The following is a 144,179-nucleotide window of genomic DNA, read 5'->3' on the forward strand; positions in this document are numbered from 1 at the left end:
ATCATTTGACCGCTTCTACACAGAACAAAGGCAGTACATCTACAGATGTACAGATATACATCTATCCATATCTAAATAGCAGCTAACAGCAAAACTCAAAACTCAATGAAAGTACGAACTAAGAATCTGAACAACTTACAAAAATGTTTTTGTTCCCTCAAGTCATCCTGATGCCATCCAGTTTCATCAGCCCTGCTGTTTCAGCCCCTGCTCTGATGTCAAGGGCCGTGGTATGCTGCAAGGACATGGAACCCTTGATCTCCGGATCATCCACTCAGATACACCTGAGGCCTGGAATGCTTAGATGCTTTTTCTGGGAGACACTAGGGGCCCCAAGTTTGGAACTGGTGGATTACATCTGCTATGCAAAACCAGAATCACATTTGACACTAGCAGAAAACCTACAATCAGAGATGAATGTTTAAATCCAATTGCAAATGCAGTCGTATTTTCCTAAATAAAAAGATGAAGCGTTAGAAGGATAGATTGAACAATTTCATAATGCCATAGACCAGTCTGGCAGCTTAAAAAAAATTAAACTTACTTAAACCAAAAAAAACTAAAAACCAAACACACAAACAAATAAAAAGGAGAATAATTAACCTTTTTTCTGTATGACATAAACACTGACTGATGAAGGAAGGACAGGTTTGGCAAAAAGATAGATGTGCCCAAAAGTTATTCTCTTCTACAACTTCTTGTATTAAAAAATTAAAGGGACAAATCTGAGTTAAAAAGAGATCTATGGACATTTAAGAAAATGTCATCTTTCAAAGAAAAATCTTTAACTCTTAAAAATTGCAGCTTTACACATTAACAAAGATTGTTTATGTGCACAAGTCCTATGGCTTTGGAGAGGCGTCAGTGGAAATAAAATCTCAGAAATCTCAGGAAGGATTGATATCTCTGTCTTGGCTGGCAACATTCAGCTCTCACGTGAGTAGGTGAAACAATAAAAATGTGAATAAATACAACCCATTATTTTCAGACGTCAAAGGTCACTAAATTGAGTTAGATAAGACTACTGCAAACTAAGCGCACACCAAACCTATGAACTTTGGGAGTTATTATATATGAAAACTTCTATACTACTCTGAAGAACTTAAAGTTTTTATAAGCCAAAAGGGCTGTTAGGAATCTGTAATTCTGATGCATGAATAAATAAGGGAATTAGATTTGTGTTACTTTATTAACATAACAATTTATTTATATTTTAAGATTATTGAAGTTAAAATGCACTTTTTATATTAATCCACAGAATATATATGTCTATTTTCGTATTTTTGAGATTTATGTTATTTCATTCCTATTAAACATTTGGTATCCATAGATCATATACATGATACAGAATATCACTATCATTTAGCAACAGGAACTGATTTTTCAAATGGAGGTGTTAAATTGTTGAAACCTAAAGAGAGCATGTTCAATTCTTCTTTTGCTGCTTTCCGATCTTTAAAAAGATTCATTTTTTTCCTTGTTATCGTCTTCAGGGCTTTAACTGTACAGGTAGGGATGAAATTTAGGGTATGTTTTATTTTCCCTTGGACAGTTCATGAATTTAACATTGAACAGCTACAGAAGAAATAGAAACTTATTTGTCTTACAGAAATATGACATTGTAGAAGTTAATAATTACTTTGACCCTTTGCACAGATTCTCTATTATGTTGCATTAGATGAAACATGATCTTCAGGATTTTTTTCGGTTAAAATACTGATTTCACGTGTGACTATAGTTTAAATAAAAACTATTCCTTATTTTGTGTTTTTAAAATTGTTATTAAGAACCTAAAGATGTTGTGTCTTAAATATAAACCTCCTTATGTATAGAGACCACTTTGTATTTCAGAGGAAATGGTTTCCTCAGATCTAATAAATAGTTTTACTTTGTACTCCTCTAATTCGTGCTGTGAAATGAAATGAAAATTGCCTGAAAGATGCTACAGACATTGCAGTCACTTCTGAAGACGTGGAATCTAAACCTTAATAAGGCCTTAAGATTTCAAGTCTGCAAACTCTATAACTGGGAATGTCAGCAGCTTTTATCTATTTATTTTAGTTACTCTGAATATCGCCACAGAAGTGTGGTAACAGCATACTTCTATCAACACAGTAATGTTCAAAAATTACTACATGCAGACAAGTCTTATCCAGTGCATAAAACGTATTCGTTAAATCCTTTTGCCGATCACAAATTTCATTTACTTACAGCACTGTGCTTCTGAATGGCTGGAAAGCAGTTTAGAAATGAAATGTCAAACAGAGAAGTTGCTACCATGATTACAGCCATACATTTTATGTGGGGAGGCCTTAGAGGCTGTGTTTTCTTGCTGGCCGTTGTACATTCAATGATCAAAGGTAGTTACAAAGATGCAAGTGAAGTGGACTGACATAGTGCTTGCCTGAATTATTTCCACTAGACGCTGGCTTTTGCAAAGGATTAAGGGCCAGATCCAAAACCAAATTTAGATTCTTATCACAATGCCTGATTTCTATGTGCCTGTCCCTTCAAAGACCCATCAGAATCCCAAGCTTAGTGACCCTTTTTACGTGTTCAGGGGGAGTTAACTTACAAGTTGGTGACTGTGAGTCAAGGACTTTTTAGATGTCTACAGAACAGTCTCCAGAGAATTTCAGGCTCTGGCGATTTTCTGTCTACTGCCTGGATGTGCTGTTCACTCTCCACCATGCAAGGAAAACGATGTATATCTTATAATTGGGAAGTCCTCACTGAAGTACCTACCAAGCTGGCAGTTTATTTGGTTGGCTTGCTACGCTTTGTTTTCAACAAACTTTCAAGGATGATAATCTAGCCACAAATAATTGCATGCAGGCAGCCTTAGCCTCCTCCAGCTCTTATTTAGCTGTCTCAGATACTGGGTTTCTCGGCAGTTTCTCTGCTGAGGTCAAGTGCTTCTCGGTGGCATGGAAAATTGTAAGTAAGGGTCATAATTGCCAATGACCCTTGCTCCGTTACAGATGCAGCGAAGTAAAGTTGAGCTTTTTCAAACAGAACTAAGTACTAGCAGTCTGTTGTGGGTTCCCATGGGCAGGATGAAGCTGGGGACGGATCTTGAAGGAGTTCCCACGCTGGGACAACAGGCAGGCATCCCCCTTATATCCAAACACATCTTCCCACCTTCACCCCTGCTCTCTAGGGCTTCCTCTACTGTTATCCTGACTCCGTGTGACAAAGGTAGGACTTCAGGATGCTCATAAATTGACAGCCAAGACCACGGTTGCCGTCTAATCTAACCTGATTACCTGAAGCTCCTCTCTATCTGAGAAAATCAGGCAGGCAGCTTGAGAGTCATCGAACGATTTCTTTGAAATACCCGCCTTTGTCCATCGACTGTGCAAAACGCCTCACTCAGGAGCTCAGGTGAGATGCCGGTCTTTTGGAAGCCCACCAAACTGACTGAGGTAAATTCACCGCGGACATTTTCTTTCAGTGCTCGGTTAATCCAGGGTACCGGCGAAAGCAGCGGTGTACGTTAACTTTTCATGGGAAGGTCCCGCACCGGTGGGCACTGGTTTTCTAGGGGGCCAGTCCGTGCGCCCCCACCGCCGTTGCCTCTGGGAGTGACTGAGCAGCTCAGCTCCTCCATCAGGCCCACACTGCAGGGCCTGAACCGGCCGAGGAACCGCCACGTGCAGGTCAGTGTCAGCACCCTCCGGCCCACAGCAGTGCCCCATCCCACCCCACACAGGGCCAGATGTCGGGAAGACACGGGACTTTACTGCCAACTCTCATGTTTTCAGAGAAATTTTTTACTCCGACCTTTTTAAAAAAATATATATTTGTTTTTATTTTTTCTGTCAGTTGCAAACATTTATGGGAGTTCGCACCACGAGGGAGGGAGCACTCGCTGTGCCTCCCTTCCTGCTTCTCCAGGGCGCGTTTCCTTATTACAGCACCCTCCCGACTACCCGGGAGGCCGGGGGACGGCTCTCCCCTCTACGGGAGGGCGGCGACAGGCCGCTCCCGGCCTCTCCCACCCGAGCCACGCCGATGGCCGCCACAGGCCGCACCCCAGCACCGCTGCCTCGCCTCGCCTCGCCTCGCCTCGCCTCCCCTCCCCCCCCCCCGCCGCCGGCCCTGCCCGGCCCGGCCCCGCCTCCCGGCAGCCCCCGCGAGCCGCCCGTCCTCGCGAGACTCCTTATTCTCGCGACAGCGCGGCGCCGCCATCTTACCTGCTCGCTCGCTCGCTTGCTCTGTCTGGCTCTGCGGCTAAGGGGAGCGGGGGGGCGGTGTGTTCAGAAGCCGCGCTCGGGGCCCGCCGCTCGTCGGGCCCTTCGGCCGCGCTGCCCTCCGCCCGCCGCTGAGGCGGGGGGGGGAACTGCGGAGCGGCCGGACCGCGCTCCCCGGCCAAGGAGCGGCGAGAGCGGGGCCCGCAGGGAGCAGCCGCCGCTCGGCTGGTTCCGCCCCCTTCGTGGCGCTGGGCCTCCGGCCCCTGCCAGGCGGCCTCTGCCGAACCGGGAGGCGGCCGCGGCCTCGGCGGGTAGGGGGAGGCGCGGCGGGAGCCGGGGTCCCGGCCGGCGGGGCGGCGCGGACCCCGCCGCCGTTGCTGCTGCTGCTGCCGGGGAGGCGGGAGGCCCGGGCCGCTCTGGATGGTGGTTAAAATGATCATAGAAAACTTCGAGGCGCTGAAATCCTGGCTCAGCAAGACCTTGGAGCCCATGTGAGTAGTCGCGACCCTTCCTCTTTCCCCCGCCCCCTCCAAAATAAACCTTCCCTTGGAAAAGACGGGCATCCCCAGGGGAGGGAAACGCTTTGCCGGAGAGGCCCGCGAGGGCATCCCGGGAGAGGCCCTCCCAGCGCCCTTCTCCCCCGGCCCTCTTCTGTGGGGGCCCTGCGCGGGGCTACGTCGTTCCCCCGCTCTCCCGGCGCCGTCCTCGGCTGGGAGGTAGGACCGTCTTTCTCCGGAGGATGCAGCTTCCCCCCCCTAGCGACCGCATTCGTCTTTCCCTTTGTAGCCCGGGGTGAGCGGGAGATAATGTGTCTGCGCGTGCAGCTCGCTGTTCCCTGCTCTCAGCCCCCGTAGAGGCCAGGCTAATAACCGCGGCCTGCCGCCCTGCCCGGTGACCTTCTCCGAGAGAGCTCGGGTGCCACTGGGACGTTTTCCAGGATCCTGGGATCTTCCCAGTAGCAATTTCCATAGACTCGTCGCGCGTCGTTCTCGGTCGTTTTGAATATTTGACGCTCTCTTGTTTCCCTCCCCCTGAATAAAAATTGCATCAGTAGAGCGCTTGGGAGTAGGAGCCCCAGAGAATAATTTGCCTATTTGTGAATGCCTGCTTGGCCTCTAAGCGTAACATTCGTGTGAGTAATTGGGGCTTTTCTGCAAATAGTCCATGTCTTCCTTCTCTGAATGATGTTTTAGTAGAACTGAGACGTGAACTTGGTCTTAAAGGTTTCATCTTCTGGAAGTATGGTGTCTATAGACATTTTAGATCAAGGAGTGCGCTTGACTTGTCATTCTGAAACACCCTTTTAACACATCTGAATTAAATTGTTGGACCTTGATTTGAGTCAATAGAACTAGAATTTATAAATTAATTCTGGTATTAGCTTTTCTTCTGAGATGGTTGACCACTGTCGGTTTTACTCTGATGCTATCAAATAGGAAAAAAAAAGAAGTCTGCTTTATTGCTTCCATAGCCATTAGTTAAGTATATGTATGTACATGTATAGTTTGTATGGCTTATGCTGAAATAACTTGAATAAGTTATAAAATGCTGGGACGTTTTTAGGAAAGCTTTACTTGTTTTTTGGGGGGTGGGGGTGCGGTCATTTTTTTTCCATAGGGCCTAATCCAAACCACACTGAAATAGATGAGTCTTGAGCTTAATTTCAGTGGACTTTGAATTAGGCCTGCAGCAAATTACGCTGAGTGCCTTTATATAAAAGGTTTGACCCTTAAGGCTGTGGTGGTTGTTTGTTTTTTTTTTTTTATTTGCAAAAAAATGCATCATCTTCTTGTAAAGGTGTAGTTTTGGGAGGGTAAATTAATCTCCCTCTTGCGTCAATGTAAGGTAGTATTAGAATAACAGAGCACACTGGTAAGGTAATATTAGAACAACAGAGCACGTTGTATTCTATGGTAATAGATCCAGCTAGTCCTCTGGTGCAGAATGCTCCCTATTAGTCTCTGGATACTTTCTTGCATGAATATTCTGTTAATGGCATTAGCAGTTTGATATCAGTATTGAGAGTGTGCTGGTCGAGAGGCTGGGAACAGGTGATAATTTAACTTTGGAAAATCTTGCCATTTCCAAAATACATGTCGGTAATTTGAAATGATAAATCGTTCACACTTACCTCTCAGTTGGTCAGCAGCTGGCGAGTGATATGTTAGCTTCAAACAGCTCGCAATGAGCATTTTTAAATTCTGTGAAATCTGAAACTGGAAGTCTGCTAGTGGCGTTTACCGGAGGGCTTCAGCTGACTTCAAAATCCCTTTATTGAGTAAATACATTAGGTTCTTTTGATTTTGCAGATCTGTATCCAAAATTCATTTTTACTGTTCTTCTGCTCTTTCTTGAGTGTTATGCATCAGGAGCTGAAGTTTAACTTTCACCAGTGAATAATAAAAGTTTCCTAGTCACAGTACAAAAGCATTGAAAGTTTGCCAGATACTATTTAGCTGGAGGTCAGTATGGTTCCTCAGTCTTTCCCCTCAAGCTCCATTCATTAGTGATGTCCAGTAGTAACTTCTTATCCTGGTAACAAACTCAGGTTGTTCCATGTTTCTCTCTTTGTTTGAATATTGAACTGTGATATCTGCTAGTGATAGTCAGCAGTTAAAGGATGAAATTGGGATTTTCAGCTTTTGTGATCAGTGCAATTTTCTGCTTTTTAGCACTAAAAGGACTGACATGTTTCTGTTAAATGTGGTGTGTGAACAGTTCAAATGTGGTTCTCATGCTGGAAAACGTATGTCGTGGGGTAGGGAATTGCTGACCTGGAGGATGTTGAGCTCTGAATTTTTAGCTTTGGGAGGAAACAAGCCAGCAGGGACTGTTAAATTCAACTGTCATTCGGTTTTGTGCAGTGTCCTGTGTACCTGCATTATTCCAATAAATGTTGGAATTGGTGGAGAAGTATTGTCATTTCCTAGCAGTCAAATACTCTTGGAGCTGCCTCTGATCTCAGCTATCTGAAATGTGTGCCTACAGCCATAGCTTCTGGCTGTATGAAAATTTTAGTGTGCAGTTACTCCCAGAGAAGTTACTTCTAAAGAAGTAACTGCTGTCGGTGCAGTACTAGTACAATGAGGCCCTAAGTGCTGGTTGTCTGGAGGTGTTACCGTAGCCTGAAAATAATTTTTGACTTGTCTTTTCCTTTTAATGAAACAAAAAAACACGCCAACTGTTTTTCTCTCGTGGCTCTTTCAGAAACTTTTGGCTGCAAGATAGGCAGCTGAACTTCCTACCTAGAGGAAGGAAGACACCACTGTATTAGATCGTTATGGAGGAGGTGTCTTGGGAGTTCTAAGGGGAGAAGTGCATTTAAGAAGATACGTAAATAAATTCTATACACACGTGTATAGGTCTATATTTATGTGCTAGTTATCTAGAGCTGAGTAGTTAGAACATGCTTTATTTTCCAAGTTGCCCCTTTCCAAGTAGCTAGCAGTTTTTAGCTGGGATGTATAGCTTGTTCCAAAGGCCGTAACACGTGTGCTTCTGAAGCATAATGTTTCAGAACTAGAAGATAGCAATATCCATAAAGATTGTTTCATTTTATCATGAATTTTTATCTTTAAACTATTCTAAAGCATTAGCAAGAATGCTAACTTTTTAGTGTAATGAAACAAGTGTGTTATATAATTGTATGGACTGGACATCATTTGGTTGTTGGATTGCTTTCACATGGTGCCTTTGGGAAACTGTTCATAGGCAAGAATGTTTGGAGGAGAGGGATGATGGAGCATTTAAGTTTTGAAATTTTTTGTTTGCTTGTGGTGGGTTGTTGGGTTTTGTTTGTTTGTTTGTTTTGGACTGCTCTAATGCCTTTGGCAAAGCCTTGGTGATCCTCCGTACAAACACTCCTTATCTGAGTTTGGTCGTGTTGCAGTGAGGCGGAAACTGCAAATGCTACCATGCTGGAGCATTTACACAGTCCAGCCCTGCTTGAGGCTGGTAGTTCTCTAGTAACTTTCTACCATTTTCCAAAGAGAGGCTGCTTTTGTGGTTTCGGAAATAACTCTTTGAGCAGCTCAGTTTGGTGTACAGAGAATTACTAAATATGCACACAGAACCATTACAGATACATCTATGTGAATGTAGTTTACATACTAGTGTAAACAAAGTGGCAAGAGTATTTTTTTGTGCTGTGGCTGCTCTGTATTTGACTAGAACAATCATGTATGTTCAACTCCAGTCAGCTCTGTAAAGAAGGCATTTGTCAACAGTCTTCTTCATTGCTTGTAGACAGCAGTATGCTTAGTTGCCAGTGTTATACACTTCTTCTTGTCCATGGCATGGCTCCTGTAAAGTGTTTGAAAATTATGTTGAACTTGGAATATAACCTTATGTCTGTCACTTCTAATTTCTGGACTAACAAGGTCTTCACCGAGCCATATCTATTGTGATGGGTTTCTTTTCTGCAAGTCCATTCCAGATCCTGTGTAAACTGTGTATATAATCCTTGCTGGAATATCAGGATCTGGCTTGGCAAAGTTCCAAGTAGGGATGTCTTAATTTTTTTTCTCAAATTTGTTTGAATCTCTACCTATGAAAAAACTAGTTCTTTTGTACTAATGCTGCACTCACCATTTTGCCTTGTAAGACATTGTAATGTCCTCCCCCTTGCCCTAATTCTTTACAGTGGAAAATTTTCTTGTTTTTAATTACTTTCTGTAAAATAAATTTAATTAAAATCTTCCGCTGGCCCACTGAATTTTACTTACAACTTGATTAAGGCTCCCATATCTAATTTTTTCTACTTCGCTGTATTTACGTTTTTATGAAGGTTTGTTCATGTACTAAATCAGACTTGCAAGGAAGATGAAAAAATACCTAAAACAATGTTTATGCAGTATTTAGGCATATCATTAAAATGGAAAGGTTTTTTGCATTGGTTAATTCTATAAGTGATTATGGTGTTGTAACTATGTCAGCGGGAACAAAATCCAAATTGTTTAAAGAATATTTTTAGTATATTTATCATTGGAATATTTTATGGCAAACAGTATGCTCTGGTGTTCAGTTATGCCTTCACTGTTCTATTTTTTGTTTGTCATGCTTTTCACCCTTTCTTTGTTAAATCTCACCATATTTTTTGGCTGTTTGTATCTTTGCTTAATTGTTAATAGGTTACTGGTTAGTTATCTTCACCCAGTTACTTAAGAAAGGTAATGAATAAAAAAGGTTTAACAATGGTGTAAGGAATATGCTAATAAGCCAAGATACTGGAAGAATAGAAATAAGTTAAAATGAAAAACTTCGCCATTCCTTTCCACATATATGTAGCACACCATCCTACCAGTAACACTCATCGGCCCACCAGGAGGTTTCACTCATTTCCCATGAAACTGCCTAAGAATTTCAAAAGCAATAGATGTTTCTCTTCATTTCACTTACTCTGTTAACACTTTACATTAAGCTATTTATAACTAAGATAAATAAAGCACAAATACACGTCATTGGTATGTCCCTCTCTTAAGACTAGTGAAGTTATTCTTCTACATATGTTATGAAACTTGATAGTTTGTTCACCTGACTCATGGAAAGCTGCTGTATTTGAGAAATCGAGGTTCCTAACTTAGAGTGCCGATACTGCTAAGCTTCTGTGTAAAAATACTTTGATAGAATTAAAATATTGATATTATAAGGTGCAGTTGAAAGCAAAAAATAAAGAGGAGAAAACTATTCCTGTTACAGGAAACCTTTCTTGTTCTTACACTGAACAGCAGCAGCGAAATGGAACCCTGTGGCTGCATCGCAAGTCATAGAGACACTGTGATGATTTTTGCTTTCTGCATTGAATGTGTGCTGGACAGCCAGCAAGCTGACAGCTGTTCTGCCTCATGAGAGCTGTCTTGAATCTAGAGGTGACATTTTAAGCTGCCGGTTACTGGTTGCAGCTGTATGAACATGTCAGATCTGGGTATCATGATAATTTGGAACTATTGTAATGACATCATAACTTATGTAACAGCATTGGAGGCTGTTGCATTCCTCAATGTATTTCTATTACTCTAAATACTGTTAAAGAGTTAATGAAAGTGAGCATTACAGGAGTGATCCTTCTCATCTACAGTAGTCTCTCAAGATAAAAGTTGGATCTTGCTCAATGAGTTTGTCATTCATTTTACTTACTGAACACTGTAGCTTTTTATAGATCTTTTTTAGTAGCAACACAACCTAATGGTACAACTGCCTAAATTAGACTAGCTGCTCTGCTCAATATGCAGTGTACATTTTTCTGCACCCACTCAGCCCTGCAAATACGAAGCATGTCTCTCAGCCTTCAAACATAACCATGTCCACCTTGATTCATGTCAAGAACTGAGCAGTATTCTAGAGAAGTATAAATATTAATCTTTAGGCAGCAAAACTAGACTCTGAAATTTAGGTTGTAAATCCTCAGGATCAGAGTACGACAAATAACATGCACCTACATGTTATTTCCTTTACAGAAAGACCATTCACTGCCTGGAGGATTTCAGACATGCTTTTGTGGTTTCAATGTATTGTGGTAGTTTAAATTTGTCAAGGAACTGGTTTCAGGACTTGCAGCACCTTTTTTGGTCTGTACATTCATTTTAAAAATGAAGGGGAAAAAAAACCTCATGTAGTTTCTTCTACCATTTTAAAAAAGTAGTGTGTGCGCATTAGCTGTGTCCAAAATGAAGTCTAGATTGAGGGGCTTGGCATTAGCTTGAAATAAAGGCAATGAAATATATCTGAAATGAACAAGTAGGGTTTTCCTTACAAGGAAACTTTATGGAAGTTTCTTTTCTGTCCTCACTCCTCTCCCTCCCCCAAGCACACTTCTTCCCCTCAGTGAGTAGCTGTTCATTTTGTGAAAACTGTCAGATTACAGTTTGACAGCTTCAGCATGGGAATTCCCACCCCACCACCCCCCCCCCCCGATGGTAAAAAGGTTATGTACCCTATAGTTAAACACTAGTTATGTAGTTCTTCCTTTGGGAATTTGCATATATTTGCCAAAGGTTTTCACCAGAGGGTAGACTTTGGAATATGAGATTTTTTTTTTTTTTCCATAGAAAAGGCGTGTAGAAAACTGTGAATTAGTTCTATTGCCAAAAAGCTTAAAAAAAAATCATTTTCTATGTAATGGTTGAGTTGTTGTCTAATAACTATAAAATTAAGCAGCAGTTTGTTTTGCTGCTTAAAAATCTCACTGCCAGTGAGATTTTTAGCAAAATAAAGGATTATCTTCTTGTTAAACTGATTTCTGTAGTGTTCACTACAGCACCATAGTACCACATCTGCACCAAATACTGTAGATACTACTTCTAAAAAAAAGATCAGAAATAATTACTTTTTGAAGGCTCCAGTTCAAAGTGGCTACTTCACTTATTAAGAACTGACTTAAATGATGAATTGTAGCATGAGGAATTTCATAACAATGGAGATGTGGTTTTTTCTGAGAGGAAAATATCTGGGTTTAGATATTTCAGACCTTTCCTCCAGCTAATTAGTTACTACTTTAAAAGGCTTCAGCTTGGTATATATGTAGTATACCTAGAATATGTATCTTTACTCATTCTGTGCTTTGTCATGTTGGAAAAAGTTATTTGAGGAAGTCAGACTGGAGTAGGAGAGGCAACTTTAATAAGCTATTTAAATATGTTAATTTTTCAGGTATATTCTTATCAACGTCACACCTATCATTCTTGAGCCTGCTTGCCATTTTTTAATTCCTTGCATTTCTTCCTCCTTGGTTTAAGAATTCATCAGGTGTTGGGTTTTTTGTTTTGTTTTGTTTTTTACTGTCAGTGTGAGCATTGTAACAGGAGTCCTAGTGGCCTTATATTCAGTATTTACTTGGTGGAGAGCTCAGGGCCCTGTTGGGGAGACATGCCCCAAGTTCGCAGTTGGTAGTGGAATATTTAGTCCAGCAGAGGCTTTCAGGTCTGCCTTCCTTTTTGATAACTTTTACATTAAAAATACTCAAATAAACAGCATGTTTTGTCTTTCATTTTAATATATATTTTTGTACTGATGCTTAAACGCATTCGTGGGCACTAACCTGGCAAAATAGGTCCTCAGCATACTGTATTCAAAGTTTGTGTTTATTCTCTCTTAAGACTTGAGAGATATTTACTGTATGCTTCTATTCAATATCTTTTAAAATGGTTCTTACTCAATATTTATGTACAAAGCTATTTTGCTGGTTTAGCTTATCTGCCTTGTTGAATTACATTTAGCTATTTTGGCAAAGTCTTTCTAAGTCAGTATAAGCTCTGTTGTTAATAAGGGATTTTGTATGAACAGCTATACCAGTAACATTTTTTTGCAAACAACTTTAATATGTATTCCACATCCACTGAATTTGTAAGTTAAGGCTGATGCCTGTAATTGCATGGTGATTATAAAAAATCAAAGTGGGTTCTCGGAACATATTTAGTGTTTTATATTTTAAAATAGGTAAATCTGAGTATTGGAAACAGATTGAGTGATGTTTAATGAATTGCAAAGTGGTGTTTAATGAATTCAAAAAAAGACTCTACAGAGAAGTGAGTCTTCTTCAGCCAAATTACTTTCCCCTTCTCAAACATTACTTAAAGTGTGTATATATATGTATTTTATTTTAAGGCTTAAATTTTCTCGTAACAACTTCAGCTTTCCTCTTCTGCTTTGTTTTCTTTATTTGAAATGGTAATTTCAAATAATGACTGCAAAACCAGATGAGAACAGAAACAAAGGATTTTGAAAGAGGGATTTTGAACTCTTCTGCGAGGTTTGTTGCAGTTGTGAATTCTTACTCCTACAACTGAACAAAATATTTGATTGGCTTTTACTTTCCTTTTTGAAGCTTTTCTCTGGTGGTTAGCAGTTGGAGGTACCCAGATCATTCTCTGAAGAACTTACAGAGCTCTAGCAAGAGAATTCTTCCATCTATGCCTGTATATGAAATACTGTTAATTAAAGCAGCATTACCAGAGCAATCTTCCTTGTTTAATATAGAGCAGTAGACACTGCATATTCTCTGCAAAAAAGCATTACTAGAGGTAAAAACATTTAGCATTACTAGTTAGGATCATATATTCAGAAAGTGGGTGTAAGGAAACATGCTGTGGTGTTTAATTGTAGCAGGCACTGGGATGTACTTGCTGCAGTGGAAATGAGTTCAGATTCCTTGTGCCAATTGGGTTTTGTTTGTTTGTTAAAGAAAATGTGAAAGCGAAAACAGGAGGAGAAATTTATGTGATTACTGATGCTTATTACTGCTTGTAGCACATGCTTACAAAAAGTTGAGGGGATGTGGGTTTCAAAGTTGAGAAATGTTGTTTTACATGTTTACATGTTTAAATGCATGCGAACATTCTTATGCTATAATTTGGCTACTAGAAAACCAAAGTAAATTTCTGTCACACTTCCAATGCACAGATTCCATTTATGCTCAGGTCTGTGACATACCGCGCCATATGCAAGTTAAGCTAAGGATTCAAACCTGTATCTAACAACTGAAAATGTGTATTATTCAGTGAACACTAGAATTGAAATATGAATTTATTTTTAATTTTGAATGCAACTTAGACTATTTGAAATTTGTAGGTAGTATTCTGATTTTTCTCATTTTTCTGACTTGTCAATTAAGGACCTTTCCCTATTAATCTTATGATCTGCAAGAATATAGCGTGATATATACTGTATGATAAGTCCTTGTGCTACACAGTATATTTTGCTGCCATCAGCATGGGTGCCTTTCCTGTTTTCTTTAAAATGGCATCACTTAATAAAACAGTGTCAACTATAAGAGCATAAAATACAAGAGAGGTTTAGAAAAACTGATAAAGCTAGCTCAAAATGGGTGAAAAATCCATGTATGCACAACAAAGATACAGCAAGCATATTGCATATTATTCACACACAAAGGCTGCTATTCTGTAAGAAAATACTGTCAGACTAGAGAACAACATAACTTGTTTATCAGGAAAACTCAAGGCCCCTATAATCCAAACCAGCAGATTTTGACTAAACCAAAGGATGGAGAATTTATAGATAACGTTTCAGAATTCAGTTTGAATGAAAAAGTAGAAAGGAATTGCTTTAAAAAAAGCGGCTCTCCCCCAAACAAAACCATTAACAATAATATCCAGAACTCTAATGGCTATAAAGAACAGAAATTTTCAGGCAGACCTCCTGTATTCACAGTTCTGTAAAGTTTAAATGTCTTTTTTACTTCATGAGACCAGTTATTCCTCTCTTCCACCACTTCAGGTTGCTAGCAATTTAATTTTAGCATCATCTTAATTAAAAAAAAAAAGTCAAAATATTTCATGAGAGTCTGAAAAAGTAAAAGATCAGACTATAACCTTGTTAACTCTATCTAAGATACTAGCTACAGAAACAAGCATCGTCTTCACAATAGTGTGGAGAAAACAGATCAGTGTGGGGTTTTTTCAAGCTTTGAACAACAGACAGAGAAAAGGAGACTTCTGTTTCAAGTCAGTACATAAAAAGGAAGTCAGCCTTTCGCTGTGTAAAGATCATTAGCAATTTCATTTTAAGTAGTGAAAAGAAATCACAAAATCATACTGTCAATTTACAAAAACATTTTCTTCATCTCACTCTACCACAAAATGCATTGTATTCATTATTGCTTAATTAGCATCAATTTGAAGTAATTAGTCTGTTGTTCTTAAAAAATAGTATTTTTTGAATAGCCAAAATAAAGACTAGAGTTTGAAAGCATGTAAGTACTTCCTGTGGTGTACAGGGGGATTTCTACACTGACGAATAATAATAATAGAGTTCAGTACGATTTATTGCACTGTTCGTATGTGGTTGTATCGCATACAGAGTGATAAATGCTAAGACAGTACCACAGGAGAAAGTGATTCTGTGTTTTGGAAATTAAAAGTACCTTTATGTACATTTTTATTGAGGATATTTTCTTGAGAGTATCTTGGAGTTGGGTGGATGGATTGAAATTCTGAGGTCATTCTGGGGTGGACAATATTGCTAAGATTTCCAAAATCATCGGAGGGAGGGAGGAAAGCACTAATTGTTAGTTATTTTTAAACAAGCTTTTTTGTTGGTTTGGGGTTTTTTGTTTGTTTCATTTTTTTGTTACACCTTTTGGAGTCTAGGTGGCTTTCCAGACAAGATTTTCCATTTTCTACCCTGCTTATGAGAGAGGAATTACTTTAAACTGAACGTGAGGTTGTTGTATAGTCACTGCTGTAGGAGCTGGAGAATTAAAGTACATTGCAGTAGCTAGCAGCAGTGGGTTTTTACCTTGTAGACTGACTGACGTTTCTTCTTTCACTAAATAATTTTGAGTGCATGTGTCATCATTTAAATCAGTTGTAGCAGATTTTGAATGGCGACAGCTGACCGCATTATCCGATGAGAACCAAATTTGTGGAAATTGAAATAAAGCAATTCAGCTTGTAATGTTTTATCTGATTTTCGTGGAGAATAGAAAGGAGAAGAAAAGAATTGAGGGTTATCATGTGAAAAGTGCCCCCTCCCCCCAAATTGTTTTCCTGTTATGACTATAGATAGGTAATATGAAAAAAGCACACTAATTTTCTGAGGCGTGCATTCAGCTTGAAACTGGGAGAGGACTGAAAAATCTTCTGTAGTGGCACTGAAGTTGCATTAGGGAACAGTTAAAAAAAAAAAATTTGCAAATTCAATCATTGAGAAGTCATGAAATGCTGATGTTAGGGCCTCCTGGGGGCTGTACTGGACAAGAACCCTCGCTGCAGCCTATGACGGACACTGTTCAACATCGGGCTTTCAGATAATCTGCTTGGATGATGTGCTCAGGTGCTAGCAGTGTGAAAGAGACCGTACAGTCCTATCGCTCTCGCTTTAGGAGGTTATTTATGTGCGTGCTTCCGAGATGACTTGGTACTTAGGCACATGTTCTTCTAGATAAAGAACTGTTAAATCTCTGTGGGGGCAAACTATATGTGATAATTGAAGGAGAACATTTTTGAAGAATTTTCAATCGGTGTGCAGTCTGTTCTTTGATTAACAGTATATTTTTGCATTTTGTCAGTTTAGTGTGTGCGGGTTCTTCTGGAATGTAGACTGATTGTGAACTCCCATCTCTTGTATCTATGAATAATGCAGACTAATACGGAATACTGTGGTATGTCCCCTAGCAGCTCAAGTTGGTTTTACAGCATGAAATTCTGCTATTGCCTGCTTTCTAGAGGATGCCGAGTTATGTTTGAAGCTTTGACCTTTAACTTCAGAGCGCTCTGTGCTGGGCCCAGGCTATCCAGAGGATCTCCTGAGGGTGGATGCCAACAGATCTGCTTCCTTTGCTTAGTGGATATGTTTGCATGGAGGATGTTGCTTGCTGTGGAGGAGATAGCTTCTTTGGAGAGAGGAATTAGGTAGCGCGATAAAGTAAAGGATTTGGCCCAGTGTCTAAAATACATGTCACTTAAATGATCAACATTCAGATTTATAATTAAGCTTCAGCATTGAAATGTCACTTGTTTTAATGTGGAAGAGATTGGGAACTGCAGTTTTATTCCATCATTGTGACTAGTGGACTTCTGTGCTGGAACAGTATTTGTGTGATACTCATATTTAGTGCAACTCCCTGACTGCAGTTTAATTTTATGTCTCAAGTTACTTTTGCTAGAGAGACTGTACAGTTTGGATGCATCAGTGCAATTTTTTTTCCTCCTGATGTAGTTCTTTAAAACATGAGTATTAACTTTGATCACCACCCAAACAAGTTTGCTGTCTGTATCACATGACCAGTGTGCGTGTGTTAAATGCTGCCTGGTTTTGTGGGGTCTGAGGTCTTCCTTTGGTTTGTGCTAAATAATGGGATTAAATGGTTTAAGAAAATGCTGCTGTTTTGCCTGATAAACCAGCATCTAACTCTTTCATTAGTTACTGGTTTTGAATTACGAAGTGTGAAATGGTTTTCTGTAGTATTCTTGCTTGCTTTGGCAGGTTTTACTCTGTAACACCACTACAAAGTTCATTGTACATTACTATTCGTGAAACTTCATAATAAAATTATATCGGTTATATTAAATAATGTTCTACTTAATGTGGGTATACAGCTAACTCTGTTCTAAGCTATTTGTTGATGTGCATGAGACCATCAGCTTCTACACTGAAGTGCTTCATACTTAATTTTAGATTGAATTTAAGATTGAATTTCGATGTCTAAAACGCATAATGATCCCCTAAATTTCACTTCATTGTCTGTTTACCTCTTATGGAGATGTCCGTGATAATATTGTGTGAGCACTTTTTCCTTAGGCTTTCGAAATTAAGATTTTTCAGTTAATCTGCTTTTTATGCTGTTCCCATGTAGGTAGTAATAAGATTCTTTAAGAACATATTTAAGAGAAAGAGTCTCTCCGAGAGTCTGAATTTTTTGTATAGCATAGATTACTTTTGCTGTATCAGTGTATTCATTTGTAATTAGGTAGACTGACTTTTCCCCATTAACAGTCACTTAGTATTACACTCAGAATTACTGATTTCATCACTGGGAAATTATGGAAGTATTTGTTGTATTTGTAATTGTTTTTAAGACTGTTAGGCAGTTGGAGCTGTTTCATTCTAAGTAGTTCTTTCTAGTTTGCTGTGAGGTGCTCGGTGGAATATTGTTTGGAAATATTCCTTTTCTGGAAAAGGAAGGTGATACTTAGCAATCTTACATATCTGGATTCTGTCTTAAAAAATACCCGTGAGTGTTTTTCAGTTACTTTGGTAGGAAAGGTTTTGGTCCTCTATATGTATTGGTCATACCAGTTTCAGACATTAACTTCTGTAATTCAATTGCTTCTAATTTATTTTTTTTTTTTTTTAATTAATCTATTTGCAGATGTGATGCAGATCCATCTGCCCTAGCTAAATATGTTCTGGCTTTGGTAAAGAAGGATAAAAGTGAAAAGGAACTGAAGGCATTGTGTGTTGATCAGCTGGATGTATTTCTTCAGAAAGGTATGGTCTTTGTCATAACGATTAAGCTTGGGTAAAGAGTCTGTCTTGTTTAATTCGTTCAAACAATCTTTTACCATAAAATCGTGCGTTTATCTCTTTATTAACTTTGTTACTTCGAAGTATGTAATTCAATTTTTATGAAGTAATTTGTTTTAAAAAACAGGTGTATAGCACAATATACGTGTATTAGGTATACATTTTGTGTCTATTGGTATTCCTGGAAGAAAATTACAGATGTTAAGAATTATTGCCAGAATTAGAAGTATTGGAGCTCTGTATATATTCCAGAAATATTCTTCCAGATGTTTTATTAAAAGACATTAAATAATTCAACGATTGAAAACCTTTATGAAACGTTGTCATTATTGACATGTTTCTTGACTCTGTAAAAGGCCTTTTTAAATATAAAATAGCAGCAGAGTATTTAAAAATAATACTCTTCATTGTTTTAACTTTTTGGTGAATTTTTTTTTTATTATTATTATTTTTAAAGCAAATATTAACTGAAGTTTTGAGTAATGGATATTTGTACACTCTTTACTTTTAGAAACTCAGATATTTGTGGAAAAACTGTTTGATGCTGTGAATACAAAAAGCTATCTACCTCCACCAGAACAGCCATCTTCAGGAAGCCTGAAAGTAGAATTTTTTCAGCACCAAGAAAAAGAGACAAAAAAAGAAGAGGTAGGCATTGATTTTATTTTAAATTTATGTCTTTTTTCCTCATTCCTGTAGTTTGCTTATGTGGTTCAACTTTGTGTTTATTTGTTTATTAATAATAGTTCCCAAACTTATACTACAGCATTAAAATGGGTCAGAAGATTTGTGCCTAGTATGTTGAGTACTGTTGCACAGTTTTTCTAAACATAAGTGGGTGCTTCAAAGGTAAACCAAAGTGGTTCTGACTAGGCAAATGTAAATAAAGTTATTTAGTGTAGGAGTTGCAGTACAACCTACATTAGTTCTTTGCTCGGGATTGCTGTTGTAGTTATGCTGCCCTTTAATTCAGCATAAATCCAGGCTGCCATTCCAAATGGCAGTCCTCATTCCTCCAGCTGCTTGATCCAGATAACATCCTTATTCTGACACAAGTGTTTATGTTGTTCTTTGAGCCAGAAGAGTAGGTTTGTCCTTTTCAACAGCACATGAGAATGTTTAACCGTGATCTGAACCAGCTAACCTGCTGATGAAGACCTTACTGTGTCAATTGTTGAATACTCATGTCTTCCCAGATCTGTCACTGCACCTTAGTATGGATTTTTGTCCTCCTGTAGCAAAAGTAAATGTATTTTCAGTGCAGCACAGTAAGGATTGCTTATTCTGCTTTATTTTCTCCCAACCCGTGCTTTGAATATTCCTAGAAATAGAGATCTAATACATTATGAAGATTCTCTAATCGCATTAGATGCAAAAATGTTGTTTTAGTTCGTTACTGCCAACTGTGCTCAGCATTTTGAGTTTTTTGTTTTTATTTGATTGTGCAGAAGTCTCAGTGATAGTGTACTCATGCTTTGATCTAATGTATATACTTTAAATTCAGATAGTTAAAGAGGAAGAGCGAGAGAAAAAGTTTTCTAGAAGATTAAATCACAGCCCTCCTCAGTCAAGTTCTCGCTACAGAGATACCAGGTAATGAATTTTGCTTAACCTCTTGTATTATATCGGTAATCAGATGGATTTGGATTTTTATAGTGTTACTAGTTAAATATTTTCTTTCTGTATGGTCACCTAAAAAGCCTAAAAATAAGACTTCGGGCTTTTATGCATATGTAGTTAAATGGCGAGTATATAAGTGACAGCGTAAACTGTCTCTGAGTTGTGCACAACTATCACATTTGAGTTTTATGATTCATTTTTAGGTTAGATTTGTGGTTTATATTACAACACTTACTCTGCTCGGTATTGAGATTGAATTGTGATGATTTTAATTTAGAAGCCTTCCCTTCAGTAACTGTTACCTTTTTGGTGTTTCCAACTTGGGGAAGATGCAGTATTGGGCAGAAACAGAATTTTACATGCATTTTAAAATCTTATGGATGGTAAAAGTAAAATGCATAAACCAAATAAAAGAATTTTAAAAGTCTTCTGAGAATAAACAAAGGGCCATAGTTAGATTCCATTTGTAGCTTTTCTCTAATTTTCCTTTGCCATTTCTTGAGGTTTTTAATGGTAGTTAAAGTTTTACATTATGGCTTCATAATTCTTATAATTAACCTACAAAATTACATGTTTAGAAGCCGTGATGAAAGGAAAAAAGATGAACGGTCTCGGAAGAGAGATTATGACCGAAATCCTCCCAGAAGAGATTCCTATAGGGATCGATACAACAGAAGAAGAGGGAGGAGTCGGAGCTACAGCAGGAGTCGAAGTAGAAGTTGGAGCAAAGAGAGATTGCGGGACCGGGATCGAGACCGGAGCAGAAGCCGGAGCAGAACACGAAGCAGAGGTACCAACAGTTGGTCTCTAAAATACGGTGAATGTTGCCTACAAAATTTAGACACTAAACTTAAACACTATGTTCAAGATGTACCAAAATTTCCTCTATTGTTCTTGTTTCTTTGTTCAAATTTAGCTTGGTTTTCTGTGGAAATAAGGCTTATGTGATTATGTTTTCAGCGCTTGTTTTCCCCTCTTCCCTCCATTCTTCTCTAATACCTTTGACTGTGTTGGCCACTTTTAAGCAATGTTTTAAGAGAGGCAGAAAAATCCGAATTAATTGCATTTCATTAAATTTTAGGAAACTCAGGGTCTGGTTTGGGAAGATACAGAAATTAATACCCATCTGTGGAGGTAGAACTGGCAGAAATTACCTGTTTGACAGCAAATGACTTGTCAAGCAGAATAGCACAGCTCTGTTCTTTTTGTCTTGTCCCCTCCTTGGTGTCATAGGGAGGGGCTGAAATCATTACAGTAAATATTTGCATTTGCACACATATCTGTAGAACTTAAGGCTTCAGTACAGTAGTTTTTCGAATTAAACTTCTTTAAAAACAAAGCTGTTTATTCAGCTGAAAAGAATGCTTTTTCACCCAATACTGTTACTGATAAATTGGAAAAGAGCATTGAGAGTCATTTTATATCTTTGTTCTGTCTTAAATAATGTAGAGGTAAAAATAGTCTGGTTTAAGTCTCCTGTGTATTATTTTTCTTTCTATAGAATGAGCCTTGGTAACTCAGCCTTAAAAGTAGGAATACAGAGTTCCTGAAAATATGTGAGCAGATATTTTCCAAACAACTTAAGAACGAGCAGTTACATAGCATGCAGCAGTTTAACTAAAAGATTACAATGTGATTAAATCTTAATTTAAGGATTATTTTACATAAACTGCAATGGTAATATCTTATAGACAATATGTTATAGTGAAAGCTTTGTTTCTTTTTCTAAGCATATTAAGAAAAGCCTGTTTTATCCATACTTACCTGCCATCTTTAAGACATTTTTATTAATGTTCCTTTAATGTGGGGTTACTTGAGTCTGCCAATTTACCTCATGACAGAGCTCTTCTGTCTTAATCTGGATACTTACTGTTTATTTATTAATGATTCTATGATTCTATTTGATGGTAATATTAGAAAATTAAGAGAATAGTTTGTATGTGTTCAGAATAAAAGGTTATGTTACTGCTGTGTCTGTCCAGGAGTGTTCCACACCTGTCAAGCACTATTATTTCTCCAGTCATAACAAAGCTTTGCATGCAATAAATATATGCTTTTGAATGCAGATAAAATGAAGATAAACAACATGAAGATACAACAATAACAGTGTCTGGAAACATTAAAGATGTGTAACTTTTATGGTGTTTTCAAGCGGTGGTTACCTTTTTCTTGCCCATTGCTTCCCTTTATTCAAAATAACTTTCCATCTGAAGTTCTTAGAATATATGTATATCGAAGATGTACTCTGCCTCAAGTTAAATAGGGTTTCTGCTTTACTGTGGGTATAGCTGTTATTAAAATACCCCAGTGGCTGGCTATGTACTTTTAAGATTATTACTGTTCTGATTAAACCTTTGGAATGTAGAATTGTGGAATTAGTTGAGGTTGGAAGAGAACTCTGAAGGTCCTTCTCAAAGCAGATAAACTGGAGCAGGTTGCTCAGGACCCTATCCAGTTGGGTTATAAATAACTTTGAGGGTGGAGACTCTACAGGCACTCGGGGCCACCTGTAGAACATTTCAATTATCATTTTTATATTTTGAGTTGAATTGATGTTCAGTAAAGATACTTAAACAGGTTAGCAGCTGCTTTTGGTGAAAATGTGCAGAAGGAATCATCCAATATAATTTTTTTTTTTTTTAATACAGAAAGGGATTTGGGAAAGCCAAAATATGATATGGATAGAACAGATCCATTAGAGAACAATTATACTCCAGTTTCTTCTGTGACAAATATTTCATCCGGCCACTACCCTGTCCCTACACTGAGCAGCACTATTACTGTTATTGCTCCTGCTCATCATGGAAATAACACTACTGAAAGCTGGTCGGAGTTCCATGAAGAGCAGCTGGACCACAACTCCTATGGAAGACCTCCGCTGCCAAAGAAACGCTGTAGAGATTATGATGGTAAGTCTGTATTTTTTTTAATTGCTTCCTGCAGTTATGATTGGCCACTTTCTGAAAAGATTGAGGTAATTTTCCTTTCTTTTCCTGATCTCCTCTAATACTGTGTTTTTTCTATTACACAATTCTTGAATGCAAATTTTATCCCACTTTTTATTAACTTAGCTTTTAGACAGCTTGCTTTATTAGTGTGTTTATAGTTTTTTAGTTACTGGAGTTCTTTTATGTAGATGAAAAATAGTATGTTTATATTACAAAGTTATAAAAAAATCCAGTTTTACCCAGGTTTTCTGTCTTATGTCATGTTCAAGCCAAATACTGTATTTGATAGTAAGGTGCTAATCATGGTCAAAACTGACCTCATCATTTTTTTTATTCCATCCTATCTAAGAGATAATTTTTAACTAGAAAGGTCTAGAGCTGCAACTCTAGGCTCATGTTAACCCATTTTTTCCGTGTAGGTGTTCCTTAAAATTGGGTGGCTTTTTGTGCTTATCTGTGTCTTCAGCTATCATTTTGCATGTCTTGTGCCAAAATCCACACAAGAGGCTGCTACAGTTGGCAGTGATTTAGCTAAATTCAGCCAGTCAACCTGTTAGCTCAGAAGAGTTTAAATTTCCCCCTGAAGTTTTTTCTGAGGGTTTTTTTTTTGTTGTTGTATACCACAATGACAAGTTTAAGATCTAGGCCAGTTTACATTCAGAACTCTGATTAGAATAGAATTTATTTTTAAGTAAAGAAAATGGGAGGCTGAGCTCTTGAGTGTTGGCAGAGTTGTACTTGTGAAGAACAGCTTTGCCAGTCAGTATATGTCACAGCAATATTGTGGAGCAATTAGAGTTGTGAAAGTGTAGTTTTGTTTTGAAGTTTTCTTCTAATGCAAGCTGAGCTGCAGAACATTGTGTCATGGTCTCCCAGCTCTACAGGTTTTTTAGAAAGGAACAAAATGTGCAGGCTAGTATACTTTTGAAGTAACATCTGGAGGCATGACACTAGGACTTTGTACCTTTAATAGTCTGTCTTCTATAGCAGCTTTCCAGTTTCTGAATATGAAGCAAATGATAATGTGTTGGAAAACTGTGATATAGTTGTCCTCAAATTTTTACTGTTTTTTTGTTTTCCTTATGTTTCTGACCGTTACTAAAACCTCTCAGTAGATGTCTCTTCCATTTGCTTTTCACATGGCTGACTGTGTCTTCTAAATTTATAAGCTCATCTCTCTCTTCAGTGGCTAGCTGGTTTCAGCATACTGCTCTTCCTATCTGCACTTTCACATTTTCTACTTGAACCTCTGCAGCACTTCTGTTTTTCCTTAGCGTTTCAATGTATATGTTCTATAACTCTTCCTGAAGATGAGGTAATACAGACTGCTTTTCAGCGTCATGTTTTGAGGAAGTGGACACTCGGCTTTCTTCTTATTTTATCGGAAGACGTTTTGAACTTTTCCCCCATGTTGCATTGCAATGTATTGTTTTTTTTGTGGGGGCTATTGCTAAATAGATAATCACAGAATCATAGAATAGTTTGGGTTGGAAGGGACCTCTAAAGCTCATCTAGTCCAACCCCCCTGCCGTGGGCAGGGACATCTTCAACTAGAGCAGGTTGCTCAGAGCCCCGTCCAACCTGACCTGGAATGTTTCCAGGGATGGGGCATCCACCACCTACCTCTCTGGGCAACCTGTTCCAGTGCTTCACCACCCTCAGCATAAAAAATTTCTTCCTTGTATCTAGTCTGAATTTACCCACCTTTAGTTTAAAACCATTCCCCCTTGTTCTGTCACAACAGGCCCCACTAAAAAGTCTGCCCCTATCTTTCTGATAAGCCCCCGTTAAGTATTGAAAGGCTGCAGTAAGATCTCCCTGGAGCCTTCTCTTCTCCAGGCTGAACAACCCCAACTCTCTCAGCTTTTCCTCATAGGAGAGGTGTTCCAGCCCTCTGATCACTTTTGTAGCCCTCTGCTGGACCTGCTCCAATGTTTTACTTGCATGTAAAAGAAAAGAAATGGATGCATATTTGTGTTTGTTTATATCTGTATTTCATGTTTACATATGTATATATATACATATACAATACATATATATGTAAATAACAAATTTTTTTGCTCTTACATACTCTTAATTCTTCCTGAAATAATTGCAAAAGAGAAAAAAGAATTGGAGTGAATTTTCTCATGTTGGAATTTTAAAATACTAACTTCTAACTTTAATAGGGGTTTCTCAATCCCAGTATCTGCACTTTTTACTTAGAAACACTGTGTTTTTGTTAATGTGGTGTCACCTAGATTTCATTGTTTGCTTTCGCAGTTTGTTCCAATTCAGTGCAGAATTAATTCTTCAAGAAAAATCTAACTCCTATGTTTATTCTGCTAGAAGGTCACTGCAATCTTCCTGTGTGCTGACTGTTAAAGTTAAATGGCCAATTTCATTTTCTAATATCAATTTCTTCTGGTATGTGAAAGTCTTAATTTGCAAACTGTTGCATTACATATAGAACATCTCATATCTACTCTGAATCAAACTACAGCTATTGAATACTAACAACAATTCCTTTTGGTTTTGATGTTTCAGAAAAGGGTTTCTGTATGAGAGGAGACATGTGCCCTTTTGATCATGGAAGCGATCCAGTAGTGGTAGAAGATGTGAATCTTCCTGGCATTCTGCCTTTTCCAGCACAACCCCCTGTTGTCGAAGGACCACCTCCTCCTGGACTTCCTCCCCCTCCACCAATTCTGAGTCCTCCTCCTGTTAACCTTAGACCTCCAGTGCCACCACCAGGCCCCTTACCACCTAGCCTTCCACCTGTAACAGGTAATTAAAAAAGATTAAAACCCATTTTTAGTAGAAAAGCCTGGATGTTACTTGAGTTGTATGCAGTGCAAAAAGCTGTTTTAAGAATGCCAACTATATTTTAGAAAGTTGTACTATGCTTTACTATGGCATAGCTTACCCCAAAATTAATTGTTTTTTATAGTAATTGTTGCATAGTTGATTGTTGTAAAATTTGCATGTTAAATGTGAATCTTGAATATGGAATAATATTTTAATTGTGTTTAAGCAAAAGCATGGCATGGCAAAACTCAGTTCCTTGAGTTTTATAAGAGAAGTTGTCTGAAACTGACCACTGTTAGAGAGGAAGGGAAAATCCTGGAAGCAACAGATATTTGGCATTTCAGTTGTAATACTACAAGAGAATTTATGACCACATCAAATTTACATCTGAAAACATGTCATTTGCGATTAATTTTGAAACTAAGCTTGTAAAGTAACTAAGAAAGAAAATTCTCCAGCTTGTTTACTCTTTCATTGGAAAGTACTTTGGCTCAAGTACTAAAAATTACGTGAAGACTTGTGTACCTGGCTGTCATTTATAAAATAGCAGTTTAGTATTCAGTTCCCTTGTGTGGTTTAAAAACTGTTACGTTAGTTTTATGTGATTATTCCTTTCTCTCTTTTTTTATTAACTTAGATGTCCCACTTGGTAGAATTATTCAAGAACAATTGGTATTTGATATTGCTTGAAAGTTTCTCAAACTGTTTTCATTTCCAGTTGATAGTATATTCAAGTAAGAACTGAATTTATTTCCCTTAGTATAGAGAGTAACTGTATTGCTGGAGTGATCAGTTCTGCCTCACATGCTGTTTCCAGATCTGTGTGGAAAGTCCAAATATGTCTCTGTATCTTTTCCCAAAATGTGGTTTTGCCAATGATTAAATTGAAGGTCAGGCTTGACTGCTCTGCTTTGAAAGTGTCATGTTACCTGTTGGTTAAAAAAAAAACAAAAAAAAAAAAACAAAAAAAAAAAAAACCAACCCTCAGTTTTAAGAAGGATCCCTTTGACTTTCTGCCAGAGTTGTAGGTATCTTCTTGGGTGTTTGGAAAAATAATTTCAATCAAGTTAGTTATTGTCATCATAGGATATTTTTGTTATACACTATTAAAAAATAGAATTTGTTTCTTTGAGGGGGTTTTGTAGAGCTTTGAAGATCTTCTGTTGGTGAAGATAAATACCAGCTTAGCGATCCAATTTTGCTTATAGATAGAAGGTGTTTAGAGAATTGTTAAACTATTCAGACGCTTTTCTCTGTACTCGAAGTTCTGAGTCATTTGCTGGTGGGCATGGTTTCATATGAATGAATGGTACAGCATTGTGTCTGTATACGTGCCCTCTCGCCTCCTTTTTTTTTTTTACATAGCCTTAAAAACATTTCTGGTCAATTTCCTTATGAGTTGAGTGTAATGTAAGTCTAGTGGATAGTAAATGAATGCAGTGTTTTCCTTTGTTTTTGACAGGACCACCCCCTCCACTTCCCCCATTGCAGCCTGCTGGCATGGATGCTCCCCCAAACTCGGCAACTAGCTCAGTTCCTACTGTTGTTACAACGGGTATTCATCACCAGCCGCCTCCTGCTCCACCCTCTCTTTTTACAGCAGGTGTAGTACTGAGGCTTTGCCCACAAGGTTTGCTAAATAGAATAACATTGATTCATACTATACTGTACTTTTTAGAGATTGTAATTTCATAGTTTGGGAGAATAAGTTTATATCATTTAGACTGTGACAGTAACTTAACACTCTTCTAACTTAGTTCAGGACAGAAGTAAAATTTGCATGTAAAATGTGAATCTTGACTATGGAATAATATTTTCACTGTGTTTAAACAGAAAACTTGGCATGGCAGTTTTTTAGGATAGTTGTTATACAACTCTTCCATTGTAACTATATATTGTAATTAAATGAAATATTATATTTGCAATCTTAGGGGTTTTAACTGCAATTTATTTTAATTAGACAATTTCTTTGTTACCAGAAACGTACGACACAGATGGCTATAATCCAGAAGCTCCAAGTATAACAAATACTTCAAGACCTATGTATAGACATAGAGTACATGCCCAAAGACCAAATTTGATAGGACTCACGTCAGGTGATATGGATCTACCGCCCAGAGGTATGCTCTCAAAGCTCTACTTATTTAGTTTAGCTGGTTTTCTTACATTAATGCAGATTGAGGCAGTTTTTGGAGAATGTAATACTGGAAAACATTGTATTTTTTTTTTAATCTTCTGGAATTAAGGGAAGTTTAATTGAATAGGGAATTATGCTCATAGTTGCTTTGTGTGTGCATTTTTACAGGTAAAATGAAATCACTTGCTAGAGTATTGCACAGTTTACACTTTGCTATAATAACTGATCACTTTGTACATCTTTTATACAGAAAAATGTTAATATTTCTGTAATGGACTCTTAGGATGATTTTTGCTGCGGAGGGGAGGGAGTCATTTTTATCTGGTAGCAGACAGTTACGCATGAGTAACCTTAACCTCATAGTTCCTATGGCCCTGAGAAGAAGCAACAGCATACAAAATGAGAGAGGAAGAGGGATAAAATGAATTTTTTTTAATGTGGGTTTGTTTACATTTGTATGTATTTGTATTTAATCTTATTATGTTTCTGTTGGTGTATTTTTGGTGAGGAGTCCCCCAATATGATCCCTGTTCTTCAGCAAGAGCCACTCCTTTCCCACCCCATCCCTAAATCTTGCTCCTAGGTGTTAGTGCTCTGGAGTACTGTACATTTCATATAATGAGCATTTTTGTGTGTGCCATTCAATAATAGAATGGAGGTGTTAGCAGAAATGGTGTGAGCCTCAGAGTATTGTATGGGACATTGTGAATCAGCGAGTGCAGTCATCTTGAGGCAGATGCCTTCTGTCACACCTCTTTTGTATTCCTTATGTATGATGTTACTGTGACAAAATGAAAGCTATTAGCTATTTTGATCTGTCACAGCATCTGTTGATACTTAAGAAGAAAAGTCTGTGACCAAGATTTTATCCAGTTTGAACAACGATCATAGTCATTTCAAAATAAGTAGTTGTGCTTTTCAATGCAAATTCAGAATACCTTTTTACAATCAAATGCACAGAAAATAAAAAAATTGTAAAATCTTTTCGTCTGTTTACAGAAAAACCACCTAATAAAAGTAGTATGAGGATAGTGGTAGATGCTGAATCCAGGAAAAGAACAATTGGTGCGGGGGATGGTGGAGTTCCTACAAAGAAGACTTGGTTTGACAAGTGAGTGCTCATTAACACGAGGTTGGCTTAATAGTTGAAATTCCGTGGAGCTCTCTTCTGTAATCTGAAACATATATAAATCTGTATAAATTGCAAGCAAGTTGAACTGTGAATAAGCTGACTGTACTAAAATAAATCACGTTGTAGAGTGATCTGTATTTGACTGTCTTCTCTCAAAGGCAGTATAGAGATAGCTGAAGTTGCTTTGGATGATACCAAGATCTACTCCCTGAAAGCTGGAATGATCTAAGAAACAGAGAAGCTGCAGTGTGATGGTTGTTAGGGATGACTGATTTTAGTTCTGAAATGTGAACTGTATCATTGCTATTTTGGATTGAGTTACCAGGTATGTTACTGACAGAAGATACAGGGTGCAGTGCTTAGCGTCCAGATATACCTGGGGTGACAAAAGGTTGGAAGGGATTTTAAGAGATTACTGGGACTGAGGAGAGCCTTGAAGTAATAGTTACTTGAAACATTAGTGGGGAGATTCTGTGGAATGGCCAAGAAATAGTTTTTGGAGAGAAGCAATGTAGAAGCTCGGACTGACACGAGCAAATTATTGTGAATTATCTCACAGTTTTATGCGCTGGGGTATGCTGAGAGTATCGGTGGGGAAAACTGCAGGTATATGGGCCTGTGTGCTGTACTCTTCTACGCTTTTCTAAAATTACTTTTTTTTTTTCCCTTAAGTCTGCAGATCTTTCTCTCTGTGTCTCATACATACGTGCTCCTATGTAAGCATATACAATTTAACATTGTGTTTGCTAGCTTGCTATGGATTTCTGGCTTGATTTTTATTTGTTGCAGGCAAAATTTTAACAGAACAAATAGTCCAGGTTTCCAGAAGAAGGTGCAGTTTGGAAATGAAAATACAAAACTTGAATTGAGGAAAGTTCCCCCAGAACTTAACAATATCAGCAAACTTAATGAGCACTTCAGTAAGTTTGGAAACTTAGTCAACTTGCAGGTAAGAGTCAACAAAGAGAAGGCAGTATGTTTTGACTTAATGATAGAGGTAGTTGCTAAAAGGAGAATGCCGATTGTTTTTTAACTGGTTCCCTGCAACTGTTCTCATTATTTTCCCAGCTTGTCTCTTAAACATGATCTCATTGTTTTTAATGGAATTGTCATTGAAGAAGCAGAAATGAAATGTTCTAGTCTTCTTCTTTTAGATTTTGAACAAATGTTTTCCTCACAGATAAAACTTTTAAGATACATTGTTTAAAACATTGAAAATTGATTGGAAGTGTTTTTCCTTCACCCCTTTTCTCAACTTCGGATCTGATATCATAAGCTGTCTGTATTTTTTGAGATAAATTGCAAATACAGAAACCCTGTATTTCTCATCCAGAAAGCAGTCTCTGTGATATAATTGCTTTCTAGTCCAATAGTAGTGGTGGTTTATCCCTTATAATTACTTTGTAGTGTATCTGAGTGACCCACATTTCTAAACAGAAATAAGCAAACAATTAGAGAAAGATACAAAGGAGATGCAAAGAACTACGGCCTAACTTAGGTTGATGTTACATACTGGAGGCTGTATGTGTAATGTCAGTATTTCATATCCAGTCTCTAAGCTACTCAGTCTGATCTTTCATCGTGTTTCATTATCAACAGCAAGTTTCAGATGCTAGCTACTGTTTTTATGTACGCTTTCTTGTTTGCACTGAGAGGTTGAACGAAGGAGTGTAATATTTTCATGCATACTGATACAGTACAGAATAAACCTCCCATGCCTGTCTGAATGCTGAGGGAATTTAAATCTCTCTTAATTGCTCTTAAATATTGCTTAAGCCTTTCCATAGTTTGCCTAAGAATATGGGTGTATTAGCAGGCACTATGATTCCGTAAGGCAAGTAAAATTGTGTATGAATGTGTATAGACAGACAGATAGGCAGGCAGATATTGTAAGCTATGCTCTTTTTCCAAAAGGTATAATTTGGTCCTTTTGAAGGTGTCTAAAATAATATGTTAATGCTCAAAGGAGGAAAACCAAACTGAACTTTGTTGTCTAGCTCTGATACTAGATAGGATTATTAACTGACCCCTGTATTTTTTTGTAGCAATTTTCTTTACTTGAGTGATGCTTCCTCTTGTCTTTCACACAGCTACTCATATTTGCAATTAGAAATACTGTTTGACTTTAGATATTTTACTTCAGTTTGTTTTGGGTGTTTTAATTATTCTTAAAGTTTATTAGCTTAATCTTAAGGTTGTTTCTTGACACCAGGCTTTTCAAACAATTGTGAACGGGAAGTATTTATCTGCTGACCCATATTGGGTTTAAATTGTAAGCTTCTGAGCCTTGAAACTATTGATTTTATGATAATTGAGACATAAATGAAAATCCTACATGCAGTAAGTTTTGTTCTTCTGTTCTAAATCTTAGGTTGCATATCAAGGTGATCCAGAAGGTGCCCTTATTCAGTTTGCCACACACGAGGAAGCCAAGAAAGCTATATCAAGTACAGAAGCAGTATTAAATAATCGTTTTATTAAAGTTTATTGGCATCGAGAAGGCAGTGCACCGCAAATACAAACCACCACACAGAAGGTAAAGGATCCTCTAGACAGAATAGAGTCTGTTCTATCTAGAATGTTACGTAGAATATAATCTTTTAAACATTTTTAAAAAATGTTTATAGAAAGTTAACTAAGTACTCTTGAAATAATGAATATGTCATGTAATTCTTTTCCAAAAGTTACTCTTTAATTCTAGATTCTTTGACCTCAGATACAAGGTTCAGGAGTTGATTAGCAAGATAAGACTGAAGGTATTTAAAGAAAGCCCTTCTGTGACTTACAGAGAATTCCACTCTGTCGTCATCTCATGTGCAGCAAGATTTGATGCTACTGTCTGCTGAATAACATCTATTTTGCTTTAACTAGTATAGGCTGTTTTTTTTCTTCTGGTGAGCATAAGAAAGGCAGCAGAGTTACATTTCTTTTCTTGGAAGATAATCTCCATTTTCTTCTAAAAGGTGCTGTTTTTTCCAGTCTCTTCCTTTTTCCTTTCCTGTTGACATGCATACTGCTATAGAAAGTAGCAGTAGAATTTGTTTTACACAAAGGTACCTATATGTATATACAGATATACACACACATATATATATGTAGAGAGAGAGGACATGGAAACAACAGTGTAAGAGGAGAGCTGCATTGGAGAGACTAATTTTGTGGAAATGGATCAGAGACATTTTACATTTTTAAGTGGAGAGGGAGGTGCTCATCTCCCTGGTATCTAGTGACAGGACGCGTGGGAGTGGTTCAAAGCTGCATCAGGGGAGGTTCAGACTGGACACTAGGAAGCATTTCCTTACAGAGAGGGTGGTCAGACACTGGAACAGGTTTCCTAGAGAGGTGGTCGATGCCCCAAGCCTGTCAGTGTTTAAGAGGCATTTGGGTAATGCCCTTAATAACATGCTTTAACTTCTGACTAGCACTGAAGTGATCAGGCAGTTGGACTAGATGATTACTGTAGGTCCCTTCCAACTGAGCTATTCTATTCTACTTTTTTGAATTGAATTGCGCAGTGGAGCACCTATTGGGTGCATCGGCATACTTTTGGCTACATTGGCATAGTAGCATTGGCAACTTTTTAAGAATATGAAACGGCAGCTGCTGTTGTGGAGCTTAGATTCGTAACCTGTGGCAAGCCAAATCAGATTTGTTAGCAGGCCTAGTGGTTCTACTCAAATATAAGGGGAAGCCTGGATTCTCCCAGGTTGTGTAGGTTATTGGATAGAGAGTCTTGTCGGTTAGCTCCTGGTGTAGCAAGTCCCTCTAAATACTTGTGAATCCTGCTTTGTTGGATTTGCTGTCAGTGTGGAACAACACATTCTACACTTAGAAAATATGAGGCAGGCTCTGTAGAAGAAACGTTCATTTATTTTTATAAAATGATATAATGAGCAAACGAGGATTCTTTCAGTTGCTGCTCTTAAGTTTTGAATTCATTCTTTCTCTGGGTGGTGTATGTCATCATCATTCAGAATCAACGACCCAGTTTTTCATAGCAATACTAATGTAGGGCGTTTTAGGCAAGTTTCCTTCCTCCCCTTCTTTTGTAACAAATGCCCCACTTTTTATCTACAAAAATGCAGTTTTAACAGCACCTGTCTCACTATCTCCCCAGTTATCATCCTTTAGATTCGAGTTTGGAATCAAATTTAGAAATATCCTCGATGCTTGATCTGAACTAGTGCTACTCAAAATGGTATTTATTTTCTAAGCTTGATTTACATCTGATCAGCCAGAAGAGGGCAGTGGAGTATGTAATTTGCATTCATACAGTCATTACCTTGCCTGAGAAGGATAGCTTGAATAGTTACTGACATCAGCTTATTTGCTCATTATACTATCCAGCTTGGAGTATTAACTGTGTATTTCCAAACAAATATCTGATCTGTATATTTGTTATTTTGCAAAACATCAACTTAAAATAGTCTTGCAGCTTTTAGTGTTGTTACTAGCTTCCCAGCACACCAACTTTGGCAAGTTAACCTTGATGGTTTGAGCATGAATTCCTCTTGGTACCAGGTGACAGTATTAAGCATTCTCACTTCACAAAGGACAGCCTTTCACCATGTGTCAGGAAACTACAATTTGAAGTCTGTTATGGGTGACAGAGGGCACACAGTGACAAGAAAAATTTAAACAGGAAATTAAAATTTGAAGTGCAATGCTTTCATCTTCCTGTACCCCAAAATGTAACAATTATCAAATTGTTGAGTCAGTAAACAGGTATTTTTAATTCATAAGCCTTTCCAGGAGCATGAATATTTACTTCCCTTTTCATTGAAATTAATAATTGGTATCATATCTACAAGTAGTATGGAAACTCTTTTCTTATAGTACTTCACATACTATAAGTATTTGAATTTTTGTCAAGATTTCTGGTGTATTAATTAATTACAGCTGAATTAATATCACCTGTGTTTATAATGGTTTCTGGCCGGATTTTTTCTGTGTCAGGCACTAAAGACAGGCTTCTGAATTTTTTTCAGAGTAAAATCAGTTGGCTTTTAAGTTGCCCATTCAGTAGTATCTAGTCTTGCACTATTTCTTGACCATTGCTGTTTTCTCAGCAGGATTACTTTGGAAAATTCTTACTGTGGAAATTCTGAAAGGAGTGGAAGTACTTAGTAAAGATGGTGGGAGTCAACCATAATAAATCATCAAATAAAAGGCATCTGCCAGGAAGCAGAAATAATGTGCTCTCCACATCTGTGGTAGATAAAACAAGAAGTACTGGGCTTAAAAGGCAGCACAGGAGATTTAGGTTAGATATTAAGAAACATTTTCTAATGCTAAAGGATACTGAAACACTTTTACCTGGCGAGGCGATAGGACCTCTTGCACTGGAAATCTGTAAGAACTAGATAGATAGATACTGTCAGTAATGGCTTAGGTGTAGCTGACTTTGCCCTGGAGTGGAGGAATGGATTAGGTGACCTCCTGAGGGTCATAAATATGAGAGGAAGCTTGCTTGGAAGCGTATTATTTGGTCTTAAGTGTTTAGTGTTTTTGTCAAAGAAAAAAAGGCAAGGTGTTAGCTATCAGGGCATATCCATGGTAGGTTCAAAGATTAGCTGCTCTGTTTTCTTTTTCCTCAGTCCTATGAATGCGTGTCTCCATATCCTTCTTTCTTTTTCTATTTTGTCCAAGTTAAACACATAGGAGATGAAAAGTGACCTATCGCTGTAAAAAGCAAGAGTCTTTATGATACAAGTTTGTATTATGCCTTTCTGTAACTAAATGGTTGATGATGAAAGATTTGTGAAAGGAATTAGAAGACTGCTCATTACTTTTTGTTCAGTTCTAACAGGTGGAAGTTAGGGTAGTCTAAGCAGACATGATTAATAGAAATAGACCAGAGTAGTTTGATCAATTCTGTGAGCTACAAGTGCAAAATAGATGTTATCGCTGTATGCACTACACAAATAGTCAGTATAGCATCCTAAATCTCATTAAGCGTTTATTTTTGCCATCAGGTGAAAAAGCTATTGATAGAAAGGAAGATGTGTAAATCTAAATGCCATTGCAGCAATTTCATTGTGTATTTATTGGACTACATATGTAGCAGCCTTTTGTTGTTAATATTATGATGTGCTTTTTTGGGGGTTGGGCGGTGTTACAGGTAATACAACCCTTAGTTCAGCAACCTAGTTTACCAGTAGTGAAACAATCGGTCAAGGAGCGCTTAGGTCCGGTACCTGCAAGTAATATTGAACCTGCAGAAGCACAGAGTGCCAATACAGAAGTCACTCAGGTATGTATGATTAGTCAAAAAATTAGTTGCACGTTTTTCTTTCTGTAATACGTTCCATAGTGTATGAATATATCCGTTACAGTTACTCATATAGTGCAAGTACACATTTACTACTTAGAAGTGCATCTAATTTGATTGTGAGTGATGTTTTGATATTAAAGTTTTCCTCAGTGCAATGATATTTGGCTTTCTTACCCAAGCATGGTACTTAATTTTTAGTATCATAGCTTTTTAATTAGTTTAAAAAAAAAAAAAAACAAAAGACTGAAAATATTTCAGTAATGTGGTGTTAAATTGCAGTTTTCAGATTTCAAAATAAAGTTGGTTTCTATCCAAAGAACTAAAAGCTACCCTTTTTTTATTATTATATCTGTTAAACAGCTAAAACCATTAGAGACTGATGGTCAGCATCTAAAAGTGTTTTCAGTATTTGTACGTCACCCTTAATACAAGGAAGAATGTAACCACATATCTCATTATTAGCATTGTGCCACTACTTTAGTTTTACCTCTGAAAAGGAAGACCACCACACTTCAGAAAACATTTGTAGTTTAAATTCAAACAACTTTCTGCAATTGATGCCTGCAAATACCAGATTATAAAACACAAAAAATGAAGTGTATTTAAAAGGGCCTGTGTAGATAATCCTCTGCCAGCTAGCATATCATGGACTTCTTGCAAAAAATATGTAGTATAATCTTTGATTCCATATTTGGCGTTATCTTTGTCTTATCCAATCTATTTATAGATGTATATTAACTGTAAAATCAAATATCTAAAATTCATTTTATCAAGTGCTTTAATACTATTTTTCGTGTATTGTTGGTCCAAAGTCTATGGTTTTATTAGTTTAAAAAGTTTTTTCTAAATTCCTAACATTTGGAATTACACAGGAAACAGTAAAATACTCGTTAAATAAAGTAAATACTTGAACTGTAATTTTTTTTTTGTTTTCTTAGAATGTGACTAAATTATCTGTGAAGGATAGACTGGGTTTTGTGTCAAAGCCAGTTACTCCAACAACTGAAAAGGTAAGAGAATGTTTCATATTCTCTTCCTCTCACATTTAACTTCAGTAGAATTAATTTTATTATAAGACCCCTTGTGTCAATATTAAGTTTGTTTTATAACTATGAATAAAGTTATGTGGTAAAGGTTAGTTTTATGAAATATAATATATTGAAACTCAGCAGATGGCTAAATGATTATAAGAAGAATAAAATATGCTAGGACAGAAGCTGCTATTCTGTGGTTTTCGTTTTAAAATAGTAGGTTCCATTTATTCAGTCATGAAAATAACTAGATATGTTCCAGGATCTTGAGTTGTTAGAAGAATACAGAAATAAATTTAAAAAATAAATAAATTTTGACACTACATATGAATCTATAGAAAGCCTTTCTATAAAAACGTTGTTGGGCTTTTGTGTCCCTGAAAAGGTGATGCTGTAAACATTTACCCTCTTATTTGGTCTTACAATTTGCAGTACTTATGAAAAGATAAAAGTGGAAGTTAATCAGTATAGAAAGGACAAAGAGAGGTAAGGTGGGAAAGGTGCATCTGAATGGTGGTTATGAGTATGTATTTTGCCCAGTGGTTGCAATTTTCAGAACACTGAGTTGTTGATGTGTTTACTTTAGTAGCAAAGTTTGTGATGCATGTTTCCAGACCTATTTAGCACCTTAGGGGACAGGCTTCCCCAGTGTTTATAACATTCGTTTGAGAAGACTTTTGATAGAAAGGCAGCAAGTTTTACCCAGCAACAGGATTTCTCTGCCTAGGTATATATCTTTTCTATTGGGAATTGACTTGACCTGAAATGAATGAAGCATCCACTGCGTTTTCCTCCCACCCCCTTACAATATGGCAGTTAATCGATTTAGTGGAATCTAACTAAAGTAAAATCCACCCCAAAGATACTATGCTGTACCTAGCATACAAAGGTAACAATGCTTAATGTTGAGCTGTAATTGTAGAGGATGTCTCTTCGACTCATTTCAAGCCGAGCAGTCCACCTAAATGCACTGTTGTTGGCTTCTTGCCCATGTTTTGTCATTGGTTTGATTAGTTGCATTTTTGTTGCTGTAAATTAGTTGCAGATAAATACCTTACTGTGTATTCCTGAACTGTATTTTACATACATACTATATACTTACTTTAGAAATAGGAAGTCTGCTTCAGTTTGAGTGGAAATACTTTTTTTTTCCCCTCATTCCTTAAGAGTTGAGTTGTCCTGAAAACACTTTTCTACAAAGAGTAGATTCATGCTAAGATGTGTTTTCTGCTGTGCTGTCTTATAGTAGAGACTGATTTTGATTAGCTCCTGGGCTGTTCAATGGACTGGTTGTGAAGCAGCAGTTTCCTTTAGCATTTTTAGTAGGGTTCTGAAACTTGGTTTGACCCATTTTTACCTACTATTGTCCCTTTACAAGGAAACACCTTGCTTAGTTTGCAGTGATAACGCTCTGTAATCATTAGAAATTAAATAATTGAAAGCTGTCAGAAAACACAGATGTCATGTCCTAGATGTTTTTTTTTTCTTCTGACTGAGTACAGGGTTTGACAGGAACTTCCCAGTGAGAAAGTAGGTAGCTATGCTTCCCAAAGAGCAGGAGGAAAAGGAGGCAGAACAGTCATCATGAGGCCTTTTAAGATCCGTATAGGGACTTGCAATTTATGAACTTGTGAAGAGATTCACATTATTCCTTCTCTTGAATAGTATTAAGAGATTTAGAAGACATTAATGTGTTGCTTCTTGCTCTTCTGTATTAGTTGATGCAGGTAGATCTGCTGTGGCATCTCTCCTTATATTAAAAGAGATGAGGAAGCATGGTTCACTCTGCCATGAAGTTAGTTCAGGGCAAAAGGAGTGTGTCAATATTTTTGTCTTTGGTCCTCTGTGATGTAGCCTGTCCTAAAGCTACTTTGTAATAGGAACTATATGGTTGGGATGTGCATACATTCATGTGCTTTAATAAGTTAAAAGAAAATTCCTTCATCTCCTTTTTAATGGCCTGCTCAGAGCATTTTATATCACCTTTTATAATACCCCATAACATGCTTTGATTTTTTTTTTTTACCTCCTCTCTGCACTGCCTACTCTAGAAAATACTTTACTGTGGGAAGAAATAGTATAAATAGCACAGTGAAGTGAAAAGCTTTTATATAAAGCGTTCCTGTTGTAAATTCTTCTGATCTCTTAATCTTTTCTGTCTTTCTAATGTTTTTTTAGCTGTCTCTTTTTTTTTTTTTTTTTCCCCCTCCTGTTGGTGGGCATTGTGTCTTTTATGGAGTGCATGGTGATCAATAGACTCTGCATGCATCTTTTACTTTTCCACATATATATATATATATTAAAAAAGGTATTTTTAAACTCCTGGAAATGATACCAATTGCATAATTGCTGTGATTTGCTAACAAGGCAGACAAGATCATGCCTATATTATCTCCAGCACTTAGCCATGGATTTTTCAACACTTATATGGCCAAAATGTCCTTAAAGGACCATGATAAGAAAACACAATAGTCCAAACCTTCAGGTATTGTGGAGATGTATACAGTATACTTTAGAGAGGTTGTAAAGCAGACAGCTGTGTTCTCAGTTAAGTCATGGAGAAATTTTCATACCTCATTTTACAAATGTAGGAAAGAGAACAGAGAGACATAGGAGTCTCTTCCTTTGCTGTACAATGTTGAAGACTTCCCTGTACTTGAGTTACTTCTTGTTGATTGTGCAAATTCTACTTTGCACAAACTGCATATGAAAAGGAACTATTGTGTCTACTTTGGACCTTAGTCTCTAAAATTATGTTGAATTTTTGTTTAGAAAATTCATGCAGCCATGAAAAATTGAATTTTAAACTTCAAAACAAAAAAGAAAAACTTCAGTTATTCTTGCGAAAATCTGTCTTCTGTTTCCTTAATTATGCTCAAATATGTAAAATTTTATATATTTGAAACTTGGAAGTACATATGAATCTCAATGGAAAGGATTTATAATCTGATGTTTATAATTCTTAGATATCTGATGTGATGCTGCCTCTCTAAAAATTGTTTAACTTCAGCAACTCCAAATATAATTGTTACACCACATTTTTATATTCCATATCATCAAAACAGACAAAAGAAAAGACACTTATATATTTTTAAGCACTCATGTTTTTTTAAAAAAAATTGAAATTCACTGGCAAAAAAATAAAATGATTTCCTCCTATAGGTTTTATCCACTTCTACTGGCTTGACAAAAACTGTGTACAACCCTGCTGCTTTGAAGGCAGCACAGAAATCTTTGCCTGTTGTTTCCACTTCCGTGCTAGACTCTAATGAAGCACAGAAGAAAAAACAGGTAAATTAAATATGCTTCTTTATAAAATGGACCTAGATTGGGAACTTGTGACCACTAGAGAATAGCGCACTATGTATATTCATCTCAAGAGCATAGATGAAACTAGTTATAAGATTAAATTCACTATAATGGTTTCTTTTCAAAGAACAAGAAAATTCAGCATTGTTTTGTTGTTTTTTCAGTGTATGTTCAGGCAGTGTAAGCAGGTTTAAAATTCTCTAGAAGTTCAAAATGTGAAACACTTTTTCCTGGAAGCAGAATCTCCATGTTGAGGCATGAATTGTCTATCGTGAGTGAGAAGGGAGTATAGTATAGTCACCATTCTTCTCTCTCAAGCCTTTCTGGAACTGGCCTTTATTCTCAGTGTGTTTTGTACTTGTGACCAAAATTGTTTCTTCACTTGAGAGAACTGAGAAGTGTATGACTCTGCATTTTATTCTTTCCAAACTATAGTTCTGCATCCATTTCTATTTTTTGCATAGTACTAGGTTTTCTCTTTTTTTATGTATATATTACAGAAGAAATGCAAGAAAAATGCATTTGGCCTTGAATAGGTTGCTTAGTTGTAGTTTAGCTTGCTTAGAATTTTCAAAAGAACCCAGTAAAGCTTCTTTTTCACGTTTATTCTTGTAATTTAGAAAAACTAAATACAGGACAATGTTTATCTTATTGGTTTCAAACCACAAATTAAGTGTTCGATACTGAAGTAGATTCAAACAGAAGTATTGAAAGCAGTATAAACATTAAACAAAGATTTTAGCCTATTGGTAAGCTTCTGTAACTAATTTGAAATAGCAGTTTGTAGTGGTATGTCAGTTGTGGCATTAGTCCAGACTTTAAAGAAATCACTTCTAATTTTGGGATTTCATTTCATATTTGTTCCCTAAAGCATGTTTTTTCAGAATTAGAGCCTTTACCTTTTAAGTTAAGACACTAAGTGCCTGTGAAATGGCAAAAATCTCATAATAAAATTATTGACTTAGCATGACAGCTGTAGGGTTTTTTTTTGAGAGAAGACACTGAAGACACGCTAAGTGATTGGCTCTTTTTTCATGTGCTCTTGTGCTCTTTCCTCTCTTCAGAGATTTCTTACTACAATATACTAGCACTTGTGGAAAAATATGATTTTGCGGGACTCACTCCCTTCTTTCCTCTCTCTCCCTAGTTTTTCTTAGTATTCATCCCCTTGTCTTATCTTCCCTTTCCCTTCAGAAAAATGATTGTACACTGTATTGCAAAACTAACATTTCATGCAGCAGATTTGTCAGTATTTGGGAAGACATACAGAAACCTTATTACTATTTCTTTTTTATGGCTGTTGTACGTTTACGCTCTTTGTATAAGGTAATCCACTTGCAGTCTGATCCCAGTTGATTTGTGATCTAGAGGTACAAAAACATCTTCTGCCTCTCCTATCCCATTAAATATATTGGTATCAAAGCTCTTAATTGTTTTCTGCAAGTATCCTGCTATCTAAGACTTCTACATTCTGTATCTGAGAGCAAGAAGCAATTGCTTTCTCTCAAGCAGCATTAGTAGAAGCTGAGCACAGCAGCTGTGGCATCTCCTGCTTCTTCTGAGTGCAACATGTCACAAATTTATCAGTTTCAATTCATTTTGATTTGCCCACTGCAATGTCAAGATTCTGTTTTTAGCAGATTGAGTGGTAGTACTTGTCACTTCCAAGTTACAGTAGTCAGACACAAGAGAGATGGTTTTCTTTGGGTAACATTTTAATTTTAGAAAATAGAATGTATTTTCTTTTTGCTTGTAACTGTACTGGAGAATGTGTTTTAATTGATGGACTTGATTTACAGTTGCTTTCAAGATACTGTCTTTGCACATTTAAACTCTCGTATGTTGTACCTCTTGCGGTAGTATATTATATTGCCTTTCAGCTTTCCGTGGAGTTGTGTAAGGGGTTACTTTGTACGTAAGTGATAATGAAGTCTTCCCAGCACAGGTCTGAGAAAGATCATTAGATCCTTCACTAATTTGGCGATGCATTGTTTTCCAAAACATAATTTGAAATGTTGCCTGTTAGTACCTTGAATTTCTGTTACTAATTTTTTCCCTGTTACTGTAAATTATTACCGTATAGTTGTCAGATATAGTATATTATTATTCTGGAGTTATTTTTCAAAATCTAGAAACTTTCTCTAATATTTTTATGCTTCTAGGAAGCATTACGACTTCAACAAGATGTGAGAAAAAAGAAGCAAGAAATCTTAGAGAAGCACATTGAAACACAAAAGGTAAAAAGTTAGCATTAAAGAAAGTCAGCAATTCAGTTGTAGAATCTCAGTTCACTTCTCTGAAATATTTCAGAATTTGTAAGCATGAGCTACAAAACTGACCTATAGAATAAGCGTTCTCTTAGAACAGTATTATCACATTATTTTAAGTTTAGAGTTTTAATCTAACTTGTCTTGTTAGTTCACTTCAAAAGCGACAAGCTTACGCAATTTAGGTGCAATTTTAGTTAAAATTGCCTAATTTGGGTGCAACATGCATATGTTTTTTGGGAGAAGTGAAAACCTGAGATTTCCACTTGACAAGAGCAGGAGAGATTGATGTAGAAAAGTATGCCTGACTGCACTCGGGCCTAGGAGGAGAAAAAGGCCAAAATGTCATTTAAGTTGAATAAAAGTTTTGAAATAATTTAAGTATGTTGAGCAAATCTGTCCAAATGAAATGGAGATATCAGATGTTCATTAGCAAATGAATTAATCAGAGATTCAGACAAAGATTTTAATTTAATATAACCTGTTAAAAGCCCTATATGTTGAGTTTGAAGATCACAACAAAAGAAATGCAATATTCTGCTTTTCCATTAGTTGTAATGAGTACTGGAAAACAGATCTGTAACAGTAGTTGTTAAGTAAAATGATTTTTTTTTTTTTTTTAATTGGACAGATGCTGATTTCAAAGCTGGAGAAGAATAAAGCCATGAAGTCAGAAGACAAAGCAGAAATCATGAAAACACTGGAAATTTTGACTAATAGCATTACCAAGTTAAAGGATGAATTAAAAGGTGTATCACCAGGAGGAGGGGCTCCTTTAAAAAGCATGAAAACTAAGACTCAGGTACTCAAGTTTTGGTCAGCTTTTTAATAAGATGAATTCACATGCTTATGTCAGCAGAATAAAAATACGCAGATACATCAGCAGTATTTAGAACCATACTGGTTTAATTTTTAAGTCTTCTTTGAAGTGAGATTGGTTTTGCCCTTTTTTTAAAGGAACGTAGTTAATTTTAAGACCATGCTGTTGTCTAAAAGGTTTATCCACTGTTACACAGATCGTACGTCATCTGGAAAACCAAAAAAAAAACCCAAACCAAAAATCCTATGATTATTTCTTTTGCCTTACCCCATCTTTTGTGTATAGTCTATTGCTTTCTTAAACTTCTAATAGAAATCATGAAAATAGTATTTCTTATGCAAAAGGATTATTATTATGTAAAACATACCTTCTGGTCAGGTTTAATATACAAAACAAACTGCTTCATGAAACTACTTGACTACTGTACTGGTACATATAATTTTCTGGGGTTTTTATGTCACTGAAATTTTTCAATATATCAAGCTTTTTAGATTGAAGATTATACTGGTCAGTTTTCCTTTGAACTAGCCACCCATGTTTGGGTTGTACCTGTGAGAGCAGTTTTCCTTCTCTGCTATCATTCTTGTTAGTATATGGCTATAACTAGTTTCCCAACTGCTTAAAGATGCGATTTATATTACCTTTTTAAAATGCAGTATTTTGCTTTTTATAGAAGTGTTTGCTCTTAAACAGGTCACAAGGTGATTAATGTGTTCTTTTAAATACATTATAAGCTTTTGTTGCTTTATCAAGTGAGGAAGTGCATACTAATAAAAGAGCAGATTTTTGTACAGTGTATTTTCCAGTAGAAGACAAAAACCCTTGATCTTTTCTTGCTGTTTTCATTCAGTTCTTAAATCTTCAGAATGCTTAGTCTTCTAATGTTTTGGGATTCTGTTTTAAAAAGCTGGTGTAACATTACAACCCAGATTTAATTTACATGGATCATTAGCTTTCAGTGTGAAACAGCATTTCTACTGCTTTATTTTACATAAAAATATAGGCATTAAAAGTAACTGCAGTGTAAATTACAATGATGTGCAGTTTTGAAAAGAAATATCAAAAAGTAATACTGAAATGACCTGTATGTACTCACTGTAGCTTCTTACGTCGTTTGTCAGTCCGGAAAAAGTTGAAGCAGCATATTTTTATCCTGAAAGTGGACATAGATTATAATTTCTGGAAGTCAGTTTATACCTCTTAAAACAACTTCATTTGCAGTGGAATACTCTACTGTGTTTTAGAGGGGGAACTAACTGTAACAATCCCAGAATTCAGACACTGCCATAATAAGATTAAATTCTTCTTTTTTTGGAGAATAGAGACAAGAAATTTTTTTCTATGTTTTTGAAAGAGAGTGGACATTGTTTAGTGAGAAAATTTTTCTGAGAGGTCTGGAAGAAGTTACCTACCTGTAAATAGAATTTGAACAATAAAAGTCCTAGAAATTGGCAATATTTTCAAAGCTGCATTTGATTGTTAAAGCCTCATGTTTTTGAGAAATACTCTTCTGCTGGTGGTGTACAGTGCTTCATAAATTTGAACAGGAAGAATAGTTTATAACAGTTTTGGTCCAGGAATAATGGTTTCATCACATGCAAGGAAAGAATCCAGACCCATAGGAATGAAGAAGCAAGTTGCATCATAAAAACTTGGTAAATTCTTGACTAGAAAATTGTGAATGCAGCATTTTAACCCATGACAGTTATTTTACCTTGAGAGTGGTCCAGTAAGTTCTTAGAGCGGGCAAGAAAATAGTCGGATAACACAAAATTGCCCAAAATGGTTGAGAATGGAAGGGATCTCTGAGGATTGTCTTGTTCCATCACCAGGCACCACTAAGAAGAGTCTGGGTGTCGTCTTTACTCATCCACACTGGGTATTTATACACATGGATAAGGTCCCATCCCCCTGCCACCTTCTCATCCTGAAGTCAGACAATCCCAGCTCTGTCAGCCTCTGCTCATAATAGTAGACGCTCCAGTCCCTTAATCATCTTTGTGACCTTTCGCTGGAGTCTTTCCAGTGTGTCTCCCTTGCGCTGGGGAGCCTGGAACTGGACACAGCACTCCATATGTGGCCTCACCATTGCAGAGTAGAGAAGGATCACCTCCCTTGACCTGGTGGTGTTGGTCTTCCTATTGCAGCCCGGGAGTCTGTCGGCCTTCTCTGCCACAAGGACACATTGCTGGCTCGTGTTCAACTTCTTCTCTGCTACCAGGACGCTTGAGGTCATCTTCATGTGGGCAGCCCCCAACCTGTACTGGTGGCTGGGGTTATTCTTCCCCAGGTGCAGGACTTGGCATTTCCCTTTGTTAAAATGCAGGAGGTTCCTCCTGCCCCATTTCTCCAGTGTGTCAAGATCCTTCTGAATGGAAACAACCAGCTGGTGTAGCAGCCACTCCTCAGAATTTTGTATTGTCCACAAACTTGCTGAGGGCACACTCTGTCTTACCATCCAGGTCGCTAATGAAGATGTTAAACAGTATTGACTGCTGGGGTACACCAGTAGTGACGCATCTCCAGCTGGACTTTGTGCCACTGATCAGAACGCTTTGAACCCAGCAGTTTAGCCAGTTTTCAGTCAATCTCACTGTCTTCCTGCCTACTTAGCACGTCATCCTTTTGGCTGTGAGGATGTTGTGGGCGACAGTATTGAAAACCTTACTGAAGTCAAGATAAACAACTTCTACTACTCTGCTCTTGTCCACCAAGCTAGTCATCTCATTGTAGACAGCTGTTAAGGTTAAGCATGATTTCTCCTTCCCTTTCCCCAATCACCTTCTTGTTCTTAATATGCTTGGAAATGGTTTCCAAGATTATTTGCTCCTTCATCTTCCCAGGGATTGTGGTGAGGCTGACCAGCATGTAGTTCCCCAGATCTCCTTGCCCTTCTTGAAGATCAGAGTGACGTTTGCTTTTTCTCAGTCCCAAGGAACCACCCCCAAATGCCATGACCTTTCAAAGATAATTGAGATTGGCTTTGCAATGACATCAACGAGCTCCCTCAGTACTTACGGTTGTGTCCTATTGGGTCACAGGTATTTGTGTATGTCCAGTTTGTTTAAATGTTTCCTAACTTGATTCTCTTCTAACAAAGGTAAGTCTTCCTTGCTCCAGGCTTTTCCACTGGTGTCAGGATCTGGGATTGCTGGAGGCAAGTCTTTCCAGGAGACTAAGGAGTAGGAGGTATTGAGTACCTTGACTGTTCCTGTGTCCTTTGTTGCCAGGTCCCCGTTCACATTCAGCCCACATTTTTCACAGCATGCTGCTGATAGGCCTGTAGAAGTGTTTCTTCTTGTTCCTCGCCCCCCTTGCCAGATTCAACTCCAGACGAGCTTTGGTTTTCCAAACCAGTACCTGCATGCTCAGACAGTTTCTCTATATTCCTTCTGTGATCTGACCCTGCTTCTATCTCTTGTACACCTTGGTTTTGGATTTAAGTTTTGTTAGGAGCTCCTTGTTCATCCCAGCAGGCCTCCTGCCACCTTTGCTTTATTTCCTGCACGCTCTGGAACTTGGAGGATATGATTCTTGAAAATCATCCTGCCTTTCCAGTAGATATCCAGGCCCAGGGTCTTCAAACAGGAGGCTTCTTCCAATTGTCTGAAGAAGGCCTCATCTACTTCTTCTACCTGATTAGGCAGTGTGTAGTACACACCCACTGCAACGTCACCCGCATTGGTCTGCCGTCTTAATCCTGACTCACAAACTTTTGACTGGCTCATCATCTGTACCCAGGCAGAGCTCTGTGTGTTCATACTGCACTGTCACATAAAGGGCAACTCCACTCCTCGCCATCCTGGCTTGTCCTTCTGTAAGAGACCGTATCCGTCCACTGCAGCACTCCAGTAGTGTGAGTTTTCCTACGATGTTTCTGTAGTCTCAATGAGATTGTAGCCCTGTAACTGCGCACAGACATCTAATTCCTCCTCTTTGTTTCACATGCTGTGTGTATTAGTGTACAGGCTCTTCAGAGAGGCACTGATTTCCCAGAAAAGAAATGAGATCTTCCCCTGTGATACTGTTCTGTAGGCCCTCCCTCATTTATGTGGATTGGTATGTGTATGCTTGAGGTGGAATCCCCCTTCAACCCAGTTTTGTTGATCTTCAGATCTCTTCTGCCCATATCACCCGTTGCTTGACAACCTGGTCCACCACTTCCTTTATGTGATGGTTGTTTTTACTTAGTAAAGTGAGGTGATATGCTAATTTGAATTACAGTTTTAATGAAGTTTTTGAGCTGGTTTTCCATTTCCTTTGTAATATGGAAAGTGAAGAAACATTTTAAGCAAACCCATTTCATAATGGACAGAATATCCAAACTGTAGAACAGTTGATTTTATTGATTGTGCATTATCTGTAAGCATTGTTTTGTTAACACTTGAAAGAGAGAAAACAATCAGTCCCATCTGACCTTTGTGAAAATGAGGAGTTAACAGAGCCTTCAGTTAAAATTTACAACTTTGACAATTTTCCGAAAGACTTTGCTCTAGGTTCTTTTGCATTTTCTTAGTGTTTAAAACCTGGGCAGCTCAGAAGACCCTGCAAACTTGAAGCATTAGGTAGATGAGGCCCGTGTGGCTGTGCCATTATCTTTACCTATTTTTGACTTGTTCCAGTTCATGGAGATTACAAAATACTCTTCCCCCTGAGTGTAGAAATCTTTGCTGCTTCTTGGTATGTCTTGAAGGAGGTATTTTCTCCTTGAGACCTGGCACAGCTCTGTAAACGGGAAGTCTTCATTAAGAGCACTAGAAATAAACCTCAAAAGTCTAGAGACTTTCTTTACGACACCCACGTCACTGGCTGCTTTGTGAGTTCTAACTGCTGGTCATTATTAAACTTCAGAAGTGGTTGTTTTGCCGTGTCATTGATGTGTTGCAAGACAGTGGGATTTGAGAAAAACACTGTTTCCAATTTTGAAAACTTTGAAAACCATTACACAGGAGATAAGGGATTTTTTTTTTTTTTCTGTGGTTGCTGTAGATGATAAAATGGGGCTGAAAGGGGTTCAGGTTGAAGTTGCCAGTTGAATAATCCAGCTTTTTTTCTTTTAAAGCTTCCAGGAAAAAACAAAGAAACAAAAAAACCCCTTCTTTATCATTCAGTGGTGATACTTGGTTTCCAACTGTCACAACTGCGAAATCTTCATCTCTTGACAACCAGCCTTTGAATACATTACATGCTGTGGTTTTGAATCAACGGGTGTAAATGTAAAACTGTTTCACAATCATCTATAATTTTATCCTTCATTTGTGATGTCACTGGAACATTTGGCTGCTGCTTTTTCCATTAAAAAAAAAAAAAGCTTCTAATTTGGAACAGAACTTCAAATAAAATTTTCATGGTCACATAAAGCCCTTTCCTGCACCTGTACCAGCACCTGCACCTCAGTGGTTGCAATGAACATGTCTAAATTTGGATTCAGAGACACCTTTCAGTTTCATATATATTTTTGAACTTTCTAATAATTTTTTTTAAGGTACTGTGTGCTGGAAGGCAACTCCGGGTGCATCAGAGACCAACCTTTTGTTAGCAGAGGTCTTCTTACTGTGTTTTTTCTACTGTGGTCTGAACAGAACTACCATTTGTGCTTTTTGCATTATGGAATTATGATAAACTTAAATGCTTTTTCTCATTACTGATTATAGATTTTGTATTCATTCATAATTGTACTGCTTTTTTTTGTAGAATCCCTTTTTATCTCATCATCACCACCATATAATTTTGCATTTTCTATTTTGTGTATCTCTAGTTTAGAAAAAATTCCATTGGCTTTGGCTTTGTGTGGTAGTCTAAAAGCTTTGACATCACCAAGTTCAGAAACATACTACTACACGTTGAAGTTTTCTCTTGCCAAGAAGGCTCCTAAGCTTGTGCTTGCTTTGTTTTTGAAGGTGGAAACCTAGTGTAGTAAGCAGTATACCTGCAAAGTTACAGCTGTGATCTGAATTAATAAGCCACAACTTGGTTAAGTTGAAATTTTCACTACAGCTTCTAGTTTTCAAATTCCCTTTCCTTAGAGTTTCTAGGAACTTGTTTTCCAGATAGAGGTGATGTGGCAGACTTCTTCCTTACCTGGAGGCCAGCGCTGGCCAATCCTTAAGTCGCTGTGTATTTTTGAAATAGCCTGCTGATAGGAGCATAGCAATAGATTCTTGGGTTTTATCGGAAAAGTGTTTCCTCAGTAGAGAATGTGAACTGTGGAACTAATAATTTACCGTAACAATTTCTTAGATGCAGAAAGAGTTACTAGATACTGAACTGGATTTATACAAGAAGATGCAAGCTGGGGAGGAAGTTACTGAATTAAGACGAAAATATACAGAGCTACAGCTGGAAGTATGTTTGTCTCTTCTTTTGTAGCAATTAGCTTTTAATCAAATATTTTCATATATGTTTATTAGCTTGTGTATTATATCATAAACTATTTTTTCCAGAGTGCAATATTAAGTTGCATGTAGATGGAGGCATTTAGCAATAATATTTTAAAAAATCAGTTTCTGAATTCCACCAAGGTTGAGGAATAGTATTGTCTTTAATTTCGATTGCTAATCTATTTAAATTCTGTAACTATTTACATGACATGATATTTTATAGATTTGTGGTAGTAATACTTCCTTGAGAGCATGGAGTGTTTTTAAATTGTTGCCTGTAGGTGGTTTTGTGTTTGATACAGAAGAGTTAAAAAACACTGCTTGATCTTTTATTCTTAAGTGTTAGCATCCTCTTAATGACATTAACCAAAAAGGCTGAAGTGCCAAAAGTAGTATTACAGCATTGGTTTCATGAGAAGGAGGACTTAGCGAAAGCAAATACAATGTTTCAAGAAGTGTTCAATGTATAGAAACATGCTTTTTCTTAAAGTACTTGCTTTTAAAAGAATTCAGAAGGCTGTGCAAGATTCTTCATATCTGTGTCTTATTTTAGAAATTCTGAATGCTGTGGGTGTTGTTCTGTGTTATATTGCACTGTCTTGCCTATGTGATTGTGTAATAACTACTTAATTGCATGATAATCTTATATCTCTTTTTGCTGTTAAGCAGGCTGCTGTGTGGCTTAAATCCCTCTTGTCTTAATGAAGTTTGGTCATGTCTTATGTATAACTACATATGAACACAGTGCACATACGTACGGCTAAGTTGCATTAAAATCTTACTTTAAAACTAAGTTGTTATGCAGCTTTGGTAATTGTGAAAATAGGTTTGTTAATAAGCCAAGCCAACTGAATACAGATGACATAAAAGCTTATGTTAACAATATATATTCTGATGGTGAATAATATTTCATAGGTGTACTGAAAGCTTATTTATAAATCGTACATTTTAGAAAATATGTGAATTGAATGATCTGTAAAATAGCAGTAGAAAAGTAGGTGTTTGTTCAAGATAAACTTACACTGTAGTTGAGTGTGCTAATCCTACTCGATCTCTCATTGAGTCTGTATTTCAAGTTGGAAAAAAAAATTTGTAGGTCTTTCAGGAAAATAATTTTTGCTAGTAAAATGAATATTCTGAGGCCTTTAGCATATACTGATCAAAGTAGATTGAGAAAAACAGGGTTATTAGTAAAGCACACCAGTATGTTTCAAGAAACAGCATGAATGTATCCCTTGTATAATTTACAAGAAGGATACAGGGGTTTTTTCCTCTTGATGTTTGTTTGATTCTTCAGTATTCTTACAAATTCTTTAGAAAAACTTTTATTCACACATTGTCTTTGTGACTTTAACTCCCACGATAATTCATGTGTTGGTTCTGTGGCTCATAACCTGCTGTTCTATTCCAGGTGGCCCTGATTTTACTGTGAGAAAACCCAAACAGTATACAGCTTGATTGTTGAGTCAGCATAATCTTTAATTTTCGGGATTATTCATTTAACCACTTAAAAATGTTTAAAAAAACCCAAAAAACAAACAAACAAACAAAAAAACCCTGCAGGATTATCTTTATAAAAAATAAAAAGTGAACTATATACTATTGTAAAATTATCTGAATAATTTCATGAATAAAGCCATAACAGATTGATCTCCTCATGGGCGATATCACTGGCATGCATTAAAGTAGTGCTATCAGTGCTTGAGTTGTAAATAGTGTAGGATATGTTAAAAGCGTTGTTATGGTGATTTCATTTAACATTTGATTCCTACATCAGATCTATTTGGGTTTGAAAAGATATATATTTTTTTTTTTATTCTTGTTATAAACGTTGAAATTAAATCCTTGAAAGTGCTTTTTTGAAACTTAAAATAACTATTGTGAATTATTTTTTAAATGGCTGTCAGAAATAGTCATCGGCCTTTTGACTTCCCTTGGAGAATGCATGCCAGTTCTTTAGAAGGGATACACAGATACTGTGGGAATGGAAATTAGTGAGTATGTAGAGCCAAATTTTTGATGAATACTTTGTCCTTGGAGGTGCTCGTTAGAGCTTCTGTTTCATATCTCACAATTCTGTGGCCAAAAGCTATTATGCTGGATTAATTCTGGTCAGAATAAAAGTCCTGGCTGGACTTTCAGAGGCAAATTAAGAGACAAAGATAAAGAGACAAATTAAGTAGTTAGTCACCACATCAAGAAAATTTGTTAATGAAATTTCAAAAGCTGCACTGCAGTTCCTTTCTCCTATGAGGAACTATCCTCACAGATGAGGGCTCTTTTGATATCTGTTCTTAATACTTGGTTCTCTTTTTCCAATTTCCATGCTATTTTTGATCTGTTAATAATAACATTGTTAGCTTTTTAATGTTATTAACATGTTCACCTTTTGCTATTTTAAGACCTGTAAGCTGCTCTTTCTGAGGCTTGTTTGGGGATGTGTTTTTAGGAAACATCAGAATATGTGTTTGTTAATTTTGTCTATTTAGATTATGAATTTTAATACATCAATATGTTATGTATAAACATCTTAGGCTGCCAAACGAGGGATTCTTTCTTCAGTTCGTGGTAGAGGGGTTCATGCAAGAGGTCGGGGTGCATCACGTAGCAGAGGTAGAGGAATACGAGGCCGGGGTAGAGGCAGAGGAGTTCCTGTGCATGCAGTTGTGGATCATCGACCTAGGGCATTAGAAATCTCTGCATTTACAGAAAGTGATAGAGAAGATCTTCTTCCTCATTTTGCGGTATGTGGCAATTTCACTTTTTCTGTTCTTTGGATGACATTCGTCTATTGAATGACTTGTTTTCTCTTGATTCAATTCATCTGGAAATACTATTTAGGAATGAATCTTTAACATGATATACCTGTTCATGGAAAAAGAGGATGCATCAGAAAAAGGTGAAACAAAGAGAAATTACACCATTGATTCAACTAGTTATAACTGTAATCGCATAGCATTTACAAGGCTGGGTTTTTTTCTTAAAAAGAAAGGAAATTGGGAATATAAGGTAATAACTGATATTTATTTGTTCAGGATATATGTAAAATTGTTACAAATATTTAGGAAAGATAAAATAACTGGATGGTGAGAACAAAGACTGAGTCAGTGCCAAACTTTCAATACCTGAAGTCTGTTTATCTTTACTGAAGTATCTTAACAAGTGCTTAATGAAAATTTTCACTGAAATTTCTCAATGCTTTTGCCTAACTTCCTGAATTTAAGAATCAAGATGAGAATTGTGCAACTATATGCAGATCTTGGCAGGGCAGCCAAAGGCTTCTGTTTCTTCATCTCTGTAAGCGTAAGAAGTCAGAGCTTCTTCTACTTTTTTTTTTTCTGTTTTTTAGTCTAAAAAATGATAAATTGACGTACATACTTTTTAGCAAATTTTTATATGCAAATATAATAAAGTGAGAAATCAACATAAATTTATAAAAACCCACAACAAAAAAACCCGCCACTATTATACTGGGTTTTTTAAGGTGTCGTGTTTCCAGGAGCTCTCTCTATATATACATACATAAATGTATGTATATATTTTGTTCCCCTTAAATACACCGCATCATACCTATATAGGGGAACAAAAAGGGAACCATCATACCCATACGGGGAACAAAATTAATTTCTATAGAGATGAATGACAGACCGAACAGTTATACATACCTATATATGTGTGTGTATTTAAGGGGAACAAAAGTGCTTTCTATAGAGATGTATGACGGACTGAATATTTGAGCAATGACTTTACAAATTATTGGTGTAAAACTAAGAACATAAAACTTTAAAATGAAGCAATATAATCCACTTGGTCAACCATAGGACATTTCTGAGTCCAGTTTCAGTGATGAGTATAAGAAAAAACTTATTTTTAATCTACAGCATGATACTGTGATTTAGCCTGCCTTATGAACATTGTTAAAGTAAATTTTGCTGGTCACCTTTCACATTTTGCATTTTATTATGTACTTCTCTTACTGACTGCAAAGAATATAAAAATGAAGACAGAGAATCTGCCACTGGTAAAAGCTTGCTGTGTGCAGTCAGTTTATGGTCATAAATTTGCTAAGAACTTAGCATTTTCTTATACTTTGGTTTTATTGCAGGGAGTATTAAACTTACTGTCTTTAACAAACAAAAATATTAACCAAAAAGAACTTATTAGCATCAGCAAATACAATTCTAGTCACAGTGTTAGTAGTATAGCACTGAGAAAAAATATTAATTACTTCATTTTGCAGGTTGTGCATTTGCTGTTTTTAAACTTGCTCCAAATTCCATGGAAATGCACTGAGCTGTATTTCTGTTTCTGTGATATGATATCACAACTCTGCACATCAGCAGTGCACTCCACCTGTACAGATATGTTGGGCATTGCAGCTTACAGTGATGGCAGCGTTAAAGGTAGCAATACCATAGAGACCATTACAGGAATAGATGGGTCAGGTTCTTAAGATGCTGAAATCAAGTTAAGTTTTGAAGCTTTTGCTACAGTCCCTGTGTCTAACAAATCTTTTTGTGGAAGAGTTTCATAATAGACTGATGGAATCATCTCAAGATCCCTTCTTTTTGATCAAGAGAGAAGTATTGAAGCAGAAGAACTTCTTTTTCTGTCATAATTTTACTTCATACTTGTATGTTTACAATCAGGAAATCCAGAGACTACAGCACTTTTGTGCTTTAGAAATGCAAGTAAAAGTAACTGTATTCCTTGCAAGGACAAGTACTCTGATTGGCATTAAGGCTGTGAAAGGTATACTATTCTAATTTTATATGATTTTTGAGGGCATTTGATTTAGGACAGCATTTTTAGAGGGGGAGAACTATTTCACTAAGCTTTTTTTTCTATTTATTAAAAGCAATATGGTGAAATTGAAGATTGCCAGATAGATGACTCTTCTCTTCATGCGGTGATTACCTTTAAGACAAGAGCAGAAGCTGAAGCTGTGAGTATAGTCTTTGTTGAAAATACTCTGCAACATTCAGCTACTTTCTAGTTACATTATACTTCTGTATTTGATTAAATTTAATACTGCTAATTATTTTAAAACATTTTAAAAGAAGTCTTGACACAAAAGTTTAATTCTAGATTAAACAAATTTGTCAGAACAGCATATTACTGAAATCCTTAGGAAATTAGGATGTTTATAGCAAGCTCAAGTGCAGGACATAAGAGAGAAATTAAGAGAAACACTTGGGAATTGATAGCTGGATGTCTTGGTTTATCTTTATTTAATTGCCAGTTATTTTCACCTGAAGACTTGGTACCCTCACAGTCTGCCTGAAATTTCACTGACATTCTGCAGAGTGAGCCTATATATTTTGTTTGGGATCAGTTGGATTTACCTTTGCCTGAAAACCTGTGACAGTGTAAATGTGATTTGATGTGATGTGATTTTCTCTCCCCCCCCCCCCCTTTTTCCTTTTTTAGCATATTTCTTGGAAATCTAGGAAATTACAGAAGTATAGAATTACAGAAGTAACTTTTAGAGACTAAAATCCAGAGTTGAGGTATATTGTAATTCAGCATCCTTACATATGGATCATTAGGACTTTATACATTTGACTCAGCCTTATTCAGTCCATGTTGTAGGCAGTATGTGAACCCGCGCAAAATAACGACCATAGTTGTTCTGCAAATGATCTTGTTTTCTTTAAAATCCTTACATCACTGTTGGAAAGGAGTATCCTGAAAATAATAGGGACTTCAGAAAGAATGGATTCATATTTATGGTATGGTTGTATGGAAAGATTTCATTTTATATTTATATTTTGCACAAAGTTTCTATTTTTGCACAAGTTCATCTTGTGGAGTTTACTTGAACACAATTTTCATACCTGGCCAGACTCTTTTTTTGTGCACTTTATCTTGAGACACCAGTAACCTGGTTGACAGAAATACTGATATTTACAGTGCAAATTAAGCCAATGACAATAGTTTTGAACACGTAACAGTATGATTATGGTTACATATTTTGAGAAACAATTTGATGCATGTGCCAAACATTTTACAGAAACATAGAAGTTTTGTTTGTGAAACTCTTAGATATAGCAATGATGAGCACTAACTGTATAGAGATTGTAATTATTCTGTAAAAAAGGAAGTGTAATTAATGGTACATAGTATATACTGACTGATAGGGGAAAACAGTGCTGTACAGCTGTATTGAAGAAACACAGTTCAACAGTGAACAAAAGTTCTGTGGAGAGTAAGAAATACCTGTTCGCAGATAAAAGCTGTCATAATTGGTTTACTCACAAGTGGACTGAATTAAGGTTGGAATTTTAGTTTTGGTGTTTCCTGACATTGGGTACTTCGTTTTGCAACTTCATATTCTTTGACGTCGTTTACATAGGAAATATTCTAAGTATTGAGAGGAACTTCTGCTTCCCTGAAAATAAAAATAGTTCACTTAGAACAATAGTCTCTTTTTATGGACTGTCCAAATAAAGTCTTTACTTCTCCCAGGTGCAGTATGATTCACAACAAGGATCTTGACAGTATCTTACTACAGATACTTGTTTATCAGCAAAGTACAGTTTTTACTGTTATAACTTGTTGTGCCTAAAAATTGGCATGGAGAATCATTTCAGCCTTAGCTAGATTTCTGTACCCAAAAAGCAGGGAATGGTAGTATTTTGGAACCAAACGAGAAGTGTAGCAATAGGAAACACCTGAAAAAGAAGGTAGTGCAGAGAATGAAGAAAGATGTGGGCAGGGGGAGAAGGGAGATACGTTTGGTGGAAAGGTTGAAGTCAACATTATGTCCTTCTCTCCCCCCCGCCCCTTCCTTCTCCCCCCCCCCCCCCCCTCCTTCTCCCCCCCCCCCCTTCCTTCTCTCCCCCCCCTTCCTTCTCTCCCCCCCCCTTCCTTCTCTCCCCCCCCTCCTTCTCTCCCCCCCCTCCTTCTCTCCCCCCCCTTCCTTCTCTCCCCCCCCTTCCTTCTCTCCCCCCCCTTCCTTCTCTCCCCCCCCTTCCTTCTCTCCCCCCCCTTCCTTCTCTCCCCCCCCTTCCTTCTCTCCCCCCCCCTCCTTCTCTCCCCCCCCCCTCCTTCTCTCCCCCCCCTTCCTTCTCTCCCCCCCTTCCTTCTCTCCCCCCCTTCCTTCTCTCTCCCCCCCTTCCTTCTCTCTCCCCCCCCTTCCTTCTCTCTCCCCCCCCTTCCTTCTCTCTCCCCCCCCTTCCTTCTCTCCCCCCCCTTCCTTCTCTCTCCCCCCCCTTCCTTCTCTCCCCCCCTTCCTTCTCTCCCCCCCTTCCTTCTCTCCCCCCCCTTCCTTCTCTCCCCCCCCTTCCTTCTCTCCCCCCCCTTCCTTCTCTCCCCCCCCTTCCTTCTCTCCCCCCCCTTCCTTCTCTCCCCCCCCTTCCTTCTCTCCCCCCCCTTCCTTCTCTCCCCCCCTTCCTTCTCTTCCCCCCCTTCCTTCTCTCCCCCCCTTCCTTCTCTCCCCCCCCCTTCCTTCTCTCCCCCCCCCTTCCTTCTCTCTCCCCCCCCTTCCTTCTCTCTCCCCCCCCTTCCTTCTCTCCCCCCCCTCCTTCTCTCTCCCCCCCCTTCCTTCTCTCTCCCCCCCCTTCCTTCTCTCTCCCCCCCCTTCCTTCTCTCTCCCCCCCCTTCCTTCTCTCTCCCCCCCCTTCCTTCTCTCTCCCCCCCCTTCCTTCTCTCTCCCTTCCTTCTCTCTCGTCCCCCGTTCCCTTCTCTCTCGCGCGCTCTCGTTCCCTTTTCGCGCTCTTGTTCCCTTTTTTCTCTCTCTCGTTCCCCCCTCTTGTTCCCTTTTCTCTCTCTCGTGTTCCCTTTTCTCTCTCTCTCCCCCGCTCCCTTCTATCTCTCTCTCGCTCCCTTTTCTCTCTCTCGCTCCCTTTTCTCTCTCTCGCTCCCTTTTCTCTCTCTCGCTCCCTTTTCTCTCTCTCGCTCCCTTTTCTCTCTCTCTCTCGCTCCCTTCTCTCTCTCTCGCTCCCTTCTCTCTCTCTCGCTCCCTTCTCTCTCTCTCGCTCCCTTCTCTCTCTCTCGCTCCCTTCTCTCTCTCTCGTCCCCCCTTGTCTCCCCACCTAGTTCCCTTCTCTCTCTCTCATTCCCTTCTCTCTCTCGTTCCCCCTTCTCTCTCTCGTTCCCCCCTCGTTCCCTTTTCTCTCTCTCTCGTTCCCTTTTCTCTCTCTCTCGTTCCCTTTTCGCTCTCTCTCGTTCCCTTTTCTCGCTCTCTCTCGTTCCCTTTTCTCGCTCTCGTTCCCTTTTCTCGCTCTCTCTCGTTCCCTTTTCTCGCTCTCTCTCGTTCCCTTTTCTCGCTCTCTCTCGTTCCCTTTTCTCGCTCTCTCTCGTTCCCTTTTTTCTCGCTCTCTCTCGTTCCCTTTTTTCTCGCTCTCTCTCGTTCTCTTTTTTCTCTCTCTCTCTCTCGTTCCCTTTTCTCTTTCTTTTTTTTTAAATTTATGATGCATTTCACTGCATTCGAAAAGCAGTATGTTTTTCCTCAATCAGTCTCAAATGGAATAGGTGGAGTTTTCAAGCTGTATCCAAGGTGAAGTTCAGAATATGTTCCAGAAAGTGGGGATATTTTGGCTGGGTCAGAATTCATGATCAATGTGTGAGATGTTCACATTCTAGTTAGCATTAAACTTCTAATTGTCGAATGACTTTGTGTCTAATTGCACCTTCATTTTTTAAATTAAAATTTTATGAAAACTGTGTTTGATCAAATTAGTAAAATCTGTATTTTCCTTAAAGATATACTTACATATTAAATATATTTCCACTGGAATTTCTGTGCTTACTACTAAAGCAGACTTTTAAGACTGGCAATTGGAGAAGTTGTAGAAGGTAATCATTAAAAACCTCTGTTGAGGCCAATTGTGATGTAAATGCAACTAATATTTTACCCTCTTAAATGAAAATAGGCCTAAGCTTTATGACCATATATGTTCTAGCCTGGAAGGAAGAGGAGGATTCCCTATTGTAAAATGTTGCATTTTTATGTAGTAGTAATTTCTTCCAAAGATTACAAGTTGTTTCTGGACCTAAATGTCACGTATAAGTACTTTTAAAAATTCTAGTTGTGTGACATTGTGATGAGACCATGGACAAAAAGCTCCTGAGCTGCATTTTAATAAGCATAGAATCTTTTAAATTTATCATAAATTTATATGTACAGATTTAAAATTTATACCTGGGGACTTTAATATCACACAATTCATGTTCAGATGTCATTGAACATGTAATTGTTTCTACATTTCACATTATGCTGTGCTTTCAGATTGTACTATAAATCTTTTGTGACCATGACGGTTATTTCGGACTGTTGCTAACGCTGATTTATGCTCATTCATGTTACTTTAATTTGAACATACTATTTCCAAAGCAGCCACTTAATGCAGCTGGTACTTAGAAAGGCATGAATATCCCATAAGTTAAAAATTTTTACATTTCAATTACAACGACTTTACAGGAAGTGGAACGTTTTCCAGTAGATTAAGTTGTAATCTCAAAGGAGCTTTTTTAGTTGTTTGGGTTTTGGGGTTTTTTTTAAATATATTAAATCATTTGTATTTGTGGGATGTCTTACTACTTCCAGTAAATTATACAGTAACAGTTTTGTGTCCATCTTTGAAAGGTGAAGAACCCATCAAGATAATATTAAAAACCAGGACGGTGTTGGTTCAGTATGTTACCCACATCACCAAATGCTTTATGGTTTTCAAAGCTTATTTTCTTCTGAATATATTTTGATCATTTTCCTGAAAGGATATGTGAATTCCATGTGCAGTGAATGAAGTTGTTTTGTTTTAACCTATTAACAGTAATTCAGTATGAACATATCACAACTTGGATTTTCTTTTGAAAAAGCAGGCTGTTGGTTTATTTCTGGCATTTAAGTATTACTGAAGTTAATTTTTCCCCTGACAAAGAAATACGTAACTAAAACATTTAAACTTCTTTTAGGCTGCAATTCATGGATCTCGTTTCAAAGGACAAGAGTTAAAGTTGGCATGGAACAAGCCCGTTGCTAGTATGTCAGCTGTTGAAACAGAAGAAGCTGAACCTGATGAGGAAGAAGTAAGCTTGCTTTTTCTTTTTTTTTCTGCTTTCATTTTTGTTTTTTAAGATGAAATAATGTAGCTTTTTCAAAAGAAAATGATCTGTTGATTCATACTTCTATTTTTGATTCTAACTCATGTTTTGATATCAGAAAGTGGATTTATCTATAAATACCTTTCCTGTGTTCTAGGCTGTTGAAAGTCCAGATACTATACTTTTCCTTGCAGAAATGTTTCATTTCTTACACAACAAAAAGCTCTAGAGGATATAATCTACAAAATGGAATGGGTGGGTTTGAGAGAGAGAGAGATTTTGTCCAAAACATGGGGTTTTGTACCATCTACTTCAGGCACTAATTTCTTAGAGTATCAAATTTCAGAATCTAATTTTCCTTTATAGAGAGATACGGCTTGGAGGATACAGGTGAAGGAATAATTTAGAGCATTTACTAACTTTATTCAGACATTTAAAGTACCCCTGCTGAGTGTTAGTCTTCATCGTGGTGCATGAAAGATATTAAAGCCTTGTCCAAATAACCTTAATTGGTTAATGTAGGAATAGTGGAACAACATTTCTTGATGAATTTAACTCATTACACTCAAAATACCAATGTTTGTGAAATCTGAAAAATAAATGCCACTTGGGGAAGAAGTCAAGCAATCTTTTTTTCTAATTCACGTACTGTCAGTTAGCTGTATATATATATATTTGCAACAGAATAGATGAAGTAGAAGTACACCTTGAATTACTTGGTGATAGTATTTTGTCTGTACCTTTTTCCTATGATATTTTGGCAAACCTACCATAGAAGCAGCTTCACAAGATTGTTTTGATGTAACCAAATTTGGTTAGTTTTTTTACACTTTGTAGTGTTCACTTTCTGGTTTTTTTCCCCGAGGAAAGCCAGTTTGTCTATTTACTTTCTGTCTCCAAAAATGCTAATTTCTTTTTAGCATGTCAGCCAAAGACAGGTAGACTACCTCCACCACTGTGTATTCATATTAGGCATTTGCGCATTCTGACTTACTAAATATTACTTTCCTTGTATATGAAAACCTCAAGCATTGCCAGATAGTAATGAGCTGTGAGTGAACAAGAGGCTACATTGGGGAATCTTCAGAGCATCTTAGATATTTTGTCACTTTTTCGGCGATGTATTGCCTGTGAAGACCAACAGCAATGTTTGTTGCTGCAAGGAGTCTACGTTATTGAGAGGTCTCATTGAGTAACTACTTCACTGAGACTTCTCCGTTTTGCATAATGAAGGGTGGGTGTGGAGGGATATGCAAACACTTCAGCAGGGTAAAGGAAGGAAAGTACGGTTTCATTGGTAGGTGAGCTACAGTGAGGTTCATCTTTTAACCCCACCTGAAGACACTGAGTGTAGGAGGGAACCTCTGGGGTATAGGTAGTGGGGGAAAGGAAATGAAGATAGTAACAAGCTACATGCACTGGCTGCCCTGGCAAAGGGAAAATACAGATTTACAAAGACCTCGGGCCTGGATGCTTGATGACATCTTGTCAGCTGAGAAGTGTTTGTGGTGGGTGGATACATCTATTTTAGATGATGGTTGTTCTCTGTAGCAGGAGTCATCAGGTATGGAAAGAAAACTCAGGGAAAAGACTGCATGAGACTGTTTTCTGTAATTCATAAATTGATGGACTCATCTAAAACTTTGCAGATTTTCAAAATTTAAGTGAAAAGAGGACATAATGGGGGTTTTTTGCTATTAAGAAATAATTTCATTATTTGATTGTTTACCTTTATTCTAGATTTTTTTTTCCCCCCTGACCATTTATTTTTCTAACACTTTTCTTGAGATCTGATTTTTTTTTCTTTAACTTTTCATTTGCCTCTGGACTCTTTCTGCAGTCATTCCTTGGCTAATTATTCTTGTGGAAAATGTATAGGAGTTAATCTTGGATCAAAAACCCTAGCTGTTCATTGCTTTTGTATGCTTTCTGAAATCTTTGCAATAGCAAGTGTGTAATATAAAAACATTACCTATATTTTTGTTAATAGTGTTGCTGGATTCTTACTTGGCCCAGTGTTTTTACAGATTTTTTTTTTTTTAACGTGATTGATGTACTTACCTCTGACCCTTTCCCATTTTTCAAAACAAGCCAAATATATGTAGCTCTCCTGTCTTCTTTGTGTAATGAGGTTGGATTTTATTTGAATTTTCTACAACTGAATTAGTCCCCCTAGCCTTCACCAAATTTCTTTACATGAGGGATTTCTATTCAATAATCCTTGGGAAATTTTGCATTTAAATGCCGTTCTTTCCTTCTGTGAGCTTTGTATTACTTCTAGCATTTGGTTAAGTTAGTATTTGAAGTATAATGTTATGATCCCCAGGTCCCGGATGGATGAGTTCAAGAACTTCATGTTCATGTGCTGAAGTTAAACCAATTCCATAAAAGAAATTTTACATAGTTTTATTGTTTAAAATTTGGCACTTATGCAGGCTTAGATTGGGGGTGGGGAAGGTTCTTAGACTCAGTGGCCTGAATTTGTCGTACATTCTTTACAGATGTAAAAAGTCTTGAGTTTCTGCATGCCTACAATTCATCATGCTACCTGCTTAACTTCATTGTATAGCAGCTATTGTGAACACATGAAAAAAGGTTTCCTCCATTTTTCCATGTCTAAACTACCATTTTAGTTCAGCTAAGGAATACTATGCTAAAGAGGGATAGCGGGCTTAAGACTTGAGTGAAACTAAGTACCTTGATGTTTAAAAAAAAGAAAAAAGGGAGCTAGATCGTTCAGCAGAGTGACATTCTTAATAATGAAACAGGACTCTTAGTCCATTTATGAAAATATGAGGTAGGTCTTTTGGACTTGGATGCTGTAGAAAATCTCTGGTGAGTAGCCATTTAATTATGAAAGCACCTAATCGTCCTAGATGACTTACGTGTTCTACACCTGGGTGCCTAACAAAAGAGTTGACTCAGTAGAGTCAACAACAGATGCCTAGGAAGAGTATAAGACGTGTAAGTAGAAATAAGCTTTTAATCATCAGTGGTTTGCAGTTCGGGGACCTGTTGAGTCAGGTGTCCTTGGTAGGTGTTTATGACTTTGTCTGGTTTCTTTGGAATTTGAATAGTATCTGTAATGCCCTGCCAACAGGGAATGCTACTGCTCAACTATCTGTGCTAAGAATAAGTATCTTTATATGGGACCTGCCGCCTGCATGTTTAATTTTGATGTTCTCTTGCTCTTGCATCAAAAAGAAAACCATCATTCTCTCTTCACTTTCTCCAAGACACTTAATATATATGGACTCCTGTCATACTTCCCCTCAGTTACTTTCTCTTCAGGCCAGAGAGTCCGTATAGTTGTTCCCCTGTATGGAAGTTGTTCCAGGCTTTTTGATTATCCCTACTGCCAGCCTCGTGCACCTTAGAGTTCTGCATTGTGCGCTGCCCAGGACAACTCCTTTTTGACAGCACTGTCGTATTTTAGCCTGCTGGACATCTAGACACCAGGGGAAGAGGCTAAGTCCTCAGAAAGCTTCTGTGTTTTAGTCTGGCTTAGAGTACCCAAGCATTCATTGACAGACAGGTCAGGTGTTGACAGAGCTGCTTTTTAAAATGCACTTTCTGTAGGCAAAAGTAATGAAGATAATAGTTTCCCCCTCTTGTAAAACAGCCTACTGGAAAGAGAGACGGCTTAGTTCTACGCTTTCTTCAGCCTAGAGCCTTGCATCTCTCCAGAAGGCTCCCTAACTGCACAAATCAACCTTCACACCTCCTGTTGAATTTGGAAATTCTGTAGCAAAAAACTACAATTACTGGGACAAGAAGAAGAAGCAAGGAAGACCATAACTGTTATCTAACAGCTGGGAGACTTTTCTAGGGAAAGATATCCCTGTGTTTTAGTCCTTTCTTTAACTAGTACAGAAATTGTTGTGATAGGTGCAATCATCAAAAAAGTTCTGAGACGGCGTGGTTTATATGTACACCCCTGTGTCTATATGTAGACAAAAATTAAAACAACTCACTGTTTATCTTCCTTTTTTTTAACTTTGCCTCTCTGAAGCCTGTAAGTGTCGACCTGAAATGTTCAGGGTTTTGTGAAGTCTATTGAGTTACTGTGGTGTTACTGAAAGCAATTGAAAATACATTAATATATTTTGTCTAAATTTCTGTAAATACCTGTCTCCTTGCCCCGATCTTTTAAATCTTTATATCTGTTTTAGGCTTGATTAAGCTGTCAAAATCAAAATGTCTCAGATTCAACCTTTTTAATACTGTGGCACAGGTGGATTAAGCTCTTGGATGAAAACAGGCATAGTTATTGTGAACATGCAAAAACTAACATTAGTTTTCAGTATAGCATTGTAAGTTTCATGGGAACATCGCAGCTTGGGCATGAATGATACGCTGAAGAATCAGAAGAGCTATTTAAGTATGAGGTGTATATGTCCTGGTCATTTTGAAGTCCACTGAAAAGGAAAAAAACATGTTTCGTTTGCCATTTATTAATATATGAATATAATACATATACATACAGCATACTTTTTTGAAAGCATTATTGTTTACAATTGAAAAATAAATTTGTTCTTTATTAAATTGCAAGTATCAGGGATTTGTATTTTGCCTGTTACGTCAGAAAATGTTGAAGATCAACAGAGTATCATGTTTTTCTCTTGAAGTTTCAGGAGGAATCTTTGGTGGATGACTCGCTGCTTCAAGATGATGATGAAGAGGAGGAAGATAATGAATCTCGTTCATGGAGAAGATGATTCAACTGATCAATGACCATGCTAGAACTGCACCTGTGTTGCATTAGTATTACCTAATGTACTTCTGCATCTTCGTATTAAAAGGGGTTTTGTGATGAAGTTGGATTCAAATATAGACTAAAAGCAGCTGGTCAGTTATACGTTTTGAGAGATTGATGTTTGAGTTACATTTCAGTAAATGATTGCTAAAGACATCATACTAGGAACATATGCAATGTTTTTATTACATAGTTCTACAGAAAGTTACGGAATTCTTTGGGTTCTTTGTAATTTACCGAATTGGTCAAACACAAATGACCAGAAGTTGTTATAACATAGATAATTTTTGTTCTATTCCAGATACGGAATGAAAATTTGCATTTAAAATCTTTGTGAATGTTTTCAGAAATGAATAGATAACAGTACTAAACCGAAGTCTCTAAAGTTATGTATTCATAATATTGCATAGTAGTATGCTTAGGCTTTACTATGTACTAGCCTTTTGTTGGATTTGTGTACGTATTTTACCTATGGGTTTTAATGATAAAGTGTATGACTGCTTTGCATATAAGTCCTTATGACTTTAAGATGTTAAAAAATAAAGAAATGGAATGGTCTTCAGAAAAAAAAAAAAAAAAAAAGCAATAACCAAAAAAGCTAAGGCAATGGTCCTTCATAATGAAAAAAAAAAAAGAAAAAAAAAAAGAAAAAAAAAAAAAGAAAAAAGACCGTTCCAAATGGCAACCCCCACCCCCATATTCACAAAAGGAGCTCTAATCACTGTCACTTATACTAAAATAGTATTGAATATTAAAAAAATCTCAACATAACGATGTTTCATTTACATTAACACACAGGTGTACTCTTGCATAAAAGCTTTTGGATGTCTTCTGAATTTTAAACTGATTTGAGTCAAATGGTAAATAGAATAATATTCCAACAATAAGGAATTTATTCTGTATGCCTGCACTGTGCAACTGTAGAAGAAAATTTGATCCCACAAAAATACATGCAGAACTGAAATGTAATTTAGAAAAACACATTAGGTGAAGTGGAATATTTGGTAGGTATTATTCTAAAAACTTTGACTACGCACACTAATGCATCTTTTTTTATTCCTGTGTTTCTATGATTACATTTTTCCATTTCAAAAGTAATACTCAGCAGATACTAAGCTCACACTACAGTGTATATTCATCATTTTAAAATGTACATACATGAAATATTAGTAGAGTTCCTACTCTACAGAAATACTTAATCGGCTCTTTCTAGTGGGGCATTCTGTTGTGAGGTCTGAAGTTTCTCCCCTTCTTAGGAAGGGAAACTGCCTAGTCCTTTGCAGTAAAGGAGCTCTTTCACCAGAAAGACTTGTTTTTATTTCCATTTATTGGCATTCTGCTGGTCTGTTTTCAAAAGAAAATCCATTCATTAAATATTAGAGTTGTGGGTTTTGGTGGGTGGGTGTCGTGTCCCCCCCCCCCCCCATCAACTCATTAATGAGTGCAGCATAAAACCACTATCTCATTTATCAAATACATGCAGGGGATAGTACTTCAGTTAACAGTATATTTTCTGTAGTCCGTGTTTTTGGTTTTTTTGGGGGGAGGTGGGGGAGAACTCCTATAAGTCATTTCTCTGCCCTTTTTTTTTTTTTAATTCCAAAATAGGAATGGAGGAAAGTAGAAGTAGTAGTATCCCAGAGAGAAGAGCTCCGGCTGTAGGATTTTTGTTCTGTGCTTTTCAGTTATTTGAGGGCTTTTTGAGATCTGGATCCTGTTTTGGGATTTTTTTTGTTGGTTTTCTTTTTCCTATGTCCCTGTGTGTATGCATATCTTGTTGCAAAAATATGCACTTAAAATTTTTGTATAGTCTTAGTTTCACATTGAAATTTCATAATTGACTGCCATGCTTGTTACAGTAAGTTCTAAATCTTGCCATAAGGACTTGTATTTGGGAAATTGATTTCCTTTTACACTGAATTTCAGGCGAAATAAAATATTTTAAGAACCTTTTTATCCAGTGCTCTGAATGAGCTGTTCTAGTTCACTGAATTAAATACAAGCTTTCCTACTTTTCTTTTTTAATAATTTAGTACATCTGAAGGGTGCCAGACTGACAGTCCAGGAGGTGGAATTTTTTTGTGTGTTGTCTTACAGAACAGGTACGGCACAGGAAAGGACTCTGCGTGCTGCCTTAAGGTGGTTGTGTGGCATGCTTTGTCTGGTGCTCAAACCTGCCTTTTCACTACAGTCAATCAACACAAGCTAATGACAACTATTAGTATGTTCTTTACATGGATGCATCTTACAAATCATCTGAAATTGCTGTATCATGTAATTTTTAAATTAGTTTTGCAAGTTTGCCAGCTTGTTTTGAATTCAGCCTGGTAGTGCATCCATGAAAGACTCATTTCTGAATAACTGTTTGCACCCTGGTCTACCTGTAAGGGAATGAAACCTTTTAAAATTCTTTTTACCACCTTCCTCCCCCAAACTTCCATCAATGAAAGGTGTCGGGGGTATTCTTACTGGTGTGTATTTTGTCCCCTGTTGTTACCTTGTGACACTCTGAAAGATTGAAAACCACCTGGATCAGAATGGTTTGGTTTACTCTCGCTTTAAGAAACAAACCCGAATGTTTGTTTCAGTCAAAACTAATCTGTGATTGTGTGCCATTCTGTGTAAGAGGACGGTGTCCCAGTTGCAATCTAAATGGATTCTGTACGTATTTCTGTCATGAAATTACTTTCTTGATTTGATTTCTTTTTGGCTCACTCTGTCCTTGTATTCCTTGTCTAGCTCTGCTCTCCCCTTCCTTTATTGCTACTACCTTAGCCAGTTCTTGTCTTTTCAGTTCAGTCCAGTCAGATCCTTGTTAGCATAGCCTTCAGTGAAATCTGTTGTCACCTGGAGCAGCATCCTTCCTTGTTTGAATCAACAAACCAATCGTCCTGCTGACTTTCATTCCCTTCTTTACTTAGTTGATCCTTCTGAATGCATTCCCGAGTATGCCTCCACTGTGATTAGCTAAATCGTTGTATTTTTTTTAACAGTTCTGCAAATGGATTTTCCTAGTCTGAAACACCGAAAGCGGGGTTACCTTGGTTTTCCCCAGGCAGCTTTTCAAAATTTCTATGGGAAAAAAGGTAAACATTTAAGAAGGTATTTTCCAGCTAGATGCTAAAGGGCTTGAATAAGATGCGGTCTAGATAGAGATAAGGAAGAAATTAGATATAAGGAACAAAGTCTTCACTATGATGGGTGGTGAGGCACTGGAGCAGGTTGCCCAGAGAAGTTGTGAATGTCCCATCCCTGGAAGTGTGCAAGGCCAGGTTGGACGGGGCTCTGAGCAGTCTGGTCTAGTGGAAGGTGTCCCTGCCCGTGGCAGGGGGGATGGAACTAGATGACCTTTAAAGTCTCTTCCAACCCAACCCATTCTATCATTCTATGATCTGACATGCAGTTCAATGACAATATTGTAGTCAACCACATTTGGTTGAACTACAAAAAATTTTAAGTAATGGGAGTCAGTAATTCAGACTATGTTACAGGCTGTCTACAAAACAATAAAGTAACAAGAATACCACTTTGAAGCATTGCTTATGACCAGTGCTATTTCTATTTTTTCTTCTCTTAAAACGCACTTACTTCAAATCAGAAAACCCACAGAAGAAATACAAGTTAGTTATTGGTGAAACAGAAAGGTACAGCACTTATTTACAACCAAGTCTAAGCAGATCTATTTCTTAATAGAAAAAATACCCATTGAAAAGTATTTGTATAATTCAGGGACTTAAAATAGGTTTCTGTTCTAAACCACACTCTGAAAACAGTCTCTATTCCTTGATGAGAAAAGCAGTCAAAAAATACTATCGAGGTAACTTAGGTATCTGAGAAGAGTGTAGCATGATTGTACCTAATTAAAAACATCTGTTTATTTTGTTGACCATCTACTCTGAAGAGGTCCCTCAAACCAGCTAAGCTTACTATTCTTGTGAGCCCTTGGATAACTCTTAATAACTGTACGTTTATTTGAGGTTTTTTTAGATGAAATGGACAATTTGTAATTATCAGTTGTCTCGTGAGCATAAAAGAGCACAAAAAGATGCACAAGAATTTGGTTTTGACTCAAGGAAGTGATTTTGGATGTTCCCTGTATTTTTTTAACTAATGCCTGAACTGGTAAGTCTCACCAAAAATAGATGGGGAGAGGCAGGGGATTTTTTTTTTTTCCCCACTAGTCAAACACTACTGTTGTACCAATACACAAACCCTTTATGTTAAAAGGGGCATAGACCTTCAATGAAGCACCTAATTTACTGTAATTCAGCATTGTTTTAATGTTGCAACTAAAAAAGATATAGTCAGATTTAATCCTACACCACTTACCTTTTATTACAATTAGCAAATTAAGTTACAGTTAACAAATTAGGATTAGAACAAATGGAACAAATAGCAGAAATTTGAGGGGTTTGTGGGAAAAAAAACTAATTGAGTTAAGTGTGAAAATCTGAACAATTTTGATTGTTCTTCGTGATCCTGTTCTGAGTGGAGCTGTTTCTTACTGTACTGGACTTATAGCACTTGATTACTTTCAAATGTACCTGTTAAGTCAGACAAACTAGAAGTTCTTGATCAAGATTTAAAAAAAAAAAAAAAATTATCAATTATCTTTTTCAGTTGAGCCAATATAGCTGTAAACTGATCCTTGGTGAAGATGAACTCTTAGTTTTTGTGGACTCATGTAGACCTTTATAAACACAATAGTGTGCTTGTCACACAGTTGCCTAAATACTGTAGTTTTATAAAATAATTATTTCCATTTTTTACTTTAATATGTCTCTGCATGTTTTATTCTGAACCATGTTTTAAATCTGTAGATATCAAAAATACTTGCAACAAAAATAGACTTTGGTGATTTCAGTCTTTTAAATTCTCTTTAGATCTAATTGGAACGCTAATGAGAGGGATTTCAAGAACATGCACAAGAAATTTGTCTTTATTTTCCTAATGGATCATTATTTGTAAGATCCTTCTATATGTGTTAATGCTAAAGCTTATCTGAATGTCAGTACTTTGTCCATGTGAGTGAAGGTTATTTTTTTTTTTTCTTCTTACAGTAAGCTTGTAATCCCGAGACCAGTTGGTGTCTTTGAAAATCATCTCATCTGACCCTGTGCTATTTTATAATAATTTTGATGTTACAGTTTCAAGTCTTGAATTCCAAGATCCTTCCTGCTTTGTTAGCACAACAGACTAATTCAGTTTCTCACCTTTCTGTGGCGAAGACTGGAATACCACATTCAGCAAATCTGTCTGTGCTAGTTGATGAGCTGGATTTTAGTATTTCCCTGTCAGCAACTGGGAGAAAAAAATTTTGAGGCATGTAGTCTTCAAAATTAGTTTTACTGAGGAACATCTGCAGTAGACATTTTTTTATTTTGACCTTTGGGATGCAGAGAAGGTAAAATTGTCTTTTTACCCTTTTACACTATGTTACTCTTCTATGTTGCAGTTTCACATAAGATTTTTGGATAGTAATTTGATGGGTAAGTCAGATCTTTTTATATCATCTGGCATATACTTTTCTTTAAAAACGAAGGGGGGGGGGGGGGGAAAGCAAACTGGTATACAGTTCCTCCTGACAAGCTGTGGAGGTTATTTGAAATCAGAAATGTTATTTACAGGCCTCAAAACTCAAACAGTGCAGACGACCATTTGCTAAAGAATGCCTTCTGCTTCTTAGGCTTAATGTTCTTCTAAATGCAAAGGAAAAAAGAAACACTAACTTCTCCAAAATGTTTTCCTAATGATCTGCAGCTAGACAGAAAATTTCTCAGCTCTAAGGCATACTAACTCTTCTCTCGACGCTATACAATAATTTGTTCTCTAGGGAAATGAGAGAAGTTTCTTAGGTTTTAAAGGTCATAATTTATTCTTCATCTTGCATGGAATTTTGTGTGATAAAGATGTTTGAGCCAAAATTTTTCCTTGTTGTAGAGAAAACAGAGACTTCACAAAAAGTATGTTGATCTATGCACGTAAAAATCTGTATTCTTTTGCCAAAATCGTGTGCATGTTGCTAATGCATATACGGTGTAGGTGAGATCTACAGAAGCACAGAAATGCCTTTAGGGTACAAGAACTCTTCTTTTTACAGAGCTTCCCAGCTTTGCAGGACTCTGCTGCATAAAAGCTGAGAGAATTGACCTTTCCGTTAAAGTACCTTGTTTTTAACGTAAAGAAATGTTCTTCCTCACATTTGCAAACTGTCCTTTCCCTGCTTAAAAAAAAGGCAGTTCTGATTTTGTGGAATTTTTTTTTTTTCTTGAGATAAAGCCTGTAGTTTCTCTTTCGACTGCTAGAGGGCACTATGGCTGCACAAGTGAAACACAGTAACTGGAAGTAATTTGCTCCCATTTCAATGCTTCTGTTGTATTTTTCCTGTTTCAGTTCTCATACTAATATTTGCATTTCTTGCAGAAACGTGTACACATCTCTACCATGTCAGCAGAAATTCTATTTGTGTGAACTGAAACAAAGTATTTCTCTTTGGATTTGGGTACCAATGATAAAACATGACATGTTTAAATCTGAATAAAACAGAAAAACATTTCTGTGTTGCAAGAGGCATATATCCATCTCCTTTTCTGCTCTAGGAGTTGAATTAGTCTTTGATAGGTTACAGTTGAAGTTACAGAAAACTTTGGGTAGCTACATCCTGTTTGTCAAAGCTTTTCATAAAAATTAATCTTTTAAGCATGTGTTTATGCCCTAGAATAGGGGATATGCAGTGAATGGAAAGCTAAAACTTACTTCTGGAAAGTGGGGGGGCAGAAGTGGCAGATGGTATTACATTTTTATATAAACTACAAAAGAAATTGCCAGCCTAACGTGGTATGAAGAAATTTCACCACTGTAGCCAGTTATCTTTGCTTTATGGTAGACTCATGTTAAATACATCAAAGAATTACTACTGTAGCTCCACCAACTGGTGCAGTGTAACTACATGAAACAATTTTTCAACTACGATATGGAATACTCATTCATGCTGGTCCTTCCGATATACTGTCTGTTGCTGTCTTGCCCGAGTGCACTGGGAAGCTACTGGTAGCCCATGCGTCTCTACACTTGGAACTCTGAATGTGCAATGTCCGTGCACACAAATCACGTTTAGGCCAACAACATGACTCATTCTGTGTTGTGTTCTTTTCCCTTTCAGTCATTAGTGTGATATCAGAAAGTGCCGAAGTATCACAAATTTTGTTACGTTTCTCCTAACTCACAAATTCAGCTACGTGGAGATTATTATATGTTCTTTTTTCTTGCAAGATGGCAGCTGTATCGTCACCTATGGATAGACATCGTAAAATGCTGGAAGACTTCTAAGAAGTCTGTATCTTTGAGTTCACTTAAAGATGGAAACCTTGCTTGCCAGAAGTGATTGTGAGAAGAGAGATTCTTGTTGAAAAAATTACTTGTTTTTTTTAATCGCAGTTATCTGTTTTCATTCAGATCTGATAAATGATTAACCTTTACCTACTGCTGCTCTCAGAGAGGTATTAGATAATGTTTAAAATGTGCTATTTCTACCAGTTTGGTAGCAAATAGAAGAGACATACTATCTTCATATGTATTTTGATACAATTTTTAATAATATTTTTCTATCTACATTCTCTGTGGTAATATTTTACCTTAGAAAACAGAGAGGAGTGGTGGGATACTATTTATTTATTTATTTGCAAAGTTCTACAATCTTAACCTTTCTCATTGCTGCTGTTTTCAAAACTCCCCCATAGGCTGTACCATCCTTCATGTATAAGGCAAAAAAAGTTGTGTAAGGATAAGTATAACTGCAAGTTTTATCAAGAACACAAAAATAGAAATACCCAGTAAGCAGCAAGTGAGCAGGTTTAGAAAACTTTGCTGCAGTATAGAATTGTGCGGTACAGATGTTCACAAAGGTGGATTTTCTATACCTGAGTAACTGAAATCTTGACTGTCTTTCAAACAAATTCTTACAGTGAAGGGAAATGTTACCTGCTCATACCTGAAAACTTTGCTTCCATGCATTATTCCAGTGATTGAATGGGCCTGGATATGGAACCATAACTGCTCATCTACTGGAACACCTTTTAAATGGGTTAATCTTTCTACAGAGAGAATAGAAAACTTCTTTTGCAGCTGTATCCAGGAGTACTTATTCAGTATCTTTTGGGGGGGAAGAAATCTGTCTACTTTTAAAATACTAAGTCAATAATTAGTGAATATTTGTTTCCAATACTCAGGGATCTGAACGCTGGAAGTCCTACAAGCTACTTCCGTTGGGTTTTTTTGCTGTGATAAAATTTCATCAGTTAGTTTGCAAAACTACCTTTTGGAATCTGAAAAAAGCATTTTCTGATTTTAGAGTTTGGAATTCTTTGTTCCCAGAAGCAACGTCCTGTACATAGTGTATTTAGATGTATTATTGTGATGTAGCCAAATTTATGTGTGAGAGTATTCTGTTACTGAAAAATGTGAGATTAAAGAGCAAAGAGCAATAGTAGTAGCCTTTATGATGGAAGAAGCTGAGAGATGGTTAATGTGCAAAGTGCTGGTCAGCAGACTGCTTGCCTGACCTGAATTACAGAATAATTTTTCTACTAGAAATTATGTGAGGATATTGGCAGTATAGCAGAATGAAACTGAGCACTTTTTTCTGTCGGTATCTAGTGAAAAATTAAGGAACGTAAGTCACCATTAGACCTTGTTAACTTTTAACAGGTTAATGCTGTCTGTATTTGCAGTTTTGTATTGGTGAACTTCCTACAATATTATTTGTATGTTTTCACTAAATGTATGGTTTCATAACTTTAATAATAAAATAATTTAAAATATATTAGTTTATTCAGTTTGTGTTGAACTGTCTCTAAACATCCTTTCAAGTGAGTTTAAAGTAAGTGCTATTTCTTTTCCATCCTCATTTACTGTAATGCCTCCTGTACTGAATACTGATGTGCTTTCTCTTGTACTGAAGACAGCTTGCCAGGAAAAACACTGAAGAAATAGCTTTGTATTAGGGGAATAAGTTATAGAAACTGGAATCTGAAATAATAAAAAGATTAACCAGTAACATTCACTACACTGCCATTTTTAAGATGGCAGTATATCATGCTACAATACTATCTGTAGATAAGCTTTTGTTAAACTTTTAAAGTAATTTGAGTAGGTAATTACTCGTGTTTTAGTAGTCTAAAGCAGGATTGATGGCAGCTTGATTGGCTGTAGCAGTTACTAAAGTTCACATTTTATGACCTCCTTAAAAATATTAATTTAGAAGCTTATGAATTACTCTCTGGAGTCACCCTGAATTAACAAATAGTGAGCTATCTTTTAGCTTTTGAATCTTTTTGTTATTAATTTCTCCCCACTACTGAACTTCGTAGTGTTTTTCAAGAACTCATTTTCTAGATAGAGCAGGAGTAACTCTTTCATGGCCAGGACTAAGTTGCACAAAATGTTCTCATAAATGGTCTTGTTCCATGCCAGCATTAAAGACGACCCTGGTTGGTTGCTCCTGCCCATCCTTTGTGCTTGACAGAGCAGTTACTTGTGTGATAATGTAGTAATTGTGGAGTTGGGCTGTGCTTTTAAAAATGGGGTAGTCCAACTGAATTACCTTCCTAATCTACTTCACCAGATGGCTGAAAAGACATTAGTGTTGGGGGATGCTGGGATCAGTAGAGTTCTTCATCCCACACGTCTGGTTCAACCTGAGCTACTTTCATTGGAAACACTGGCACCACTGTGCTGTTCTCAGTTATGTGTGTTTGGCTTCAACTCCTGATTTTCTTTTCCCCCAGTTTACAGGAGCCAGGACAAAACATTTAACAAAGTATTTAGTGAGCAAAATGTGGAAGCTGAAGCGCTTCCACAGAAGATCAGAAGAGCAACTGAGAACAGAAGCATCACACTAGCACAGGCTCCTCAGAAACACAAGGCATGCTGTGCTTCAACAGTGACCTGCTAAACTGAAAGCTGCATGGCCCTGCATTTGAGCTGACCCTCTGTACCCATTTGGAAGTCAGTAAAAAGGTAGTCTTAATAGCCTTATAAACAGGGACTTTGCTGTGGGAGCTATGGCTCCTTTTAGCGTATCCTTCAGTGGTTTGGGTGGGGTGGGGTGGGAAAGGCATTCTTGATGAGTTGAGGATCGCTTCCAAAGGAGCTGTGAGAAGCCTTGGCAGAATTTTGTCAGACCTTTGGGACCTTCTCTTAGTGTATTGTGGGTATAGTAGTTTTGTGTCAAAGGCTGTGTGATTCATGTGTCAGTGCAGTGCTAATGCAGTAGCAGCAAGCTACTTAGGAGATGCTTCCTCCTCCACATCACCCTTGTGCAGCGGGGCCACGGTGCCTGCACTTTCGCTTCCTAGGAGAACTCGGGTTTGCCAGCTGGGTAAAACAGCTCTGAAGCTAGGCTGCAGCGGGAAGAGATCATTGCCTCTAATGGATCTGTGTAGACAAGCGAAACCATTGGAAGAGAACGTAGACAATTCTGATTGTGTTTAGAGACCTTAGCCAGTCAGGAAACCAAGCAGGTGGGAAAAGAGTGGAGTAAGTATAGGGGTGTACCATGTGCTATAGGACTTGCAGTTAGGTTACAGTGTCAAGGCTGGTTTTGTTAAAGTTTGTTGGGTGTTGGTGAAATAAACTACCAATATTAAATTGTTAGAAGGAGGTGCTGAGGCAGATGGAAGCTGAGGTTCCAAGTTTTTGGCCAAACAATTGGTTATGTGCATGTTTCCTTTCTTACAATCTGCCCACTGTCTGCCACACCTGTGGGCAGCCCAGTTCGTTGCAGAAGAGGAAAGACTTGCTATAAAAGATTTGGGAAATACTGCTAAATCCACAAAATTGGGCAAGGGAAATACTGATTCTCTGCCTTGTGCTTTCACAGAGGCTTCCATATGGAATTTTAAAATAGCATCCGAGATACCTAACAGTTTAGCGAAACCTTACTTTAGTGGTGCCTTCTGGATGGCTTAGGGATCGCAGAATTCAGTGTTCCTTATGAATCCCTATGGAGTATGTTGTGTTGTCGGTCAGTTGCTGTTTTGAAAGACTACTGTCCCTTTCCAGCCAGTGTTTGTGTGTTCAAGCCTGTTTGTCCAAGTTAGGTTAGCTTACACAGTCAAGTAATGGATCTTTGCTGTTATTTAAACTGTTTGACCCTGTTGCCTGAGTGAGCAAGTTAGGAAGCAGTTACATGAGCAACTTAGCATGCAGATCATAATTTCAGATGGAAAAATGAATGATGATGAGCTATTGTAGTATAGGAATATCGGATCCTCTTTGGTCATCGTGGCTGCAGAATACGCTGGAAGGTACGGGTCTAAACTCTTCCAGTTACATTAACAGGAGCTTGTGTCAATTGAACCTTTAGAAGTGGACACTTTTGCAGTGCAAAGCATTTCAGTGCCTTACTCCTTTCAGATATCTCTCCAGCTGTCCAAACAATCAATGGTCCTGTCTTGCCCTTCTTTTTCTGAACAGATTGGGAACTCATCTGACCATTTGAAGTGTTAGGAGCCATACCAAGTACTGTCTTATCTGAGAGAGGTTGTGTATGCTTTGATGACTGCTTTCTAAAATCAGGTAATCAAAAGCATTCAAAATGAAAATATTAATATGAAAGGAAAGGTACACTGTAGTCTTACATCTTTGCTGGGGTCCAAAAATCACAATGAAAAGTAATTTTCTACTTTCGTCACCATGGATCCACTGGTCAATTTAAAGAGTTCTCAAAGCTGACAGTAGCACTTGTGCAAATCTCTAAAATATACCCAAATACCATATATACTCACAAAAATACTCATTGCCTTTTGAAGAACTCAGCAGTTTGTTTCCTTCCAAATGTCCAAACAAAAAATTAGTAGTCTTCCCTAGCCACTCTGTTTAGTATTATTTAGTGGTTATGGGAATAATGTGTTAGGAACCCTCAGTATGAATTCTGTAATTTTGGTTACAAGGATACCAAACGAAATTCTAAATTCTGTGGGTATTTCGGGTCCTTCTGAATTTTACACCAAATGTTTATGGGACAAAGGACAAACAGTTGCATACAACTTGCACTTCTACCCCAACGATCGAATGGTGGGAAAAGCCTGTCAATGTTCTTGCAACACCAGCTGCTCCTGCGTGTAGCACCTTGCCTGAAGATTTTGCAAGGTGGTAGACTGTGGTGGCTTCTGAATGCCTTGATGTCATGCAGTCATGCAGTCATGCTGTGGTTTAGTCTGCTGCCTATCCAGCACTATCACATTTCAGCATGTCTTTGTAGCTTTTGCTTTTAGCAGAACTCACTGGAGACACAGGTTATTTCACTGTCTTGTTCCCTGTCTGAATGTTGGTACTCAGCCTCTTAGTCTACATCAATACTAGTAAATTAAACATGGCTGGGTCTGTTCTCTGATGCTGAGGCCAACTAGCACAGAACAACTCTCGTACGCACTATTAGGCTTCAAAACAGGACAACCACATCCGCATTCTCTGCTGGGAATGGTCTCTGGCTTGGGATAGCTGATCCGGGTCTCTGCAGTGCTAAGGCCTAACAATTTAGTAGTACCGACAATAAAGTTCTCGTGCCTGTGATATGTGCTGGACCTGTTTGTTTTACTAATTCAGATGTGGTCCGAGTTGTGCAGTATCTTTAAATGCAAGCTTTGTCCAACAGCAGCAGGTAATGGGGTCTAGTTCCACTGGTAGACAAAGGGGCCTGGAGGATGATCTGTTCTTTGAAATGGCAGTGACAGTTGACAACACTGGTCTGCAAGGAATCCATCCTCTCTAGCGATAAATGTCACTAGCTAAAAGAGAGAAAGGGTGCTTTTAAAAAAAATCCTAATACTTTTGCTAACATACAAATAAATGGCAATTAGCAATCAAAAATTTATAGACTACAGTAACTACTGGATTTAATGAGAAGTGTAAAATACATGATGGTCTTGTGAGATACAGAGTTAGAAGGAACCTTATTAAAGAAAACGAATAAAAATCTTAAAGATGAAATACACATAAGCCGTTATATTCAAACTTCCCTGTCATTAGTAAGGTTTGGAGGTCTCTTGAACTATCCACTAAGTATTATCAGCCATCTTAAAAATTAACCTAGCAATAACGCAATGCTGTACTCAAAGGGGCAAGCTGTGATACTTTTCTGGCAAGCCTACCTATAGCAGTGCAGTTTCCTATAAACTGACAAAGAGGGAGCTGTCCGCAGATAATTTGTCCTTTAGCCCTTTGTATGTAAGTATGCTTTCTAGCACAATACATCACCTTAATTATTATACCTTCTGCAGCAAGATAGAATTCTCTGACCAGATATTTTTTGTTGCCAAATTACTTGCATGTACGTTGTGAAAATATTTTCTGTGTCTGTAGCTGTATTTCAACAGCTACGCTCCCATCTGTCAAAGTAGGGTGAATGCTTTAATTGCTTAATCAGCTTTCCAAGTCTCCCATGCAGGCACAAAAACACCACGGTGAATTGTATAGTTATGTGGTGGTGCATAAGCGATTATTAGAGGTAGTTTTCCCAACTTTTGTATTCTAGTAGGCGACAAGCGTGCTGGATTTAGTGAGATTATAAGCACGGTTATTTACTAGCAGAAGCTGATGTTTTTCTCCCCTCTATTTTTACATTTGAGGAAAAAGTACAATTTATGTTCTGGGCATCATTTTGTGGAAGTTCTAAATCACTTCATGAGGCTTTCAGCCTGGCTTATGTCATTTATCCCTCAGCACTCAGTCCATTTAATCCAGGCCTCTCAGCTGTACAGACCTAGCTCCTGTTGTGAGTGATCGGCCTGCTTGAGTGCTCCCAGCTTCTCCTGTCACATCACATTTGCATAAAAGAGGACGGATAACCAAATTTGAGCACACAAATGAAAATGCTAAGCGCTGAACCTGTCACAGTTGTTGTTCAACTAATTGTGAAAAATTTGATTTGATGGCTTTTCACTGTTTATCATGTGGACCCCCTTCTCAAATTTGCCTTGGCTTCTGCTTCTGTACATGTAGCTTTTAAACTCTCTACACAAGCAGCCCACCCTGGGGATTACTTACCTCTCCTACCAGCTTTTAATGTTGGCTCATCTACTTGACTAAATTAGGCCACCATGGCAAACAAACACATAATTAAAAACCTGGGAAAGACAACTGCAGTTGCACTTCTTAAATTGATTTTGCAGTCTATTACTGGTATATGCCTTTGCATTTTGCCATTTTATCTTGTCCTCCTATAAACCCTGAAAATGTCTTTGCTTTTGATTATATATAGGAGCAACATATATTACTTCAAAATGAAGACAAAAATTTTCTTCTCAAAAGGGAATAGTAAATAAAAACACATTCTTATTTCTGAGGACTTTGTGGCAGCCTATTACAGAGGTGCTGTATTCATTTGAAATTAAGATCCATTTTTGAACTGGCATTGAAAGCTCATGGATTGTATTGTTCAAATTACTGTGATTTTTCACAATTCTGGGTTTTGGCCTAGCTTTCCAAATGTACTTACAACTGCGGTCATACTGCTATTTCAGATCACCTTCTCTTATCTGTATAATTTACACATCACTTCTTATAATGTGACCAAAAGGGCACCAATTAAAACAGTTGAAGGTCATGTTGCTTTTTTTTGAGGGGAAAGGAGGTTCAGTCAAACAATTATCTACACAAATATGCAAAAAAATTCATCTACATATCCAAATCATCCATCCCTTTGGTATCAATGTTGGTTATACTCTGAATGCCCATAACTATCATCATTTAAGAAAGTGGATGATAACATGGACATAGCGGACACAAATCTATAAAGACCTTTGAAAGCTTCTAAGAACAACCTGATAAGAAAAGGTGGTATTTAGACATATACAAATAATTGATATTTTTCTGGCAGTACTAAAATATCAAAATAGTTGTTTTCAAATGAAGAAAATAATTTGTCAGCAGTTATGACTGAAATACTGTTTAAAAATAAAATTGAAAACTTTTTGCTTAAAATGCTTTTTAATTTCATTTCATTCTGTTGGTGAAGGGGGAAAAGTCCCTGAAGTCAAATGCAGTTCACTGCTAACAGTGGTAGTAATGTGGCATAATCCCCTTCATAAACTGATCAAGACCTGTCTTAAAACTGTAGGATATTTTCATCTGTTTCTCTGGTAAGGTTGTTTAAAAAAAAAATAAAAAGCATATTTTTTCTGATTATTAAGAACTATATAATCTGTAGCCTAAACTGATTTACATCCAGGTTAACTGTGGTTAGCTATCCTTTATTTTAAATAGCTTTTCTCCCTTCCTGATGTTTACTTCCTTGATACATTTGTGAACAGCTGTCATGTCGTCGCCACCTTCATTTTACTAGGCTAAACAGGCTGAACTGTTAAAGGGCTTTGACAGACAAAGTCTGATGTATTTAACTGCAACAATTTAAGATACTAACGTTCACAGCTCAGTGTGTTGGAGATCACTGTCCTTTATTTTGCCATTACATTTTGTTCTTTCCTCATTTTTATTACTGAATTCTACTGGCTTTAAAAATGCGGCGGGAGAAATAACTCATGCTCACTACATTTTGTTTGTTTGTGATCACTGGAATACTGTTTCCTTTTTCACATCCTTCCTTCACATCATACTACTTTATTTCCTTCCTTATTAGTAGCTTTCCAAAATTGTCCTCCTTTCCTGCCCTCTTTCTCAAGTTTGCCAAAGAATTACGTTACATACACAAATCATATTTGCAGAATAAAGTATTTGGAAAAGAGGCTAGAGACATTTGGAAGAGACTATTCATTAGCATGTCAGGCCCACAGCATCAAATGGAGAAGTAATGGAAATTCGAGAAATGAGTTAGTTAAAAAAAAAAACCCTATTCTGTACTTGACAAACTGCAGCTACATTGCCAACAGGCTCGATTCTGAAAATTTGAAGTAGCAGCTCTTGGTCCGGACCAAAAATATGGCTTGCGGATTTCCAGAATGTTGTTACATCTTTTACATTACTTTGAGTAACCTTCAACAAGATGTTCCATAGTGAATCTAATATTCCCTCCCAGCTTCTCCCACTTGCTAAATACCTCCTGATAGCTGAAATGTCCTGAGATATCTTTGTGATCAAAGAGGCAGAAGATTTACCTACTCATGAAAATAGGTACCATTTTCAAAACCCATTTTCTTCATCTAAAGAGAGCAATAAAAATTTCCTTAGTTACCCTGTTCTTCAACAGTGGGGTTAATATCTATCGATAAACTGTTATCTCTTCTTACCATGCAATGATTTGATCTGGAAATCTCGTAGATAAGTTAAAGTTGGTAGAACAGAATTAAATATTTAGGCTTGTGCACCATATTGTTCTTAGGGAGATCCATGTTTATGGATAAGATCCTGTCCTCTGCTTTTTCTCAGATTTTAACAAGAAAGCAAGACACGAATTTCTTGCTTTGGTTCTAATTTAACCATACAGGAATGTGGAAATTTTATTGTTCAATCCTGGAATTTTTTCATTCATTAAAAAAAAAATCCTCATCCCTTGTTTTACTTCCTTTGCCTCTCAACTTAGTTATGTCTTTTGTTAGATTTATTCTGAAGTAGTGCAAGAAAAGGAGAATGACTACAACAGCCACAAAACAAAATATCAGCTCTCAGGGTAAGTTTTGCAGTCAAAATATTTGTGACAGTAGAACTTAAATGGCAGTTTCTGAAAAGGGAAATTAGATTTTAAACTTTCTTCCATAAGTTTATCTGTCTCCTAAGTAAACGTGAATGCCTGATTTATAATTTCAGAAACTACATTACAAAATTTCTTCAAGTTCTGTATCCTTCAATATCCTTATCAATAAAATGTTTTGCTAGGCAAGTCAGAGAAACAACAGAGCGAGGGCAAGAAATGTGTTTAAAATTTTGAACAAGTATTAATGGAAAATGTTTTGCCATATTCCCTCAGCTCTAATAAAATGTACACTTTCCATTTATCCTTCAACTAGATATCTATTGATGTTTGATTAAAAACAATCTCCCCTGCTTCTGTAAGTACCTTCGTGTAATTCATGGGGATTTTCTCATTTTCCCAGGTCCGCTTGGGCAAATAAAGGTTTCTCCTTAGCTCGGTCTCTTAGGTTGGATGTTAGAATAAACAAACTTCCATTAACTTGCTTTTTGTTTTGCTTTAGATTGCAAGTAACTTCATCAGCATGTAAGAGAGACAACTGCTCCATCTCTCCCTATATATTCTATTATACAAAGCTGACCCCCTTCCCATGAGCTTAGCTCTTGACTATAGCTAAATGCAAAAGAATAAGCACAAACAGAAAGATTAGCAGGTTACACATACACATCTCCATGGTCTGTGGGTATATGCAAAGAAAGAGATACGTTAAATTGCCTGCTCTTTTTATATAAAAAAGAAAAAACGTATTTACCCTGTGGGTAAAGTGTGTGTTGACCTACTGTATTACAGTATAAGCATGAACAAGGTTACTTTTTCCCCCTTTCTGCTAAATAATAAGGCAACTCATGCTGAGGGTGCACTTAAACTATACCTATAACTCTCAGAAATTCATAGATCGTAAGGCCAAATGGGACCATTATGATCATCTTGCCTGACCTCCTCTATAGCACAAGCCATAGGGTTTCGACAACATAACAGTATTTGTAATTTCATATGCATTACAGTGCTATTTATAGGATATATATTGTATTGAAATGGCAGAATATTCATTGCTCTGAAATTCTGCTAGATAATTTTACTACTGTAGTGGCACCTACAGCATTCTCAGTTGGTACATATTAATAATAAAATTCAAACAATTTCAAGTAATTTGCTAAAAATATGACTACATCTAATAAATTTGCTTGGGACAACAGCTGCAAAACCATATGTTTAATATAAAAATACAGTTGATGCAAAATAATCCAAGTAATTTATTAATTACCAAGTACTGTAGAATCTGAAGTCTAAGAAAAGAAAAATTATGACTAACCGGTCCATTGCACTGGCTGGAGTATTTGAGCAAGAAAAGAGAAAAGTAAAACAAAATTTGCGTGCCTTTCACAAGGCTTACTCTTGTCCTGCGCTAAAGCTCTTTTTCCTTTGGGCTGATACCAAGAACTGTGGTGCTCGATTTTCATTTTCATGGAACCGTTGCTATAAACGACTGCTACAAATGGGAACTGATTTTAAATGGTGACTAGAGCAAAAGCAGACATCTGCACTGTTACACATGTAAAGCAAACTGCATCCCCTGCCTCGCTTTGTAAAACTGTCACCCTTTCTTTATATGAGGAAGTATATTTAAAATTAATATTTCCCCATTTTAAAAAATAAAATCATTAGTCCTCAAGTTTCATTTCCTACCTCTCTGAAAACCAGAAAATGTTCTCTGCATTTTCTATAGGAGTGACTAATGAAATGTACTACATTGAACAGTCCTAAAGGTCCCAATCAAACCAAACCAGCTTCACTGCTCAAATCTTGGAAACAGATAATATGCCTGATTTTTAAAGATAAGAATCCAGATATCACCCATGTTTGTATTTGCTGCTGGGAAGGGAGCAATAAAAGGGCAATTAGCATTTCTACTGATCATTGGTTAAAATGATTTAACCCGCCTTTTAGCAAAGTAATAAAGATCCTTGAAGTAATTACATCATTTTGTTAAACGCTAAGAATGATGAGATAAAACAGGGTGGATATCATTGGTCAAAGATGTTTATCTGTGCATATTAAAAGCTTTTAAACATGCTCTTGTAGAAAAGCCTCTGCCATTCAAATCAGTCCCTTCTTCTCCCAGTCTTCTCTAAAATTATACAGATTTAAAGACTTATACAAACAACGATTCCTTAAAAAAAGCAGATAGAAAACTAAACATATCACTTAACAGAAACTTTTGGGAATTAGTTATCAGTAAAATAACCTGATTTTGTAAAATCTGAAATGCTTTGTTCAGAGAGTCTCCCTGCTATGCAGAAGCTTTGACAAACTCTTGTGACAAGTGCAGGAGGAGGGCTGTGTCTCGAGGTTTGTGTTTTGATCCATTCACTAGTAAATTCTCCGAGAGCCTAGATAATTACAACATTTAGCTAAAAAAGGTTAGTTTAAAAGCAATTTTTAAAGATATTTCAATGGAGGCAAAGAGAGCGGGGATGAAGAGACCAATTAACCAATTTTTCTTGGCCTTTCTCTCACGGGCAGACACATTCTGTACAAACCCCTGTTTTGATGTATTATTTTAATTAATCCCGGTCTTTTGATTTCTGCAAAAAGAAGGTTAGCAAATGTAACAATGCTCGAGAGTTTCTTTATCGTAAAAGACACATAATTTCAAGCATTTAATAAGGTAGATTTATTCTGGGTAGTTTAGTTTGCACATTCACTCAAACAGCCCTCCCCAAAGACAACATTAAAAATGTGATTAGTTAGCTGCCATCAATAACACAAAATAGGAAAACACTCTCTGAAGGGACAGCTTTGTGGAGGGCACTGCACAGTGTGTAGTAAAAATGTATGGCCTAATAAGTTTACATTTGCAGGCTCATTTGTTAAAACTCTTGAATTTCTAATTTGTGTCGGAAAGATAAATGGATGGGGCCTCAGTAAAGTGTGAGATTAATACTGATGGATGGGGATTCAGATTTTTGCTAGCCTCTTACTTCTGTACAACCCAGTAGGCAGTTTATGGGGAAAACCAAATGTAAATAAAAAAGAGGACATTATTTACCTTGGTCAAGGCCAATTACCAGTTATATTGTTCTTTTCAACTTTATTGTTTGGATCTAAATTATCCTCATCTAATTATTGTTTAATGCATTTTGGTAATCAAGCCCTTACAAAGTGTAATTAGATGCTAAAAAGGACAGGCACCCGATGGTTACTTTGAAACACTGCAAATAGTCAAATGGTAGAAATGGAGGCCGCTGGGACCTTTAGGGGTGTAAGATGGAAGAAGAAGAATAAAACATATTATACAATAAAAACTGCCTTATACCTGAATCAAAATACTCACATAAAATTGAAATGAGCTGAGGTTAATACAAATAATAAAATAAGTGGGATCTGCATGTACCATACACAGTTGATTTCAACAGTCTGCTTTCCACATGCAGTGCCAGAACAACGCTATCGGTGTGCTGTAAAGAGACAGACAATAGAGGTGACACTGGTATTTCTTACCTGTCTGGCAGAAGGTACCTCTGAACTTGGATGAACTTTACCAACTTAGAGAAAAAAGTTCTTACGTTCTAATAAAGTAAGTTGCCAGATACCTTTTCAAACTAAAATACTAACATAGATGTGTGTCCTGGTTTCTGCTGGGGTAGAGTAAGTTTTCTTTCTAGTAGCTGGTACAGTGCTGTGTTCTGGATTTAGGATGAGAATAATGTTGATAATACAGGGATGTTTTTGTTATTGCTGAGCAGTGCTTACACAGAGTCAAGGCCTTCTCTGCTTCTCACCCCACCCCACCAGCGAGTAGGCTGGGGGTGCACAAGAAGCTGGGAGGGGACACAGCCGGGACAGCTGACCCCAACTGACCAAAGGGATATTCCATACCATGTGATGTCATGCTCAGCATATGAACTCAGGAAAAGCTGGCCGGAGGCCCGCTGCTCGGGAACTGGCTGGGCATCGGTCAGCAGGTGGTGAGCAATTGCATTGTGCATCACTTGCTTTGTATATTCTTTTATCATTATTATTATTATTTTCCCTTTCTTTTCTGCCCCATTAAGTTGTCTTTATCTCAACCCATGAGTTTTACCTTTTTTTGGGGGGGTTCTCTCCCCCATCCTGCTGGGGGGGGAGTGAGCAAACAGCTGTGTGGTGTTTAGCTGTCTGCTGGGTTAAACCACAATAACGTGGCAGAAAGGCAGGCATTACTACTTTTTTTTATTAAAAAAGGGACACTTCAACATGAACGAACAAAACAAAGGTCACTGCTGTTACGCTTCCGTATGTATAGTACTTTTAGATTGAAGCTGATTCAGAACTCTTCAACGTTTGTAAAACTACCTATGTTGAAATGTCAGTACAGGTTCGTAAGGGTTGCCGAATCTGGCAGCCCTGTGGAGACAAGGCTGCCACAGCTCCAGGCACCCAGCTCTGACCAGTGGCGAGGCTGGGGATGTATTCTCAGTAGGCATGTACACAAATGCATGTATACAATACATGTATATAAATACCTGTCCAGCTGCACAAATCAACACAGGCAGACACATGTGAACACAAACGGCACTCATGGCTTCATCTTGTTCTCCTCTCTGGCTGATCGGGATGAAGGCCCATTTGTAGGAAAAATACAGGTGTATATGCAATGTGGCTCTCTCCAGTAACTGGGCTCCAGCATACAGCCTGTTTGGTAACTGCCCCTGGATCCTTTTGTCTCCAGGTGCCTCGTGCACACCCACACGCAGGTCTCTCAGCCAACCCCCAAGCCCCAAGATCTCTCCAGCAGTTGGATGGGACTCTCCTGGTGCTTCCAGTAGCCAGCTTTTCCCATGGTCTTACCCTCAGACACCCCCTGGCTCCTGGACCACTTTGCCTACTCACCAGTTACTTCCTCCCCTGCACATCCTCCAGTAAGTCCCGTGCAATCCCAAAACACTCTTCCCTTGCACCCCATAACATGTCCTGTGCTCCTAGGCAGTGACGCCCCTCAGTCCAAAAGATGCTCTGGAGAGCTGCTCCCCTTGACTCGTGGTGATGGGTTTCACTCCTGGGGCTGACATCTCTCCTGTGATGGGCCTGGAAGTCGCTGGGCAGGATTTTAGCTGGGTTACCCCTCCTGCCATTGCTCATCTGTGCACTTTTGTGTGTGTGGAGATGAGGTTTTTACCACATCACCTAATAGAGACTAATACCTTGATGAGCTATGTACTTAATGAATTTGAACAGCCATCTTTAAAGAAGCAGGCAGAGATAGAGCCAGGATTTGCAGGGAAAACTGTTGTCCTGGAAAAAAGGGGACAGTATCAAAATTGTCTGTTTAAGCAGCTGCAACTTAAAATGTGGTTGCAGTCAGAAAAGTGACTTACATCTATTTTTTCCTTTACAGATGTGTAACAGAATGGATGTTTTCTTGTCTTGAGGTACTTCCTCCAATACCGGTGGCATTTCATTATTTTTTAGTCTGTGTTGCAAAATACATATAATTACGAAACTTGAAGGCAGGTGCTTCTTTAGCTTCACCATCATCCATTGCAATTTAGGTTGAATTATTACTGTAGGAACTTCAGCCTGTAGCCTTACTCCACAGATACATGGTTCAGGGTATCAGTGCTCTGTGAACCGTAAGAATCAAATCCCCGGTCTAGCTTGGTTGCTTCCATTGAAGGAGGGAGTTCGTTTTCTTCATAGCAGCCCACGTGGTGCTGTGTTTTAGATTTGTGACCAAAACAGTGTTGACAACTCACCAATGTTTTAGCTGTTGCTGAACAGTGCTTGCACAGCTTCAAGGCCTTCTCTGTTTCTGGCTGTGGCCCCCCCCAACCCCACCAGCGAGTAGGCTGGGGGTGGGCAAGAGACTGGGAGGGGACACAGCCAGGACAGCTGACCCCAACTGACCAAAGGGGTATTTGATACACTATGTGATGTCGTGCTCAGCAATAAAACTGGGGGAGTAGTCTCTCCAAGGTTGCTCAGAGACTGGCTGGGCATCAGTCTGCTGCTGCGAGGTGATGAATGATTGCCTTTGCATCACTTGTTTTGTTTTGGGTTTTTTTTTTCTTCACTTATTAAACTGTCTTTATCTCGACCCATGGGTTTTCTCTAGTTTTTGCTCTCCCAGTTCTCTCCCCCATCCCACTGCAGGGTGAGCGAGCGAGCAAGCACCTGGTGGGTGCTTAGCTGCACCATAATAGGTATGTCAACATATTGCCAAAATAAAAATAAAGCTGAAAAATATGTCCTATATGGACAGATGTAAGCAGTTTTTAGTTTAGTAAAAAAAAAAAGAAGGTGGAGTAGTGACTTGACACATTCTATGTAAAGAGAAAGCTCTTCAAACCCTGTAGGGAAATTTTAACAAGGGTAAACCTTAACAAGGGTAATTTAGATGATGATTCACTGTTGTGTGACATTCTTAAATTAAGATTTGATGTCTTCTTAAAAACAATGCTCAGCCAATTCTCTGTTGAGTGAACGTCCATGTCCATATGCCGCCACTCTTGCACACAAGCGTTTTCATCTCCTGAGCCTGGAGTTTTGGAATAACCTACCTCTCTGTGTGTTTTGCACTGAGGACCTAAAAGGGCAGGATGCACCTTCTTCCTGCAACTCTTTTCTAAATGCTGCGCTGTAATTCAACCATAAATTACTGCACATGATGCAGAAATTACTGACTGAAGTTCTACAGCCACTATTATGACTGAGGTCAGAATAGACGTTCTCATTGGCTCTTACACCTTTGCAAACTCTGAATCTGTTAAAACGGATACTTATGTCTCTCATACTCAGATTGTAACAAGAAAACTGGCAGCTGTTGTTATTAAACAAGCTTAGCTCTGGTTTCTGTACAACTTATGCACTGGTATGAGTACATGTTTAAATGCATGTTTACTTGAAAAAGTCACAGAACAATCATGATGTTAATGTCAGAACAGCCCTTTTGTTGTGAATAAAGCTATTACCTTATTTTTAACTGACTGCAGCTCTACATTCTGGCTAGATAAAAGATCCATTTGTATTACAGAAGCTCACGGCTTGAAATTTGAATTTCATCACTGGAAGCAATTACAGTATCAGTGCAGTCTCTGCATGTAATCCCTCATTTAGTAATTTAATTAAAAACAAGTAGTACCATGAGCACCAGAACTAATGAAGCTTAGTTTCCAATAGAACCATGGTGCATGGTTGATTGAAGCTACAAGGAAGCTTCAGTGCGAGTTCCTCTTCTGCTTCCATCATTTCAGAAAATGTCTAACTTCTGCTTCAAAATCGTTAGACATTTTGTATCTCCACTGCTCTTGATACAGTTCAGAGTTGCAAGAAGGAAGCAAGTTTGGTCGGGGCAGTCATGGCAAGAAAAGGCTTCTCAGAAAACAACTGGGCACCCGAAAACCCGAGAACCTCTACTTCAGCATGGCTGCTTGCTTCTGAGGGAGAAACAGTGTATTTGTGGGCTAACTGTGCAAAATCTGGGACATGGCTGACAAAGGATAATGAAACAGTAGCAGGGAAATTCACAGACCAAAACATGCTATTATACTTACATTTCTATAAAAGTAGAATCATAGAATCATAGAATCATTGAGGTTGGAAAAGACCTCTAAGATCATCGAGTCCAACCGTCGACCCAACACCACCATGCCCACTAAACCATGTCCCTAAGTGCCTCATCTACTCGTCTTTTAAATACCTCCAGGGATGGGGACTCAACCACTTCCCTGGGCAGCCTGTTCCAATGTTTCACCACTCTTTCAGTAAAGAAATTTTTACTCACGTCCAATCTAAACCTCCCCTGGCACGACTTGAGGCCATTTCCTCTCGTCCTATCACTTGTTACTTCGGAGAAGAGACCGACACCCACCTCGCTACAACCTCCTTTCAGGGAGTTGTAGAGAGCGATGAGGTCTCCCCTCAGCCTCCTTTTCTCCAGGCTAAACAACCCCAGTTCCCTCCGCCGCTCCTCATAAGACTTGTTCTCCAGACCCCTCACCAGCCTCGTTGCCCTTCTCTGGACACGCTCCAGCACCTCAACGTCCTTCTTGTAGTGAGGGGCCCAAAACTGAACACAGTATTCGAGGTGCGGCCTCACCAGGGCCGAGTACAGGGGCACAATCACTTCCCTACTCCTGCTGGCCACACTATTTCTGATACAGGCCAGGATGCCATTGGCCTTCTTGGCCACCTGGGCACACTGCCGGCTCATGTTCAGCCGGCTGTCGACCAACACCCCCAGGTCCTTTTCCGCCAGGCAGCTTTCCAGCCACTCTTCCCCAAGCCTGTAGCGCTGCATGGGGTTGTTGTGGCCCAAGTGCAGGACCCGGCACTTGGCCTTGTTGAACCTCATACAGTTGGCCTGGGCCCATCGATCCAAAGTAAATGACAAATCGAGCGTATTTCTTCCTTTTTTCTCCCCCCATTAAGTTTTGAGCTTTCAATCTTCCTATATTGGAAAGAACAGGTAGGAGAGGAAAGAGTTCAACAGGCTGAAAACACGGGAAATTTAAGAAGAGGTTTATTGCAAGTCTGAGTCGGCAGACCTTCGACATCGACTACGTGCTATGCCCAGTTCCTAGCTTCTTAAAGTGAAAATGATGCACGCACTAGCATATTCTCTTATGAATAAAATTAAATGTCCTCATTTCCTCTGTTGAGCAGTCAATATCTGTAATTTCTCAGAGTTTGGGAGATTTATCAAAAATAACTATATTTCTGCACACTGTAAACTGTCTAACTCTTTTTAGTGTTTAAATGTGCAGCAGCCTGATTCTTTTGAAATTAATCCCTGCTTAATTTGAGAGAAGTGAAAGCAAAAATCGTCTGTGTGTGTATATGTGAGCACACTGTTTTTGTCACATACCTAGCTAAGAAATTTACTTTAAAACAATAACTAATACCATCTCTAGGATGGTATTATACATCTTTAGATTTAATTCACTGGTGCTGAATTGTCTCAACACTTAGAACAGGAAGATTATCAGTTCATTTATTTACAATTATTTTATTTACAAAGGGAAAATATATACAAAAATGTGGACAGAAGCCTGGCTACTTAAAGTTAGAACTGACTTAGTTACTTTTAAAACATTCATTCATGGCCTTTTTTTTAAATGAGTAATGCTTGGTGCTTTGCTTTGGCATGAAAGATTCTATACAAGAAAAAATGCAGGAAAAAAATTTGTGACGATAATCAAACAGGTTGAGCTTGGATCACTGTAGGCCATTCAGCTTGAGGTTTCTCTTGAAGCATGGCTGAGGTGGAACGTGAGTAATAAAGAATGGAAGTGTAATAGCAAAGTTGATTTCAGATGTTCTTGTGATTTTATGGAAAATGCATTTTATTGTGTAATGCCGGTGTTGCTCTTCTGACCAGAGCAAAAGTTCAGCGAAGGTTGTTCTGAACTGTGGTGGCAGTTGGGTTTCTGCGCGGCACTCAGATGGACACCGGGTGATGTTGTGATGAAAAAGCCTGCACTTTGCAGGATCAATACAGAGCCAGCGGTGAATGGATTGGAAACTGGACAGTTTCTCTTAATAAAAATTGTCAAAATTGAGGGTGTAGCATGTAAGACAAAAAAGACATAGGCTTCGCATGGGTCTGCATGGGTCCAGCTTGCAAGAGAGAATGCATCCATTAAATATGACAAAGGGGGAAGCTTTGGGGAGTTAAGCTATACGATGTACTGAATGCAAGTTTTCAGTGCAATGTTTCAGCCACATTGAAACACACCTCCCTGTCACATACACATTGGACGTGTATTCAAACCAGAGACACCATACCATAGCTTCTAGGATGTGATGTGGCAGCTGGTACAGTGTGTTTGGTTCTGGTGTCTCCATCCCTGAAGGACGTTAGAAAAAAAGAGGTAGCTCAACATGCGTCTGCCTGTTTATATACCGGATCTTACCGAGAACCAGCCATCCGATCCATGTTAGAGAAATTGCTGGTATCAAGGGTTGCCAGAACAAAACAATGTGAATATTTACTAGTGGGAAAAAGTACAAACACTCTAGAAACACAAGAAGTGACAACAGCTTGAAATTAAGTGTAAAATAGTTACCAATTTAAACCTTAAATTTAGAGAGAAAACTGTTGGTGCTTTTTTGTTTGGTTTAAATCTAGTGCTAATGAATCTTTTATTCTAGACACTTGAGATAATGGTTACTAATTACAGAGTTTTATTTGGAGATGCCTCCAAAAATGTTTCACTTTATAATCTCTTGAGACAATTGCTTCTGGTAAACTTCTATTGATGATAGCACATTGGGACCAGAACTACACATCCACTAAGTCTGTTGTTTTGTAATGTAATTACGACTCTTGAAAAAATAATTGAAATGACGTTCGCATTGATACCCACGTTCAGAAAGGCATACATTCGAGTCCATATGTATTCAACAAAGGATGTAGGCTCATCTTTAACATTATACATGGATTTTAACACCTTTTGATTTCACCAAGATTTAGACAGATTTTTGAGTGCTTTGCTGGTAAAAGCCTTACGATAAGCTTTCTTTCTAGCACTAACAATATCACAAATGTTGCATTTTCAATCTATTAACCACATTTAATAACAAGTTTTAGTGATGGTGAATGCATGTTTTCAGATCTGACAAGGCAGAATTCTGTATCCCTCATTCTGTATACATCATTCCAGTCTTGCTTGCATAGTTTTTAGAAATTGTTTATTAAAATGAATTCTCTACCTGTTCTCTGTGTGACTGATCAAAAATGCAGTTCTTCAGATTAGCTTGAAAGAAACAAATTGTATTTTGTATTACATCATTTTAAAATTCCCTAAACTATCTATAACAGCAAGCTGTTTAAATGGGATACCAGAGATAAAGAGGATCTGGTTTTCCATGAAATAAAATCGTTGACATTGTTATGAATTATTTCTACACCACTTTATTGAAGGAAACCACAGTGCACCAAGACATTCAACTGTGGAAAAAAATAGCCGTCCTATCCTTACAATTCAGATGAAGTCATATATGTACCACACACCAGGCTATGTCAAGAGTGAGATTATAATTAATAATTTTTGCCCAAGTCAACAGAAAACTATTTAAAAAATAAAATTATTCAGAAATAAAACCACCCTCTTCCTTGGTTTCTTCTTTTGTTGGCACCCACTGTTCGCAGTGACAGAATGAGACGTTTTCACAACCTTCTCCAGATGTCATCCATACTGAGAGGTTCAGCTCTGGTAGTACTTTTAAGTACTCCACTCTTCCACTTCTATGCTCCAGTATAATTTTAGTTCTGTTTTCTCCCACGCACTGTTCAGCACTCACTTGGGGTCAAGGAGCTCGGCTGTTTAGTCCTGTACAGCATGAGCCTCTGCAATAAAACCAGTAACAACCACAGCCTTTCAAGAAATTGCAACGCCAGTAGAAACTCATGTAATGCCATTGCAATTCGCAAGAAAGAACGGTTTCTAGAGAGCCCGTAAACTGGGCTGCGTATTCCCAAAGTTCATTAGTTTCCTAGCTACCTCTGTACACAGAATAGGTGAGTACGTATGCCCTATTTATAGAGACCTCTGGCTGCAGAAGCTCAACCCTTTTGTGAAGCCTGAATACGGCTTGAGGAGACCTGCTTTAGGCTCCCGCTTTAAAAGCGTATCACCGTACGTAGCTTCAGAATTGCATCAGAAATGTGTGATGAGGGGCTGTAGGTTCATGAGTTTCAGCAACAGAAGGGTCAGGAGGGGGCACGTACAACGACCCTGGCTTTCCTGCATGCCTGAATGGCGTGTTAGATAAAAGGTGGGTATGCTCAAAAGTTAAACCGATTAAGTAGCAGAACGGAGACTGGCTGGTTACATTGTTCTTCATGAATTTTATGCAGAACAGGTATAAGTTCTGTAATGAATCCATGTGCAATTGCTTTCAACTCTTCTCCAAGCGGATGACATTCCTGTGTATGTTCATCCACATTTGCAGCTCAGATGGATCACTGCGTTTGACATTTCAAAGACTAAAAATGATCTAAAAAATAAACACGCTGCAATAATTTTGAAGGCTGATCAGCCTTTTAATGTGGTGTCAGTTGACTGTTATTTTGTAAATTAGGCAGCGATTTGATTCTTTATCAATTTTTAGTGGTGTTTAACATCACCTAGCTCATGAAGAAAGCAGCATCGGTAGCCTGAAATGTAATGAAGCTTTTATCTACTTGAGAAACAATGACAAGTCTTTTAAAAAATTTGGGATGACTTAAGTACTCATGAAAGAGATGCTGATGGCATTAGCTAACACAGATACCATGCCAGCGTGCCTTGTGAGCTTCCAGGCACAGCTCTGACAAGTCCCCTCCATCTGCTGGCAGCAGTTTTAGTAAGGGGCATTTGCTCAAACAGTGAGTCTTATGAAAAAGGGGGAACTGGAACCAAAAAGGTGATACTGATACAGAGTTCCCCTGGATTTGGGACTTAGTTCCTTTTCTTCAGGTCTCCAGTAATGGAAAGTGCACTCCCAACACACTGAACAGGGAACTACTTTTGGTGGTTTCAGTAGAGGGCAACTCCTTAAGTCCCAGTTTTGAGGACTGAGTATAAATTTATTAGTGTGACTCAGCCATTGTTACCAGTAGTCAGAATTGAAGCAGGTGTTTTTTTTCTTTTGAGGCTTTACACAATGTAATAGAATTTTTAAAGGATTTTTTTGATTTTGGAGGGGTTCCAGATCCTAATACAAAAACATGTGAGGCATAATGCAGTAGATTTATTTACAGAAAAAAGTTTGCCTAGAAAGGGAGTGATAAGACATTGTAAAGACTTCTGCAGAAGACCTTCACTCACAGAGATATTGAATGCTTCAGTCCAAGCTACCCTGGCACTTCTGTTGATTACTTCTAAGTGATTTTGTCAGTGGCAGAACCAACTTCATGCAGAGCTTTCAGTACAATACATTAGTAGTGAAATTGCTGTCAACATATTTTTCTTTCCAATCTTACTTTCTTGGAGGTAAAGAGTGTGTTTTAGATTAATTTAATTTACCATTAAATTTATCATTTAAATTACTTGACCATAGGAGAACTGTTTTGCAGGAGGCAGCTGGGTCTGTGGTAGTGTGGAAACAATCTGGGTTACCTGAATTGATTATAATTTAAAACAGAAAAGGTGGTTTTGAGGTCTCTGGAATGGACAAGCAAATAGAATATGGATTTTATTAGAAATATAGTGCACAGTCTACTCTGCATGTAAGTTATAGGCGATGATGTGGTTGAATATTCTGCAGTAAAATGGTTAATGCCAGCCATCACCAAGTGAGTTAGCTTTTCCAAAAATACAAGCTGATAATCCTCCTTATTTTTACAATATTATCCCGGAAATGGGAAGTTTAAACCCTTTATGCTTGTGCTGTCAAAATGGTTTCATGGCCTCTCTTTCAGCCTTTGAGTTCTACTTTAAGACAGAAAAGTCTTGTATGAGTTCTTACCATACTGGGTAGCAGTCATCTGAACAAGTCAACTGAACCAAAACAGGTTTTCTGAACCAAAAACTTCCCATGTATTTGATGGAGACATTTAGGTGCATTTAGGACATGATACAAAAAAGGAAAGTTCTGGCCTCTCTTACACCCCTGTGAACCCAGAGCAATTCTACTGAGATCCATCAGGGATGAGGAGGCAACTCTATGAAGGTCAGTAACTCCAGGACTCTCGGTCTGGATTGACAGTGGCATACCCGATTCTGGTCCAGCATGTGTACTTTGGGTACTTTGGGTAAGCTCAAATGCTGGGGCAATGGTTTGCTCATTGTGTGTATAATTCTTAAAAGTGCTAGCAAATGGTCTCAAATGTACTTTCTCCTTAAAATGGTGGAATAATTACCTGCAAGTAGTGAATATTAGGAAGTATATGAGCAGCAAATAATTTACTACTGGTATTATCTAATAATTATCTCTAGATGAAATTGCAAGACTGCAGTGTTTTTAGAGCCCATTTGTGACCCATAAAATATGGGTTAAAACCTCACATTCCACCACTTGCTTTTGCAATTATTACTGCAAATGGTGGGAAAGTACAAAGAAATCACCAGGAGAAGAGATCTTTAAACTACTATCATTTCTAAAACTAATCAAAGAGATAGAAGGACTTGCAAAAAAACTTGATACCTATCTCATTTTATTCACCAGCAAGACAACATAAATGTAACTTGTAGTGGTAGCAATCTCTTTTTCCAAATCAGTCTCCTTCTGTCTAAATGATAAGGAAAAGATCCTTCATCTTTACTTTTCAATCATAATATAAGAGGCAAAAAGGCAGGGTCTAAGCTCACATTTAGAATGGAAATTAGAAGACCAAAGCAAGGACCAAAACAGGATAACACTGCCTTCTAGAAGTATATCAGGGTAACTTCTGAAGGAAAAAAAAAAAAAACCTAAGCATCAGCCTTGTCATAAAATAAGTTTAGCTCATAATAAAGGTACCCAAGAGATTACAATAGTTTCTTCTATACAAAGAAAGAAGCAAAAAGAAAGCTTTCCCACATGAAAAATGGGGGCAACCCCCCCAAAAGAACAGGTTTAATGTGGAGCTTGTCAAATTCATGACAGAGACAATGTGTGCTACCCCATCACCCTTGGTAATATTGAACTGGATTGGAAAATCAGGAAGACCCTATTAGTCCTACATTTTCGTAATGACAATAAATCCTACAGTCAAGGAATATTACATTTTTTTGTGGCTAAACCGAGATGAGTCATTTTATCTCATGCTCAGGACAATAACGACAAACAGGAAACTACATCAGTAGCAGTCCCTCCTACAAGGGATTTTTATGCTCTTGGATAACTCACACAGGGTAAAACCCAGAGAACGTAGCTTGGGAGTCAAGATAGGATCAAGTCAAAATATAAGAGCTCAATTCTTCTGCCCTATTTCTGAGGCTAATGTTCACTGGATTCAGTAAGATTCAGATAAGCGCTCTCTCTAGATATCAGGCCCACAATCAACTTTAAATACAAGATGGGCCGCAGGCAAAGCATGGGAGAGAGCTGTCTGAAACCATGAAGAAAATGTGTAAATACACAAGTAAAAGGCTTTAATCTAAGAGGCACGTTGACTTCAACTTAGTAATAGCTTCACAACCTCTGATGACTGGAAACAAAAGGCTATCACCAAACTGTTTATGTAAAAACCAAACCAAACCCAGGCGAAACCAAACCAACACCCTCCCCTCCCCCGCCTCCCCAACGCACCTAACAGAGCGACAATAAACGAGCTGTTTTATGGCAGACGCCTACGCCTTCATGGAAGCTAAGTGCAGCTTCTCTTGCCGTACTGCATTCCTATCACTAAGTGGCAGTATGTTAAAGTATATATACGGACAGCACCACTAATAAGAGCTTGCAAAGCCCATTCATCTTTCCCGTAACCTAAAATGGCTACATGCCAACGTCATGCCTTTCACCGACTCCACAGAAAACTACTGACCTATTGATTTAAGAAAAAGTTTCCCATGTCTCCACCTTTTGACATCAAAAGTAGTTAGAAGAAACTGGCTAGGTAGCATAGCAACTTTGCAAATGGATCCATGCTTCTTTCTTTTTCCTCTAAGTCCTTCCATATAAGTCAGTATAAGTTTTAATACAAAGACCTGTATTTTGGATTAGTATCCAGAGCAACCCCTTGGTTTTAATGATCCTGCGATAGCTTGATCTCTCACAAGAAATTCTGGAAGAGGAGTTAACAGAAAGGACCAAAACAGTAGAAGCATTGAAATTACTTCTTGGAAGTAACTCTACCATCTGTTAACCTTAGTGGGAGTGTATTTCATGATAGGATCCCAAGTTACTCATGAGGATGAGCCAGGTAGACTCACTGGAGACCTACTGAATTTCTGGAGCAGTTGCTTCTGCGGAAGGGTTTTGTGCTAACCCGCATGAGAAACCATCTCCTCCAGGCTCTTGTGAAAACATATGCCTGCAGCACACAACCACCATTTTGATGGTAAAGTATATAGGGATAGGTACAAGCAGAGTGGCATATTATGATTTCTTTTTTTTTTTTTCAAATGCACCTGATCAAATCACCTAATGAAGGGGCCCAGGCGTCACTGAAATATCCTTGAGTTCTCCGCAGTTTTTCATTTGATCCTATCTCTAACTCCTTTCTTTAAACCTCTTTGGTTTGAGACATAGCTCAAAGGAAGAAAGCACTTTTGTTGTATAGTTCAGCGTAACAAGCAAGTTTGGCAGATTAACACCCGTCTGCAGCACTAGATACCAGGAGCGATGGATACAGTGTCTTCAGCGAGGAATTTTGCCAGGCAGTGAGGAAGAAGGAAGCAGAAAGGAGAAGAAAGGAAGTGGGATGCCACAGCTGTGTTTGAGCCATTGAAGAAGCATGAGCAGGCATCTCAGGCATGTCACCTGCAGCATCACACATGCTTTACAAAGACCCATGTTGGGGTAGACCTGCCCAAAACACGCACATTGCAATACACACTATCCGTAGTGTCATTAATTACTCCATTACTCTTCAAAACATAAAAGCAGTGATATTACCCAATTAAACTACGTAGAAAAAAAAAGGAGATGAGATCAGGGATCCCTTGTCTCTGACACTGTTGTGATACAAGTGCAATGAAAACACGACTTCACTGTCCATTCACCATGGTCCTTGACTGCTGGTCCTCTAAAGAGAATTCGTGCTGCCTCATGCTTTGAAAATTACTTGCCAGTGGTAATTTGCTAGCATTTCTTAACTTTTCCCATCCATAGCTTCAACAGGATAGGAAAAACTCCCAATTAAGCTTTCTGAATAAAATATAAACATTTAAAAGCAACGCTACTCAAGCACTACTGAAACCTGAAACAGTACACACAAGAGAAAACTGCTGCTCTTTGTTTGCAAGCTAAAGTGCCAGTTGGCTGATCATGTTTTGCATTGAGGAGAGAGCGAGGGAGGGAGGGAGGGAGCCTGAGATGGATAACTGGGGCTTACTAGTCACCCTCTTCCACCCTCATCTCCTGCAATGCCTTTTCATCTTTCCCTGTCCGATCTGGCTCTCACAAGAAGAATAATTTCTAGGATGTCTCTAACAGTTTCAATGAGTCCCACAGCTATCAGGCACAAATTCCCACTATGATGGTAATGTTACGACGCTATGTTTTTCTCCACACTCACTTGGGGAAAGGTAAGGAAGGGAAATGGAGAAGATCCTTCCTCTAGAAATGATGCTGCCTTGTCCATCTGTGTAAGAGGACATAGGGACCCTGCAGCATGCCCTTGTATGAAATCTCTATGGCAGGAAGGTATCCTGATCCCCCAGAGACTCCAACTGCTCCAACATGGCATGGGAGAGAGGAAAAACTGTCTAGAAACCTGCATCCATAGTTGAGGTTCTTTTGTTCTTTTGGGGGGAGGGTTTGGGGTTTTGGATTTTTTTTCAGATTTAGATGTCATTTTTCCACTGAAGTTTTGGAATGAGCTGAGAACCACAAGGTTGGCAATACCAAGGAAGTCTTGCAAATACTTGGGGAGAAAAAAAGCCTGAAAATATTAGAATATCTAGTTAATTTCCAAAATTTTTGATTTATTACAATCTTATTGATACTCGAACTCTCAACCTTTCAGATCAACAAAAGACAAACATAATTATTTTCTTCAGCCTGAAATACTATAATTTATCTGGTTTCCTAAGGATATAGAGCTCACATGGTAGTGCTCTGTGATCATCTATGTATGTATATGTTGTCACACATGTATACGTATGTATCTGTCATTCTCACCATAACAATTTCAAATATGTTATCCAGTTTTAACTCCATTTGATAAGGTGCTACATTTTTACGAGTTTTGTAGAAGTGGTTACAGAAATAGGTAGGAGCTCCTATTCCTGCCCCAGAGGAGAGAAAGGTTGCAATGCAAGCACTGACACTACAAACAATTCACACGGGAGGTGAGCCTAAAGATGTAAATTCATAATAAATGAGGTATCATCTATTATGCTGATGGAAAAATCTACCTGTTTTTGGAACTGCCAGAAAGCCAATAGGTTAGTTCTTTGAGAAACCAGTCTTGGCTATAAAGGTACCCTGAGACCTTTTCATCTTTCCTGGACATGGCTTTTTCCCATGTAGAGCACCTTGAATTTTACCTGGGTTTGGCTTCCTTTTTGGACCAGAAAGGTGTCCTTTAACACAGAAAAAAAATCCCACTAGCCATGTTGAAGGGCTCACTTCTTCCATATTCCCCTAAGACCCTGTCTTTTATTCCAGTTCAACTCCCAGATAAACTTCTCCCTCAACAGGCTTACTGATCTGCCAAATGAATAGAATAAAATTCAAAGAATAATAGTTCCTGCCGGAGGACTTCCAGTTTGGATCTCTGTCTCCCACTTTAATTTTCCCTTTACCCGTAGCATTGGTTTAAACATGCTTCCTAGATATAAATGTTTCCATACTCCGTGTCTGCATGAACACCACGACTAGAATGCTGACTATGTTTCCCCATGGCCGCACCTCAGCAGAGAGCAGCTGATGCTTCACACCAGGGTGTTCTTGAATGCAGAAAGAAGCCTCATGGTACTAAAATAAATAGTTTATTTGGGGGATGAGGGACAGCCTCTGACCACAGATCTCTGGCTAAAAGGTTTCAGTACGCTGTCTTGAGAGAGAAATTGTCTTCCCTTGTAATTCTGACATTTCTTCTAGTCCCTTTGCTTCACATGCTGTTCTCTCCTTCTAATAGTTGACCTTTTCTCTTCCCATTCACCTCTCTACTTAACAAGTCTCTCTCCCTCCCTCTCGCCACCAAAGGATCTGCTGCCACTTGGCAAACCGCTCGCCATCAAAGCTGTGCGTGTGATTTAGGGAGGTCTGATTTCCAGCTCCATGAGGTCAGCACAGACCCATTCAATATTCTTCAGATACCAAGCTGGCTTACTCTTCTGCATGGAGCTGGCAGAGAGATGTTCCCTCCCTCTTCTCTTCATTTTATGTGCACATTAAAAGTATCCATGACCAAATCAAAAATTGTGCAGCTGTTTCAATAGCTGCAAAACTGCTTAGAACAGGGAGCCCAGAGTATAGAGAAAGAGACCTTTGTGAATTGAACACTCTCTGAACTAACTTGTTTGTGAAAACCCATGTATAATTAAAGTCTCTCTTGTTAGTGAATGGAGCCATACTTAAATACACACAATGTATATCTTTATTTCCAGCTTGAATCTTTTTCGGGACATTTTCCAGCAATGTGTATTATGTGGCTTCAGCAACTGCGGTGCATCATCATCATCATCATTCAAACAGTGGAGCTCTCTGCTACATTATGAGCATCTTTCCCCTAAAATACTTTTTGATGGACTACAGTATAGCCAGTCTAGACCTGAACTGCATAATAAATGGATGCTATGATTCCTCTAATGGCAAGGTCCTTTCCCCCACTGCAAATGGAGATGTAATTCAGATGCACGCTATCTTACCCTTTGCATGCTGAGAGACAAAATAAACAGCAACATTCATTTGTCTTTTTCCATTTCCCTTACCAAAAAGTCAACTTCCAAAGAAAATGTTTACCAAAACATTTCCCTGAACAATCTGAATAATATTTTAATGGACCACTTACTTAGTTAGTATCTAATTAAATTTTGCATCATGAAGAGCATATTCAAATCACTGTGGTATTGTGAATAAGGATTCAATAAAAAATACAGGATAAAAGAAATCTGCAAAATAACCACCATTAAACTAATGAGTAAAAATTCAGCAGCTATAATAAAATCCACCAGAGAACAAATAAACTGCAAACAACCATATTACCAAACAATATTAGTCAGGTTTCATCTTGTTCCCTCATGCATCCCTGCACAGAACAGGAAAAAAATAAATGCTCGGAGGAGAACATTTTGACAGAAGTAAGGGCCAAACACACATACAGAGAGATGCAGTAAACGCTAGCAGCTGCATGGCTTAAGGTACCAAATAGTATGAAATCTCTTAATTAAAAAATGAATTAATTGTTGTGAGTATATTTCTCTTGACAGAGAGAGAATTGCATTCTGCAGAATGCAATTATTAACACATTTAAAAAATAAGCTCTCTGACAGTTATACCTGTAATATAAGGGCATAATATTAAGAACAAGGAGGCAAGCAATCAGTCTTCCTCTTTCACTTGAACTTGGGCTTATCACGCCCCACCTGGATCCTATAAATATTTTCCTAAAGGTTGCTTGGTTTCTGCACTGCTCCACGACCCAGTTCAGCAATACATATCCATAATACTAAGCTTGAGCTGCTCCACTGAAATCAATACTCACGTGCCTAAGTGCTTCGCTATAAAAGGGAGTGGATGGTTATAAGGCCGTTGCCCTGTCACTCCGTATAGAGTGATTTCCCCGCTGTGCAGTACAACTCTGTAAATGTAATCTGTTCAGTATACCAAATAAATATCTCTATTGGAACATTCCACCTAGGGCTTATTTGTGACATGTGTGAATGTTATTTATTAGAAAATTTAAACATTATTGCGGCCAATTAGAAAAGCACTTTTTATTACTTGCAGCCTTTGCTGCTGCCAGTGCCCCATGTCCTCCTCGACACCGCCATTATATACTGGCTCACTTAAAAGGTGCGGTGAGCAAGTGTGCCCAGCTCTGCAAAGGCATTCTGTAATCTGAATTCCAGGCATGTCAACAGTCTGATTTCAGCTGTGCTGCTTATGCTTAAAATCAAGCAGGCATGAACACAACTATTTGCAGGATCCAAATTTCTACGGATTCATAAATGAGGAGTTCAACCAGAATAAGAGAGGGGTTCACTCCTCTGAGCTTTTGTTCCAACTAAAGGACATGTTTCTGGAAGAGTAACCTCCTGTCCTCCATATTGCCAATTTTTGGGATGCTTTCCAGTCCAATTCCTCTTGGCCCATGTTTGGGCAAAATGCAGAATACAGGTAACAGAAACCTCTCCATGTATATTGGTTTGCTGCAGGTAAAGCGGTACCTGCTGAAGAATTTCACTTATGTTGCTGTTTGTCTGAGCTTTCTTTAAATGTCTGCTCCTTGAACAAATAGGGGAGGCTGCCAATTTGTGAATACCTTGTTGTAAAGTCCCATGAAGAACTGCAGATCAATCCTACAATTTAAATACACAGAACATATATTTTGTTTTGCATATCTAACTTTTAACCACAGAAGTATACATAACAAGTGAATTTACATGGTGGGTTTCTTAGAAAACTTTTCAAAATCAAGTAATTTGGATGAACACTTGACCTAAAGAAGATTATTTTCATACCATCTTCACCCATATTTATAGTCTCCTCTGAAAGGGTGTTTTGATAGCAAAATGTAGACTGCTTTGACTTCAGCTATCAGCCCACAAAATCAAAAGTTTTTATGGGGTGAACTTGTGTATATTTGAATCGCAGGCTCTACCTACAGAACTTGTAGAAACAGAGTATTGAAAAGAGTCTGCTTAGCACAGACACTTAACTTTTTGCCTGAAACCTCAATATGACTTATTCCTACAGCCATAGACACTTAATTTCCCAATAAAGTCAATGGAAGGGTGGAGATGTTTTCAAAGGATCCCAAAGGAAAGAACCTTAAATTTATCTAAATTTGGACATAATCTCCTGCTTCTTGAGACCTTGAAAGACATCCACTGCTTTCCACTGAGGAAACAGTGGACCTAACTGTTCCGGGGGACTGGGAACAGCTACCTCACTTAAGAGGACTGCTTTGCTCTGCACCTTAAAATTAAGTCAAGTCTAGGTTAATCCTGCCTCAGGATCCGAGTTAGGCACTGAGCAGTTTGCTCCTGCCCGTTCGTTGAAGCCTCTGTCCTCTGTGCCTGACGCTGGCCAAGGGGTCAAATTTAGTCTGGGGAGCTAAAAAGTAGGAAAAGGATTACTATGGATACACCCAGACTGATTGATCACATCTGCTTGTTTGCAAGGCTAAATATCTACATTAGTTTGTTCAGAAACAATTTTGCTTGATAATACAGAACAGGATATACTGCATATAAGAGAAAGACCTTCTAACTAGAAGTGTTTTCTATTGGTGACAAACTTAACAGGAAAAGGAAAATAAACATAGCTGAAAGCATATAAATATGTGCCATAAAATACATATGAAGACACATATATACATATACATACACGTATTTCTATAAGAGAAAAGAATGATGGATGAATGCTCATCATTCCCAAACTCTGAATTCATACTACCTTTAGTTATTTTGCATGTGTTTTCTTTAGTTTTCTTTTTTTTTAAAGAAGAAGACTTATTTAACTTAAATTTAACTGTTTTTCAATTGAATTTCCTGATTTCATTTTCCGTGAAACATACTATACTAATTTGAATCACAACTGTGTTATTTTTGTTATAATTTGTCCACATACCTCTGAAACCACTCCCCAGCAGTGCTGAGCAAGGGCAGAGGCAATGTTATAAACCTTTGTATATTATTTTTCATTAATTATTTTCAAGACACGTAGGTCTCATTCTTCAAGCATTCTCCTGACCTGTTACTTAGCAGTAAACAAGGGTGAAAAAAGAAAGGAGAGCTGGTGAGCTTTGGTAGGATATATTGGCAGAAAAGATGTTCCTTCTTTACTTAGTAACCTGACATTTAGGACATGCCAGGATATAGGAGCCCTAGCCACACTCTTCCGTGTGACGATATTTGACTATCAGTCTCCCATTGCCCCAGGCATTGGCTTGACCGTGCAATGGTACCAGGTTCTCAGTTTGTCTTAAGATGCTGTTTCTTTTTGTATAACTATTAAATATTAATGTGAGAAGGGGCTGGTGTCCAGATCTCTCACACTCTGGATGCATGCCCTAATCAATAGGTTACCATAAAAAAGGACGAAGACTCTTTCTCTGCAAATCTACCTTTTCATGTCCTTGTTTTTCTCCTAAGCTCCTAAAATCAAGGTATTTTATTGTATTCAGCATAAAATAAAAAAGAGTTCTTACACTTTTCTTTAATGGAAAACTTAAATTAAACTTCAAACTTGGTTTCATCTAAACTTTTATTCCTGTCACTACAAAGAGCCTCTCCTCGCCCCCTACCTCAAATCAGGGCCAACTCAAGACTAGAGAGTAGACACAAACAGAATGGGAAATGAGGGGCAGCAGCATGAACGAAGCGGCCGTGAACAGAGCTCCTGCCCAGACTTATGTCTGTATGTATGATATTTCCTAATTAAAAAGTACAGTTTTTATCATCTGTGCCACTCATAGTAAGGGAAATGTTACAATGCCATTGACTTAATGGGAACTGACACAAGAAGGGATTGCTATCGCCGTCGCGAGAGCAAAGCATCCTTTGATGAGGTCTACAAACAACCTCGGTTGAATATTCTTCTCAAGTAAACTCTGTTCCCAGGTGAAGTAGGCTGGAATATATCCCTGTGTCAACATGGCTGTTCCACTTTTGCTCTAACTTTCAAAAAAAACGTTCAGTCTTTAGGCCAAAGTCAAGCACAAATAGTATCTGCCAAAAATCAAACCGGTGGAAAGAGTTCTGGACAACAGTAGAAGAAAGGGCCAGAATTGCCACCATGTTTTAACCAATGCTGTAATAAACACTCTCTATGTCTACAGTAAAACACTAGGAAATGACTATGTTTAAAAAGTATGCGTATATGACATTTTCATGTGAAAACAACTTAAAAATTCAGGACCTTGAGTTCTCCCTCTCTTAAGAACAATCTTTCTGTTAGGCCTTATGGTACACTAGTACGAGATGGCACTCGTGACTATGCCAAACAATGGCAGTTATTTAAAAATAAATAAATAAAATAACTGCCCTTAAACACTTTTGCAGTGCATGCATTTGGCTACCTTTGCCATTATCATGTTAGATTTTGTATATGCATGTATAGAACAAGAACAGAACTGTTACATTAGTAATCCTCTCTGGTTCATTTCTTTAATTATTTGCTGCTCCACCCCTCTTATGTTTTATGCATTCAGCTGGAGAAGTTTTCCACAAGGTATGCCCTTGGGCATGTCACCCATTTTCAATGGATTTTAATCTCTGCAAATTTCCTTCCCCCCACTCCCCACCCAAAAAAAAAAAAAAAAAAGAGTGTAAAGACATAGTGATAAGTGCAATTTTGACTGTGGAGCCCTAGTCTCATATGAAATCTGAAATTGTCTAAAGCAGGTGAAGGGTAACAAAAAGATTTCTTTAATCAAAATAATTCTTACCATACAGCCACCATTAAAGTAGAGACATTGAATTGTCTCTAAAGAGCTGTTTGAGAGAAAAGCTGTTGAGAGGAGGATGTCAGATATTCCAACAGGGTCTCAAAGTTCTTATTATAACCTCACTAACCCACAGAGAGTATAATCACTTTGTGGACTATCTGAGTGGACACATTTTGTTTAGGAGAAAAGAAGGCACAGAAGAAGAAAACAAAACAATATGGAGGAAGAAACTGCTTTGGTGGAGAACGTACTGAGCCTGTGGCCCTACACCTGGGATGCCAAGGGTAACGGACCATAAGCAGAAAGTAAAGGTGAAAATAAAGATGTGGGAGGTGTTTCTGGGGAAGAAGAAATTGGGTGGGATGGTACAACCAGCAGTGGGACAGGGTTGGCAAAAATACGCAATCTGATGAAAGCAAGAAGAAATAGCAGGAATGAGTAAAAGAAGGGTGGAAAAGAAATAGCAGAGTAACATAAAAAAGGAGACAAAACAGGAAAAGCGGTACAATTTGGAGATCACAACAAGAGGGAAAGTCCTGGGCATGTAATGACAGAAGTTTTGCAGGGGTAGGGGAGAGGAGGAACTGGGAGCGATGTGAAGAGGGGAAGGTGCTTTGAGGGCACTGGTGCCTCTGCGTTGCACCTGCAGAAGAGCAGGGTTCTCTGAGACAGCAGACTGGGAAGCAGTCTTGCAGCAATTTCTCTGGGACCATTTTTTTATACAAGTATGACACAGTCACTTCCAGTGTCATTCCTCTTCTTCTGGTCAGGCAGAGGTGAGAAAGCAGGATGATTAGGAGAAGCAAGGATGCACGGGACAAAGTTTGAAGTTCCCGCTGGAAGTATGTGACTGGATATCCATGTCACTGGAGCCATTTGACGTGCTCTTTAAATGGGTGAGAATTGGCTCAACTAATTCTGTTTATTGGATGTCTTTGGGAGGGAAAAGAAACAGGGTTTTCAGACTCCTTCAGATCTAAATACACCGTCCCCAAGCGAAATCTTTTCCACATTCTGGGTAAAGCTCTGGCCAATGCCTTTAAGGACTGAGTGGCTTCTTCCTCATCCACTCTGTCCACAATAGCCGCACAGTCCAATACAGTAGTAGAAATCCTGTATCACTCCAACGAGAAATCAGCAAGAAAGGCATTTGGGGTTTTTTTTGCCCTAGCCCAAGTTTCGAAGGCTTAAAAAGTTTTCACCCTTGACTGAAGACATTTTGGCAATTGGTGAACTTTTCCAAGTTATATAAAATTTGATTTACAATATAAGTTGCCATAATACATGAACAGCAGCCAAACTGAAAAGTCAAAATCATTTTTCACCAATACAATTTTTTTAGGTCATGTATATGGACTGCTTGCTCAGAAACGTGTTTCACTAGGAGGACAGAAAATGTAGTGGGTATGTATGAGCTCTTACAGATTCTCTCATGCCAGGAATGAGGAAGAAACTCAATTTTAATGTGCACCAACACAAAAATGTGCTTTTTACTTCCACTTAGCAAATATATTGTAATTATCATGACATAAAATCTTAGTGAAGACAAGAAAGAGAACTTGCCATTTTCACAGACTAGCAGATAAAAATTTTTGGGAATATGGCTGGTTTATCTCAATCTTCTAAAAGACCAGAGACGCTAAGATCTTATCCCAAACAAGTCATATTTTATGTAACACAAAATAAAAATATGTATTTTCCTAGAGTTGAAAAGAATTTAACTTGTGATAACCCATCATGGATTTGCACAGCTTCACACAGAAGAAAAGAACACTAATAATTTGTTTCCCCACTTGGAACATTTTCTATCCTAGTCACAGGAGAGCTAGTACCACTTAGTAAGCAAATTTGTATTAAGAGCAATTGGTGGGAAAGCTTACCCTGCATTTTTGAAAATGTGCCGATTTCCACCCACAATAAACCCCATTTTATGCTACATATGCCCACCTGATGTATTTTTGTAGCCCAGATGATAAGTACATGCTTTGCAGTATTTAATTTAAAATATTCTCACTCTAATGGTGGGAAGATGACCTTAATTATAGAAGGACGTTCTTCAGTGCTAGAGTTCAGGTGGTGCTTCATTGTTCATTTGAAGAAGGGATTCAATTACTGACTGCTATAGAAGGAACACCAAAATACTGAGCTGCTTAGAAGAAAATTGAACCACCTACAAAGCAGTATTTACCTGTGTGAAAAAAAAAATCTGGCAATTTACAAAGAAGCACATTGATGAGTCAAAACAAAGTTTTATTTTAAAATATCTGTCTAAAAGATTTAATATTCTGCAGCAGAATATTTTTGCTCTAAAACTATTTTAATATGAAATCTCTCTCTCCCTACTCCCCCCCCATCAGCCATCACACTAAATCACTGAATTATTGCCTACCGAGGAAGAGCTAGTACTTCTTCCTTCACAGCCACCCCAGTGGTTAAAGATAACTTTTCCACTGTTCTTTATAAGTGATGGGAGTATTGGAAAGTTATTTTCCAATAGAGCATTTTCAAGAACAACCATCATAATTGCCTGCCTTTGGAGCTAGCCTCACCCTTTTATGTCATTTTATAACAAGACAACTTGCACAGAGGCTTGTTTCCTCTTTTTAATACGTCCACACAGGAAAGAGAGGTTTGGTAAGTCCAAGTTATCATTGGTTCAATTAGCATTCACAGTGGTGTTATAGTGCTGTACTGCTGTCTTCAAGAACGGTAACAACATGGTGATAGCAGAGACCGCAGTGCAGAAGGAGAAACCCAGAGTCTCTAGTGTGCTTGTACAGGCCATGCTAAGTGGAGTCAGTCATGGCTTCTCTACTCCTGCTACTCCTGCTGACAAGACTAAAGCTAGCATAAATAGGTACTGCTTATTCATGCTGCAATCACACCTTCATTTACTGTACAAGGAGAGACCTGAAGGCTCTAGCTTAAAAAATAATTACTTCCGCAATTCATAGTAACAAAAGTGATTAGCTCATGTGTCAAGGTGAATTATCTGCTAAGCAAAAAAAAAAAAAGCCAACATCATATACACTTAGTAATAATAGTATGAAATTAGGAAATAATAATGTGAAGGACATTTAAAACAAGGGTAGAACAGGCAGTAAAAATTGCTTAAACACACTACCACCATCTGTTCTACTTCATGAATTGGCTAGGTTGGGACCCACTGTGTTTATTACAACCCTAAAACTTACAAAGTAATACTAATATACTCCAAAGCAAATGAATATTTATAAAAATTGAAGGGAGTCAAAGCTATTGAGACACAAATAACAGCTTAGAAGCTGAGAATATGTTTGATTTTGCACAGAAATTGATCCCTTTTGGAACAGGTGAGAAGCTTATAGGCAAGATTATCTTTACAACACTTACAGTGTGCATATTTTGAGAAAAGAAAGAATTTTAAATAATTTTTATGATTTATTAGTTACTTTGTAAACACTGTAATGAAAATGTATCTAGTGAGATATTTTGTGAGTTTTATCAATCTTTGTTACAAATTATTAGATTTTTAGAATAACATACATGCTTCACGTATTCTATAATTAAATGAATTCCATTAGTTAAATGAAATTTTGTACATAAATTGAATTTGAGAAATTATGAGTCAATTGTAATGAAACAGTTATTAATAACCACCGTATTAAGTGGTTACAATCACCAGATTCAGGTAACTCGAAAGTAAATCCTTTGAGACATGAGCAGTAACTCAGCAAAATATTATCTTCTCTTGTAACTAACCCGGATGGAAGTGTTTTGCTGGAGTGAGTCAGCAGTATGAGACAGACTCAACTTGTTTGTCCAGCAGTTTAATTTGCCCACCTGACTCTGCTCTTTAAATGATCTACTGACAGGGCTATCAGCACATTAGAGACCCCCCTGTGGGGTCTCAGGTTGTTCTTTCCCAGAAAGCAGCACAGCTGGGTGAAAATAGAAAGAGCCAAAAGGGGTCAACGTGAAAACAACAGAGGTTTTTCAGCCTAGCCCTTTCTAACAGTACTAATTTTGCAACATTTTCTCCCAGAACAAATAGTATAGTGAAAAATGAAGCCCGGAAGAAGCCTTACACTTTGGCTGATTTGCACTGATGCAGTGTCACAGCTACTTTTTAACTGGCCAATATACTCCAGATGCTCTGTTGATGATATTTGGAGAACCAAAATTATCCTTTAAGGCACTGCTTGTTTCCAAGACCACTGGCTCCCAGGCTAAGGTGTGAGGTGTAATTATTGTTGTGTAACATTGGACCAGGCTGCCCAGGGAAGTGGTTGAGTGCCCATCCCTGGAAGTATTTAAAAGACGTGTAGATGCGGCGCTTAGGGACATGGTTTAGTGGGCATGGTGGTGTTGGGTCGATGGTTGGACTCGATGATCTTAGAGGTCTTTTCCAACCTTAATGATTCTACGATTCTATGTGATCTCAGAGAAAAATTCAATTGCAAAAGAGGGTCTTGCAACCATAAATGGGAAGATGCAGCTGGACATGCAAGAAGAATTGAAAACACAAGGCAATGATTTCAGAAACTGCTTCCTTACACTGTAAGGCCTCTCTCACTCACACTGTCACTGTCACTATCTCACTGTGCTCCTTGGCTGTTCATCCCCATTGAAACTGTTTAACTGTGTACTCGTTCTCTGTATTTGGGAAAGGTACTCTAGAAGTTTTCCTCCCATATATTTTTGTCTGCCTTTCCCACAGTTCCCACAGCCTTACATTCATCTATATAATCACAGTCCACTTTATTGTCAAGATTAAAAATGGTCTGTAGAGGGCTATCTGGTGGCATCTTCCCCACTTCCCTGCATCCCCAAATTCAAAGACACCAGTGTGGTGAGAGAAAGGTCCCGCCCTACAGTCAAAAGCCCGTACAGACCCTCAGCAGAGGCCCTGGCTCAAAAGCATCAGTAGTGTGTTCAGATGGAAAAGGAGGAACTTTTTTAGCCTTTTGTTCACTAATCTTGATCAAGTCAGTAACAATCTTTTCTTCCCTCAGAAACAGAGTGACTTTGGGGCTACCCTGAAGAGCTTTTGATTGCTGTGGAAACTCCCAGAGCAACTTTCAACACCTGGTTGTAGTCCACTGACTGCGGCAGGTAGGTTTGCAAAGAAAAGAAAACTCACTGGTTACCTATTTATTTCCAAGCTCAGAGGGGAGTTTTATTTTACATTTTACTTTCTGGAGGATGAGGGTCCCTGTTGCAGTAGTGAGCTCTGCAAGCTCGCAAAACCTGCGTGTGCATCCTTGCAGGGATGGCAGTGGTACCAGAGCAGAGGGAACCTGCGCGTCTGTCTCTCCCTCCTGTTGCTGCTGCAGCCAGGCATGCACTGATTTATTCAAATTACAGCAGCCTATCAGCAGTGAGCCACTAAGGGGATAATTTATGTCTCCCTTCATTCACCTGATGTTTGTAGCAGGAGTGAGCAATGAGACAATGCGGTGAAAATGAAAAGAAAAAAAGAAAAGCAAAGCAGAGGAGAAGCAGGAAAACAAATGAAAAGTGAAATCACAGCTGAGGAGCAGACCGACTCCTCTAGTACGTGTACCAAAACTTCTGGTATATTTGCTGGGCTTCTGAGTTACAGAATGGTATGTTGTTCCTAATGCAAACATCGTTCCGAGGCTGTTCGTTTTCATATTTAGTCATATCACAGCAAAGCTAAGGGGGTGTCAATCATGCTCGGTACATCTGGCTGGGAGAGCACTCCCTTCACAGCTGCATCTGGCAGAATACACTCCTTATTTATTATATTTTAGTAAGGCATGCTATCTTGTTCATGTGTGAGAAACTGTAATGCATCTTTCACATTTAAAGTGCCCTCTGAAGCTTTCTGCCTTGCAACCTCCTGCCTACTTTCACTGTTACCACTAAATTTTTTATATTGTCTTGAGCATCTCTGAAAGAATTGCAAATTCCAGATAGAACATGATTAATTCAGCACTGTCGTCTCCTACAATATAGTGTACAGCCGTCCATCCTTCTTTAGCGCGGCTACATCTTATCTTGGCTCTTAGTGAAAAACTAAATTAAGGCAAAGGCTGAAGTCACTCATGTGTGCTACTTTTAAAATTAATTTTTGCTGACAGCACCACAGAGCCGAAACCATGTAGTTGCATTATGAAAGCCAGAACAGAAATTAAAATATATGTGTATTTTTGTTATTTCAGGAAAGAGAGTCTTTTGCTCCTTCTACATTAGTCATTTTCCCAAAGGACTCTACATCTTCCTTATTTGGGGAGTAAAAGTCGAAACATCAGTCTCCTTTCCATTTGCTAAGGATTTCTGCTTCTTACTGCGTTTAACTCCTTGTACTCATCATCTTCTTTATAAGATGCGAGTGAAGTTTTGTGATGGGCAATTTGGGTGAGGGAGATGAAGGACAATTTGGAGACACTAACATTTTTCGCAGTGTGTCTCATTTTCAACAAATGATTTAATTTGAGAGGAATCCTCCTTGGTTTCTAAAAGCTTAAAATGGTTCGGTTCCATGCACTTGAAACAATTCTTCACCCTAAAATTCATTTTTATTTTAACTTTAAAACCTGTAAAATGTTCAGAATTAATTTTTTTTTTTAACTGAACTTTACATTTTTTCAACTTTTTGACTACCTGGGAATACAATACTTCTCTCTCAGCTTGACCTATAGCAAGTTTTTCGTTGTAGTTTTTAAAACTATGGCAAACCCTAAATCTGTATTTGTCCGGGTTTATTTTCTTTTTCTCTCCCTGGTATTATCAGGAGCAGCTTTTCACCATTGTGACACAGAGGTGAAACTGAAGGAGGAACAGTGGGGAAATTAATATGTTTTCTATGCCGGAGCTGCTTCCCCAAACCTACAGATCACTGTTCAAGCTGGTATGAAGTGCAGCAGAGGCAGGCTCTGCCATTCCTGGTTTACTGCTCTCTGAAGTGGGGTGAACTACGTTCACTATTTTCCAGATTACCAGCGAGGTTTAGTTGATGCTTCTGAATCAGATCAAAGATGAAGAGAACAGGGACAAGCTTGGCAGCAGCCTTCCTCATCCAGCATTCCCTTTTGACGCGACTAACGCTAGGCAATAGTCTGACTTTTCTCACAGTGACCATACTTACAACAAGCCTTTGCAACAACTCTGAAGCGTGTCTCTTCCAGGATGCTACAGCGAAAACAGGCCTTTTGAAAACATGTTTGAAAGCAGAGAGCGATGTGCCATCAAGCTGAGCTCCTCACAATACACCTATCAAAGGGAGCAGTCAGAACAGCGAGAAGACAGTGTTGTGATGGCTTAACATAACCACACGGACTCCCCACGCCGCAATTGCACTTGTCAAGGGACATTAAAAATTGTATCCGGAGGTAGCCCGCTATATGAGACTCTATGTGTGACTGCATTGCAGAAAAGGACTTTGAGGAAAAAGTAAGGAGTCAGAAGGATTTTGATGAATAAGAGTAACATTCTATATAAGATCTAGAAAACTAGTTATAAACTAGGATTTGTAATGGATCACAAACTAAACATGACCAAAAGTATCGCACTTTTAGAAAGGCAAATTTCACAATGTGAGATATCAATAGGAGCATAGCTTTCAAGGCACATGAATACATCCCTCTGGTCTTGACAGTCTTGACGAGGTCTCCACTGTAAACTTTGTCCTGTTCTGGGTACCATATTTCAAGGCAGATGTGGGCTAAAGCAAGAAGTCCAGTGAGTTACAAGAACGATGAGAGATTTAGAACGATTTTTGACTTTTATAATTGGGATTGTTTAGTCTAAAGATCAGTAGTTCAAGTGGGAATATGGTACAAATTTCCAAGCACATAAATTTTTTCTCATAAATTTCAAAGAGGAAAAAAAACCCACCTTTTCTCACATTCATGTGACCAGGAAAAGAAGGAATGCACTGAAATTAGGAAAAATAGATTCATGCTGGATAAGAAAATAAACTTTTAATAGTAAGGGATTTTCAAGCACTGGGATAGTCTGTGTGCATCAATTCAGGATTATTTGTCATTGCAGAGCATGTTAGAGGAAAAGTGATCAGGAGCGATGTGAACAGAGCTGATCCTGTACTACGACAGTACAATGGACGAGGTAAACTCTCTAGGACCTTTTCCTATCTACTTTTTATTATCTTAACACCAGTCCACGAGACAGACTGTGAAAATTAGGTGTTAGGGTTTAATATCACTTTGTGCCTCTTCCAACAGGTGCATGAACAAGTCAAAGGTGACTGGAAAAAATCTACTGACAGAAAGCTTATAATGGTATTTTGGATTCTTTTGCACTTTGTTCTAAAATGCACATCAGATTATGTCCCTGCCTCTAACGGACAAAAACATCATCCATGGATAATGGATGGATAAAAAAACGTCCCCAAGAAAGGAATTTTTTGCCATGTATTCGGACTGTAAGACATTAGGTAACACATACAGAGGAGAACAGATCAGTTACAAAGGCCTCAATTTTTTTAGGAAGCTTTGAACAGAGAATGCAGGTAACTTGAAGCAACCAAAAGACTAAAAGCCCTGTTCTGGTCAAGTGCTCTTCTGGTAGGTGTCCATCTCTGCACAGACGCTTGGCTTCTGCTGAAGTCCATGCATGGATGTCTTCCAGACCTTGACATAAAGGAAAGAAACAACTCGAGCCAGAATTACTTGGGATAAAACCTTGCACTGTGTAGGAATGGGGCAAGAGGCACACAACTCACATGTTGATCTCTGTAACAAATGCAACATATTGGGAATACACAGAAATCAAAACATAAGACAGAAGAACATTTTGAAAGAAGCCTGAAACTTTTACTGATTATCCTTTGGGAATTCCCTGAATGACAGGTCCCTTTTGAGAGCTAAGTTCTCAGAGGAAGACTGAAAACACTGATTGTAGAGAAAGCTCATTGAAATAAACAGAACATCAGAGCTCTCACTGAAGTAATTCCATTAGAAGTATGATTGGAAACTGTAGCTTTTTGTTGTGGATTTTTTTCTTCTATTAACCATTACCCACAAAAATATATTGGATTGTTTTGTAATAATTTTACCATTTTGCCAAGATACCAACATGATTTAGGAACCTAAGTCTCATCTTCAAATACAGTGAAGCAGTAATTTAAAAAAATAGTCTCAGCTTCTTACTAGCTCATCAGGCCATCCTTTATATCTACTTGATGAAGACTCAGAGGGGTGATCAAGTGATTTGCCTATGGAAAGAAATTTGGTATTGTAGTTAGGATTTAGGAGATCTGTTTCAGTTCTTAATTTTACCTCCAAATTGACAGTAAGACTTTAAGAAGTATGTAATGAAACTTAAGGGCCCACACTTAACTTTCACATGCCTGAGGGGTCATTTTTCGTGAGGAAACAGATGTGCATAATTATTTGGGATAACCGTGTTGCTGCAGTGATTATAGTTTCCATGTAGGATGTGTAACTATTGGGAAAAAGAGAAGAGATTTAAAAAATGAAATCATAGCAAAATTAATGGGATAAATGTGAATGACAGATTTTTTTAGTCTGTCAAATAAGTGAGAAAAAAAGAGATTCAAGGAAATAAAAACCCTTTTATTTTTCTTCAGGCTAAAAAACAAACCAAGACATTTCCTTTCAGGTAGACTTGAAAAGATTTTTGACTGAAAAATTCAAATTAAGAAACCAAAATATTTCATCCTAAAAACACTGAAACAAAATCTTCTCGCTCCATAATTTATTTACTGACTGCCTCAATTTTCTGTTTATTTGCATCACAGCTATTTGCCAATTTCACAAGGAGCTATGCTGTGTATTGAACTACATTTTTTTCTGGTGTTTTGCAAAGCCACAGATTAAGGTAACTTATTCCTAAATAACTGGCTACATATTTGTTAACACTGACGTGCACAGTTTTCATTACCTCACAAAAAACTTTGCCCATCAATTTCCTTGCAAAGACTAGCTTTCAATATAGCTCCCCTGAAAGTCAATAAGACCTAAAGAGTCTCGTCACTTTATCATTTTAGAAAATTGTCCTCCCACCTCCTACTCCTACACATACATGTACGTACAGATTTCTCTATACCACATGTATTATAAATAAATTAATATTAAAGCAGCATTATGAAAAAGCAAAAATAAAGTGAAATTCTGAGATTTAACTATCATATATTGGAGCTTCAAAAGAAATGAAATATACAAATGAGAGGAAACTGCTACCACAAGCACCTCAGTACTAACTTCTAGGGTGCCAGATCATTTTTAAATAGCTTTCTACTACCCCCTGCCCATGTTCCCATTCTTCTCCCCGGATAAACAACTACACAAGAGAAATAGCAGCAGTTTACCCACCACGTTTGTGATTTCATGAACTCTAAAGAAAATATTATAAATGACAAATTGTCTAGAGTGAATTAAGAGTAGTATTTGCACATTTTTCTGCTCAGCTGAGCTCGCATTGTTTCTTTGGGAATAAGCTATGAGTTTTTAACATTTCCTTTGCCTTATTCCCCTAGCACAGCATCGCTCATCTTTTACATTTTCTGCTCTTTTATCTCCATGAGAAAGAGGTGTAAGTTAATTTTGCTCTTGGGATAGAGATGTATAAGAAGCAAAATTTCCAAACTTCCGATTAATGGCTGGAGGCAATCAAAGGATCCTCTTTGTCCCGAGATTAAAGGACTGTTGCATGCTGAGTGATGCTTTCAGGCTCTTGGAGTTTGCACCTGAAGCCTATCATTTAAAATATTGGCACTAAATAGGTTGGTTGAAAGAGAAGGGCCTGCACCACTTCCCCACCCTTCACTTGTATCAATGAAGAGATTCCTCACTGTCTGCAGAAAAGCAGGGTGCCGCTTCTTTCACAGTGCTTCTCTTCTCCTCCGTAGTGCTATTACAACGTATTGTGCTGTAGCTTGGCGAAAACTGTTTGGTACCTCCTAAATTTCCAGAATTCTTTCACTTATCTCTTCCTTTCCGCTAATAATGTTTTTTTGGATGGCATACATAGGCACAGAGGAAAAGGTGGCACAAACACATGGTTTGGAGGAGGGGGCGTCTCACCACTGCAGGGTGCGGGGGTGGATTATTCTTGCTTAAGTGTAATATTCTGCAAGGAGCAGGGGATCGCATCACTTGGGAAGGCCACAACGCCTTTTCACTTTTCTGCTTACCCCCTCATATACTTTCCGAAGTTTTTTTTCTTTGTGGTCGATTTACGACTAGTGCAGCAAGGCGTGAGTTGTTCCCCAAGTTCCTTCTGTCCGTACAACTTTTGTTTGTAATGGCGGATGCAAGGGGCCACAGTCTTTTGGCCTCTTCAGCCAGTCTGTTCACACACCAGCAAAAGTACCCAGCATTTTACTATCTGGGTAAAATGATAGGCCCGGGAGAAGCGGCAGAGATATTAAGGCAGAGCCACATCGTGTCTCAGCACATTTCTAGTACAGCAAAGTGTCAGAGGAGGACTTTTTTGGTTGAATTTCAATCACAGGGACTGTGACTCTCACGCAAGGCACCACCCCTCAGTCTGAGCAACCGGAAAATAGTACACGGAGATGATTTTGCTCAGCTCATATTTTAAAGATAAGCCTGTATGTAATAGCTTTCAACTTGCTGCTGGAGGAAATGCAGGGGCCCTGAGTGGGTGGAAAGGAGAAACTAAAACCACAGACAGTAGGCGCTGTGCCAGGAGAGGGTGCCCTTTCTTGACATGGGTCCATTATCGTTGCAGTAGGCTCTGAAAAGTCCTCATTTCACTCCAAAACGTCAAGTATGGGCTGACTTTAAGGACTTCTTCACTTTGCCCTGTGCTGCAGGAATAGTCTGTGCCTTTTCACCATCTAACAGAGGCTGTGGGTGAAAGCATCAGGATCTTGGCTGATGGTCCATGTGAGAAGCATGTACTAGAACAGCAACCACCTCATTCCCAAGTGACCTCTCCTTGTAGGTATGGAGCTAATCCACATTTTATGGCTCAGAAGTCTTCAACTCTGTAACTGGACTTGTTGTGATGACAATATCTAACACATCCTCTGCACCATCTAATAAAAAACAATCTGTGCTTACCATTCAGGCTAATGACAATGTAATAGATGTGTGACAGAAGGTTACACATAAGAATGATTATATTTTTATATTATCTGTATGCAAAATGGAGCTTGCCACATACCCACCAAAACAAACAGACCTTTCTCTGCAGGCAACCCAGAAAGAAACTCCAGAAGCATGAGGTGGTGTAACTGAAAATTCTGATGGAAATTTTTCCACACCTTTCAATGGGATTTGCAAGAAAAGTATGGAAATGTCATATTTAGGTTAGTGGAGAGTATAGGATGGGCAGTCAGCGGTGCTCCCTGTGAAGTTGTGGTGATGACCAATAAAACCGCACTGTATTAAACCTGACAATTTTTATATTAACATATCCTGAAAAACTTTTATGAAAGAAATCAAGAGAAAAATAAGCATATTCCCATCACTTAAAACTGACACTACAAGGTACTTTCTGTAAGAATGAATGTTTGCTGAAGCACAATGATTAATTTAGCATAGTTATGTGTCTTTTTAAGAGAAAAAGAAACCTTTCTCTCTGATGAGCAAAGAAAGCCATTTCTGTAACTGCAGACGTGGAATGGTACTTTCAGTACAGATACGACCAGATGCAAAACTGCTTGTGGCATGTAGTGGGGGGTTACTGCAGTTACAGTTAATAAGTAGTCTGCTTTGCTGCTGTTGCAGTACTGGAGAGGACTTTGGTGTGACTTCATTCAGAAGAGGTACTGATCATTCTCAATTCCTTTCCTGACAGCTAAAGTTCAAACCCTTGCTAGCACATTTCTAGACTAGGTCCTAATTTCTGGGGAAATTTGAAAAAGTCTGGATGCTACAGGAAGTCTCTTGCAATTTTTTGTGCATTTTTGTCTGCACAAGTCAATTGATTTCAGGCAGCACAGGTATGAGTAAGATTAAGGTATGACCTTCTGTATATGGCAATAATTTTAGAGTGGTCAAAAAAAATCTGTCCTCAATTTATAATACTCAGGGATGGAAACAAAACAGAGCTAAGCAAATTATGATTTTAAAAGTAAAAGGCTGCCAAACCTCTTTATAACAATATTATATAAGAACAGACAGAGCAGCTTAGCAAACAGATTGAGTCCACTGTGATTTTTGCTTCAGAGTGATCCCCCACAGACTTTTTGCCTATTTATCTTTAAATTCTTAAAGAGATTCTTCACAGAGTTTTATGCCCTCCCCCCCCCCCCCCCCCCCAAAATTTACTATCTGTGAAGTGTGCCACCAGCAGTCATAATTTTACCCTAGCATACCAGGTCCCACTGCGACAACAAAGGCGGAATTATTTCAGAACATGTTATTACTATATCCTAGAAATATTTTGATGATCAAGCATCTTTCAGAATACTGTTTTGCAGGAGAAGAGAATCACAACACCTTAGGCTATTTTTGGAAAGAAAATACCACCACTGACCAGGTGGTTTTAGAAGATAATCTTCGGAAAGTCCTCCCGGAATTTAATGCTCCAGGTCAGAAATCAAATCAACAAATAAAATATACGTGAGTCTTAAAACTCATTGTTCTAGGGAATCTTAGCATTGCAGCTGTTGTTAGTTCTGGCTCAACAAAACTGATTTCCAACTAAATGTTTAGTTTGCTTTTATCGGTATTGCTCTTGCACTGACAATAGGCATTTGATTTCAGTTGTCTTTTCCCTTGTTTTGGTTCATGAATACCTGTCACAAGTAACTCCCCAGGTCCTTTGTTTATCTGTCTTCTCCTGATTAAATGTAACATTACTGTAGATTTTGAAAGATCACTTTCCAAGCAGAGGTCAGCAGCAAAACAGTGAATTTTCTTCTAACATCTTTCTCCCTCTTAAAAATCAGAACCGGATGTCTTCGTAAGGGATGTGCTATCCCCCACAGGAGTCATGGACTCTACATTGAGTTTCATGAGTAAAGCACTTAAACCTGTATTATCCAGGAGATCACATTACATGATTATAATAGTCTCTTTCAGTTTTAAAAGTGTACAGTTTTATTTTCTGTGACAAAGAGAGATCTTTCAGTCTTCACTCTCAAGCTGATTTTGCCCCAGTTTCACCAAAAGAACTCCAGCACTGCACTCTGCATCAGCAGGTGGGTCCCCTTTGCCACCAAACCGTTTTAAATTGAGACCATATCTTTTCCTCCTTAGCTGTCCGTCCATCACTCAATCAGAAATGAAAGTGACCACAGAAAGGTATTGCCAAACATTTAACATATGGCTATTTCCTCTATTTAATGCAAAATCACAAGACAACCGTTCTTTAGAAGTCCAAATTTGTACATCCGGTTTGAGCCTCAGTAGACAGCAATGAAGAGTTCAGTAGATAAAAGCGCATTTACCTGGGTGGTTATTTAACTTTGCAGGCTCATTAATCAAGTAGAACAAACCTCATTCAACAAACAGGTGTTTAATTGAATAGGTTTTTTCATCCATCCAATTTATGTTAAAATGCCCCGTCTTAATTAGTTCACAGTTACTCCCAAGTTGATTTACAATCAATTCATGTTCTTCACAAACATTGCTGATGTTTTCAGGTGAGAAGTACACAACAAATAAAGGAACTATACTATTTTGAACTGGCCTAAGTTATTGGCAGGATGCTGTAAATGTTGAGGCAAAATACTAATCACATAATGACCAAAGAGCAAGAACAAGCGCAACAAACAACACAGTTTCATTTTCAGAGGTGGGAACGTCCTGCTGCATTGATCCCTCTCTGATACCACGCAGAGTTTGTAGCAGGGGACAAGGAAACGAATTTGAATGGTCTATGAGAAGAAAGGGAATCAGAAGGGATTTTGAGACCAAGGATGAACACAATCATAGCCTTCAGTACATAAGTCTTGAATCAGCTTTGAAAGGACAGGCAGCATTGTGGAAGGCACCGGAAAGACTGAACCTTAGCAATCAAAGGACAAACAAAGAAAGCTTGGCATGTATATAAAGGGCATATAAAGTGACTAGCTTGTAGGCACTTACATTGGAGGTGAGAGCACTCACAGACAGATTTCCTGGCACCTTCTCCAAACCCCCATCTTGCAAATTCCATTCTTCCTTTTTGGTTTTGGGAAGGTTGCTAGGTGCTCCACTGTGAAAATATTCTCCATGATGGAATATCTCTCATATCTCAGAGTTTTTAAAGGAAAATCAGTCACCTACTGAGAGAAAAGCCCGCTGCTACTATGTTCTGGTTTTGAGGGCTGCATGGGTGGGAATTATTAGCTCACTGAAAATTATTTCCTGCTGAACACTGAATGAAACTCCCAATACTTGCTTTCAAATTGGTTTTGAGCGCAAGCATGTGGGAAGCAATTATGAATTTACATGGTGATAACCTGATTGTAGATCTCTAACCAATATTATATTTTTGGACCTTGATTGCTTTTGGTGTTTAAGATGTCAGCCTGTGATTTAAACATGGTAGAAAAATCTGTAGGTGGAGAATTAACAGATTTCCTAATTGTGGGAATGACACCAGAATCCCAGATACATAACAACTTACTTTAGAGGTGAACTAGTATAACAACTACCTACTGGAGAGGAATGTGCAAAAATGAGGAATTTGAAAGCTTTGTGTGGTGGATGGGGAGGAGTTAGAACACCAGAATAAGAGCAGTTTTAGCTCTTAGCTTGATTTTAATTCAATAACTATGCTTTAAATATAGCATGAGCAATCACTTTGAGATGTCAGCTGCCTTAGACAGAATATTAGGTGAGCAGAGAAGGGAGACCAGGAGGGCATGTTTGGGACCCGGATCTTCAAGAATGAACATCCATGATGAGGACTTCTGAACTGTAAAATGGAATATAAAACTGAGAGACATTGTTTTATGATACCAAAGTCCTCAGCTTAACACTGGTGTCTGGAGCTGGTTTTTCAGCTCTGTAAATAAGAAATTATCTATGCCAAGAGACAAGGAGACGAGTCTTCTTTTCAAATGAGCAGATGGCAGAAGCATCAGAGGCATCCTACTTCTTTCTTCTTCTGTGCAAATAAATACATTTTAAAATGCTGAACCTGATATGAAGTTTATTTCAATAATTAATGTAAGTGGTATGCACTTGGAGTCTAGGAATTCCCATCACTTCTGGGCAGTGTCCACAGAGAGATCTTGGAACAGAAGAATCCTGTGCCCTTCAAACTGTCACAGATTTTTTTCATACAGAATGCATTCATTTGTTCTATCAGCATATTTGTGGAGATGCTAGAAAAATGTATAGTGTAAAAACAACAAAAAAAGTATAAAAGCAACCTTTTCTATTTTGAAACCTAAGAATCCCCTCAAGTCTTGTCTGTTGCTTTTTCCCCCTCTAACCCAGCTGCTCTTTGATCTGTGTCTTCCTAAGTGGATAAATATATTTTAAATTATTGCTAGCCCCAGGGGAACAGAACTGGTGTTAGCTAGCAAGGAGATGCTTTTAGGAAATGTCACTAATGTAGGTGGTGAAAATGGCAAGAAACTGTTGAGGACTGCAACAGCTCAGCTAGATCTGAGCCAAACTTAGGGCTGAAATAAATGACTGCAACATTCAGTGTCTTCTCTGGGATATTCAGCCACTGAAGCTCTCTGAAATGTCCTGACTGTGCCTTCTTCTCATTAGGAATCGAAGAACAGTTAACTTCCAGGGGGGCAGTTTAGTCCCATATGCAGCTTTTGGCTTAAAATACATAGGCTTACCAAAGCTGATATCTGCAGAAATGTACAGATTTGGAGCTGCATTCTGTGCTGTCTTTTCATATCTGTAAAATAGCAACAAACTGTAATCATTCTAATTTGTTGACTTGTCTTGTCAATTGGGCTAGTTATGCCTAATTAGTGCCAAAGTTTGAATATAAAAGAAGTTGAACAAGTCCTTGGGTTGGAGGCAGAGGACATCTTCAGTGGCCTATGCAGGGACCTATCCACCATATTACAAACGTTAAGAGTGGATTTCTGGTCTCTGTAGAGCGATTGAGACCTCCAGAGTTGAAAGCCTAGATAGATTACACAGTTAAAAGAGGGAGCTAAAGTTTCTGAAAACCAGTTGAGGGACTGCAAGTCAGGAGCCTACTCCTCTGCATTGACCACAGAGGGATCTAAAGCACCTCTGTAGAGAAATCAGAAGACTGTGTCTGGAACAGCTTGGAGGTAACTTTTAGGCATGGGCAGATCCAAGGATGGTCTGAACGCATCTCATGGAGGCATCTTCACTTGCTGGGGTGCAGAAAGCTGAGGGCAGATGCCTCTCAGGGTGGAGAGAGGAGGTTCCTACCTCCACACAAAATCTATTAGTTAGTGAGGCTTCCCAGAAAACAGCCTTGTGTCTCCTGTGCCCATTGCTGATTATAGAAGTGACCAACTCAGTGCTCCTTATAAAAGTCACTTGCTTATCAAACTATAGTCTCTCTCTTTTTGGTCTCCTCATCTACCTTTGTAAATCCTATATGCCTTTCTACACACCAGTCAGATTCAGGGGGAACAATAAAGACATATCCATACAGGGTGACATCATTCTTGTCCTGCGGTCATATGTAACCTGATGAGTGAGGTATATCCCTGGTATGCAGAAACAAGGTTTAAACATCAGTCAGTCTGAGAAAAATCCTCTGGATAGGAATAAAAAGTGAGCACTACCATTGATTATGCTTTCTAAGCTCAACACAGTGCTATTTCGGTAATTTAGACATAGTATGATTACACTGAATGAATCAAACCCTATAAGGTTGTGCTGGTTTTGGCTGGGATAGAGTTAATTCTCTTCATAGTAGCTTGTGTGGGGCTATGCTTTGGATTTGTGCTGGAAACAGCGTTGATAATACAGGGAGGTTTTCATTATTGCTGAGCAGTGCTTACACAGAGTCAAGGCCTTTTCTGCTTCTCACACCACCCCACCAGCGAGTAGGCTGGGGGTGCATAAGAAGCTGGGAGGGGACACAGCCAGGACAGCTGACCCCAGCTGACCAAAGGGATATTCCATACCATATGACGTCATGCTCAGCATATAAAGCTGGGGAAGAAGAAGGAAGGGGGGGACGTTTGGAGTGATGGCGTTTGTCTTCCCAAGTAACCGTTACGTGTGATGGAGCCCTGCTTTCCTGGAGATGGCTGAACACCTGCCTGCCGATGGGAAGTAGTGAGTGAATTCCTTGTTTTGCTTTGCTTGCGTGCGCGGCTTTTTCTTTCCCTATTAAACTGTCTTTATCTCAACCCACGAGTTTTCTCACTTTTACTGTTCCGATTCTCTCCCCCATCCCAGTGGGGGGAGTGAGCGAGCAGCTGTGTGGTGCTGAGCTGCTGGCTGGGGTTAAACCACAACAAAGGTGAAGTTCACCTGTCCCCAAATGCAGGCATTACTGAGCATGCATAACAAACTTTGATCAGGTGCCTAGGAAATATCATGGCCTGTGACCTGAGCTCTGCCTGATTTACAGATGTATTCAGAGGGCTGGATGTGTCTGAGACAAGCCAGTCAACTCTTTTCTGAGACTCACAGGACATGATTAATCTAACCTAATTTTAGATATCTAAAATGTAGATGACGACATCTAAGCCAGACACCGTAGGCTCCCTTTTAAGATAATGGAAAGAGAAACAGACACTTGTAGGGTTCAGTTATTCTGGTGTAGTTTAGATATCCACCCTATGATAAGTTGACTCACACAGTCACACAGACTCCCGCTCTCCACCATGGAGACTGACCCGATGCAGACATCTGTACTGAGCAGCTGAAGGTACTCTGAATTTTCCTTCATGAAATGTAACCGACACAATCGAGAAAAAGCTTAGGCTAAGTTTAAACTTGTTTATGCTTTCCACTCTCCTGAAGTTTGTGATGTTTTTTAAAGTTTGACAGTGAAGGCAACTGCAAGGTAGGGAGTAAGCCAAGACCACAGTCAGCCTTGCTCTTTATGGTGCCATTAGCAGGACAGGACCATGTTCTTACCTCCCGTAGATGTCCACATTTTAGCGAGTTTTCCCAAATGCCGTCCACTGGTATCTGCTTATTTCTGACTTGTCCAGACACCAAAACACACAGCTCTCTCTTCTCTTGGTTATGTTGAATGGTTATGCTAAATATGCATTAAAATTTATGTGGGTTTTAGGGAAAAAGTTTCATTAAAGAAAAGACATCTGAGTTTAGAAACAAGATGGTTTTAATATCTTCTTGAGCCTAGGTGGCTAGCAAAGTTAAATCATCTCACTTTCTGTAACCAAAACCATTCAGTGACTAAAATCATATCCAGCCAGCTGGAAGCCACCTGAAACAGGCGTCCATCTGTGGATCAGTTAGGTGTGGCTTTCAGCGTAAGTGTGAATCAAGCTTATGCCTTTGGATCAGTTGCAAATTGACTTAGAGATGCTATCCCTGTGCCTCAGAAATGCAACTGAATTGCTGAAAGGGATGCAAACCACCTTTACTTGAAGGTCATTGCTTCCCATAAGCTCTCTGGGGAGACAAATCATGACCTCTCTTCCTTTGTGGTATGCCCTATACACCTCTGGCAATGTTTACAATGGAAAAATAAAAAAAAGGGAGAGAAAATGGAGCTTGTGGGTGGAATTTTTTTACTTTTTTCCCCAAAGTTCAATTTTTTTCAGATAACCCCATTGGATCTTAGCATAAGGAAAGAAGGAAATAGGTGCCAGATTTGAAATCCATGAAAGCTGAAAGTGGGTTTTTACATTGAATTCAATAGATGGTTTTAGTCAATCACAAATTTCACCTGCTGTCCCAAAGTCTGTCTCATAGCAGTTTGCAGTGTAGCTTCCTCTCTTTGATTCTTTCTAACATTTCTAATAAACTAACACCTTTAATTTTTCATTGGAAACAAAAGCCTCTGGTTAAAATACCACTGATGATTCCTGTAAATTCATACAAAACCGGGAACTGATTATGAATTACTGCATTTACTCCACTCTGCAAATTGATACCATTTTGGAAATGTGTGGTTTTGATCAAATGAACTCCATGAGCTGAAAAATGCTGCCACTTCAGAAAAAAAGTGATTTTTAAAAAAAAATAATTAGTTCATAATCTCCTCTTGCCGTTTATTGTTTGGCTTTGTCTGACAGGTTTAGCAAACTTTTCTGATACACTTTCCAATCACTACATTTGTGGTTTGATGAAGAACTTCATGTGTATGAATAATCTGTGATGATATGGCAATACATTTTCCTTCATTCTGCAACACATTAGCAGCACAAATCCTACTAAAACTAGACAGGAATGTAATACCAATTTGTTTTGTAGGTATTTAGTTACTCAGTGAGTAAATAAATTTGTATTAAGCATTTAAGCTTCAGTGCACAGAAGTGGCTTTTACTTAAAATACATGCTTGTAATATGAATTACAGCAGTTATCTCTAACATGTTTTATTAGCAGTTTGAAGTTGAAAGACGAATTTACAATATTGCACTGTTCTCAGAAATGTATCTGCACAGAGTTAAAAAATAAAAATTGAAGTTCTCAAAGTTCTGGCACAGGTAACAATATTTTTATAGATACAGTTCCAAAATGTGCGTTTTATAGTTAATAAAATATAACAATCCCTTGATATGTAGGATTTATTATAAACAATCACATGCTAATTTTTGCTGTTTCTCACACAAATTGAGAAACTGAGCTTTTATTTCCTTGTTTCTTTAATGACACTTTGCAATTTTTTCAACAATATGTAAAAAATCTTAAAACTATCTTAAATATAAGGTGAAAAACAATGGTCACTTTTCATTTAGTTCTGCCATCAGTACTAGTAAAAGTGGCAACAGTTTTAAACACCCTTAGTTTCCCTGTAGGAAAAGATCACACGGACTGAGGCTGGCAGTGTGCAGGACTGTTCATTTGATATAGAAAATGTTTTATGATATAGACAGCTATGCCACCATTCTGGAGAACTGCTATATCTCTTTGTAGATATCTTGTTCGTGCATAAAAAGGAATGTTATTATCTCTCTTGTAAAGTTTATTTTGGCTGTCTGAAGGGCTTTCTAATGCTCCATCAAGTACTCCACCAGTTTTCTCAAAAATGGATGTGGCTGGTGGTGATTCATCTTGTGCAGAATAATTAATTGACATTTTCAAATGATGATCAATCTAGAATGATGTGATTGGGATTATTTGCTTAAAACAGTATTTCACTTATTGACAGTGTGTGGTTTCTGTCGTTATTTTGATGTGTAGTGGCAGAATGCTCCAAATAAAGATAGCTGGAGCTGCCTGTTACAGAAAACAGGGAAAAGAGCTATATTCTGTTTGAAACCATGGGATAGTTTTCATTGAATTCATGCAACTCTGACTCCTGGACATAATTAAGCAGCATGTGGAATTCATAAACTCACGAAGCTCCCTTCACAGAGCCATTGCCCTAAAATAAGTAGTCTTAAATATCTTTAATGAAATCCTCAGAGCAACAAGTAACTCCCACTCCCTACAAGTGGATTATTACAGTCTTCACAGCCTTGTGGAAGTTTTAATTGAAGGGCAGTACTTAAAGGGATGGTGTGGGATGACTCTAAGGTAAGATTGATCAGTACAGGCAGAATTTTATTACAAGTGTCAATTAGATTGAAAAGTGTTATAAAAAAGATCATTTGCATAGCTTTAGGGGACAAGGAGACACATTATTCTGAAATCTCCTTTGCTGATTGTTTAGTGATTCTCTAAGGGTAACAGGGAGGAAATATTCCCTCCTGCAAGAGGAGACAGTAGCCACTTTCTGACTGGCTTTGATTTAAAGCTCGTTAATGAGATATGTGCAGCTAATTAAGAGCAGGGAGAATTTAGCTATATACCACGGTGGAGAACAGCATTTATCAGAGAGGATCAGACTATTGCCCTATGGAAGTTCAGTGATGTGCTACCAAGAACGATTCAGTTCCAATATTGCAGAGGAGGGCAATACAGCAAATAGCTAAGGCTGGTTGAAGACACATTTTTTTCCCCTAGAAAAATAAGGATGTACTGACAATGCATTCTTTTAATGAAAAACCTCATTTTTGTTAATTCAACACAGTAAGGACAAGCTCTTCCTTTTCATTTTCACCCTTTTTTCCTCTGGAGGGAAGGGACAAATTAGCAGACAGAAAGCCTTTGGCTATTGCAACTAGATCTTTTTTGGTACTTGAGCTAGACCATGGGAGTGTCTACAATAGCATTTTAGATGGGAGCAGGAGCATCCTTCTGAAACAAATCTTCCTGCAGCCCCCCATGTCCCATACTTTTGTTTCCATCACAGAAATGGAAATGTGATCACAGAAATGAGTGTGCATGAATTAGATTTCAGACAGAAACATGTCTGAAGGATGTACTCCAGGCACGCACCTAGTCTGCTCCAGTTGCTAATGAGCATCCAGGCCCTGGACCAGTCTAGAGCTAATCCAAAATAAAATGCTTTAATAATAATGTTGGGATCTCAGCACCAGCTGTTTTACTCTAGTGATCTGTTCCTTTTGGGCTGCACTACTTGCTAATGCAGATATAGTAGGTGTCTCTCTACACAGCATAGTCACTCCTGGTATGATTCATAACCACACAGCCAGTAGCGCAGTTTGACTTGCCCTAAGGCATCGGAGACACATCTGCACTGACCTCACACATTGGACCCAGGACTTACAGAATATCCTTTCTGTGTGGCATTGTGAAGGCCAAGTGAGATACACAGCACCTAAAAGGACAGCAGGTGCCTGTGTCTAGGCAATGCGATCCTGCTCACTGTCTGGGAATTCATCTCCAGATTGTAGGCACCCAACCTTCATTATATAAACATAGACATCTGTATGTAGGCTTGTTGTCTGTATTCCATTAAAGTCAATGGAAATAGATGACCTAAATATAGTGCCATTTTTAGGCATCCTGGGCACCTACCTGTCCTCCAGGCCACCTGTCCTATCAGCTAGTAAGGTGTAGATATCACACATGCCATTGAATAACTCAAGATGCTGAATTCCACCTTGAGACAATACAGTCAGTGGAGCCTGGAGAGTCATTCAGTTCACCCGAAAGTAGATGTAGGACACAGTTCAGTTGCCTAGACATAGGCATGTGGTGTTGTATGAGATACCTCAAGGTATACAGAACATCTGCACAGGGCTGGTAGCTCTGACACAGGATTTATGGGAGACTCACAGCCTTCTGCAGCTGTATACCAAGGTGAGATACCCTACAGTGCCTGAAATGAGGCAAGATGCCTGTGTTTAGCAACAGGCTTGGACAGAGCAGCACACTGTGGAAACAAGGATAACATATTTTGTCATTTGCTCTGTCACTTTCCCTCCTCCATATCATCCAATTTTTTTTTTTGCCTTTGTGAGAGGTAGTGAATATGCACTGCCAGGTGAAAACAGTGTGAAAATGAAATATTGGGGGAAAAAAACTCACAAGAAAAGATCAGAAATCTGCCTTCAGGTCCTTCTCTTTCTGTGCCTTTTCCAACAGATAAGTTCCCAGCAAGACCTAAATGTACAGTAAGAAAAAGTATGTTGTTTAGTATTGTGTGACTTTGGAAATTTTCTGTGTGAGGGAAAGCTAGGCACATCTCATATTCCCTATTCTGGAATATGAATATCATCTCGTGGTTGTATTTTGTCCACAGATCAGTTATAGTGTTCTTCAGGGAGATGAGATCACCTTCTTGAGGGAAATTACAACTAGGGATCTATCTTAGAACTTTTCCAATACCATGCATATTCATCTATTTATTTCATTTCAAATTTTGCTTTATTCAGTTTTCAGGGGCAGATTGCAGTGTATGGTGAATAAATTTTTTGTCAGAAGAAACTGTTTTATTATGAATATCTGCAGTTTCTAAACTGTACTTTGGCTACTTACATAATTTCATACAGCCATTTCTTTGTCATGTGACCTGAAACTCTAAAACTACCTACAAAAATAAACTGAGAGAAATTAGGAATACTTCATTTGATGCATTATAGGTAGCAGAGGGACGTAGTCATAATGTGTGCTATTGCTACATACAGGTCTCTCTTTTCTGCCATTTCTAGCTAGCAAACTTATAGGTGTTAAAGCAGTTCTTGGTATTCATCCCTCAGTGCATCACTTTGCACTTTGTACAATTAATTTTTAAACCATTTTCTTTATGCAATCTCCAGAGTATTTTACCTGTTTCTATAAAATATTGCAACATTCCTCTTCATTGATGTGTAATGCAACTTCACGTCACCAGCAAATGTCATTTGAACACAGCTATATTGCTTGCCTAACTCAGACGTTAAAATGTTAAATAAGTTTGGTCTCAGATTTTTAGGAAAGCCTAGGAAGAACCTCCTTCCAGTCCCATGAAACTCCTTGTAACACAATCCCTTGAGTTGGCTGCATTTTATCAAATATATAGTTTTTGTTGTCTTTGTGAAAACTTACTTTTTCATCAAATACTCTTTCATCAAACACTAGGGAATTTCAAAAATTCCCTAGTAATGGACAGAGTACAAAAATTAGTAGCTACCCAACAATATTTTCCCCTCTTAAGATACAGGAATTTATTTTGCTCTTCTCTCAAGCACAGTAACTCCTTTAACTTGATAGATTCATGAAAAATACTGTTTTGATGGCATAGCTTATTTAGGTAGCTTGTCAGCTCAGCGTGACTTGCTAGTGGTCAAACTGAACATGCAGTTCTGAGAAAATATAATTTAGTTATGCACATACACTTGCTGTTGGTTTTGATCATTGACTTGCATGTAATGTAGAGATCAGTGCTTGGTTTCGTGGATGTGGAAGTGCGTGCCTGCGTGTGTGGAAATTAGCTGCAGAATCACAGAATCCTGAAATCATAAAAAAGTTGACTGGAAGATCATCTAGGCCAACCTCCTGCTTGAAGCGGGACTAAGGTCAATGCTGGATTAGGTCAGACGTGGCTCTGTCTAGTTTTTGGTGGATACAATTTCTCGTGTATTTGCTTGAGTGCTTTAACGTTCAAGGAAAGCAAAAACAAATGGGTCATGAGTAAGGGTGATGTGAAATTCAGATTTGTGTTTGAATGAATATTCACAGATCTCTCATATTATTCCCTCGGGCCATGAAAAGTACAGGCACAGATTACTGAGAACTCTCTAGACTGACTGATTGATATGGTTTGTATTTGCCATGTAAATGTGTAGTGTTTAATACTGTATCTACACAAATATAATGCTGATTGACAAACTTGCCCAGAAACAGTCATCTCCTAGGAGGAGGAAGTCATTAACATTTTAAAAAGCAAAATCCTAAAGGAAGGCTGTTCAGGCACCACAAAGGAAGGTGGTATTTTGAAATCTGCGAAGGTATGAGCAGTCAATATTAAGGATTCCTTTGTTTTTATTGGAACAAAATTCAAGGATTTTTTTTTTCAATAAGAGAAACACTTGATATGCAAACTAGAAGAATTCAAAAAGGATTGAGGAATAATTAATTTTATGATATATATTAGAACATGAAAACAGAATTGCAAATTGCATATTTAAATTTTTAAAAATGAGAAAATGTACAACATGTTAAAGAAGCCTTTAGCATTTGAGCTCCACAGAGGACTATCAAGGGGAAGGACACTAGCTCTGAATATAGCCTACTTGTTCACAAGTTGCCAGAGATCAATCCTCTAAGTCAAACAATATGCTGCTGTTCAGGGGAAAAAAAGCACCATTTATTAGCTAAGGTCTTTTTACCTAGGTAACTTGAGTAAGATATCAGTTGAGATAGTAACCATTTATTGTAGTGCCCTGCCTTGAAGAATGAAAAAGTAGTTTCCATTTTAATGAGCAGTTGTAAAGGAGGATGTTAGTTCACACAGCGCCAGAGAGAGAACTGCTGACGGCATGAGCAAGAAGTATAATGAGTTTTGGTTTTATTAACAAAGTTTGCTGCATCTTCCACTTTCCTTTTCAGTCCCTGTGCACCGTCTTGTCAGAAAAGGTCCCTGTACCTTTCTTGATGTCTTCAATCTACTTTGCCTCCATTGATCTATGTACCATTCTTTTCCTCTGGCTTTTTGATTGGCTTTTTGATTGCCTTCATCCTTGGTCTTTTCACTGTTTCTCTTTCCACTCATTGCTTCCTCCCCTTCCTGCTAAAATGGGAGACATCTTCTCAAAGGACAGCCCACGTACCATAAATTTTAAAACAATGGGGTTTGTGACCATCTTTCCTAGGTTCTGCTTATCCAAAAAAAAAAAGACCACCCCAACTGGTTTGATCAACTGTATAGGGTGCTTTCATCTTCCTCAAAATACTGAGGAAGGATGATCAAGAGCATATGAAAAGCCGTGTTTGATTCTATCATCTGCTGGATGATCACAGAAACACATAACTCACCTATCATTTATTGCAAGACTTGTAGTTAACCTTTAAAATTACAACTTTGTGAGGCTCCACACTTTGCTGCAGCACATCTGAATCAGAACATGAACGCTGTCGGGTGGGTCTGCAATGTATTAAACCGGTTTGCTTCCTATTAACATTGAAAACTGAGAGCTCTCTGTGTGATTCCCCAGCCGTGGGATGACTCACTGCAACTTTGTCTCTGCTGGAAGGGGACTTGATGATGCCTGCAAGATCCAATTCCTTTCCAAAAGCAGGAGGTGGTCCTGTGAGCCTCCCACACTAGTCCTCTGCAGGCTGGCCAACAATAAGTAAAGCGACGCATGAAAGGTAATGTAGGTTATATTTAAAAGCAAGCTGTCATCCTTGCAGTTCAGCTGCGCTTAGCCAATTGTTGTTTTGAAATGCACCAACCTGGGGAACCAGAAATGCAATTTCTAGAAGGCAACTTCACCTCTTTTTATCTCTAGACCTATAGCACTAGGATTTCTCCCTCATTTCCAGTGTAATCGATGTGATGACTTACAGATAAAGTTCATAATTCTGCTTCTCGGTCTTGCCTGAGAGCCAATACATTTCTTGAAATCACAGCCTTCTTATCGGGAAGTCACTGAAGGTGCAATTCCACTTCATGATTTCTCTAGTAGCAAGGGAGTTTCCAGGGTCAATCTGTTTGCTTTTCTCCCCCACTTGCCACAAGTTACTGCCTATGCAGCAGTACTTGTTCAACTGCCTGGGCAGTCATGACCTAAAATTGGTTATTGTAGTGATCCCGTGTTTTACAAGCCTTCCAAAAACAAGGGGGAAGATGCCAAAGATGACTTCTCAGCAATGGTGACTAGCACATACTTTCAATATTATTTGATACTTACAATATTCTAGGCCTAACACACCAACAGGAGATCTTGTCAGCTGCCTGCCGGTTCCAGGCTCTCACGGATACTTATAATTAGTTTTCTGCCCCATTCCTGCTTATTCCTTCAGCCTCCCCCTCCCACCTTATCTGCCCTTCTCCCCCTTATACTCTCATCTGCTTTTAACCCACATACTGCCTCTCCTTCTTCTTGGATTTCAGGTTAGGTCCTCCCCTTTCTAGAGGAAACTGTAGGAACTTTTTGTGCCCTTATCTTCTCTTTGGCCAAATACGTGAAGCTGGCACAGGGGAAAGAGCAAGCAAAGTGTTCTCCTGTAGGCGAGGCTGAACTCGCAAAGGAGAACAAAACTTCTTCTTCCACCATGAGATTCGTCCTTGACAGCTGGAAGTACTCCTCATATCTTGCATATGGCACACCTTTTTATAGTAGCGTTTATTGTTACATGTAGAACAACTTATAAGGATGCAAATCAGTGAAATATCTCACTGGTTTAAGGAAGACAGAATTCTGTGGGTAGGAACACAATGTTTCTCCCAAGATTACTTTGGGCCTGATTCAAAGTCCACGGGAGGCAGCTGGAATCTTTGTTTCTCTTGGTCTATCTTCTCTATTTATAAATACAATTACATTTGCAGTGGAGTAGTCTTGCAGTGTTTGATTACTCACTGCAAACACAGGTATTTTAAGGCTGTGGGTGAAAAATATTAATCCGATAGCAGGTCATCTTGTTTACTGCGATACACAATCATGAAAAAGTTAAAAGAAATTAAAAACTGAAGTTGATGTTTATTCTGCAATAATGAATTCCTTAGAGAGAGAAGTTTTCTTAGGAACTATTTGGTGCAGGAAGCCTAGTATAGCTGGTCTAATCCTGCTTAATGTGAATTACACACACAACCATAGATATACCCAATATATTTTAAGTAGAAAGTGAGTACCGATTAAATTATGAAATCCATTGTTTCTTCCTTGCAATTTCAGTGACTTATATAATCGAATTACAAGATCTGTGGTTTTAATAGTAGCATGTTTTTGCTCTTAGTCTCTTCCTCAGAGTACTGGTATTATAGAAGTTTTTTAACCAGAAAATCTTTACAGATGGTGTTTAAATTTGCACCAACGAGGGGTGGAGAACGTGCTGGTTTTGGCTGGAGTAAAGTTAATTTTCTTCCTAGTAGCTAGTATGGGGCTATGCTTTGGATTTGTGCTGGAAACAGTGTTGATAATACAGGGACGTTTTAGCTATTGCTGAGCAGTGCTTACACAGAGTCAAGGCCTTCTCTGCTTCTCACCCCAGCCCACCAGCGAGTAGGCTGGGGGGGCACAAGAAGCTGGGAGGGGGCACAGCCGGGACAGCTGACCTCAACTGACCAAAGGGATATTCCATACCATATGATGTCATGCTCAGCATATAAAGCTGGGGGAAGAAGGAGGAAGGGGGGGACGTTTGGAGTGATGGTGTTTTGTCTTCCCAATCAACCGTTACACATGATGGTGCCCTGCTTTCCTGGAGATGGCTGAACACCTGCCTGCCCATGGGAAGGAGTGAATGAATTCCTTGTTTTGCTTTGCTTGTGTGTGTGGCTTTTTCTTTCCCTATTAAACTGTCTTTATCTCAACCCACGAGTTTTCTCACTTTTACTGTTCTGATTCTCTCCCCAGTCCCAGCTGGGTGGAGTGAGTGAGCAGCTGTGTGGTGCTGAGTTGCCGGCTGGGGTTAAACCACGACAAAAATAAATTAATTGTTACCTGATTTAAGTGAGCTCTCAGTGAGTTTTATCTGTTGTGAGCAGAATACACATTTGTTTGTATTCTAGACTCATCACATTTTACAAGGTTGAAAAGTGCATAACAATTTTAATTCGTTTTTAAAGGACAAGTTGATTCTGCATTTTTGCTTGCTGCCTTAGAATATTGCGCTCATTTCTATGAGGCACATATTCAGACAGCTCTTCCTTAATAAGGTAAAAGTTGTAGAAAACATGCATTTGAGATTTTGTAATTAAGTACTCAATTTGAGCACACTTACCAATGCCAGAGGTAATGATTCTTTGAAGTTTATCGTTCATAGTAATCTTTTCGTACTACAAAAAAGGCAAGTAACATTGTGACCAAACAAAATTAGAACCATAAATTAGATTAGCCCTCTGCTTAGTTTTTCACCAAACAACCGGTTCAATAAATCACTCTGCATGGCCTATAGATTATGCTCACTGCTTTTCCTGTGTCACATCAGCACAACAGTGTACCATAAAATGTTATTTGATACATGCAAAGTGAGTCAATGGATATTTTAAAAACAAAAAAGAAAAAAGAGAGAATTTTTACTATTTTAAACACAGTATTGTTTCCAGAGGATATTTGGTTGGAAAAATATGAACTGGCTGTAGCAGTGCAGTAGGAGCATAGGGTAAATTTCTGCAATATCATGCTCCTACAGATACAATCGGTTACTGGCTGCTGTCATAAGTGACAGAGCCCACTTCAGGTTTTGAAGTGTGAAGGTTAAACTGTGAACACCCCAAATGACACACCTACATTTTCCTTTGATGTTTTGTGTATGTGGTATTGTTCCTATCTATCTCTGATCTCACTGGTGGAGCTGGTCCATGACTGTACTCCCCCTCTTCCATCTTGCAGTCTTTCACAAATGACCGTCATGCTTGCATTTCCCCCAGCCTTGCAACACAAACCTGCATGAAGTCCCACATATTTCAGCTCACACCTTTTGCAAAAATGCAGTAAATCTATCCATACATCTTCATGGTATGGTCTAGAGACAGCAGGAGTGTGAGTCAACCTGACGCATAATGTCCAGAGAAAGAGAGAGGTTGGGTGGCACTGGAAATGTTATTGCAGTCAAAAGCAAAGAAAATTTGTTTTCTATTCCCCATGCTTCTAACAGTGAACAAACTGCAAAGACCTCAAATTTGCCTGGCAGTAAGAAGAGTTGATAAATGAGTGTCTTTTAACCATTCCAAGGTAATAATAATGGATAAACAAATGAATAAAGAAATAAGAATTGGTCCTTGATGCATCATTGATCAGATCCCTTGTCTCCTGACTCTATTTCTGTGCTTTTTATGTTATCTATTCGGTACCTCTAAGTAGTGGGAAACAATAGCAGACACAACCTAAGTACAAACTGGAATGAGTACCTTGGTCTTTTCGATTAACATTCCTGCTTTTTGAAGCTGAGACATTAAAACTGCTTATCACAGAATATTTTTTATTTATAAGTACTGATTTTTATGTGAAAATAATTTTTGCTGAAATCAAAACTATTCTTAGGAATAGTGGTTCTGACATAGCTTTGGTTGGAAAGGTACCAAGGTGGAGCTTGAGACTGTAAGGTAGCTAAGTACTTGCAGGCTAGCTAATATTAGTGATATTAACTATAACTCACTATTAGCTATCAATCATTATTCATAACAGTAGTAAATTGTTTATCTAGATCACAGGAGATCCTTAATCTGCATTTGTCAAAACAGGGACATCCATGGTGATTTTGCATGTCTTAGCTTAAGGTCTTTGGATTAAAGAGGACTCTGTCTCGTGTGCTTTTCACAAATGTCTGTGAATGGATCTTGTTTTCATTCTGTATAAAATTTTTAAGCAATTAATCCTAGAAATACTTGACAAAATGCAGCCTGTGTTTTCCTGTTAACTTTATGTGTAAAGTGTGCCAAGAAAGAGACATAATAGATGCTATGAAGAATGGAGAATATTCTCCTCTCTGATATGCCTTTTGACTTATTGAAGATATTTATAACTGGAGATTAGAGTACCAAACAACCTGAACATCCTCTCTTTTACAAAACGTTTCTGTTAACTACACTACTTTTATAACTAAGCTGCACAGCTTCTTTATGAACCAGTCAGTAGTCTCTCCTTTCTTTTACAAATGAGGTAGCTGGGAAGTCTTTCACTCTTGGCTTGGTCCTGGCTTGGAATAGAAGCCAAATCTGTGAAAGAGCTGACCTGTGTGTCATGGGGAGTCATGTTGCCTGAAGTTGGGCATGCTAAATCTTGGTACTATTGATAACTATTTTTTTAACCATTGGACTTCAGACGGCCCAGAGTGAAGCCTGAACATATTCTTCTTCTATCTCACAGTGGCTTCCCATAAACTAACTGCTTAAAGGCTACACGAGCACAGAGGACTTCTTTGCTAAAATGGAAGAGCTGAACCTATCAACAAGTCATTACTTGTATTACATTCTTTTAACCTTTGTAATCTAATACATAATATAAATGTGTATTTATAAGATTCTTTGTTGGTGCTTACTTGGGAAACTTGGATTTGTTGACATATACTGATTCATCCAAACTAATTTTTATAGTCCTTCAGTTCCTTCACAACCAGAAGTGATTCAGTCCATTTGACTGAATCATATATGAGCTATGAAAATGAACAAATCACAAAGATACAGTATAGCAGATTCTTAGTATCATTGTATATTCCTGCTAGTATTATAATGTACTAGGTGGGTCGGGCATAAAACTGTCTGGATAAGGAAAGGATTCTTCATCCTTATTTTGATTTTTTCATGTATTTGTATAAGGCAAAAGACTACCAATTATACATTCCCAAGGAAAAAAAAAAAATTTATGTGAATATTGTTAGTGAAATAATTTTAAAAACATGAGATCTTGTTGTCTAATATTACCTAGATTCTCAGGTACTTGACTTTTTATCTCTCAGTCAGCCAACACGAGCAAAAAAGTGGCCTAAAGGCTTAAATGTTCCAGTGGTTACTCCAGCACAATCATCTAATCTGTGACCTCTATCCCTTTGGTTTTTATAATGTCCTTATAAAAACATAGTACATTTAAGTATGCTTAAAGTGCTACTGGCTATAATTAAAGTTCTGTCAGCCTTTTCTATTATAAATCCCTCTTTTCAAGGTTTAATATCTCAGCGGTTTCAATTCCCACTAGGCTAAACTTGATACAGAAGCTGTCAGCATGAATGCAAATCCCTCCTACCTTCAAAACTGTATTTTCAATTCATAAAGTTGCTGGTTTTTATTGAGTCCTACAGTCTGCAAAAGTATTTCTGATTAGCTCCCCTCCCAAAGTGTCTCACACTGTCTTGTCTCATCTTAAATAAATCAAGAAATAAATGTGTCCTAACTTTGAAATGCAGACACACGCTGATGGAGTTTCCTTTTTCCTTGTTCTAGGCTATAGACTGAGTGCAGCCATATTGAAAACTGCTGACTTCAAGATACATCCCCAGACTCCTCCAGACTTCATCTGCTAGGATGTGGAAAGCAAAAGTTAATTACCTTGGCCATAAACTGGTATACTTCATATCTACCTTTCCCATATTTATTTCTTAATACTGGACTGCATTCACTAAACCTTTGATTAGAGGGAAGTGGGTGACTCTTGGAGAAATTAGCAGATACCCTGATTAATGAACTTGTCAGTTTGGGGATAAGTCTAGAGCTGCTTAGTACCACTCTGCCTGAGCATCTTCTACTTCAGTAGTGCAAGTTGTATTTCTAGATAGGAAGGAGAATGACCATTCTTGGTCTCCAATATCAGGAGAAGAATATCTTGAAAGCTGAAGCGACTCATGCAGAGTACCTTGAAACTGGCCTAAACCAGAAAGAAAATAATTGTCAACAGCTTGATGGTCTTTTAAATTTACTGATGTCCACATTTCGAGTTGTTACGGAATATTACAGAAAAAAAGCGTTGGTGTTTCCCTATTTCTTACAAATGAAATATGTTCATTCTCTTTTAGATTAGCTCTCCTACACAGACCCTCAAACAATTGATGCCTTAATCAAAAAATATTGCATCAGGACTTCTTGATCTCTTCCATTCTGAGTCCATGAATATTATATTCCTGAGCAGCAACTCCGCTTTACTCTCTTTCCTCCTCCCCTCGAGGCCTGTGACTAGGGCATATTTCTGGAAGTGGAAGCTATTTATGGGACTAAAGGTCTCAGAAGCAGAGGATTTTGGTCATCCCATTCTAGGCGACTGATTAAACTTTGGGCTGGTACAAGAAAGGACCATCTAGCTGTCAAAGTGGAGGAGGTCATATCATGGTCTGCAGCTCAGTTTTGCAACCGAAAAAAACCTAGCTGAATCTGCAACATAGGTATCACATACCCAGATTTTGAAACATATTATTTTTCTTTGGTGTTTCTAATTGGCTGCCCTTGGCATGCTGGTAAGCATGAGTCCTGATGTTCTGAACTCCATTCTAGGCTGTGTGTCTAGAAACATACTGAGGCACAAGGATTCATGACTATCTGTGTAAACTTAAGCTTTAACATTGCAAAAGAAAGAAAAAAAAAAACCTCTTGGTGTGTGTATATATATACATGCATATATATATACTTGTGTATACACCTTGATTTACATTGTATATGCATACATATTTATACACATACACTTTGAAATATACTTTGCCTTTGGGTTTGTTTACGCTGTGGCAGATTGGAAAAGGGAAAACTGAGATATTGTCAAAATAACTCAGATACTACTGTTTTATCAGCAATAGCAGGAAAAAGATGACAAGTTGTTCATCACAGAAGCTCTCTGTCAGGTCTGAAATAGACTTCAGTGCTAAATACCACCTGGGGACAAAGGAGATGGCTATTTTGGTTCCTTATTAGCATCCCCTCACCTCTACAGATACCGCCTGCCCTTTCTTTCAGAGGTTTGTGGTGGGTTAACCTTGGATAATAGTCAAACTCCCACCCAGCTGCTCACTCACTCTGCCTCCTCTGTGGGACAGGGGAGAAAATAGGATGAGAAACCTTGTGGGTTGAGTTGAAAAATGGGAGATTGCTTCCCAATTACTGTTGTGGGCAACACAGACTTAACTTGGGGATAATTAACTTAAATTATTGCAAAATAAGGTGTTCTGGTAGTGGGAAACGAGACAAATATTAAAACAACACCTTTCCTCCCCCCTTTCCCAGGCTCAACTTCACTCCTTCACTCTGACCCCTCTACCCAGCTCCCTGTGCGGTGCAGGGGGCAGGGGGCTTCAGGGGGGTTGTGGTCCGTATGTAGCAGCTTCTCTCTGCCAATCCTTCCCTCCCACACTTTTCCTCTGCTCCAGCTTGGGCTTTCCACAGGCTGCGGTTACTGCCTTCCTACAAGCCTTTCCTTTCCTCATGTCTCTACGCCATTGTAGCTACAATGGTTGTAGAACTCAAAAGCTCCAGGCTTCATGGAAAAGTGCTTCTAGCTTATAGCAAATAGCAACAACATCCATCTACGACATTTTTTTTTTACCATGCAGTTCTAAACAGGAACCAAGGCAAGCATGGTGGAGTAAAGCAATGCAAACAAGCTCCCACCTTTCTTCTACACCATGAGGTGCAGAGATGCATTGTTATTTCTACAGTTAGGTTTCTAATGCAAATGGATTTACAATAAAATTTAAAAACGGGCAATTGATTTTGATCCATTTAACCCGGTTATGGTTTTATTAATACATGTAGCTTGAAAGAGCCATATTTCAACTGAAAATGGTAATTTGGTGGAGGTGCATTGAGAAATGGTTGAGAGGGGAGAGTTTTATAAATGTTTGGGAAAAATATTTGTTGCAATAAAATTATATATTTTCACACATAAAAGCAAAATGTTAGTGGAAGTGTTCAAAAAGTCCACACAATGAACTATCTATAACTGAATTATTCTTAACACTAAACCTTTAATACTGCAACATTGGCTGCTCTGTCAGTTTAGTCCTTTATCTGTTTTTGCTAGAACCATTGACTGCTATAAGCATGTAAGTGGAATGTATCAATAGTGATGTAAGGACTTAACAGTCTAAGTAATAGCTCTATTTGCAAAGGGAATAGAGAGATTATCAATGGGGGAGTGGTCTACAGCTCTAGTCTGAATTGACTCATCCTTTGGGATTTCACTTCTCTCATTGTCACTTCCTATATTATTTTGTTATTTACTGTGATATTAAATAACACAACAAATAGCAAGAATCACGTGGAAAGTCATCTGATATGCTTTTGTCATGTTATCATGGTTCTTTTTTGTGGCTGCCTTAGATCTGATAAGTACCCACAACTTTGACTAAAACAATAGACAGAAATGAAAAGACTGCTTCTTTGAAAAAAAAAAACCTATAGATTTTCTTTCACTGCAAATCAGGATATTTGATGTCCTTTTCACCAATTATAATTCATGGGCCAAACTCAAGTATGTAGTAGTATAAATTATCTTTTTGAAAAATGGTAGGATATTCTGTTAGAAGCCAAAGATACTAGACATTCCTGAATAAGAATTGGAACTAGCCTCATATGTGGAGCCCAAATTAGCTGGGGAGTAGCACTGGTAAGAGAAAAAGATGCAAGAGATGAAAAGATGCATGCACCATAAAATAGTAAGGAGTAAAAATGAGTCAGAGAGACGGTCAGGCCAGTTAGAACTAATCCTTCTTAAATCTCAAATAAAATATGCAATCAAGAAAAGTTCAGCGTCCTACTTTTGTGAAAGAAAAGTTGAATGCAAAGTGTTGCTTTTTGGTCTAGTTTGAGTACAGCCCAGTGCCAGAATACATAGGCACTTTGTCTGCTCAGAAGCCTACAGCTGTTGTGCTTTTCAGCTTGGTTCACTTGAGTTCTTTTGTCATTCAGGTGCACTGCCTTATTGAACTAAATCCCCATGTATTTGGAAGTCACTGAAAAGAGGCTACATTTGTAGGCAGTCTAACTGTGCTTGTTATTGTTTGTGACTTGAAGTGGGTTCATAAGATGGTGGAATAAAATATTAATGAAAATGCATTGGAAATGTGTTAAAGCAACCATTTCTGAAATATCTAAAAAGAGAGCTTTTTTTTGAGGGGAAGGAAGCACTTTAGTTTTAGTTTTTAAATATATTTATATACATATAAATATAAATACACACACAAAGGAATGCACATCCTTCCAAACAGTGATACTTTTTAATGTATCCATAGAAATCCAGCTGTGATCACAGAACTTTGTAATAAACTATCTCTTTTTATTTACTGGACAGATTAATTTTCTGATCTGCAAATAATTTAATGATGCTGATAATATGTGGGAGGAATGTACTGTACCCAACACACTGGATTTTTGTAAATCTCTTTAATATTGGCAAGATCTAACAAAGATGCATGCTCCTATTACAGGATTTACACAATGCTAAATATTTTTAGATTGATTTCAGCAGAAGTACTCAGAGACGACTCTTGCAAGAGTCTCAAGAGGATCTAGTTTAGCATGAATTTTATACAAATGAAAAAATACAACAAATGTAATATAATTTGAACATTTAATCTGTTTACTTTTTAACCTTTATGAAACGGTAGACCTTGTATTTTCAGTGTAATAAATGATTTGCAGAAATTCTCCTCTAATGTAAATTAAGATTTTTTTTTTCTTATAGCAATTGATTCTGCTTTAGTAATTTTGAATTTCTCTCAAACAAATGGTTGAAAAAGGAGTAACATGAAGGAAATGGACAAATGATTGCACACAGATTATTGTTGCAACTAGTTTTTCTGTTACTTGCAAATATAAGAGTATTAAACTAGAATAACGCACATCAAAGTGACCCAGAGCTCAGCTCTATCTAGCCTTTTTGTTTCAGCTCAGATCTAAACATTTGTCTCCTATGAGATAAAACACACAGTAAGGCAAGGACATGCCAGCTCATACAAAACCTAGCAGGAGAAGCTCTGTTTTGTTTTGTGAGGCTTTTGGATTTGAATTAAGTTAGCTAGTATCCAGTAAAAATAACATTTCTCCCATGCTGTCTTTTCTCATATCCGTATTTTCACAGTACAATCTTCATTTACTAGAAAATACAGCAAAAAGTTGTTTGGGGGGGAGCAGGCAATGAAGCCAAGGATTTATATTTTCAGCTTGGATCAGAACTCAGATGTGTTCCCTAATTCACCTCTTATCCACATTATTAAATGCCTTATCCAAGGCTATGTAATGCACATCCAGGCTCTCGGCACCCTTATGGGCAGAGAAAAGCTAGGGTGAAGCTGCGACTGTTCATTTTATTCTTTCTGTAGCATAACTTGATCAACATGAAGTCATGGGCTCTGTTTTTTTAAGAAATGGAGGAAAGAATAAAGTTTTCAGTTCTCCTCTGGGACAGCTTTTGAGCTGTTGGGGACAGATGCATTAGCACTCAACAGCTGAAATAAAGTTACCAGCTGAGATAAAGTCTGTTTGCTCAGAGCTCTTCACTGAGCTGTGCCTTTTCTGTGGGCACAGATGGTCAGTGTATAAGGGACATCTATGTACCTCACCCCCTTTGGTGTTTTGGTATCGGTACTTTAGATTTGGCTGAAGAGGCTCTGATGTTATAACACTTCTATAAGTAAACCTGACACATTAGAGCATGAGCTTATATTCTCTGTATAGAAATTTATGGTGATTAGGATTTCTCTAGCGAATACAGTTTGTAGAACTGTGCTTCTAATATTTCATTTCCACCTGCTGATCCTGTGTGGTGTAGGGAACTTGAATGCTGCTTGATTCCCATATAAGCTGAAAGTGTATCAGGTGCTTTTAAATCTTACGACCGTGCATGGTTTCCATCTAATCATTTACATTGAGCTTATCACCACGATGGCACAGTGTCTTACCAGTGTGTGTCCAGAAGATCACTGTGCTTATAATTCTAGAACAGGTATTTAGTAATTATCAAGGTTTTTGAAATGTTCCAGATAAGACATAGTAAGAGACAATAAACTGAGAAAATGGTTGTCTTCATATACCCTCTGAAGGCAATTTGATTTTTCAAATTATGTTTGCGATAACACTGAACACAAAAAGACACTGATGTATTTTAACACTGTTGCTAGAAATCATACACAATTTTTGTTGTTCTAGCTCCATGATGGAAAAGAATCAGCCAGCTTGTTTTGTTTGCCCTGAGGTCATGGTAAAGTGTTGTAAGGCTCACGAAATTAAAAATGGCAATGAATAAGCAACTGAGTCATTTCTTCTGTGTTTCCAGAAATTAAAAGTGGTTTCTTTTCACCAGCCTAATTTTTACCCTCCATTTCTTCACTTAAATGCCTCTCTGACAGATAGTGCTTCACAGCTTCATAGATGTGGCAGCATTTTTCTGAGAGGCTCAAGGAAACGGCAGCTGCAATTTTTATTGTAAACTGCAGCGAAGCATAAGGTTTGGGTTACTAATGAAACCGCACACAATTTGCTAAGGCATAAAAAGGCAAGAAGCACAAGGAAATGCAAAGTTGTCTGGACACAAAGACTCTGTTCCTGGGTTAATTAAAAGAGTAAGAAAAGAGTAAGAACATGTTTTAAAGAGAAAGCGAAGGAAAAACATAAAAATTCAAAGGAAAAAATAAGGTATAAGTTATCAGCCGTAAGAGATGAGAGGGCTCAGGACCCTTTTTAACCAGGTAAACGTTTATAGAGCAGATTCAGCTTTCATTGCACAAAAATTTTCTCAAGACAGAAGATATTTTTCCTTAAACCAAAAGATAGAGTGCTCCATGTGATAGCTACCTCTCATGATACTGTTGGATTACAGGGTGCAACAGGAACAAGGATCTTATAGAAAGCTGCACACATATCATTAAATAAGACTCCAGCTGTAAATTTGCTTTTCAGTTAAGAAAATCACACAAATGTTCTGTGAGACATGATTGTACAATTTTGCATTGCATTTCACAACAGAATAATTAAAAAAGCTAGTAGTATGAGGTTTCTGATAGTTTTTTACCAAAATATTTTGCAACTCCTTTCAAGTTTATATTAAATTTTTATGATCTGTTGCTATTAATTGTCCATGGTCTGCAAATTAGAAAAAATATTTTATTGGCATAAAAGTCCTTATTCTCTGAAAATCAGAGCAATAATGAGAGATATGGTGCCTTGAATACTGATCTCTCATCATGTCCTCCTGCGTACCCTTGGTGTCTTACCTCCAGCTCTCCAGTTCCTGTTTCTCTAGACCAACAGATCTTCCTCAGAGAAAGCAGCAGTAGACAGAAGGATTCAGGCATGTTTTTTGCATTTAATGTTCTTACCTTGCCCTTGCTATGATTTTGAGAGTATGAGGACAAAAGCAAACTATCACAGTGTTACTAAATGTGATTATAGCACCTCCGCTTTTCCATGGTGCATGGGTTACATACATTCTTTGACTTGTATAAATAAGCAGTGAGGTGCTATACCTTTAGCTCACTAAGCTGCGCTTACTGTTGTGTAAAGATACAAGCACAAAATGTTATCATGAAGTAGCTGGTGCATCAACAAGCATTTGCATCCTAGCATTTCTCATCGGTTTGTTATGTGTATGCACACACACTAGAGGCATTTCTGCCGTTGCTCTTTTTAAACTGACTAACCAGCCAAAGATTCAGGATCTTTCAGGTTGTTGTTGTAAGGAGGTGATTAATCTTAGAGTCATGTTTTTCTTTAGTGCAATTCTGTTCATTCGATTTTCTACGTGTAAAGAAACAGCGAACCGCAGCTCATAACTTTAAATTTAG

The 144,179-nt window shown here is 38.2% G+C and overlaps 1 protein-coding gene across 3 annotated transcripts; it reads left to right on the forward strand.

Moving 5' to 3' along the window:
- The first annotated feature begins 4,535 nt into the window (after positions 1-4,535).
- On the forward strand, positions 4,536-65,037 carry RBM26 (RNA binding motif protein 26). 3 transcript variants are annotated; one of them, XM_076362329.1, is made up of 22 exons: positions 4,536-4,684; positions 18,019-18,137; positions 18,685-18,821; positions 19,678-19,766; positions 20,372-20,583; positions 22,442-22,702; positions 25,268-25,507; positions 26,991-27,158; positions 27,508-27,648; positions 28,665-28,776; positions 29,587-29,746; positions 31,169-31,333; positions 34,919-35,050; positions 36,010-36,081; positions 39,265-39,393; positions 41,574-41,648; positions 42,310-42,480; positions 48,739-48,843; positions 51,413-51,622; positions 53,737-53,823; positions 58,797-58,910; positions 63,554-65,037. In XM_076362329.1, exons 1-22 carry the CDS (start codon positions 4,614-4,616, stop codon positions 63,641-63,643), a joined length of 3,060 nt encoding a protein of 1,019 aa, XP_076218444.1. In that variant the 5' UTR covers positions 4,536-4,613; the 3' UTR covers positions 63,644-65,037. The 3 variants fall into 3 exon arrangements, with proteins under 3 accessions (XP_076218444.1, XP_076218454.1, XP_076218461.1); XM_076362339.1 differs by having other exon boundaries at positions 26,991-27,131; XM_076362346.1 differs by lacking the exon at positions 39,265-39,393 and having other exon boundaries at positions 63,554-65,036.
- The last annotated feature ends 79,142 nt before the right edge of the window (positions 65,038-144,179 follow it).

Source organism: Aptenodytes patagonicus, chromosome 1 (assembly GCF_965638725.1).
Source record: "Aptenodytes patagonicus chromosome 1, bAptPat1.pri.cur, whole genome shotgun sequence".
In the NCBI taxonomy this organism is placed as follows: domain Eukaryota; kingdom Metazoa; phylum Chordata; class Aves; order Sphenisciformes; family Spheniscidae; genus Aptenodytes; species Aptenodytes patagonicus.

Excerpts from the sequence above, each read along its gene's own strand:
- RBM26 (XM_076362329.1), top strand. The coding sequence starts at position 4,614 with ATGGTGGTTAAAATGATCATAGAAAACTTCGAGGCGCTGAAATCCTGG. Across the intron at positions 31,334-34,918 it reads TACAAACCACCACACAGAAG|GTAATACAACCCTTAGTTCA; the intron begins GTAAAGGATCCT and ends GCGGTGTTACAG. Across the intron at positions 39,394-41,573 it reads AAGCACAGAAGAAAAAACAG|GAAGCATTACGACTTCAACA; the intron begins GTAAATTAAATA and ends TTATGCTTCTAG.